Below are 121,147 nucleotides of genomic sequence, written 5' to 3'. Positions count from 1 at the left end.
TTTTTATATTAAAAATAGTATAATATAATTTAAAATTCAACTAATTAAATCTCCAATGCCCAAGAGCCCCAAGGCCCAAGGCCCAAGTCTTTGATTAATAATATTATTATTTTATTAGTGCCAAATTCAATGACAATCCTTTGGCAGAGCCCAATAGCCCACTCCACCAAGGTTAACCACACTTATTAATCCATCATAGTGCTTTGTTTATAAAGACCTTTATAGGGTTGTGGATTTTCGATGTGGGATGTTGAGAAAAGGCACCTCAAATCAAGATCCAACATAAAAATCTTGCTAGGATCATGGGCTGCCGCGTCAAAGAAGATGAGAAGTTACTGATTTATGAGTTCATGCCAAACAGAAGCTTGGACACTCATCTATTTGGTTAGTTTCACTGGACTTTATCTTTGTAATTTGCCTACTTTACTTAAAGCCACAATTCAATTCACTTGAACTAAATGTTCAGGGCACACGGAATCAAAATTATTTTCGATTGATACACAGAATCACTGAATTATTTTCAATACACAAACAGTCAAGCAAGACATCCTGCAGATTTAATGCTCAGAACTGTAAACTGAACTGTATAATACATGAGTACATTTCAGTTCTCTATAAAGTAGAAGAGACAATGTTGAACTAGACCTGAAATCAATTTTGAATCTGATTATACCCCTGTTTCACTATTGTTCATACAAATGTTTCAATATCTTCCATAGCAACGTTTTCATTGTACAATGCATGGGATATATGAATGAAACTATTGGTTGTATTTCGAATGTTTGCATTTACAAGATCCAGCGACGAGACCTGAGCTTGATTGGGGCAGACGCTTCAATATTATTCAGTGTGTTGCTAGAGGGCTTCTTTATCTCCACCATGATTCGTATTTGAAGGTCAACCCAAAAATTTGGATGAGAACATGAACCCAAAAATTTCATATTTTTTTATTGGCACTCATCGTTCAAGGGACACAGCATCTAACAAATACTCAGAAGGTTGTGGGAACACTGTAAGCATCATTCCTTTTCCTATTCTTGGAAGAGCATCACAACTCAGATTTCAATGTTCACCATATTGTCATTCATATCAGTGTATTAGTGAATTTATATGGAAGCAGAGATAACATGTAGGAAATCTAGCTGTACCATTCATTTTATTTAGAACCCTGCAATCTTAACTGAAACATTTGTTGCATGCCATTAAGATATAAATTTTGTGGCACTTTTCTGAAGACCAGCAACAAATAAAGAGGATACCATGATTCTAAACAAGTCATCTGTGGAGCGTGGAATGTTTCATTGGACAAATATATCAGGTTTCTTCTTGCAATGTTGCACTTGCACTGCACGACTATAAATAGCTTTTTAAAAACTTTTTTGTTCATCTTTTAGGTCTATTTTAGATGGCACTATGAACATTCATGTTCCCAAAAGTATCGTTCATTTGCTCTGCTTTTTATTAATTTTTCACTGGTGCTTCTTTAGCTCACCAAATGATGGGTTTTGCAGACAGAAACAGTTGACTTATCTGATCAAAATAGCAGGTCAGATGGTTCTCGGAAATATTTCATGGAAAGTAACATTGAGAGGCATCGTTCAATTGATTCAGATGGGCTTCCTTGTGTTGGTCAGGTTAGCATTCATGTTCTGGAATTTTATTTTCTGGTCTATATTATCTTGTTCCGTATTGTGTTGAACCCATATAGTTGGGATCACGGTAACTGGAAATGAAGGTCTGAGTAAATTCATAAAGAAATATATAAATGTGGGATGTGAGAGGCTGGTTACACGGCCATGTTTTTCTGATCGCCTTGCCTCTCACATCCTGCACTGCTGGCCCTATGTGTGCATGTACTGACTCTATTCTGTGCTAAATTTCAGACAATAAAACCAGATGAAGAATATTATAGCATCTATAATGAGGTAAATAATGAGCAACATGCCGTCAAATAGAAAGGTCCAGAGGATGTTATCGTTGACTATGTTGCTATAGATGGGAAGAAGCATCTTCAGAATCATCCGCAGAAGGTAAGTGGACAACCCAATTGCAATATTAAGCTACTTGATGTGTCATTGTCGAGTGTTTACATCTATTTTCAAGAATTCTTTATCCCATCATTTATATTTTACATAATAGCATATGTTTTTACTGTCTGGTTTTCCTTTGTTATGCCCTTTTTGTGTTGCAGGGTTTCATTTCCTATGTTAAATTCTTTTCTTTTGAGCACATACGCTTTTGACACCCTAGAAACCCTGTCATTAGTGATAAGTTTAGCAGCCGACATGGACAAAAAGGTGTTTGCTCCCAGTTGTGGCCTGATATTGATATTCCATTTTCTGAGGTTACGGGAATGTGTCCAGATCTTATCATCAATCCACATGCATTTCCTTTAAGGATGGCAATAGGAATGCTCTTGGAATCGATTGCTGCAAAGGTACTAGCACCTAAAGAATTTTCCTTTTATGATTTGTTAACAGTCTATTGACAAAAAGAAATGCATCGCTGGTGCTCCCCACGTAGACAAAGTACAGATGTTTATGTTCTGTAGTGGCCTGAACTGTTGTATTGCAGCAGTAATAAAGTGATGGAAGGCTTATTTGTGCAATGGTTGGGGAAAATGTGAGAGTTTATTAGGATTTGGAAATGTTCAAATAGGACTTTAGGCGAATAAATCTCGATTGCCATCGAGTTGCTGAAAAGGGAAATTCAGATAACAGGATTTTTGGGAAGTTTCTGGAAAATAAAAATTAACTCTTGGGTTATAGAGTTAAGTTTTAATTACTGGATGAGCATAAATACTAGGACATAAATTTGCATTTTGATAAAGTATTGCACAGCAGAGTCCATTGAACTTCTTGAAATAATAGTTTGTGCATCATATTTAACAATGAAAAGAAAACAATCAAAGATGCTTCCTTATTTTTTGTCGCAAGGAGGTAGCTTGCATGGAGAATATGTTGACCGTTTGCTAATTCAAAGAAGGCTAATGAAAACACTCAACCAAAATCCAAAACCCTTGTTGATGAACTTGGTGAAATGTTAAAGGGTTTAACTACTATGGTTTAGAGGTGTTGTACAGTGGGGTTTATGGAACCGAACTGACATGTGAGATCTTTATTGGTCCTGTTTATTATCAACGACTACAACATATTGTTTCAGACAAGTTTAAGATTTTCTCAGTATAATTTTGCATGTATATTTCTCCAATTTCGTTTATCGGTTTCCTTACATGCCACTCCAAATTGGCGTGCAGGTTCATTCCACTGGAATGGTAGATCAGATCACCAGCCAGCCCATCAATGGACGAAAGGGAGGTGGAGGTATATGTTTTGGTGAAATAGAACGAGACTCGTTGCTTGCGCATGGGGCAGCCTATCTATTGCATGATAGGCTTCATACATGTTCTGATTATCACATTGCTGCTGTATGTTCCACATGTGGAAGCATCCTAACACCCTCAGTCATCAAGCCAGAGAAACGGGTTGCACGTGCAGTTAAGGGACTGCCCCCTGTAAGAGCTCCCAAGGTCTTCTGTCATGCTTCTGATACGAATAAAGGGATGGAGACAGTTGCAATACCCTATGTCTTCAAATACTTAGCTGCTGAGTTAGCAGCTATGAGCATAAAAATGACCCTAAGGCTAAGTATTTGAAGCTTGATCCTGTTCCTAGAGGGAGGATCAGTGTAAAAATTATACACTGAGATGAATAGATCTTAAAGTTTTTTTTATTAGTTTTTTATTCTTTTCTTGGTTGGGTTTCATTTCATGCAGAATTATCCACCAAGCACACAAATAATTAGTGAATTTCTTCATCTTTCTATTAAAAAATTGGTATACTTCACAAAGAGCTTTGTCAAAGTATTCCCATAAAAGAGTAATGCAGCGTGAAATTGAATATGTAATGACATGAGCTGTGTATGCATAAGCTTCTAACCTAATTCATATCAGAAGACGACCCATGAAGTTATAATTTGGTGTGGATGGCTCTGAATCAGAACTTCTGATCAGGCATTATTACCATTATCAAGACTCATTCTTGAAGATGATTGATCAATATGTCTTCTTTTGGAGTTGTACATTGATTCATCTTCACTTGCACTTCTATTTGACATCCTTTCCATTTGCCGTCTTTTGGATCGACTTTTTACTTCCTCTTCCTTCTCATCAACAAATGAAATAAAGGTTTGAAGACGTGCAGATGTCGAGCCGCCGGCAGAAATCTCTTCCTCAGTGTAGTGCTTGCTGAACTGGCGCAGCATATTGATGAAATATATAATCAGAGCAAGAAAACAAGCTGAACCACAAAGAACAAAGAGGCCCCAGAAGCTTTTAAGTTGAAGCCTGTCAACTTGTAGCTTTGCGCCTTGTGAGGCACAACTACTGCTTATAAGCCATTTATCATGGATCCTTTGTAGATCCCCATTCTCTGACAGCTTCAAAATAGCAGTAGACATGTCCACTGATAAAGGTGAGTCCCTTGCAAAAGCCTGATTTGAAATGAACATGATAACTATGAGAATCCAGAACATAATATTTGGGCAACCAGTTCTGCTTATATAACACTTTAGCAATATTAAGGCTGTTTTATCAAAATGTCTTGAAGGGTCTGATTTGGTAATATAACATGTCAGGTTATCTGATCAAAGAGTATTACCATGGTCATAGATATAATAGATAAAAGAGAAACTTACAAATCCCCAACCGGTTTTGGTGAATTCTTGACCTACAATACTGAAATCACATCTGCTTGAGAGGAATAGCTCAATGTATGCACGCTCATCAATCACTGCAGCAACACCACCTCTTTGGGGACCGTCTTTCAAGGCTTTAGCATAATCGTCTGGCATGATAAGAGGAACGAGTCTGGACTCGTCAACGTTGAGTTCACCAGTTAGATAACCCCTGGCAAATGAACCTTGCTGGTAGCCAATGGGGTCATTGCTTGCAAGCAAAGTATCAAGGCCTTTGATGGAGGAAGAAAGCTGTTGTACTGTAAGGATTGAGGTCAAACTTGCAGTGTAGCTTGAATTGATTATAAGAACGACAAACAGCCATATAATTAGTACTAAGCGACCCAGAGTGCTGACTGTATTTTCTCCTGCATAAGATCCCAACAAAAACAAAAACAAAAACAAAAACAAAAAGAGTAAATAAGCATTACTGAAGCAGCTATAACCCATGGTTGCTGGAAAAGCTACTAAATTAGTGCGAATTTACTTACTATGGGCAAAGAACCAAGTTGAAAAGCTAAACCTGCAGAAGGAAAGCACAAATTTTAAGTGATTGTGGGATTTATACCAAGAAGATGCCAATCCTAGTATGGTGAACTCCACAAATAGACATTATGAGAAAGTAACACCAATTGACAGACACTATCTCAATGTCTTGAACACAGTAGAGAATTATAAAGCTTCCAACATAGAATGAGATAACATGAGATACTTCTTATTACTCACCACAGAATAGTGACAATTTGTTTTTTAGGAGGCCCCCGAAAATCATCGTTCAACCTATGCTCTAAAATCCAAACAACTGTTCCAACAATGAGAAAGAAGGCAGCCGTGACGCCCCACATCATTGGATTGAATGGCCTCAGAAAAGCCCAAGGATTAGAATTCAACGTTGTCCTAACAGGTGCAACAACTACTAGCCCAGATTCAATAAATGGCTGTGTAAAATCTGCCATCCTTGTTCGGTTGGTGGTGATTGCAATGTCACCTATTGCTCCATCAAATTCCTATAGGGAAGAAGCAAATGGAAAATCAGAAAAAATATTTACCTTCTTAAGTTTAAAGAAATGCTCTGTATATGATACTCACACCCGTTTGGATTTTGTGCACAAGTTCAGTGCTTGTTGGGTTCTTAACGCCATCACCAAAAGGAATCAACTTGTATGGAACAGCATAGGGCAACGTGTTCAATGCAGCAGTAAAAACATCAATGCAGTACCCAGTGAACATGTCATTGCCTTCTGCGTATGAAACAAATTCACGAAAACTAACACGTTTTGGGACTCCAATCTTCAAGTGCCTTCCATTGTTTGGAAATACCCAACCACGAGGCTTCTGTGTTGTTTGTCCAGGCCAAATTACGCCGTACAGGCTTTCATTTGAACTAGAACGGTTTGGTGGCTTTGTGTATTCTGGAGGCACAACTGATAAACCCGAATAATTGGACCAGTAACCAATCTTCCTAATCCCTGTGCCAATCACATTTATGATTTCAAATGCAGGATGAATGGGGTTCCTATCTGGAGTGAACTTAACAGGGCCAGTTATGCCAGTCATATTAACCTGTAAAATATTACGCAATAACAGATTCCCTCCATTAAAGATACTCATGGCATCAAGATTCAGATCCCCTCTGCGCAGCTGAGTCAACCTTGAATCATTTGAAAATGAAATGTTTCCTCCTTGATCAAAAAAGGCATTAATTGCATGAGCAAGCAACCACACAGTGTCGTAGGCATAAAGACCATAAGCATTCAACCCAAGTTTGCCTTTAGATGTCTGTCCACTAGTCAAGTTGCTCCACCTAGAAACAAATTTTCTTTTCAGTTCTGTCTCTGGTGTGTACATGCGCAATGTTAGAACTCCTTGCATATCATCCATCATACTTGATGGGAGAGGAGAGTTGGTATCTATTTGAGTAGTTAGCCAGTGAGTGGCTATCCAGACATAGCCAGTTCCCATCATGCCAAGATACTTGGCCACAGTAAACACCTGAGGACCCCAACCAGCATAAGCGTGAAGAACAATAATCCGAGACTCTGTCAAAGCCACTTTAACCAGTAAATCAGTGATGTTACTCTGGTTAGGATCAAGGACCAAAGGTGCTNTTGTATGAGATCTTACAACGTCTCTCAGCAAGCATATCCCCTAATGCAGCAATCCCATTTCTCCCATAGTCATCATCAACATAGAGTGCAATTACCTCTTTCCATCCGTAGTGGTCAATCATTGCGGCTACTGCAGCCATTTGATGCAGATCATTCTGGGTGGTTCTAACAAAGAATGGGAACTGAAGTGAAGACAGGGTGGGGTCCGTTACTGAAAATGATAATAGAGGAACTTGGAGCTCATTTGCAATATGAGATATTACATGAGCTGTGACAGCATTCTGAGGTCCAATTATGGCCACTGTGTCTTTCTCCATGAACCGTAAGGCTGCAGCAAGAACAGCTGGATCAGAATTCACAGTGTTCCTATATAATGCATTTAAGAGAGATCTTACGAACTGTGAACAAAGTCGCAAGACGTACCTTCAACGATGCCCAGAAATCCACTGTAATTTGAGTCTTGCATTTGAACTATCATCTTAGTTCCACCAAGAACAGCTGGATCAGAATTCACATCTTCAATGGCAGCTTCTATTGCCACTTTAGCAACTTTGCCAACTATGGAATTGAAAGAGAAAACAGCCCCAACATTTACAAATTCTGGTCTTGTAGAGACATTCGTGCTACCCCCATTTGAGGCAACCCCATTATAGAAAACCATCAACACCAAGAGCCAAACTATATTCATCGTAAACCCCCAATTTTCAACTTGCTTTGCAAAGGAAGCAAACCAGCCACCCAGAAAGCGGTAGAATCAACTGGACTTCAAACTCATACACTGGCATAGTTAAGAAACACCGAAAAATAAGCAAGCAACTAAGAATTTCATCCAGTAACATGAAGAGAACAACTAGGTGCTGAAAGAGTATGTACAGGTAAGCTCAACATCATAAACTCCACAAGAAGTAGATAAATAATTAGAAACTCCCACTAATAACTAGATCTAATCATGAAACATAAACAGACAAATGATAAGTTGCGCTCACAAACTAGAGTTTTCTGCTAAATTACCAACTAATCAGACCCATGAAGAGACAACAGACACAAAATGAAAGTAAAAAGCAGCTTGTGAGGAAAGATTTTTACTTTGAGGAAAAAGGAAGAGCGTTTAATACGGACACAATTGTGGGCTCACACCAATATGCATATTCTAGCAACACTTAACAGTGAAAGAGAATTCCACCAACTTCATCAAAAAAGAGAATTCGATCAAGGGGAAAAAAACAGTGAAAAAAGGAAAAGAAACCTTTAGAAGTTTGATTCCAGATGAAAAGACAACTACCAGTGCAGCCATTGCCTTAATCCAAAGAACTGAACCAGAAGTTAGACCCAGAAATTTCTACTCTCTTACTAGATTCAAACAGTAACACAGCATTTGTGACTTAAACCCAAAGAACCCTTTTGGGAAAAAACTCATTTCCCCCCCAAGGACAAGTATAATCAGGAAATTGGCCAACTGGGTTTTCTAGCAAAGAAGATGAAAGGAATTTAAAAAGCAAAAAGTTATAAACTTTAGAGCTTTATGCATCAAAAAGGTCAGGGTTATACGCTAAGCAGTATTGGTCAAGCATGTACACCTGAGAAAGTTTCTGAAATTGTTCATGTATAATGAGGATAATAGTATTATTGTCAATGCAGAAAATGTGGGTTGGAAATTAATACCAGGTAGAAAGAAAGAGACACTGTTGGTTGTGACGAGAGTGTGTTCCATGACATGGAGATGACGACCTCGGAATTTTCAGTGGCGAAATAGTTTTTGTGGCTGTCCTCTCTTTTTCACCGTTACAAGTGGAGAGGGGCAAAATTCTCATAAAAAAAGATTGTTGCAGGACTATTCTTTTCGTAGATATTTTGTACCATTAATTAACTGATAACAACGTGCACAAGTGCAAATGTGATATATAATTCGTTTTCTCGACTTTTTCTTGAGAGAATTTTGTTTTCTCTTAACTAAAAAAAGTGATTAATTATTTTATATTAATTACCATCAGCAAGATCCGATGCAACTTATTATCCATTTTTCTTTTCTAAATGAAACAAAATTTAAAATGAGATGACTTATCAGCAGTGGTGGATCCAGGATTATGTAGCCAAGGGGGCTTAGTGTAAAAGTTCTGAAATTTTTCTACAAAGAAAATGGTTTGAGAGGATGGGAAGAGGGGCTGTGGAATTGGGAATGAAAGGTTTGGAGAAAATGAATCTGCGCAGAGCTGCTGTGCGTGTGTGTGCTGTTATGTTTTTTTTTTTTTTTTAACCTGGCCCAAAACGACGTTGTTTTGAGGCCAGGTCAATTAAAAAAAAAATTTGACTGAGCCTTGACCAAACGACGTCGTTTGGCAAGGCAGGTTTAAAAAAAAAATTACGCGCAAGGCGCAGCGCAGCTGCGCAGGACATTTCGTTGGGGCATTTCGTCGAGCACATTGTGTGCATGCAAGGGGGCTTCCAAGGTGCTGTCCAAGGGGGCTTTCATGAACTCCCTTGCCAAATTTCTAGCCTTCCAAGGGGTCCCTCTTGTCCCAACGTGGATCCGCCTCTGCTTATCAGTAGGCTCTTAAATGACATTTAAAAAACTATTAACACGTTTAATGAATGTAATTCAATGACCAAAATTAAAAGTATGTAACATAAAATAGTTACCGAAGGATTCTTAACATATATGAATTATCATCTACTCAAAATTTTAAATCAAGTGGAAAATTGGTGTGACTAGACTAACTAGTCATACGAGGGAATGACTAGAAAAAATCAGTGGACCAGCCGACCTTCAATTTATCAGCAAAAGAACAGCACAATAAAACTAAGAATGGTGGACCCAATAAGCCAAAAATGCACATATGCCTTGTGAAGAATTTTCAGATTCGCTTATGGATGGACCGGGACCAGTGAGTGCACCACCAATAATGGTCCATGGCTCAGTTGGGTTTCAATCAATCATAATTCAGAATGGTGTTTGCTTGTTCAATTCATTGGCTTTACCTGGAATGGAAGCCACAGGTAGGGTAGCACGTGGTACCATAGGATCATGTGGTCCATATATTAAGCATTAAGAATTGGCTGTTTTCACAGCTATTTTATTGGGCTACAAGCCAGGCTCAAACCTTATTTTAGCCCATATTTAGAGTACGGGCCAAGCTGTTGGGCTTTTTTTGATAGGCTTCGACCCCAATTCACAGAGATCAATTGTCCTTAAGTTTTTTATTTTTATACAAATGATATTAGAGAATGAGGAATCGAATCTAAAGACCTATTATGCATGGATATAATCATTTGAGCTACAAATCACTCACTTATTTTTCACTTTTTTTTTCATTATCTCATAGTTTAGACGCTTTCATCCAAACCATTGATGCTACTATCTTCATGCACTATTTTACTTGAGGCCTTCTCAGTCCTCATTCTCTTGGGTCTGCTTTTCGCTTCTTGCTCCCTTTTATTTACAAACGAAACGAAAGATTGAAGCCGTCTAGATTGTGAGCTCTCACAGTCAGAATCAGGCCGCTTGTAGTATTTGTGCATCATGCGAATAACATGAAGAACAAGAGCAAGAAAGCAAGCTATGCCACTCAGCAGAAAAAGGCCCCAAAAGCTCTTTATCTGAAGGCGATCTACAGCTTGCTTTGCTCCTTCTGCACTGCAAGCACTTTTCATCAGCCACTTGTCATGAATCTTCTGAAGATCACCCTTCTCTGATAGTTTAAGTACTGCAGTTGACATGTCAATTGCTAGTGGAGAGTCCCTTGGAAAGGCCTAAAATGAAAAACCAACTATGATTATAAGCATACGATCGAGCACTAGACAGTTTATCATGTTATGTTGTCAAGGCTCATATCGACAGTATGACAACATAAGGTATCAAAGTTATATGCCGGAAAAAAAAAATGCAAAAACCAAATGTCATGAACTTTTGTACAATGAGATTGAAGGATATGATACTTACAAAACCCCATCCCATTTTGGTGAATTCTTGACCTACAATGCTATATCCGCATCGAGAAGAGAGGAAGAGTTCCATGTATGCACGCTCATCGATCACTGCAGCAACACCGCCTGCGCTGGGGCCATCTTGCAAGGCTTTCTCGTATTCTTCTGGTGAGTTGAGAGGTACAAGTCTGGACCTGTGTATGTTTAGCTCATCGGTCAAGTAGTTTTCGGCAAATGAACCCTTCAGGAAACCAATGGGATCACCGCCTGTTGCTAGACTTTCAATCCCTTTAACAGGTGAAGAAAGCTGCTCCACTGTGAGGATTGACGTCAGGCTTGCAATGTAGCTTGAGTTGAGTATTAGAACTACAAATAGCCATATGATTAGCACGAAGCGACCGAGTGTGCTGCCTGTTTTTTCTTCTGCATATGTTACCAATAAGGAATACGATCAAACAGTTATATAAAGTATCTTTTAACATAATATAAGCTTCTTGGTTCATTTCACTTACTCTGGGAAAAGAACAGAGTTGAAAAGCTAAACCTGCGAGAAGAAAGCAATAATTATATACCAATTCGAGAGTTTAGATCAAGAGATGATTAAAAACAAACCAAGAAAATCTTGTTGGAATGTATTGAAATTTTGCGTTTGAAGATGTGGATTGAAGCACTTACCAAATAATTGTGACAAATTGCTTTCTTGGAGGGCCCCGAAAATCCTCGTTTGTCCTACGCTCCAAAATCCAAACTACTGTTCCCACAACTAGGAAGAAAATGCCTGTGACACCCCACATCATTGGTGTGAAAGGTCTCAGAAAAGCCCAAGCACTAGAGTTCAACTTCCTTATTGGTGCAACCACAACTAAACCAGACTCAATATATGGCTGTGTGAAATCCACCATCTTTGTTCTGCCAGTGGTGATGGTAATATCTCCAACCACACTATCAAACTCCTGTATAAAGATGGTAATCCAAAGAATTAATAATTATAGTAATGTTAAGAAAAATCTAAATACTCTCTGTTTTGTAGTTTATACTTACACCAATTTGGATCATGTGCAGAAGTTCATGGTTTTCTGGGTTCTTTTTACCATCCCCAAAAGGGACAAATTTATATGGGACACCATATGGTAACTCATTCAATGCAGCTTGAAAGACCTCAATGCAATAGCCAGTGAATTCTGTGCCTTTTATGCCCACAAACTCACGATAGCTAACTCGATTTGGGACACCAATCCTGAGCTTTCTTCCGTTGTCAGGGAAAACCCACCCACGAGGCTTCTGAGTTGTCTGTCCAGGCCAGATGACGCTGTATAGTCGTTCAGTACCGGTGCTGGAGCCATTAGACTGCAGCTTCCTTTGAGGCTTTTCTGGTGGATCAAGTAAGAAACCAGAAGAGTTGGACCAATAACCAATTGTCCTAGTCCCTGTGCCAATCACATTGATGACTTCAAATGCAGGATTAATCAAGTTCCCATCTGGATTAAACTTAACTGGCCCAGTTAAACCAGTTGTGTTAACCTCTAAAATGCTTTGGAGTAGCTGGCTGCCACCATTGAACATGTTCAAAGCATCAAGATTCAACTTCCCTCCGCCTAACTCGTTTAAGTTCGAGTCATTTGAAAATGAAATATTTTCCCCACGAGCAAAAAATGAATCAAGGGCAACAGCAAGATGCCTTACAGAATCATAGGCATATAGACCATACGTATTTAGCCCAAAAGAAGAGCCATTCACTCTTCTTGAACTAGTTAAGTTGCTCCACCGCGATTTAAATTTCTTTTTGAGCTCCGATTCTGGTGTGTACATTTTTAATGTAAGAACCCCTTGAATGTCATCTGTTGATACAAAAGGCAGGGAAGGATCTGTATCTATTATTGTAGAGAACCAATCAGTAGCAATCCAGACATATCCACTAGCCATCATCATGAGGTTTCGTGCTTCAGTAAGCACTTGTAGACCCCAACTGGTATAAATGTGCAGGATCAGAATCCTGGACTCCATTGAAGAAACACTAATGAGTGCGTTGGTGATTTCATCTTTTGTTGCTTTGGGGTTCAGGGGCACTTTGTATGAAATTTTACACCGTTTTTCGGCTAGCTTGTCCCCTAAGGCAGCAATGGCATTTCTGCCAAAATCATCATTCACATATATTGCTATGACATCTCTCCACTCATAGTAGAAAACAAGGTCTGCTACTGCAGTCATCTGAAAGAGGTCACTTCTTGTTGTCCTAACCAAGAATGGGAACTGAGTTGGAGACAGAGTAGGGTCTGTTGCTGCAAATGATAATAGTGGGACTTTTAGTTCATCTGCAATATGTGAGATTACATGAGCAGTAGCTGAGAATTGGGGGCCAATTATGGCCACTGTGTCATTCTCCATGAACTGCAAAGCTGTCAAGCAACAAGAAATATCCATCATTCTTACTAAGACTTGTGTAAAGGAACTGATAAAACTTTTGAGTGAAAACATGGGAAATTTAATTAGTGTGTACCCTCAATGATGCCCAGAAAGTCACTAGATTTGGTATTCTGCATTTTAAGTGTCAGCTTTGTTCCATTGAGAATTTCTGGATCAGAATTGACATCTTCGACTGCAAGGGCTATTGCAACTTTTGCAATTTTGCCAATGACAGAATCGAAAGTGAAAATCGCGCCTATGTTGACAACTTCAGGTCTTGCAGTAGTAACATTAGCACCAAGTCCATTTGAAGAAGCACCATTATAGAAAACCATAAATAGCATAACCAACAAGGCTTTGTTCATGATGGTGGTCTGCACACTGCCCCAAATATCTAAAGGGAAACGAAAGTTGGTAATTAACAACAAAAATAAAAGAACATGCTCCAAAAACACATGCATGAAGTTGACCAAATATCCAACAAAGCAATATGAATAAGATGAATTTGAAGGACATAAAGAAAAAGGAACCAAGCTTACATTATTTGCTCTCAACTCAACACAAATATGTATGCAAAAGCAAGAACAAGCAAACGGATTATATAAGCACCGAAGCTACACTGGCAAATAAGAGCTACCCCCATCAGTCTGCCGCGTCTAGGTGTGAATTGGACCGCACGCTGTTTGGAAATTGCTCAGTGAAAGACAAAAGTTGTAACAAAAGGTCAGAAAACAAATAAACGACATCATTATGGGATCACAAATGTGGCTGATATTTGACTTTTTTATTTGCATTTTAATGGACTTTTTTTTTAACGTTTTTTAACCCTTCAAATGAAGTAATTGCGTTTTGAAATTTTTTCTTCAATGACGATGATTTTGGGTTATTTGAAAATTTATCCATAAAGACCTTGAAATTGACTAGCTCCTCCTAGTATCATCCTAAAATTCACATAAAATCAATGGGGGATCAAAATTATCAAGTTTTTGGAGAAGAATATGCCATTTTTGTCAACATATCGCGTAGTGGATTAAGGGTCGCTCTCCACTAGATGAGGAAGATTATGTGTGCTTGACTACGCAAGCAGCCCACCACAGGTCAACACAGTGATCCAACACCGTAAATCTAAATTATGCTAGTGCTTGTAGACCGTTTTCTCTATGTGCGTGTGTGTATATAATATATATATATATATATGTTGAACAACTATTAAAACACATGGTTGTGTAAAAGTAAAATCCATCATTTTTGTTCGGCTTGTGCTGATTCTTAATGTCACCGACCACAGCATTGAAGCCTTATTATATGGAAGATAAGTACGTAGCAAGTATTCTAATTTGATTTAATTCAATTATGCTCTAATTTGCAGTCATCAAAGATGTTCAAAGCATGCAGAGATGCATATAGAAGAGCTATTTGATATTATACACATACATGAGCTTGATACAAGTCCCATTCCTAATTAAATACACTGATTAAACACTTTGGTCCTCCAAACCACTGATGGAGCTATCTTCATGCAATAATTTATTTGATGATTTCTCTGTCCTCCTTCTCTTAGCTCGGCTTTTCACTTCTCGTTCCCTTTTGTTTACAAATGAGACAAAGGATTGAAGACGTCTAGACTGTGAGCTCTCACAGTCGGAATCTGAATACTTGTAGTATTGATGCACGATTCGAATAACACGAAGAATGAGAGCAAGAGAGCAAGCTATGCCGCTTAGCAGAAAGAGGCCCCAAAATCTTTTCAGTGGTAGGCGGTCTACTGCTTGCTTTGTTCCTGCTGCGCTGCAAGCACTTCTTTTCAGCCACATGTCATGAATCTTTTGGAGATCCCCCCTCTCTGATAGTTTCAATATCGCGGTTGACATTTCAGTTGCTAGTGGACAATCCTTTGGAAAGGCCTAATGAAAAACCAGCAACATGCTATTAATCACAGCAGAAAAAGGCCATGAAGGGCCTAATCAATCAGTTCAAAAATTAACAGTTTGGCAAATAGCATGTCAGATTGTGAATCTCTACAGTCGTCTAACATGTATTTTCGAGAATCAATTATACAAAAAGGCCATGAAAGAATATGATACTTACAAAACCCCACCCCATTTTGGTGAATTCTTTACCTACACATCGGTTGGAGAGGAAGAGCTCCATGCATCCACGCTCATCAATCACAGCTGCAACACCACCTGCATTGGGACCATCTTGCAAGGCTTTCTCAAATTCTTCTGGTGAGTTGAGGGGCACAAGTCTGGAACTGTGTATGTTTAGCTCATCGGTTAAGTACTTTTGAGCAAAGGAACCATTTGAGAAACCAATGGGATCATTGCTTGTTACTAGACTTTCAATCCCTTTAATAGGGGAAGAAAGCTGCTCCACTGTGAGGATTGATGTCAGGCTTGCAATGTAGCTTGAGTTGATTATTAGAACTACAAATAACCATATGATGAGCACAAAGCGACCAAGAGAGCTGCCAGTTTCTTCTCCTGTATATGTTACAAAAGACTAAGAACCAGTTATATTTGTAAGATTGGTGCATAACACAAGTTTCTCTATAGATGTATAAGTCAAGTAGTAAACTTACTCTGGGAAAAGAACAGAGTTGAAAAGCTAAACCTGCAAAGCCCCACAGAAAAAGGATATAATATATGACATACCGGTGGGGGAGTTCGTCCCAGTTAAAGAGATGAAGATAAACCACCCAAGGAAATACTTGTATCTAATTTGCTACATTTGCATTTTGATATATGGATTGAAACACTAACCATAGAATTGTGACACATTGTTTTCTTGGAGGGCCCAGGAAATCCTCGTTTGTTCTACGCTCCAAAATCCAAACAACTGCTCCCACAGCTAAGAAGAAAAGACCTGTGACAGTCCGCATAATTGTGGTAAAAGGTCTCAGAAAAGCCCAGGCACTAGAGTTCAATTTCCTTATTGGAGCAATTACAACAAGTCCAGACTCAATATATGGCTGTGTAAAATCCACCATCTTTGTTCTGCTAGTGGTAATGGTAATGTCTCCTACCACACCGTGAAGCTCCTGCATGAATATGGAAAACCAAAAAACTATATTAAGATGAGAAATATGCATACAATATATGTTAAGCAAGTCTAAATAATTTTATTTTGTAATTTATACTCACACCATTTTGCATACTGCGCAGAATTTCATTGGGGTATTGGTTTCTTTTCTCATCTCCAAAAGCGACAAACTCATGTGCCACTCCATATTGTAACTCGTTAAAGGCAGCTTGGAAGACCTCAATACAATAACCAGTGATATCAGTGCCTTTTACATTCAGAAACTCGCGGTAGCTAACTCGACATGGAACACCAATTCTGAGCTTTTTTCCATTGTCAGGGAAAACCCACCCACGAGGCTTCTGAGTTGTCTGTCCAGGCCAGATAACACTGTATAGTAGCTGAATACTGGTACTGGAACCATTAGACTGCAACTTATTTTTGGGCTTTTCTGGAGGGTCAACTGATAGGCCAGAAGAATTGGACCAATAACCAATAGTCCTAGTCCCTGTGCCAATCACATTGATGACTTCAAATGCAGGATTAACAAGTCCAGATCTGCGTTGAACTTAATTGGCCCAGTTACACCATTTGTATCAACCTTTACAATGCTTTGGAGCAACTGGCTGCCACCATTAAAAATTTTCAAAGCATCAAGATTCAACCTTCCTCCTTGTAAGTCGCTCAAGTTTGAGTCACTGGAGAATGAGACATTTCCCCCACGAGCGAAAAATGAATCAATGGCATTAGCAAGAAGCCATACAGAATCATAGGCATATAGACCATACGTATTTAGCCCGAAAGAAGAGCCATTAACTCTTCTCGCTCTTGTCAAATTGCTCCACCGCGATTTAAATTTTGTTTTGAGTTTTGATTCTGGTGTGTACATGCGCAATGTAAGAACCCCTTGAATGTCCTTTGTTGGTAGGGAAGGATCTGTGTCTAATATGGTAGGCAACCAATCAGTAGCAATCCATACATATCCACTCCCCATCATCATGAGGTTTTGTGCTTCACTAAACACTTGAAGACCCCAATTGGTATAAATTATGTACGATGAGAATCCTAGACTCCATCGAAGATGTGTGAATCAGTGCTTTGGTAATATCATCTTTTGTTGCTTTGGGGTTCGGAGGCACTTTGTATGAAACTTTGCATCGTTTCTCAGCTAGCTTATCCCCTAAAGCAGCAATGGCATTTCTCCCAAAATCATCATCTATGTAAATTGCTATGACCTTTCTCCACTCATAAAAAGCAACAAGGTTTGCTACTGCAGTCATCTGAAAAAGATCACTTCGTGCTGTCCGAACCAAGAAAGGAAACTGAACTGGAGACAGTGTGGGGTCTGTTGCTGCAAATGATAATAAAGGGACGTGTAGCTCATTTGCAATGTGTGAGACCGCACGAACAGTAGCTGAGAATTGGGGGCCAAGTATGGCTACCATGTCATTCTCCATGAACTGCAAAGCTGTGAAGGAACAACAAAAGTATCAACTTAGTTCTTAGATTCTAAGACTTATGTAAGGGAACTTCTAGGAGACATAGGAAAGTCAACAATTTTGAACCCTGCTCAACGATTCCCAGAAAGTCACTAGATTTGATGTTCTGAATCTTAAGTGTCAGTTTTGTTCCATTGAGGAGTTTTGGATCGGAATTAACATCTTCAACTGCAATGGATATTGCAAGTTTTGCAATTTCGGCAATGACAGAATCGAAAGGGAAAATAGCACCAATGTTCACAGTGTCAGGTCTTGCAGTGACATTAGTACCAAGTCCGCTAGAAGAAGATCCATTATAGAAAACCATCAACACCAAGAGCCAAACTATATTCATCGTAAACCCCCAATTTTCACCTTGCTTTGCAAAGGAAGCACACCGGCCACCCAGAAAGCGGTAGAATCAACTGGACTTCAAACTCATACACTGGCATAGTTAAGAAACACCAAAAAATAAGCAAGCAACTAAGACTTCCGTCCAGTAACACGAAGAGAACAACTAGGTACTGAAAGAGTATGTACACGTAAGCTCAACATCATAAACTCCACAAGAAATAGATAAATAATTAGAAATTCCCACTAATAACTAGATCTAATCATGAAACATAAACAGACAAATGATAAGTTGAGCCCATAACCTAGAGTTTTCTGCCAAATTACCAACTAATCAGACCCATAAAAGACAACAGACATAAAATGAAAGTAAAAATCAGCTAGTGAGGAAAGATTTTTACTTTGAGGAAAAAGGAAGAAAATTTAATACGGACACGATTCTGGGCTCACACCAATATGCATATTCTAGCAACATTTAACAGTAAAAGAGAATTAGAGCAAGGGAAAAAAAACAGTAAAAAAGGGACCTTTAGAAGTTTGATCCCAGATGAAAAGACAACTAACAATGCAGCCATTGCCTTAATCCAAAGAACTGAACCAGAACTAGACCCAGAAATTTCTACTTTCTCTTACTAGATTAAAACAGTAACACAGCATTTGTGACGAACCCAAAGAACCGTTTTGGGGAAAAAAACTCATTTCCCTAGGTGTCCCCGAAGGACAAGTATAATAAGGAAATTGGCCAACTGGATTTTCTAGTAAAGAAGAAAGGAATTTATAAAGCAAAATGTTATAAACTTCAGAGCTTTATGCATCAAAGAGGTAACGTTATACGCTAAGCGGTCAAGCATTTACACCCAAGACTATAATAAGTAGAAAGTCCTGAAATTGCTGGTGTATAATGAAGATAATAGTATTGTCATGCTGATAATGTGGGTTGAAAATTTATACTAGGTAGAAAGAAAGAGGCACTATTGGTTGTGATGAGAGCGTGTCCCATGACATGGAGATGACGACCTCTGAATTTTCAGTGGCAAAATGGTTTTGTCTTCACCGTTAAAGCTGAGAGGTGCAAAATTCTCATAAAAACACACACACAAAAACAACAAGAAGAAGTAAATAGGCTCCAAAAGACAGATACTGGCTCATACTTAAAAAAACATGGCTTGAAGTTGTCCAAATATCTCATTAACAAATATGAATAAGGTAAACTTGAAGAAGGACATAAGTAAAAATGAATGAAGCTTACATTATTTGCTGTCTTAAGCCAAATATATATAAGATCTCCAACAAGCAGGGCCAGTAACTGTAAGTATATTTATTTTACACTAGGAGGAGTTAGTGTGATGTCTCAATCTCAGTCCAGAAAGCTCTAACCTTTGAATGGTTGACAGCTATAACCTTTGTTTAGTAGTTTATTGTTAGTTAGTTGTAAGCCTGAGTTTTGACCAGATCAGATCAGAATCAGGGGTTACCTACTGATTTAGGAAATTTTCAAAATTTGAACTTTTTTTTTTTTTTATATGTTCATGATACAGAGTATGAACCTTAGGGTTTAAAGTGCAGAGAGAGAATTTCACTGTCTGTCGTTTTGAGAGGTGAAGGCCAGCAGTTGAGATGGAGCACAGCTGCACAGGGAAATGAAATGAGCAAAAAAGATTATCATTTCAAGTATTTTAACTCAAATCATTAACATAACGCCAGCCATTGTGCTGCAGAAAACAAATAAGAACATAACCCATTATAATTTAAGTATCAAACTATCCAGACAAACACATACATACATAGCTACATATATCATATATGCATAGACGTGTTCTTGATCTTGACTGAAGGACATAACAAGGTTTTTTACACAGGAAGGTTAAAGGTTGAATATTGGAATTTACTAGGGGCTTTTGGAAATTAATAATTAATTAAAATGCCTTTTTGGACCACCATTGCAAGTTGCAACAAAGAAAGCAAAACACTATCAGTCTTGCACAGAGAGAGTTTGATACAAGTTACTTCCTTTAACTTGTCATCAGTTCATAATTAAATAGACTGAATTAAGTTTCTTCAAGACATACTGATGTAAAAGAGAACTCTGTCATCTGATTAAACATTTTCATGCACTATTTTGTTTGAGGCTTTCTCAGTCCTCCTTCTCTTGGGTCGGCTTTTCACTTCTTGTTCCCTTTTATTTGCAAATGAAACAAATGATCGAAGACGTCTAGACTGTGGGCTCTCACAGCATGAATCTGAATACCTGTAGAATTGGTGCACAAGGCAAATAACATGAAGAAGGAGAGCAAGAAAGCAAGCTATGTCGCTGAGCACAAAGAGGCCCCAAAAGCTTTTCAGTGGCAGGCGGTCTACCGATTGCTTTGCTCCTTGTGCACTGCAAGCACTTTTCATCAGCCACTTGTCACGAATCTTTTGGAGATCCCCCTTCTCTGATAGTTTCAACACCGTCGTTTACATGTCAGTTGCTAGCGGCGAGTCCCTTGGAAAGGCCTAATGCATGAAAAAACCAACATTCATACACAACATGCAATCAAAAGAATGTCATTTTGTGTTTAGCAATGGCATTTTAAAAGGAGGATGATCACATGAAAGAATAAGATACTTACAAATCCCCACCCCATTTTCGTGAATTCTTGACCAACAATACTATATCCGCATCGGACAGAGAGGAAGAGCTCCATGTACGCACGCTCCTGAACCACTGCAGCAACACTGCCTGCGCGGGGCCCATCTTTTAAGGCCTCCTCAAATTCTTCTGGTGAGTTAAGGGGAACAAGTCTTGAACTGTGTATGTTTAGCTCGTCTGTCAAATACTTTTCGACAAAGGAACCTTTTGGGAAACCAATGGGATCATTGCCTGTTGCTAAACTTTCAATGCCTTTAATGGGGGAAGAAAGCTGCTCCACTGTGAGGATTGAGGTCAGGCTTGCAGTGTAGCTTGAGTTGATTATTAGAACTACAAATAGCCATATGATTAGCACAAACCGACCAAGCGTGCTGTCAGTTTTTTCTTCTGCATATGTTACCAATAAGGAGTAAGATCAAACAGTTATATAACATTTAACATAATATAAGCTTCTTGGTTCATTTCACTTACTCTGGGAAAAGAACAGAGTTGAAAAGCTAAACCTGTGAGAAGAAAGCAATAATTATATACTAATTAGAGAGTTTAGATCAAGAGATGATTAAAAACCAAGAAAATCTTTGTGGAATGTATTGAAATTTTGCATCTGAAGATGTGGATTGAAGCACTTACCAAATAATTGTGACAAATTGCTTCCTTGGAGGGCCCCGAAAATCCTCGTTTGTCCTACGCTCCAAAATCCAAACTACTGTTCCAACAACTAGGAAGAAAATGCCTGTGACACCCCACATCATTGGAGTGAAAGGTCTCAGAAAAGCCCAAGCACTAGAGTTCAACTTCCTTATTGGAGCAACCACAACTAAACCAGACTCAATATATGGCTGTGTAAAATCCACCATCTTTGTTCTGCTAGTGGTGATGGTAATATCCCCAACCACACCATCAAACTCCTGTATAAAGATGGAAATCCAAAGAATCAATAATTATAGTAATGTCAAGAAAAGTCTAAATAGTTTCTGTTTTGTAGTTTATTACTTACACCAATTCGGATCATGTGCAGAAGTTCATGGTTTTCTGAGTTCTTTTTACCATCCCCAAAAGGGACAAATTTAAATGGGACAGCATATGGTAACTCATTCAATGCAGCTAGAAAGACCACAATGCAATAGCCAGTGAATTCTGTGCCTTTTATGCCCACAAACTCACGATAGCTAACTCGATTTGGGACACCAATCCTGAGCTTTCTTCCGTTGTCAGGGAAAACCCACCCACGAGGCTTCTGAGTTGTCTGTCCAGGCCAGATGACGCTGTATAGTCGTTCAGTACCGGTGCTGGAGCCATTAGACTGCAGCTTCCTTTGAGGCTTTTCTGGTGGATCAAGTAAGAAACCAGAAGAGTTGGACCAATAACCAATTGTCCTAGTCCCTGTGCCAATCACATTGATGACTTCAAATGCAGGATTAATCAAGTTCCCATCTGGATTAAACTTAACTGGCCCAGTTAAACCAGTTGTGTTAACCTCTAAAATGCTTTGGAGTAGCTGGCTGCCACCATTGAACATGTTCAAAGCATCAAGATTCAACTTCCCTCCGCCTAACTCGTTTAAGTTCGAGTCATTTGAAAATGAAATATTTTCCCCACGAGCAAAAAATGAATCAAGGGCAACAGCAAGATGCCTTACAGAATCATAGGCATATAGACCATACGTATTTAGCCCAAAAGAAGAGCCATTCACTCTTCTTGAACTAGTTAAGTTGCTCCACCGCGATTTAAATTTCTTTTTGAGCTCCGATTCTGGTGTGTACATTTTTAATGTAAGAACCCCTTGAATGTCATCTGTTGATACAAAAGGCAGGGAAGGATCTGTATCTATTATGGTAGAGAACCAATCAGTAGCAATCCAGACATATCCACTAGCCATCATCATGAGGTTTCGTGCTTCAGTAAGCACTTGTAGACCCCAACTAGTATAAATGTGCAGGATCAGAATCCTGGACTCCATTGAAGAAACACTAATGAGTGCGTTGGTGATTTCATCTTTTGTTGCTTTGGGGTTCAGAGGCACTTTGTATGAAATTTTACACCGTTTTTCGGCTAGCTTGTCCCCTAAGGCAGCAATGGCATTTCTGCCAAAATCATCATTCACGTAGATTGCTATGACATCTCTCCACTCATAGTAGTCAACAAGGTCTGCTACTGCAGTCATCTGAAAGAGGTCACTTCTTGTTGTCCTAACCAAGAATGGGAACTGAGTTGGAGACAGAGTAGGGTCTGTTGCTGCAAATGATAATAGTGGGACTTTTAGTTCATCTGCAATATGTGAGATTACATGAGCAGTAGCTGAGAATTGGGGGCCAATTATGGCCACTGTGTCATTCTCCATGAACTGCAAAGCTGTCAAGCAACAAGAAATATCCATCATTCTTACTAAGACTTGTGTAAAGGAACTGATAAAACTTTTGAGTGAAAACATGGGAAATTTAATTAGTGTGTACCCTCGATGATGCCCAGAAAGTCACTAGATTTGGTATTCTGCATTTTAAGTGTCAGCTTTGTTCCATTGAGAATTTCTGGATCAGAATTGACATCTTCAACTGCAAGGGCTATTGCAAGTTTTGCAATTTTGCCAATGACAGAATCGAAAGTGAAAATCGCGCCTATGTTGACAACTTCAGGTCTTGCAGTAGTAGCAGTAGCACCAACACCAAGTCCATTTGAAGAAGCACCATTATAGAAAACCATAAATAGCATAAGCAACAAGGCTTTGTTCATGGTGGTCTGCACACTGCAAAAGGACCGAAATATCTAATGGGAAAGAGAAGTGGGTAATTAACAACAAAAATAAAGGAACATGCCCCAAAAACACATGCATGAAGATGACTAAATATCTAACAAAGCAATACGAAAAAGATGAATTTGAAGGACATAAAGAAAAATAATGAAGCTTACATTATTTGCTCTCAACTGAAGACAAATATGTATATGCAAAAGCAAGAACAAGCAAACGAGATTATATAAGCACCCAAGCTACACTGGCCAAGGCCAGGGTGCCACGTGTCAAATGAGTAAAGCCGAACGGCTACACTATTTTTCTTAAAAGTGGGAAAATGAGTATAGCCGCGCGGCTATACTATTTCTTAAAAATTCAAAAAACAATCTAGTGTAGCCGGGCGGCTATACTATGTACACAAACCATTCCAGCACTTATGCGACACGCGTCAAACCAGCCACGCGTCAAACCAGTAGCACAAGTTTTTTCTTTTTTTTAAAAAGTATAGCCAAACGGCTATACTATTTTTAAAAGCAATTAAGGTTATTTTCTTTTAGTATATATCATTTTTATTCAATAACATGTGAGAATTATGTGTTCAATGGTTAATATATGTATATATTTTTAATTAACGAAAAGGTTAGCTTTGGGCTTTGGGGCACTTGGGCTCTGTGATTTAAATTAAACCTGCTTAGTTAATTAATCTAATTTCATTATTCAATTTGTTGTTTAAAACGTAATTACTAATTAAAGTAATTTAAAAAGGCTAACATATTACTTAATTACATATATTAAATTAAGGAGGTAGGCCAAAAAACAAAAGTTAAATTTCGGACAATAAAACCAGATGAAGAATATTATAGGATCTATAATGAGGTAAATAATGAGCAACATGCCGTCAAATAAAAAGGTTCAGAGGATGTTATCGTTGACTATGTTGCTATAGATGCGAAGAAGCATCTTCAGAATCATCCGCAGAAGGTAAGCGGACAACCCAATTGCAATATTAGTGAATTTCTTCATCTTTCTATTAAAAAATTGGTATACTTCACAAAGAGCATTGTCTAAGTATTCCCATAAAAGAGTAATGCAGCGTGAAATTGAATATGTAATGACATGAGCTGTGTATGCATAAGCTTCTAACCTAATTCATATCAGAAGACGACCCATGAAGTTATAATTGGTGTGGATGGCTCTGAATCAGAACTTCTAATCAGGCATTATCACCATTATCAAGACTCATTCTTGAAGATGATTGATCAATATGTCTTCTTTTGGAGTTGTGCATTGATTCATCTTCACTTGCACTTCTATTTGACATCCTTTCCATTTGCCGTCTTTTGGATCGACTTTTTACTTCCTCTTCCTTCTTATCAACAAATGAAATAAAGGTTTGAAGACGTGCAGATGTCGAGCTGCCGGCAGAAATCACTTCCTCAGTGTAGTGCTTGCTGAACTGGCGCAGCATATTGATGAAATATATAATCAGAGCAAGAAAACAAGCTGAACCACAAAGAACAAAGAGGCCCCAGAAGCTTTTAAGTTGAAGCCTGTCAACTTGTAGCTTTGCGGCTTGTGAGGCACAACTACGGCTTATAAGCCATTTATCATGGATCCTTTGTAGATCCCCATTCTCTGACAGCTTCAAAATAGCAGTAGACATGTCCACTGATAAAGGTGAGTCCCTTGCAAAAGCCTGATTTGAAATGAACATGATAACTATGAGAATCCAGAACATAATATTTGGGCAACCAGTTCTGCTTATATCACATTTTAGCAATATTAAGGTTGTTTTATCAAAATGTCTTGAAGGGTCTCATTTGGTAATATAACATGTCAGGTTATCTGATAAAAGAGTATTACCATGGTCATAGATATAATAGATAAAAGAGAAACTTACAAATCCCCAACCAGTTTTGGTGAATTCTTGACCTACAATACTGAAATCACATCTGCTTGCGAGGAATAGCTCAATGTATGCACGCTCATCAATCACTGCAGCAACACCACCTCTTTGGGGACCGTCTTTCAAGGCTTTAGCATAATCGTCTGGCATGATAAGAGGAACGAGTCTGGACTCGTCAACATTGAGTTCACCAGTTAGATAACCCCTGGCAAATGAACCTTGCTGGTAGCCAATGGGGTCATTGCTTGCAAGCAAAGTATCAAGGCCTTTGATGGAGGAAGAAAGCTGTTGTACTGTAAGGATTGAGGTCAAACTTGCAGTGTAGCTTGAATTGATTATAAGAACGACAAACAGCCATATAATTAGTACTAAGCGACCCAGAGTGCTGACTGTATTTTCTCCTGCATAAGATCCCAACAAAAACAAAAACAAAAACAAAAACAAAAAGAGTAAATAAGCATTACTGAAGCAGCTATAACCCATGGTTGCTGGAAAAGCTACTAAATTAGTGCGAATTTACTTACTATGGGCAAAGAACCAAGTTGAAAAGCTAAACCTGCAGAAGGAAAGCACAAATTTTAAGTGATTGTGGGATTTATACCAAGAAGATGCCAATCCTAGTATGGTGAACTCCACAAATAGACATTATGAGAAAGTAACACCAATTGACAGACACTATCTCAATGTCTTGAACACAGTAGAGAATTATAAAGCTTCCAACATAGAATGAGATAACATGAGATACTTCTTATTACTCACCACAGAATAGTGACAATTTGTTTTTTAGGAGGCCCCCGAAAATCATCGTTCAACCTATGCTCTAAAATCCAAACAACTGTTCCAACAATGAGAAAGAAGGCAGCCGTGACGCCCCACATCATTGGATTGAATGGCCTCAGAAAAGCCCAAGGATTAGAATTCAACGTTGTCCTAACAGGTGCAACAACTACTAGCCCAGATTCAATAAATGGCTGTGTAAAATCTGCCATCCTTGTTAGGTTGGTGATGATTGCAATGTCACCTATTGCTCCATCAAATTCCTATAGGGAAGAAGCAAATGGAAAATCAGAAAAAATATCTACCTTCTTAAGTTTAAAGAAATGCTCTGTATATGATACTCACACCCGTTTGGATTTTGTGCACAAGTTCAGTGGTTGTTGGGTTCTTAACGCCATCACCAAAAGGAATCAACTTGTATGGAACAGCATAGGGCAACATGTTCAATGCAGCAGTAAAAACATCAATGCAGTACCCAGTGAACATGTCATTGCCTTCTGCGTATGAAACAAATTCACGAAAACTAACACGTTTTGGGACTCCAATCTTCAAGTGCCTTCCATTGTTTGGAAATACCCAACCACGAGGCTTCTGTGTTGTTTGTCCAGGCCAAATTACGCCGTACAGGCTTTCATTTGAACTAGAACGGTTTGGTGGCTTTGTGTATTCTGGAGGCACAACTGATAAACCCGAATAATTGGACCAGTAACCAATCTTCCTAATCCCTGTGCCAATCACATTTATGATTTCAAATGCAGGATGAATGAGGTTCCTATCTGGAGTGAACTTAACAGGGCCAGTTATGCCAGTCATATTAACCTGTAAAATGTTACGCAATAACAGATTCCCTCCATTAAAGATACTCATGGCATCAAGATTCAGATCCCCTCTGCGCAGCTGAGTCAACCTTGAATCATTTGAAAATGAAATGTTTCCTCCTTGATCAAAAAAGGCATTAATTGCATGAGCAAGCAACCACACAGTGTCGTAGGCATAAAGACCATAAGCATTCAACCCAAGTTTGCCTTTAGATGTCTGTCCACTAGTCAAGTTGCTCCACCTAGAAACAAATTTTCTTTTCAGTTCTGTCTCTGGTGTGTACATGCGCAATGTTAGAACTCCTTGCATATCATCCATCATACTTGATGGGAGAGGAGAGTTGGTATCTATTTGAGTAGTTAGCCAGTGAGTGGCTATCCAGACATAGCCAGTTCCCATCATGCCAAGATACTTGGCCACAGTAAACACCTGAGGACCCCAACCAGCATAAGCGTGAAGAACAATAATCCGAGACTCTGTCAAAGCCACTTTAACCAGTAAATCAGTGATGTTACTCTGGTTAGGATCAAGGACCAAAGGTGCTTTGTATGAGATCTTACAACGTCTCTCAGCAAGCATATCCCCTAATGCAGCAATCCCATTTCTCCCATAGTCATCATCAACATAGAGTGCAATTACCTCTTTCCATCCGTAGTGGTCAATCATTGCGGCTACTGCAGCCATTTGATGCAGATCATTCTGGGTGGTTCTAACAAAGAATGGGAACTGAAGTGAAGACAGGGTGGGGTCCGTTACTGAAAATGATAATAGAGGAACTTGGAGCTCATTTGCAATATGAGATATTACATGAGCTGTGACAGCATTCTGAGGTCCAATTATGGCCACTGTGTCTTTCTCCATGAACCGTAAGGCTGCAGCAAGAACAGCTGGATCAGAATTCACAGTGTTCCTATATAATGCATTTAAGAGAGATCTTACGAACTGTGAACAAAGTCGCAAGACGTACCTTCAACGATGCCCAGAAATCCACTGTAATTTGAGTCTTGCATTTGAACTATCATCTTAGTTCCACCAAGAACAGCTGGATCAGAATTCACATCTTCAATGGCAGCTTCTATTGCCACTTTAGCAACTTTGCCAACAATGGAATTGAAAGAGAAAACAGCCCCAACATTTACAAATTCTGGTCTTGTAGAGACATTCGTGCTACCCCCATTTGAGGCAACCCCATTATAGAAAACCATCAACACCAAGAGCCAAACTATATTCATCGTAAACCCCCAATTTTCAACTTGCTTTGCAAAGGAAGCAAACCAGCCACCCAGAAAGCGGTAGAATCAACTGGACTTCAAACTCATACACTGGCATAGTTAAGAAACACCGAAAAATAAGCAAGCAACTAAGAATTTCATCCAGTAACATGAAGAGAACAACTAGGTGCTGAAAGAGTATGTACAGGTAAGCTCAACATCATAAACTCCACAAGAAGTAGATAAATAATTAGAAACTCCCACTAATAACTAGATCTAATCATGAAACATAAACAGACAAATGATAAGTTGAGCTCACAAACTAGAGTTTTCTGCTAAATTACCAACTAATCAGACCCATGAAGAGACAACAGACACAAAATGAAAGTAAAAAGCAGCTTGTGAGGAAAGATTTTTATTTTGAGGAAAAAAGAAGAGCGTTTAATACGGACACAATTATGGGCTCACACCAGTACGCATATTCTAGCAACACTTAACAGTAAAAGAGAATTCCACCAACTTCATCAAAAAAGAGAATTCGACCAAGGGGAAAAAAACAGTGAAAAAAGGAAAAGAAACCTTTAGAAGTTTGATTCCAGATGAAAAGACAACTAACAGTGCAGCCATTGCCTTAATCCAAAGAACTGAACCAGAAGTTAGACCCAGAAATTTCTACTCTCTCTTACTAGATTAAAACAGTAACACAGCATTTGTGACTTAAACCCAAAGAACCCTTTTGGGAAAAAACTCATTCCCAAGGACAAGTATAATCAGGAAATTGGCCAACTGGGTTTTCTAGCAAAGAAGATGAAAGGAATTTAAGAAGCAAAAAGTTATAAACTTTAGAGCTTTATGCATCAAAAAGGTCAGGGTTATACGCTAAGCAGTATTGGTCAAGCATGTACACCTGAGAAAGTTTCTGAAATTGCTCATGTAAAATGAGGATAATAGTATTATTGTCAATGCAGAAAATGTGGGTTGGAAATTAATACCAGGTAGAAAGAAAGAGACACTGTTGGTTGTGATGAGAGTGTGTTCCATGACATGGAGATGACGACCTCGGAATTTTCAGTGGCAAAATAGTTTTTGTGGCTGTCCTCTCTTTTTCACCGTTACAAGTGGAGAGGGGCAAAATTCTCATAAAAAAAGATTGTTGCAGGAGTATTCTTTTCGTAGATATTTTGTACCATTAATTAACTGATAACAACATACACAAGTGCAAATGTGATATATAATTCGTTTTCTCGACTTTTTCTTGAGAGATTTTTGTTTTCTCTTAACTTAAAAAAGTGATTAATCATTTCATATTAATTACCATTATCAGCAAGATCTGATGTAACTTATTATCCATTTTTCTTTTCTAAATGAAACAAAATTTAAAATGAGATGACTTATCAGTAGGCTCTTAAATGACATTTAAGGAACTACTAACACGTTTAATGAATGTAACATAAAATATTTACTGAAGGATTCTTAACATATATGAATTATCATCTATTCAAAATTTTAAATCAAGTGGAAAATTGGTGTGACTAGACCAAATAGTCATACGAGGGAATGACTAGAAAAAATCAGTGGACCAACCGACCTTCAATTTATCAGCAAAAGAACAGCACAATAAAACCAAGAATGGTGGACCCAATAAGCCAAAAATGCACATATGCCTTGTGTAGAATTTTCAGACTCGCTTATGGATGCACCACCAACAATGCCTTGTGTTTGCTTGTTTAATTCATTGGCTTTACCATAGGATCATGTGGTCCATATATTAAGCATTATGAATTGGCTGTTTTCACAGAAGGATTTTGATCCATAAATCTAGTATCGAATATTCTTTTCTAAAACGTTCCCAACTTTATTGTTGACAAATTGAAAAGAAAGTAATCGAAATATAAAAAGTTAGGAAGAAAGTTGTGTATGAAAAGATGCAAGGAAAAAAAACAAAAAAGTCTAAAGTAAAATGTCTGGTCTAGTGTACAACTATTTTAGCCAGGCTCAAACCTTATTTTAGCCCATATTGAGAGTACGGGCCAAGCTGTTGGGCTTTTTTGGCAGGCTTCGACCCCAATTTACGGGGATCAACTCTTTTTAATTTTTTTATTTTTATACAAGTAATATTAGAGAATGAAAAATCGAATCTAAAGACCTATTATGCATGGATATAATCATTTGAGCTACAAATCACTCACTTATTTTTCACTTTTTTTCATTATCTCATAGTTTAGACGCTTTCATCCAAACCATTGATGGTACTATCTTCATGCACTATTTTACTTGAGGCCTTCTCAGTCCTCATTCTCTTGGGTCTGCTTTCCGCTTCTTGCTCCCTTTTATTTACAAACGAAACGAAAGATTGAAGCCGTCTAGATTGTGAGCTCTCACAGTCAGAATCAGGCCGCTTGTAGTATTTGTGCATCATGCGAATAACATGAAGAACAAGAGCAAGAAAGCAAGCTATGCCACTCAGCAGAAAAAGTCCCGAAAAGCTCTTTATCTGAAGGCGATCTACAGCTTGCTTTGCTCCTTCTGCACTGCAAGCACTTTTCATCAGCCACTTGTCATGAATCTTCTGAAGATCACCCTTCTCTGATAGTTTAAGTACTGCAGTTGACATGTCAATTGCTAGTGGAGAGTCCCCTGGAAAGGCCTAAAATGAAAAACCAACTATGATTATAAGCATACGATCGAGCACTAGACAGTTTATCATGTTATGTTGTCAAGGCTCATATCGACAGTATGACAACATAAGGTATCAAAGTTATATGCCGGAAAAAAAAAAATGCAAAAACCAAATGTCATGAACTTTTGTACAATGAGATTGAAGGATATGATACTTACAAAACCCCATCCCATTTTGGTGAATTCTTGACCTACAATGCTATATCCGCATCGAGAAGAGAGGAAGAGTTCCATGTATGCACGCTCATCGATCACTGCAGCAACACCGCCTGCGCTGGGGCCATCTTGCAAGGCTTTCTCATATTCTTCTGGTGAGTTGAGAGGGACAAGTCTGGACCTGTGTATGTTTAGCTCATCGATCAAGTAGTTTTCAGCAAATGAACCCTTCAGGAAACCAATGGGATCACCGCCTGTTGCTAGACTTTCAATCCCTTTAACAGGTGAAGAAAGCTGCTCCACTGTGAGGATTGACGTCAGGCTTGCAATGTAGCTTGAGTTGAGTATTAGAACTACAAATAGCCATATGATTAGCACGAAGCGACCGAGCGTGCTGCCCGTTTTTTCATATGTTACCAATACGGAATACGATCAAACAGTTATATAAAGTATCATTTAACATAATATAAGCATCTTGGTTCATTTCACTTACTCTGGGAAAAGAACAGAGTTGAAAAGCTAAACCTGCGAGAAGAAAGCAATAATTATATACCAATTAGAGAGTTTAGATCAAGTGATGATTAAAAACAAACTAAGAAAATCTTGGTTTTGGTTTTTCTGGAGCCATTAGACTGCAGCTTCCTTTGAGGTTTTTCTGGTGGATCAAGTGATAAGCCAGAAGAGTTGGACCAATAACCAATTGTCCTAGTCCCTGTGCCAATAACATTGATGACTTCAAATGCAGGATTAATCAAGTTCCCATCTGGATTAAACTTAATTGGCCCAATTAAACCAGTTGTGTTAACCTCTAGAATGCTTTGGAGCAGCTGGCTGCCACCATTGAACATTTTCAAAGCATCAAGATTCAACTTCCCTCCGCGTAACTCATTTAAGTTGGAGTCAGTTGAAAATGAAATATTTCCCCCACGAGCAAAAAATGAATCAAGGGCAACAGCAAGATGCCTTACGGAATCATAGGCATATAGACCATACGTATTTAGCCCGAAAGAAGAGCCATTCACTCTTCTTGCACTAGTTAAGTTGCTCCACCGCGATTTAAATTTCTTTTTGAGCTCCGATTCTGGTGTGTACATTTTTAATGTAAGAACCCCTTGAATGTCATCTGTTGATACAAAAGGCAGGGAAGGATCTGTATCTATTATGGTAGAGAACCAATCAGTAGCAATCCAGACATATCCACTAGCCATCATCATGAGGTTTCGTGCTTCAGTAAGCACTTGTAGACCCCAACTAGTATAAATGTGCAGGATCAGAATCCTGGACTCCATTGAAGAAACACTAATGAGTGCGTTGGTGATTTCATCTTTTGTTGCTTTGGGGTTCAGAGGCACTTTGTATGAAATTTTACACCGTTTTTCCGCTAGCGTGTCCCCTAAGGCAGCAATGGCATTTCTGCCAAAATCATCATTCACGTGGATTGCTATGACATCTCTCCACACATAGTAGTCAACAAGGTCTGCTACTGCAGTCATCTGAAAGAGGTCACTTCTTGTTGTCCTAACCAAGAATGGGAACTGAGTTGGAGACAGAGTAGGGTCTGTTGCTGCAAATGATAATAGTGGGACTTTTAGTTCATCTGCAATATGTGAGATAACATGAGCAGTAGCTGAGAATTGGGGGCCAATTATGGCCACTGTGTCATTCTCCATGAACTGCAAAGCTGTCAAGCAACAAGAAATATCCATCATTCTTACTAAGACTTGTGTAAAGGAACTGATAAAACTTTTGAGTGAAAACATGGGAAATTTAATTAGTGTGTACCCTCGATGATGCCCAGAAAGTCACTAGATTTGGTATTCTGCATTTTAAGTGTCAGCTTTGTTCCATTGAGAATTTCTGGATCAGAATTGACATCTTCAACTGCGAGGGCTATTGCAAGTTTTGCAATTTTGCCAATGACAGAATCGAAAGTGAAAATCGCGCCTATGTTGACAACTTCAGGTCTTGCAGTAGTAGCAGTAGCACCAACACCAAGTCCATTTGAAGAAGCACCATTATAGAAAACCATAAATAGCATAAGCAACAAGGCTTTGTTCATGGTGGTCTGCACACTGCAAAAGGACCGAAATATCTAATGGGAAAGAGAAGTGGGTAATTAACAACAAAAATAAAGGAACATGCCCCAAAAACACATGCATGAAGATGACTAAATATCTAACAAAGCAATACGAAAAAGATGAATTTGAAGGACATAAAGAAAAATAATGAAGCTTACATTATTTGCTCTCAACTGAAGACAAATATGTATATGCAAAAGCAAGAACAAGCAAACGAGATTATATAAGCACCCAAGCTACACTGGCAAGTAAGAGCTACCCATGAGTCTATTATTGTAGGGACTTCAAAAGGGTGAAGTGGAAGGAATTCATGATTTTGTGCAAGGAAATGCAAAGAAGTAAGAACCCCTTGAGCATCATTCATTGCCAATAGGAGGAGAAGAGGATAATCCTCCCCGTCATCCGCAAGTTTTGTGCCGCATGTGAAGGAAGTTGAGGTTCCATTGGGGTGGAACCTCAACTTCCTTCAACATGACTCTATAAAAAGCTACTTTTTAAAAGACAGGCACTATAAATGAGGCCACCTCAAAGTCGCTGAATCATTGTTGTCATCAAAAATAAAAGTTGCAATTCATTGCCATTGCCCAGACTCGAGTATTATATGAAGAGATATGAGGTTTGATATAGATTCAGATTATTTTTGGACCACCCTTTTATAAAGTGTGACCTTCAAAGCTAAATCACAGCAACATAATTAAAGAGGTTAACTATTTGCTGAGGGGGGATAACTATTTGAATTTAGAACTGATGAGAATATCCATAAAGTTTTGAACTTTATATCTAGTGCCTCATAAATTCATTGAATTTATTAAATGTTTGAACTTTGAATTGAATGGACTAATTTAGGTTGTTCCTCTAATACATTATGAGTTGGAAAGCTGTTAGCAACACTTTCTGCCATAACTTTTTTTTTTTGTCTAGCTATATGCTGTCTTTATGCAATTTTGAGCAAATTTTTTGAATTTTGGGCATCCTTATACAATTCGAGAAAGACTTTTATAGAACAAGAATAACACGATTTTGTTATTTCTGACTAATAATATTATAATACACGTGACAACACTTCCTTGTAATACGATATTATTGATTAAAAATAATAAAATATTATTATCCACATATGTCGTTTGATTGATTGCTTCATTGGCTTTTTAATTTCTTAAGCTATTTAGGTGTGACATCTTTCCAATATAAGAAAACCACAAACAGCCACATAGGAAAAGAGAAACCCATATTTTCATGTGACAATACAGGATGAAGTGTAAAGAATCCAATGGTAGCTTCAAAGAGATCCAAGATTAAAGAACTACCACAATAATACAATAATGCAATCACAAAAGGCATACACGTGTCAGTACCCCAACTCCCTTCCAAGGCGCTACAATGTCGACCGAAAAACCTGGAATTGCCAGTCAACCAAGCACACATTATAACCAAGTTCTCTTTCCTCTCCAACGGTTCCCCCTTCCCTACTACTATGCTATGGTCTTAGGCTCTCAAGATTATCTTTCCTCTGTTTTTTGTCTTATATCTTTTCGAATTATTTCATTTTGGCTTTTGAATTCTTGCATATTTGCTGAATTCTCGATCTGGGTTTTGTAAATTTTTATCTGTATGGCCTGTAAACACTCAAAATTCGGCATGAGAATGTGCTTGGTTCACCACACAACACAAGAAACAGAGGGCCATCGTCTTTCAAATTGTAAAGGAGCTTGCTTTTGCGATCTGTGATACGCACGTTATGCAAATTTTGCATCTTGGATCGACTGCTGGATAGTTTGGACAGCTGGGTTTGTGTGGTCTGGCTTTTGGAGGCATTTATTGTCTAAAAATGCGTTGTCTGTGAGCAATGGGCCTTGGTTGACAGTTGGTTTTGGCTTTTAGCTGAAGGTCATCTGAATTGGGTTGTTTTCTTAGCAGTTATGGTGGTTTAGCTAAAAGGGTTGAGAGATTAATGGGTTAGGAAGGAGAAAAATGGCTTCAGGAACTGCAGATATCTCGCCTCGCGTAACCAGATTGGATGTTGGGTGCTTAAACGATGGTGGTATGCCTATCATGGAGGATCAAAATGTTGATGCTTTGGGAAATTCGAACAACGTTCCTACTGGAAAGCCTCCAAGAAACCTCTCAGTTATGCGGAATTGCACAAGCTATGCATTGTTGACCGAATCAGTAAGTCTGAGTGAAGCCCTGTGCCGTCCTCTCTTTCTTTCCTAATCTTCTGTTTTTTATTAATTGGTTTTGCAAATTATTGTACGTTTCCAGTTAAGAAGATGCATTTGATGTATGTCGTGCTGACGGATATTTGTGTTTTCTTCATTGAGTTGAGGCCTTCTAAGTTCTATGTTGCATTGTGGAGGAATATGAATGATAACAGCTGAAATGAATCTGGGATTTCCTGCCTAATGTTGAGTGAATGAATGGCGTCCTAGAAACTATAAGGAAACCATTTTCAATATGTTCAAGTAGCCAGGGATTTCTGTTTGCAAACTGATCTGGTTTTTCCTTGCATGCTTCAAATGGAGACTGTAGAAATGCGTAGGTAGTTGATGCCATTTTGGATCGTTGATCCTTCTAGCTGCAAGTAGATCAAGTTCTCTCTCTCAAGTTGAACCCCTTGTGTCTTATATTATAAATTTAGCAAATGAATGCCATCAGTCATCACTACCTCTCTTTGATCTGCTCTTGTATGCGATGCATGTTTCCGTGTGCATACAGAGGTACTTTCCTAGGTCAACTATATAATGCTTAGTTGACACAAGCTGCTTTAATTAGCATATCAATGCTATGACTCCAAAATTTGGAGTTTTGTGGTTGAATTAGGCCTCTATTTTGAAGAAGTAGTGCATTAACTAATTATTCCTCGATGTTCCTTTTTCTTAGGAATCAGATATTGGAAGTATGGGCTTGAAGTCACCAGCAAGTGAGACGGCAGAGTTCGTGTCTGTATTCCGTTCAGGAAGCTGTTCTGAGAAAGGACCTAAACAATACATGGAGGATGAGTATATTTGTGTAGATGATCTTCATGAACATCTTGGTCAAATGGAAAACTTGCCTTCTCCTGGGGCATTTTATGGGGTGTGTAACTTGCTCTCGTTAATTTCTTTTTGCGTGGTGCTTTTTTGGAGTGACAACCATACTTCACTTCCACCATTGAATTTTCCATATCATATGACAAAGGCCATCTTATTCACTTCATTCCTGAGTTGGGCATTCTAATCTGTTAGAAGCTAGGTGACAAGAAGCATTTATATCCTTCTATCCTAGAGTGTTAATTGGACTCTTACTGAGATTTTGTTGACTTCCACAGGTCTTTGACGGACACAATGGTGTTGATGCAGCATCGTTTATTAAAAAAAACATCCTTAGATTCATTGTTGAAGACTCTCACTTCCCATCAGGCATTAGAAAGGCAGTTAGGAGCGCCTTTGTGAAGGCTGATCATGCATTTGCAGATGCTAGCTCTGTTGATAAGTCCTCTGGTACCACTGCTTTGACTGCCCTTATTTTAGGAAGGTGAGGAACTGATACATCCAGCTATATATGATTATCTGCATTCATGAGTAATTATCTTTTGTTGGCGCTGACTAATCATTGAAGTTGGTACAAAATAATTAAATTGTGTTTATCCTGTTTACTTTCCCGTGGACATTTGCTCAATACTGTACTTGCAGGACCATGCTAATTGCTAATGCTGGGGATTGTCGAGCTGTGTTGGGGAAGCGGGGAAGGGCAATTGAACTATCTAAAGATCACAAACCTAACTGCACCTCTGAAAGATTAAGAATTGAGAAGCTGGGCGGTGTCATCTATGATGGCTACCTCAATGGCCAACTATCAGTGGCACGTGCTCTTGGTGACTGGCATATCAAGGGCTCTAAAGGGTCAAACTGCCCCTTAAGCTCTGAGCCAGAATTGGAGGAAATTGTCCTAACGGAAGAAGATGAGTTCTTGATAATGGGCTGCGATGGCTTGTGGGATGTGATGAGCAGCCAGTGTGCAGTTACAATGGTAAGGAAGGAGCTCCTGCAGCATAACGATCCTGAGAGATGTTCAAAAGCGCTTGTCAAGGAGGCACTCCAACGGAACACATGCGATAACCTGACTGTTGTTGTGGTCTGTTTCTCCGAAGATCCACCTCCTAAAACCGAAATTCCTAAGTCCCAGAAGAGGAGAAGTATTTCAGCTGAAGGGTTGGACCTTCTCAAGGGTGTCTTAAGCAATATCTGAAAACACAACGGCTTGCATGCATAAATGTGCAGCTTACACCCCTAGTTGGGAACTTTTCTGGGTTGCTCCTGTGCCCTGCTGCGGATGTTGCTTCCTGATTTCTTTAACTATACGTCCTGTCCGATTTGAGATACTATTAACAATCTCAAATTTTGAAGCTTTGATTCGGAAATTTTTTGAATGTTAGAAATATATAAGTTGCTGCAAGGCTCTCTTGCACCAGTCAGCCTACTTCAACTTGGTTATAGGATTTAAATAGCAAACTATAAAACAAGTAGTCCTGTGTAGAACTTGAAGAAATGGATCCTGTATAAAGCCTTTTTTCTTTTTTTTCTTTTTTTTCTTTTTTTTCTTTTTTTTCTTTTTTTTTTCTTTTTCGTTTTCTTTTGGGTTCATTTGCCTTGAGTGGCTGGATATTGTAAATAAGTCATACAATTGATATATTGACATTCACTCTTTAAAGCATAATAGGCAAGACATTGGCTGCTACAACACAAGAAGTCCATTTTCCTTCCTACAAAGTATGTTGTATTGCAGTGGACCTGGGTAGTGCAATACGTTGCTATAACAAATAAGATCAAACACTTGACTATGGATCCGATGATCTTAAAATAGGCCTTGTAGTAGCATATCATACCCTTTTTGTTACACTAGAAATTTTATCTTCATTCTTAATGACTCCACTTGTTATATATAAGCGATATTAGAGACGAGAGAATTCAAATAGAGGACCTAATGTGCATGTGTAAGAGCATCCACAATGGACTCCCCAAACCACCTCCTTGGATAAAATTTAGAGAGGAAGTAAGAAAACCCACCTCCAACCATGCTCCCTATCCAACTCCTAAAATAGAGAGATCTCTAGGAACTCCTAAATCTGAGGAAAGAGAATAAACTCTTAGTGGCTCCCTATAATTTAATGCTACCTTATTTAATGAATATTTTAAAACCTTTAATCAATATTGTCTATTTTTATATTATTTTTTCATAGAGATGGACCATTTATGTTGAATTCAAATATAATTATAGCATTTATGACTCCCTAAACTAGAGAGAGTATGATTGAAGTTGAAATTTTATAGAGAGCTCCTAAAATAACTTTAGTGTGTTTTTAGCTAAATTTTAACTAAAAAATAGAGAGCATGATTGTAAATACTCTAATCAAACAAAATGTAGGCTACTGCATGTAGATAATAAAAATTGGCAAAAGCCCAATTCGAAGTTTAGCCCAAATGTGCGGGTTAAATTATCAAGAAACCAATTTACTAATTGACCCAAACACAATATTATCGCGTCGCTAAATACAACAATTGCATGCTCCGCATTTTATTCTTGTGATTCCATCACCACCCAACTACCATTCCAAAAACGCTATATAAATCAAAGCCTATATTTGTCATTTCGATTAATAATTCCGCACCCGCCACCCATAACGCATGTGCCAAAGCTTCCACGTGTTCTGCTATTTCCACTGCACAGCCACAAAGAAACACAAGGAAACATAGCGAAACGAATCCCAACCAATGGATCGACATCACACGGATAGCATGTGGCAAATCATTTTTCAAAATCCCACCTAAACTCGGACTTCAAATTTTCCGTGAAGCTAAATTTAATTTCCGCATTTTGCGCCACAAGCCCGTAACTTCTTATCTCTTCACTTCACACTTTGCCAAAATTTACGTACACGCACCCTCCAAAGCCAAAGGCATCATCATATATCTCAATACTCCATTCTCCTTCCTTTCTTTGTGCTTCGCCTTATGTAACATCCCGACCCAAAAATTTAGATATTCTTGAATTTAATTAAATTTGAATATGAATTTACAATTTTGCCCCCCGGGTAGGGGTAAAATGGTCACTTTTAATCTGAAAGGATTTTGGGGCAGTGAGTGGTATTTTTTACGTAGATCGTACTGAGATGAGTCCGTAGACATGCAATAGGCTTGAATCAGAGTTGTAACAAAGAAAATACAATCAAATTACACTCAGTGGCATAATCATAAATAAGTTGAAATTGGTTTTTATTTAAAAACAGAAACCCTCTCTCTCTCTCTCTCTCTCTCTCTCTCACAAGCAGAACCCCTATCTCCAGCCGGTGGCTTATCCAAGCCACCGTCGCCTCTACAAGTCGTCTCCAGCCACGGGGCCGAACCCAAATGAACCGGGCAGCCTCCCTCTTTCCATCCCGACCAACCTCAACCGCTGGAACCACCTGTGCTCGTCGGAAAGTACCAAAAATCGACCGGTTTTAATCCAAAATTCACGGAGCTCGTTCAGACGCCTCCGGCCACCATTTTCGTCTATCCATGTATGCTTTCGCAACCTCTCGAGACGTTCTAGCTGCTGGTTGTGTTGGATAGGAGAAATTTCTGCGTTGAGGGGGTTAAATAAGCGATTGAAATTTTGCCTATTTTCGGCCTCCGATTCCGGCCACTTCCGGTGACTTTTTGGGGTAGGTCCAAGAACAAAAGTTGCTACACTCTAGGTGCTGATCATGTAGGTATAAGTTTGTCCGACGATTTGGAGATTTTCATATCATGGGAATCGCTTTGGGCACCCACGCGCTGCCGGCGTGTGGGCCACTATTTGGCTGGTCTTAGGCTCCTAAAATACTCATCATGTCGTCCCGAGCACGACGGTATGCTCGGATATAAATTTAGATATTGTTTGATCGTCGATAGATTATCGCATATTAGGCGTTATCCGGGTTCGATATGTTCGAGCTATTGGATCGACTCCAATTTAATATATATTGATCTAGGTATTTCTAGAATTATGTAGGATTTCGCGGATCGTGAGTCGGAACCCTGGATGTTCCAATTCAATAACTTAACATTTGCGTTTTACGTTAACTGTCCGATCGTGTGATCATGAGCGATCCAACCGTCAATTTGGACCAGCTGAAACTCCAGAAGAAGTCTAGCCTAACAAAAGGTGAAAGAGATGATCTGGATTAACACTCTAATACTCTTCCTCCATAACCTGAAAAACATATAAGCCAACAATATTGCCAACAACAGATCAGCTATCCCAGTGAGTAATTGACCCGCTGTGGTAGTTCAATCCCAGAACCAGCTCCAAATTGTCCTCCTCTTGTCCCATTTCTCCCAACTTTCGGGTGTGGTTGGGCGTGCAAGTGGAACTGACAAATCTATTCGTAGCTCGAGTTGGGTCGTTACATACTTCAACATAAAATCAACCACCTCCTGATCTTCAGAGGATGAAGGCTCACCCAGATTGCCAGCTATACCAATCCTATTGGAGTGTATGAGCTCCTGAAGTAGTGTCTTGAATTCGACCCACTCCGAGCTACAAAAAGATCTATCGATTACACTTGCACGCCCAACCATACTCAGAAGTTGGGAGAAGTGGGGTAAGAGGAGGACACTCTGGAGCTGGTTCTAGGATCGAACTATCATAGCGGGTCAATTACTCACTGGGATAGCTGATCTGTTGTTGGCAGTATTGTTGGCTCAGATGTTCTCCGGGTTATGGAGGAAGAGTATTAGCGTGTTAATCCAGATCATTTCTTTCACCTTCTGTTAGGCCAGACTTCTTCTGGAGTTTCTGCCAATCTAAATTGACGAATTGCCATAAGAATGTGTCAATTTACATTACCTATGCGTAATATCAATTCGGGTAACATGTTATTGGCTTCACTACGTTTCAAATTGCACATTCAATTAACTGATTGTCGCATATAAATACACCACAACAATAAAATCTCATTTGACATCAAAATAATCATCTTTACCCAATGTAATCAAAATTGACATCTATATACGATTTCTCGAACTTACATCTATAAAAATACTAATATTATAAGAGCAACACGAAAATCACAATGAGTTGTAGTTTATACCACAATTAGGTAATACACATACATACGTATCTGGAGGTGATCACCTTGAACTCCTTCCACTAGTGTTAACAGAAATACCTGCAGCAAGATGAGATTAGGATAGAAAAATATATTTGGTTAATGAAAATGAAATTTTTATGATTTTATTCGCCATGAACCGATTCTTGAACAAGCTTTTCTAATCCACCATTCGCAACATGAAGAACTACAAAATAACACAGGCAGCGTGATTAGGGGGTGTGTTGCTTTGCAAGTTAGTTAGTTTGTTCATCACACATGCATGATAGTACTGAACTATGAAAAACTACTAAGGATTGTGCTTGCCATCAAATTCGTGCCGCATTAAATTACACATACAAAAAAATTTGACAAGCTCCCATCCAAATAAACCGACCTACCTCAAGGCATAAAGAAAAAAGATGTGAGGGTTACTAAAACCAAAGTCTATTTTGTCATAATTGGCTATGTCTATTTTGAATTTGTCATATGTTGTAGATTCTGTGTTCTCCTTCTTTTGAGAGCTATCAGTGTCGCCTTTACTCTTCCTCCATAACCCGAAGAACATCTGAGCCAAAAACAAATCATCTCTCCTAGTGAGTAATTGACCCGCTGTGGTAGTTCGATCTCAGAATCAGTTCCAGATTGTCCTCTTGCCCCACTTCTCCTAACTTTCGGGTGTGGTTGGGCATGCAAGTGGAATCGGCAGATATTTTCATAGCTTGGGTTGGGTCTTTATATACTTCAACATAAAACCAACCATCTCCAGATTTTCAAAGGATGAAGGTAACATGTGGGTTAAATTCAAGACAGTGCTTCAGGAGCTCATGCAGTCCAATAGGATTGGTATAGCTGGTAATCTGGGTGAGCCTTCATCCTCTGAAGATCCGGAGATGGTTGATTTTATGTTGAAGTATGTAACGACCCAACCCGAGCTACGAAAAGATCAGTTGGTTCCACTTGCACACCTAACCACACTAGAAAGTTGGGAGAAGTGAGGCAAGAGGGAAATCTGGAGCTGATTCTAGGATCAAACTACGACAGCGGGTCAATTACTCACTAGGATAGCTGATCTATTGTTGGGACATATGTTCTCCAGGTTATGGAGGAAGAGTATAGGCGACACCAACAGCTCTCAAAAGAAGAAGAACACATAATCTACAACATATGACAAATTCAAAATAGACAAAGCCAATTCTGACAAAATAGACTTCGATTTTGGTAACTCTCACGTCTTTTTCCTTTATGCCTTGGGGTAGGTCGGTTTATTTGGGTTGGAGCTTGTCAAATTTGTGTGTGTGTGTTTTAATGCGGCACGAATTTGATGGCAGGCACAATCCTTACTATTTTTTCGCAGTTGAGTACTATCATGCTTGTGTGATGAACAAACTAACTACCTTGCAAAGCAACACGCCCCCTAATCATGTTTGAGTTATTTTGTAGTTCATCATGTTGCGAAGGATGGATTAGAAAAGCTTGTTCAAGAATCGGTTCATGATGAATAAAATCACAAAAATTTCATTTTCATTAACCAAATATATTTTTCTATCCTAATCTCATCTTGTTGCAGGTGTTTCTGTTAACACTAGTGGCATGAGGTCAAGGTGATCACCTCCAGTACGTATGTGTATTACCTAACTGTGGTATAAACTATAACTCATTGTGATTTTCATGTTACTCTTATATTAGTATTTATATAGATGTAAGTTCGAGAAATCGCATATAGATGTCAATTTTGATTACATTGAGTAAAGATGATTATTTTGATGTCAAACAAGATTTTATTGTTGTGGTGTATTTATATGCAACAATAAATTAACTGAATGTGCAATTTGGAACGTAGTGAAGCAAATAACATATGTTACCCGCATAAGTAATGTAAATTGACACATTCTTGGCAATTGCCACACTCATATTTCAATTTGCACAACTATAATGTTCACACCTGATATGTGATGGGATGCCTAAAAAATGACACTTAACATGGAATTGCCCTTACATGAAGACAAATGCCCTTATTATAGTCTTCCCTTGCGATATGCAAGCCTTAGGTCAATATGTGTTGTATTGTTTATATGTCCCACCAAATACCCCGTATACTTATAGGAAAGCGGGAAAGCTTTGAACTTTGTTTGTTGAATTGAAGGATAAACATGTATGCTTTGGTCAGTTTGGGTGTCCAGTAAGCGAGTAATATGTAACGACCCAACCAAATCTACCGGTTTCACTTGCACATCCAATCACACTTGAAAATTGGGAGAAATGGTCCAATAAAATTGGACGTGCAAGTGGAACCAGTAGATCTGGTTGGGTCGTTACATATTTCAAAATAAAATTAACATCCAAATCTTCAAAGCAAGAAGGCTCACCCAGCTATGCCAATCCTATTGGATTCCATGAGTTCCTGAAGCAGTCTGTTGAATTGAACCCACATATTACTCTTCACCGAGGAAGAATGAGCCACAACAGCATTGAGTTCTTCCACTTTCTGTTAGGTCAAACAGCTTCTAGAGTTTCTGTTGGTCTTCGTGTTGCTTTTTTATTGCTTCAAAAACCTCTTTTGCGATTTGAATGCTTTCCGACATTATTCTAAATTTTGTGTTAAAAATGAAATTGGGAATGGGGTAGAGGTAGAAAAGAGGTGCGAATTCACAATCTTTTTCAAGAATCTAGGAAGCACTTTCTTTTAGCAGTCTGTCCATGAAATCTTCGATGTCCTTTTTACTTTAAATAGTAGTTATGTTTTAATTGTTATTTACTTAGGGAGTAATTAGTATTCAATAGTATTTTGTGAATTGTGTGTAATATTGAAAATATGTACGTACGTATATAATATAAGTATCAAACGTGAAAATGCTAGATTCTTTATATGAGAAATAACTCTAGAAAAGTAAAATCAAAAAAGAGGACAATAGAGACTTGGATAATGCTCTAAACTAGTCTTATTGATAAACAAAACTCTGGCCAAATAATTAAAAGATCACATCATCTATGGTATAGCCGGCTATACTATTTATAAATAAAATAAAACGACCCAGAAACGCACGGCTATACGCTTTTTTATATTTTTTAAAACTCCGTCTGTCGTCTAGTGCCCAGCGTTGTTGTGAAAGAAGTATAGCCGCGCGGCTATACTGTGTAAATAGAATATTTTATACGTATAGCCGTGCGGCTATACGTGCGGTCATACTATTTTTTAGGACCCTAGAAAAGCCTCTGGGCAATACTCTTTTTTAATATATTTTTTTAAATAAAAAAAAACCCAGAGTATAGCTGTGCAGTTTAGGAAAAAAAAAATGTCTCGCCTGTCGTTGCCAACGGAGTGTAGCCGTGCGGCTATACTCTGTAAATAGATTCTTTTTTAAGTATGCCACACGGCTATACCCATTTAACATCGTAATCTGAACTTCTCTTTTTAAATTACTTTAAATAGTAGGTATGTTCTAGTTATTATTTACTTAGTGAATAATTAGTATTCAAATATTTTAATATATTTTATTTTTATTCAATAATATGTGTGTATTTTATATATAATACGTGAATTTTGTCTAATATTGAAAATTTTGTAAAAAAACAAGTGTATTAAACATGAAAAATATGTACATACGTGTACAATAGGAGTATTATACATAAAAATGCTAAATTCTTTATATGAGTAATAACTCTAGAAAAGTAAAAACTCAAAAGGGGATAATAAAGACTCGGGTAATGGCCTCATAGTTAGGGATGGCAACGGGTCGGGTAGGGGCCAGGTATGATAATACCATCCCCATCCCCATTCTCCATCCCTGCTCCCATTCCCGAACCCATTCCCGTGTATTAGGTTTCAGGGAATTCCCGTCCCCGTCCCCATCGGGGGACTATCCCCCATACCCGCCCCGAATTCCCGATTTTTTTGCATAAAAAAATATTTATCATACATTTTAACATTAAGTTTCATATTAAATTATCATTCAACACATCCAAATTAACTATAAAGTTCAACTCAACTATTCAAAATCACATCAATATGAAATTCCATAGAAAATTAGGAAGAATTAGGAGAGGGAAGTTAACTTAGGGTTAAACATAAATATTATAAATATTTATTTATTTATTTAAATATAAAAATATATATTTCGGGTCGGGTTTGGGGATGGAGACGCCAATATCATCCCCTCCCCATACCCGTCGGGGCTTTTTCAAGTTCGGGGATTCTCGTACCCAATACCCATTTAGCCCCGAAATCTCCCCCCGTTAGGGTCGGGGACCCAACGGGGATCCACCCCTACGGGGATTTTTGTCATCCCTACTCATAGTAGTAGATAATGCTCTAAACTACTTTTATTGATAAACAAAAATCGGGGAAAAATAATTTTAATACGGCTATACTATTTATATATATAAAAATAAAAGGGGAATCCGCATAGCGCACAGCGTGTGTTTTTTGTGAAAAGAGTATAGCCGTGCAGCTATACGCTGTAAATAGATTTTGTTTTAAAAGCCGCTGCGCTATACCCATTTAATAGCATAATCTGAATTTCTATTTTTTTAATTACTTTAAATAGTAGTTATGTTTTAATTATTAATAGCCTATCCGCACATGCTTTCTACCCTATGAGAGGTTTTTTAAAACAAAATTTTTAATTTATTTTAGAATTAAAAAGATAATGGGTAAAAATAGGATCCATTATCTGATTTTTCTTTTAATTTTAATGTTTTTAATATAAAAATGTGTGAATTTACCATATTATCATCAATCTAATTAATAATTTCAATTGTCAACGTTTGCATTAACTAAGAGCATTTTCTGGTATTTTGAATGTTTCACCATTATCTATCTTTTGCTTTATAATTGTTATTTACTTAGTTTATAATTAGTATTTAAATATTTAAATATATTTTATTTTTATTCAATAATATGTGAGTATTTTGTGTGTAATATTGAAAATTTTCTATAAAAACAAGTGTATTAAACATGAAAATTATGTATGTACGTGTACAATACGAGTAGTAAATGTGAAAATGCTAAATTCTTTATAAGAATAATAACTCTGAAAAAAGTAAAAACTCATAAAGGGTCAATAGAGACTTGAGTAATGACTAATAATCATGAATAATGCTCTAAACTACTCTTATCGATAAACCAAAATCTGAGACCTAGGTATGGCAGTTGACCTTGGTGGTGCAATACATTGCTAGAACAAATAAGATCAAATACTAACTATGGATCAGATGATCTTAAAATAGGCCTTGTAGTAAAATTTCATACCCTTTTTGTTACAGTATAAATTTTATCTTGATTCTTAATGACTACACTTTTTATAGATAAAATGATACTAGAGGTGCAAGATTCGAACAAAGGACCTCAGAAGCAGAGATAATTGCTCTTCACAATTTGAACTGCAATCCCCTTGCATTTTTCTTAATCCTAGGTAAAATGTATTAAAGCATAGCCCCTAAACAAACATGACTTTACAAATTAGTTATTATTATTAGTCACTTTTATTTATTTGTTCAAATAAAAAATATAAAAGTAAGGATGATGACATGGGCCGGGCCTTGTAATTACTGGGCTTGTTATTGTATTGAACTCTCCGCCCGGCCCTTGTACTTGCTACCCACGCCACTCTCTCTCCCAAAAACTAAAAACCATTCATCAGAGTGAGAGCAGCGAAGCCATGTCAACCCTGAAGGAGATTCTTACCCGACGACCCGTGCTGACGACGATCCGGGTCACAGCCCCGGCGGGAGCGGCACCCCAACCGCTGAGCAAGGGTTTGGGTCAATACAGGATGAACATGATGGCCTTCTGCAAGGACTTCAACGCCCAGACCCAAAAGTTCAAACCCGGCATACCCATGGCGGTGACACTGACGGTCTTCAAGGACAACACCTACGAGTTCACGGTAAAGTCACCGTCTGTCAGCTGGTACCTGAAAAATGCCACCGATGTCGACTCCGGCAGCAGCCGACCCAAACACGTGGTCGCTTCTGAGCTGTCTGTGAGGCACTTGTATGAGATCGCCAAAGTGAAGCAATCTGACCCGTATTGCCAGTACATGCCCTTGGAGTCCATTTGTAAGTCCATTATTGGTACGGCTAATTCTATGGGGATTAAGATTGTTAAGGACTTGGATTGATTTGGGGGGAAAGGTCACATTTTGAAACCATCATCGTTGTTTTGAGAAGAAGATTGGATTTTTGTTTGGTTTGAGAGGTTTTGCTTGTGACTTGTTAGTTTTATAGTGATTTTGTCAGTGTTGTTCATGAGCTTAGTGTAATTGGGTAGCTTTCTTGTTTACGAATTTTGCAGTAGCTTTTCAATTTTAATGAGAAATTGAGGATGGCTTGCACTTCATCAAACTAGCCTTGTTCTGTTTATGAATTCTCTTATTATTTGGTATTTTCTTCCAAGACACAGCTGAAGTTGATTGCTTGAAAAGTTCCATATAAAATTTACCTTGCAAATGTAAATGCACTTGGATCCTATGCAGAATTGAGTTTTTTTCTCTCTGTTTCTTTATGTCATTCTGAATATAGTTGTGTCCTGATTGAATACGTTTATTAATTGACCAAGTTGGAAAAGTAGTTTCCCAGAATGAGCTCAGGTGTAGCTCTCTGACTGATACTTTGAGTTGGTGATGTGGGATTAGGCTCTTGAGCTCTTTACTCACATGGAAACAGATTTTATTACTAGTTGGAGGGTTTTACTGATGAGGAAAATTGATTAGATGAAGCATTTGAGCTTTTAATAAGAATAGGAACTTGGAGGGTTTTTACTTGTTGGGCTTTTCTGAGGGTGCCACTGAGGATAAGAGAAGGTTATAACCAGAGAGTTGGGGAAGGGGAATTCCAGGTCTCCTTGTCCATGATCGTTTCATCCGCGGATTAAATTTCGCCATGAACAAGAAGGGCATGTTCATGACGTCTTCGGGGTGATGAATGAGACGATTAGTCATGGTTACCTTTCTGTTGCATCAACATTTGATGTTCATGTTCAGATCATGGGTTTCTTGTGCAACCAAAAGTTGGTAGTGAATTGAACCACCATAGTTGAAAGAGGTTTATGGATCTCATCTGTCATCACCTCAATACCTAATACAGGCTGTTATAATTCTCCGCCGGATTCGCAGGAAGCTTCGGGCGCCATTTGTTTTTGCAAATGGTACAAAATGGAATATTTACTCATTATTTAGGAGGAAGTAGTTGCTTTTGCGTCTGTGTTAAGGAACAGAATGGTTAAGAGTCTTGTAGAACAAGAATATGCCCCTTGCAAATAACCCGTGTTCTGTGTACTGTTTAATACCTGAACTGGATTAGATTCTGGCCGCCAAGGGAGATGGCTCTTTGTTGACAATAATCCTTTGAAAAGTTGCAACCGTTTGCCTTGTGATGATGGCTCATCTCTCGTGTTGTTTTGGCTGTATTAGCAACAAGTTAGGTCCTTCCTTTCATTTGTTTTGGCTTCATCAGAAAATTAAAATGAATTATGTCAATTTATCAGAAAGGTCCTAGAAATAAAAATGAATACAATATTGAATATGTAGAATTCGTATGTTGTGGTGTGCCCTGTTGATTGTTATGTGCGGACCCGAGTGACCGACTTTGCCACCTCAAGAGAATTATGAGTATACCGACGACACCAGCAGTCAAACATTCAAAGACACCTGTAATATTATTTCAATTTAGATTGTACTTCCTCTCAAAATAATATTGATAACTACATCTCATGGTAACAGTTCAATTAAAAGGAGTCTTTATTAAAAATAATCAAAATTTACTCCAAACTTTTCTAAATGTTAGTTTTTATAAAAACTTTCAAAGAAGGGTTTGAATTTTGACACATACAATGAACTACTTCAAATCCGAGAATTAAGAGAAAAAACCATATCCATATGTTTGCTATATCCTCCAAAAGTATTTACAATTTCCTTGATGAAAGAAGAAAAATTGGATTTGGTGGAACTTGAATTTTGAGGAAACAATTTTTTTTAGGAGATATTTTAATGCTGGTCTTGGATAAATGCCTGTTCTCATTTGGCTTCTTGGACCCTTCCAAAATAACTTGCACAAATAGACTACCAGCCACCACCACCAGCCCCATCCCCAAACACATCTTTCCCAATTCCCATCATACCCCAAAAAATCTCTCGTTCAAAATCTCTCGATCAACTCAAAATCTCATCCATTCTCTCAATTCAATTCACTTCTTTAGGATCAAAAGCTCAAATCCCAGCAACCCAATTTCTCTTTCTTCACCACCCAAAGGCACAAAGCTACCATGGTGGTGTTTGACAAAGAAGCGAGCTCATCCTCACAAACGCTCCCGCCTTTTCCTAGAGAAGACACTCCACTTCTAGCCAGACCTCGCAAGCTCTCATCCCAAGGCAAGACCTTTGCCAACGTCTTCATAGCCATAGTGGGTTCAGGCGTGCTGGGTCTCCCGTACACTTTCAAGAAAACCGGATGGGTCTTCGGCTCACTCATGCTCTTCTCTGTAGCTTTCTTCACCTACTACTGTATGATGCTCCTAATTCACACTCGCCGGAAGCTCGATTCTGTCCATGGCCTCTCAAAGATCGCATCTTTTGGCGACCTGGGCTTCGCTGTGTGTGGCCCAATTGGACGACTCTCAGTTGACATCATGATCGTGCTTGCTCAGGCTGGTTTCTGTGTGAGCTATCTAATTTTTATATCAAACACTTTGGCTTTTGTTATCAACTACTCTGGACCAGATCGAATTCTGGGCCTTGCCCCAAAATCCTTGTACCTTTGGGCTTGTTTTCCATTTCAGCTGGGATTGAATTCGATTCCCACGCTGACCCATTTGGCCCCTTTGAGCATTTTCGCTGATGTTGTTGATCTTGGAGCTATGGGGGTTGTGATGGTGGAGGATGTTATGATTTTTCTGCAAAATAGGCCAGCTCTGCAGGCTTTTGGAGGCTTCTCTGTTTTCTTCTATGGTCTTGGTGTGGCCGTATATGCCTTTGAAGGAATTGGAATGATATTACCATTGGAATCAGAGGCTAAAGAAAAAGACAAGTTTGGTAAAGTCTTGGCCTTGTGTATGGCTTTCATTGCTTTGTTGTATGGATCATTTGGAGTTCTGGGTTACTTTGCTTTTGGTGAAGAGACCAAAGACATAATCACCACCAATTTTGGGCAAGGCTTGGTGAGCACTCTGGTGCAGATGGGTCTCTGCATTAACCTCTTTTTCACGTTACCATTGATGATGAACCCTGTTTTCGAAGTGGTGGAGAGAAGGTTCAATGATTCTAGGTACTGCCTGTGGCTGAGGTGGGTGATGGTGTTTGTGGTCAGCTTGGTAGCTCTTTTGGTGCCTAATTTTGCAGACTTTTTGTCTCTGGTTGGGAGCAGTGTGTGTGTTGCTCTGGGCTTTGTGTTGCCCGCTTTGTTTCATTTGATGGCGTTCAAGGAAGAACTGAGTTGGCATGGGATGCTTTTGGATGGGACTATTGTGGTTCTTGGTGTGGTTATTGGAGTCTCTGGAACTTGGTCTTCAATAGCAGCAATTCTTGCACCCACAGCCTGATTTTATTAGGCAGTTGATCAAGTAAATTTTGATTGCTCTCTCTCACTGTATTCTAGTGCTACGTTTGTTAATTATTTCACCAATTGTAAGGCCTAATGTGTAGCACTTTTGCAGTTGTTTTGGTGGGTTGAGTTCTGATTTTTCAGTCTTGCAACTTCGATGGTCAAGCTTTTCAACTTCAATTTGAAAATCAATCAAAATTGTGTTGGAGATTGGGTGATATCAAATAAGGGTCTAGAAAAATGTGGAACTTCCTCACTACCCTTGTCCATTTTCGTGTAGAAATTGAATAATTTGGAAGTACTGAACTTTTTGGCACCTAAGGGCTACAAGCTTACAACTTTATGAACATTTCAGGTCTCACTAAGGTTGTACGGACATCTGTGCCATGTTGGAATGAGAAAGATGTAATGTAACCCATGGCTTATGCATAAAATAAGTGATGCAAAAGCATGTGATTGTGCCTATTTTAATCTTCTTCAAGAATCGTTTATGTACCAATCGAACTTAATTCACAATTGCTTAAGTAACGGTTTGGATCTTATTATACGTTATTATTATTTTCAGTTGTTTTTTACTTTAGTGTAAATTATATTTGATATGATCATTATTGATAATATTATTGTCATGTGTATTATTTACATTATTTATTTTTCAACGAGCTGGTCACTACTTTACAACAATGAATTGGATTTCAGCAAAACCAAAACAAGCTCACTCCTTTAATGCCAATGTACACTTGGAACAAATAAAGACACAAAAAATAAGTTCCTATCTTGTGTAAAGCTCAGTGCATGAAAGTTTCTTTCCAATGCACAAGTATGTCGGTATAAGATTCTATAATGAGAGCCAATGAGACTCTATCTATAAAATGACTCTATGTCGATAATGACCTAATCCAAATGGGCCGTGACAAAACGACATTATATATTTTACACCTCTAATAACCCAGTAGAATTTATGTGCTTCTATTATTTCTTGTGTTAGGGTATGCCCAAGAACCTTACAAGGACTTGCTACGCCCAAGTTACTCATGTTATTTTTAAAATTTATGCAAAAGTCAGGAAGGGGGGAGAGAGAGAAAGAGGATGGGGTTTTCTCAGGCGCATACTGTCAATGTGAGAATACGTTCATGGTTTAGTTGAACAAAACCCAAGAATTAAAGAATGAAGGGCAGGTGGCTAACACCCATCAACCATCAACCATCAACCATCAACCTCTCCCAACTCCAAGAAATCGATCACTTCACAACTCCACCTAATGAGTACAACCCTTTAATCCCCAAAACCATGGCCACCTCATCTTCTAGTGATTTCCAAAAACAAAACCCAAAATCCCCATTTTGCAAGTTGTCACAAAATGAGAAAGAAAAGAAAAAAAAAAACAACCATTTTCCTTGGAAAGACCCACCACTTGCTGCACCGGGGAAAAAGGCCAGCAACAGCAAGCAACTAGGAAAAGCAAAAGAGAAAAAAGTGGAGAGACGAGAGACGAGAGACATGAGAAGAGGCTTTGTGGTGAAGGACACACAAACTCCCGATTTAATCTGAGACCGAGAGAAAGAGAGAGAGAAAGAGAGAGTGAGTCTCCTTTCTCATTGCAATAGAGTCATCAATTTCAAATCAAATCCAATCCATTTATCAATCCAATCTGCATAAAACAGGAAACTTCCCCCTTCCCCCCTCTCACACGCACAATAACATCGACATCCATCCATCCATCCATTTTTAGCCTTTTACCCAACAATTGTTTCTTTTTCTAAATCAAACTTCAAATCATCATTCATCAACAAAAACAGAGAAAAAGGAAGGACCTTTTTCATTGGTGAGATTCATATTCAACAAACCCAATCCAATAGATCAGAGAATCAAAACCCAGTTGGATCAACGAAATGTCGTGTTCATCTTCATCAGGGTCAGAGGATGACGATGAGGGCATCGACTCCTACAGGAAAGGAGGCTACCATGCTGTCAGGGTCGGCGATCAGTTCGCCGGCGGCCGCTACGTCGCTCAGAGGAAGCTAGGTTGGGGTCAGTTCTCCACCGTCTGGCTCGCATACGACACCACTACCTCTGTAAGCCGCGCCCTTTTTAAATTTTCTTTGTGTCATTTTTGTTTATCTGTTTTTACCTACTTATTGGTATGAAATATTTACTGGGTTTTATTTAAATCTATCGATTTATTGGTTTTAATTCATGATTGCCCTTTTTTTAATTGAGTTTAGCATTTTGTGTGTGTGTGGATTCTGATACTTTTATGAACAAGATCTTCTTTTTTTATTTGAATTAGCTTGTATTCATGCATTTTTAATTGATGTATTATGTACGTTTCAAGCTTTTTGGCTCTTCTGTGTTTGATTGTTTTCATGTGATGTTGGATCGCCTTTGGCTAAGACATAATCTGAAGAAGTGATTTTTTATCAACAAGACATTTGTGAATTGTGATATTTCTTTTGTTTTTGATGCTATACTTGGATTTTTGGCTCTTTCTTTTCTTCGTGCATCCATGAAGTAAATTGCTTGTTTAAGAGTAATATGTTTGCTTCAGTAACCTGACTTTTGCATCATCTTATTTCCCTTTTATACTTCTTAGACGTACGTGGCTCTTAAGATTCAGAAAAGCGCAGCACAGTTTGCTCAAGCTGCTCTTCATGAGATTGAAGTTCTTTCTAATATTGCGGATGGTGACCCCACAAACTCCAAGTGTGTTGTGCGACTGATAGACCATTTTAAGCACGCAGGCCCAAATGGGCAGCATCAATGTATGGTCCTTGAGTTTCTTGGTGATAGCTTACTTCGGCTGATCAAGTATAACCGTTACAAAGGCCTTAAATTGAATCAAGTTAGGGAGATCTGCAGATGCATATTGATAGGTCTGGATTATTTGCATAGAGAACTTGGTATCATTCACACCGACCTAAAACCTGAAAACATTCTTCTATTTACCACCATTGATCCTGCCAAAGATCCAGTCAGGTCTAGCCTCACCCCAATTCTTGAAAGGCCTGAAGGGAACCTGAATGGTGGAGCCACCATGAATCTTATTGAGAAAAAGTTGAAAAGGAGGGCAAGGCGGGCAGTTGCTAAGATTTCCATGAGAAGAGAATCTATGGGAGGTGTTGAAGCTCCGAAGTCTGAAAGAAACATGGATGGGATTGATGTAAGGTGCAAGGTTGTTGATTTCGGAAATGCCTGTTGGGCTAACAAGCAACTAACAGAAGAGATTCAAACAAGGCAGTATAGGGCTCCTGAAGTTGTTCTGCGATCTGGTTATTCCTACTCAGTTGATATGTGGTCATTTGCTTGCACCGCCTTCGAGCTTGCAACTGGTGACATGTTGTTTGCTCCAAAGATGGGACAAGGCTTTAGTGAGGATGAGGTAAAAATGAGTTTCACCTTTACACTATTTTGATTAAATTTCTTTACAATGGGACTAATGATATTATAGCATGCCCACTTTATTTATAGAAAATAAAGTTATATATAATCTGTTTTTTTTCAAGTTGGACAATGGGAACCCGGAACCCCAACGTTTCTCCTTTTGATACAATATTTAGGCTGGACTTTCTCTTCTCTATGAACAATTTGACATTTTAAATAAGGTTTCTGTAATCAAACGTAATTCTTCATGTTAATCAATATTAAATCTCAGTTTCTCAATTTTATGTGATTTGGCCATGTTATGTGGAAAATTTTCTATCCCGCACAGCCTTCTTTTTACTGCTTTGCAATTGAAATATCCATTGGATTGATTTCAGGATCACCTTGCGTTGATGATGGAACTCCTTGGAAAGATGCCTCGAAAGGTGAGATATTAATCCTTCATTGCCCTCGGATAGTTCTCCTATAACTTTGTCTGATTCATTTCTCTCTTATGCTTGGGTTTTCAGGTAGCAATTGCAGGAGCTCGTTCCAAGGATTTCTTCGACAGACACGGGGATCTAAAAAGAATTCGAAGGCTGAAATTTTGGCCACTTGATAAAATACTGATTGATAGATACAAATTTTCTGAGACTGATGCTCGGGAATTTGCAGAATTCCTTTGTCCCATTTTTGATTTTTCACCAGAGAAGCGGCCTACTGCTCAGCAGTGCCTGCAACACCCGTGGCTCAATCGCAGTACTTCGAGCCAGTCTGAGATGAAAAATAAATCTAAAATGGAGAAGGTGAATGTCGGGATGAGCAACCTTCAGATTAAGGTTGGCAAGTGAAGAAAGGAATGAAGGATGATGCTGTCACCTACCACACTATGTTAACGCTTCCAAACACTCCTCCACACCACATTGTGACAATTGATTGTGAATTAATTTTGTTTGTTACTCATCTAATAAGATTCTTATTATTTTTTTATTAACTATAACTATAAGAGATGTAAATTAGTAATGATTTTTGTGAGAAAAATTACAGTCAGAATTCAGATAGAGGAATTCCACTGTCAAAATGGATATGCCCTGGTGGCTTGTAAACTAGCTAAAGCCAGAACAACAATACACATCTATGTTTCCCACATTTTTATACTCATGATGATTGGTGACTTTCTTCTTGAGTGAGTTATTGTTTCTTAAATTCTTTCTTTCTTTCTTTGTTTTCCACATTTTTATCTGATGGGTTAGTTTCTTGCCTTTTGTTTTGCTCTCTAATCCAAGACGCTCCATCTTCAGTATGAATTCCTACTTAATGAAAATGGAAGCACAATCCAAAGAAAATGGAATTGTGATTTATAAATAAACTCGTCAATCTAACGGCTATAATTGCACTCGTAGACAAATTTGTACCCTAAAAAATCCACCATAGCTGTTCTTTTTTATGTTACTGACATTTTCATATCTCTGACAGACCGACATAACATTCCACCTGTCTGGGCTGCAGCCTGCATGACTGAAGTGAAGGAACAGTCCTGCATAACTGAAGTGGTCCCAATATTAATACAATAAATCAATTGAGAAATAAAATTATTATTCACGTGTATGATTTTTCAGTTTGTAAAAATTTAATCTGATGCTGAGAACACTGGGAAAATTCCCAATGGATCTACTTTGTATTAATGCCTTTAGTTAATTTCCATATGAAAGTTATGTTCTAAATGCTCAACTCAACCAACTGTGACGTGATAACCCAAAGTGTGGTCACCGCCCAACAATAAGTGGCCCACTTGGAGAAAAGTTTCATACTTTCTTCTTTTGGATGTGATTCTGAGGTTTGTGAGAAAAGATTGAGACTTGGGAGTAGAGAGAGAGAGAGAGAGACTTTGGATTTGGAGGGCGTTGATGGGTTGGTAGAAAATTATTTTAGACGTTTTAGAAGTATTTTAGTTTTCTCTTCAAGGTTAGTTTTGGTAGGTTGAGTTGACTTCAGCAGTAGATTTAACAACAATAAAAAAGATAAAAGAAAAAAAACTCAAATTTATATGTGAAAGACGTTGAAAAGAGTAACAAGTTATGACAAAGACCAGTATTTTACTATTTACTTTTCACCCACGGTCGGCTAATGTGGGTTCCAAACTTCCAATAGTATTTGGCCCTGAAAGCTTAAAAATTCCTTAAAGTGTCAGCAGAAGCAGAGTTTTTGACAGTTTTATATAATATACTGCTGGCACCCTGGCAGCATCTCCAAGATCGGATCTTCAAAACCTAAGTACCAAACATCAAGGGTTCTACTGTTTCTCATCCATTTATTGTCACACAAGGTTTCACAAACTCATCACATTTGTTGCCTCAAAATGAATTCATCGAGCACACCACACAGGCTTGGTTCATTTAATAGAGAAATATTTATGGACTTCATCCCAGAAAAAGTTCTGACCATCTGTCCGAGGTGCAAAGAAGAACGAACGGATCTTGTAGGGTTGTTGAGAAATTCTTCGATCGCTTCCAGAAGCAGAGCTCTGAATTTATTTAAAGTGCTAACAAGGGAAACCATAAACTCATACCAGAAGAATTTCAAAGCAAAAGGAAATCGGAAAAGGAAAAAAGAATGAATGAATTTCCAAAAGAATATGATTACCAAAGACATTGACAATGTTTGTACATCTATCATCAGCACACCAGCAGGAATTATTGTGCAAGATATCAACAAAACACTAATCAAACTAATGGAAACCCCTGTTGTTTCTCAACTTCAAGCTTTGCTGTCAAAAGAGCAACAGGCAATTTGGACTGTAAAGCACGGACGCAAGCAGCAATTTAACATCTAAATTTACATGTAGTCAGTTCCAAGTTCATTACAAAACCAAAAGGAGCAAAAAGATAAATCAAAATAAGGGCCGTTTCTATAAGAAGCGAAGAACATCGTGAATCCTACCTCAGCTATCCCATTCTATCTTATAGCCACCTGTCACAAAATATCAATTCAGCAATATTATGACTGCATGACTTTATTTTGTTTCACACACGCAGGCGCCTTGAAATCCTGGTATTTCCACACTGGTGTGGCCTCAATTGGCAGCATACTATCAGCAGAAGACTCCACAGGAAACAAAGGCTTCTTTCCTGCAGTAGGATTGCCCCTGTTTATGACAGTCAATGGAGAGCCTCTTGCATCCATTTCTTCTTTGGGATTTGCTTGATCCCTGAATGTGCAAATGCTTAAAGGCAACTTTTTTAGCTTCACTCTTCCCCTCTTTTTACCACTAGTACACACATCATCCCAACTTTTTTCCTTCATCTGACTTGATTCTGCTTCTGCATTATCCATCTCCAATCGACCAGTTTTATCATGTCTATAAGCTTTTTCTTCGGCTTTGTTTTTGTACAACTCTAGAATGGTGCCTTCAACATTGACCTTACCTGCTACTGCATGTCCATTGCAAGCAGGTTCAGGGTTTTGTTCCAACTCAATACCCCCATTGGAAACCCTAACTTTCTCAGAACTGTGCACAATTTTAGGCTTCTTGTGTTTATGACCTTTCGAGTCAGTACTTGATGAATTCTTTGAGATTCTCGGGGAGCTATTTATAGCTCTATGCAACTTTCGGGCCAACTCTTCATCTTTCTTGCAATTCTCAGTTGGTTGGTATTTTTTGTACAAAAGCTGAACTGGAACATGCTTCTTGAGCTTGTTCTTTTTCAGGTATTTTTCCTTACAGCCTACATCTTCAGAAAAAGAGGCAACCAATTCTAAAGCACTCTTGGCTGCAGCCACTGCCTTTGCAGCTATGCCAGCTTTCTCTTCAGCCGCAGCTCTTGCATCCTCTGCAGCCTTAGCTGCAGCAGCAGCAGCTGAATTTGAGATCTCTACCAGCTCCTCAGGTGAAAGGTTAGGGTTATGAGAACTCAATATATTGTTAAGACGTGTGTTAAATTCACTTGAAGAAGGCGATGAAGAGGAAGATGCAGATGCCGAAGCTGATGCTGAAGCTGAAGAAGCAACTAGAGACAGCCATGAAGATCCATCACCATCCGGACTCTGTTTCTTTAATCCAGCAAGCAGACGCTTTCGTGGAGGCAATAAGACATCGGCATCCAAATGATTGACATCACATATGTTAGCCTCCATTGGTCTGCTTCCAATATACCCTTTTACACTGAAATGACAATTACTCTCCACACCGAGAGAATGACCACTCCATCTGCAAAACAATAAGAATTAACATTAAGCATCAGTTTTGGATGAAAAGGCAAGAACTTCATATGCATGAATACAGATGATTAGGTAAACCCATAATTTTGTGGCATATAAAATCCAAAATCCAAAATCAATTCAACCATTCTTAATATTGAATCACCATACACAGAACCCAGATGGAAAGACGAGAACTTCACATCCAGGTTTGGATGCCTTCAATTTCTAATAAAACCTTAAGAAAAACAACAAGCTTAACTAAATTCCAGGTAATTACATAGCTAAATTGAGTTTCTTTTCTTCTTCCTCAATCATCCAAGTAACTTAAAAAAACGAACGAACAGCAGAAAACCGCAAATCATCTTCCCTTATCCAACCGTCAAACTCTTACCAGGAAGCAAACAAAGCTTCATCAACAACATCCAATAATTCAACAACAACAAAAACAACACAGCTGAATTACAAGCATCACAAGCACAACAGAATTCAAAGACCAATCTGAATTCATCAAACAAGATCGGACGCAGACAATCAAACGAATGAGAATTAAAACCAATCCATAATGCTACAAGCTCAATTCACCAGAATTCAACAAATCAATGCAAGTTTCAGCGTCATTACCGATAATTCTGCAAAATTCAATACAACGATCAAAACAGAGATGAAGGGTAAGCAAAAAAATACCTGATCTTATTGCTAAATTTGTCTCCTTTGAGACAAGGAGAGAGATAAACGGCACAGCTGTAATTAGGGTTTTCAGAGAGAGAGAGAGAGAGAGAGAGAGAAAGATAGAGAGGAGAGGAAGAAAAATCAGGGTGGTGAAAGAAAAATGGAAGATGTTGTTTGTGCCCTTTATATATTATTTTGAGTTAAAGACAGAATTTCGATTGGTTCTGGTTCTGGTTCTGGTTCTAGAACCCCAAGACCCAAATCCCACAAAAAACCCACCATTTTTCTTTTTTACCCATTCACTCACTCACCTCATCTTTCTCATCAAACTACGTTTTTGCCACCATGGCATCATCATTCATGTTCATGCACGCATTCATGCTATTGCGATTCAATCCGTTCAATTTTTATTTATTTATTTATCCCTATCTTTAAACATTAACTAATTTATGAATGTCATGTTATTTTTTAAATTAATTATTTTTTTCCTTAAGAAATGTGAATTGATTAAGATTAACCAAATGGGGGTTGCTTGCTTATTGGGCAATTAGGGTTGGACTTGGTTGGACATTTAATGGATAAGTGAGGGTCTTTTTTTTTTAAAAAAAAAAAATACCTTTTTTTATTGAGAAGGGCAATAACATACTAAACTCACACACATTACACAGATACTATGACTCGAACCCATAACCTTTCTTGAGGGAACAATTGCTCCAAACCAATTAATGGATTAGTGAGGATTAATTGATGTAAGGCATATAAATTTTTAAATTAATTATGGCCCACTATTGATTTCATGTTGATATTTTCTCCATGCATATCACATTTGTGTGCATAACCCTTCCCTAAGAGGAGGAGAGGCTCTATGATTGTTTTTTGTGTGTATGTAAATGTTGAATTTAGTTTGAATTGAATCATTTCAATTAAAGTATTGTCCAAATTATGAGCATTGGACACTAACTCACTCACACTTGAGCATGTTATGTTAAGTAAATTACTCATCACTCACCTCCTTTTTAACTTTCCAACATGTCATCTATTACAATTATATAAATTTGTGTCCAAATGTTAGGACTGTTTTTTCAGATAAAAAATTTACAAAGAAAATCTGCGACGGATCTTACCATTGAAATTTTTTTATATGTCTTATAGTATTATAATTGGTTGTTTAATAAAATTCTGATTTAAGATGCACTTTTTTCATATTAAATTTTTTTTTAAAAAAACTACCATGTCAATATTAAGTTTGTTTTGGACAACCCCCAATGGTGAAAATGTGTTTGAGCTTTGATCTTCATGACCAAGATGAGATAAGTAAATTATTTTCCTCTTGGTTAGAATCGTAATTACCCAAGAGGACGTCTGGACATGCCTCCTATACGTCATTAATAAGTAAAGTAAAATGGATAACGACTACTGAAATCAAATTACCCGCCGGGAACTTTGACATGTGGCTCCGCAGCCAATTAGAATTCAGAGACAAAGCCGTCAAAAGATAAAAGCGGATATACATCGTCCCAAGTACGACGTGTTAGGGTTTCAAGGATCGGGCCACTGACGTCTCAGCTGTGAGTCACCGAATCCAGAGGCCTGTGACTTTATCAAAGCCCACTCAATCTCACGCCTCTCGACACTCGCGCAAGCGGCAGTTAAAATACCACTTCAGTTGAAACTCGAGTCTGAAGCCGACCCGCCTTTTTTCCTTCTCTTTGAAAACCGGCGAAGTCGGAGCTCCGAATTGTTGTCTGATTCGTCGGAACGTCGTCGTCTTGGCAAAGCCCTAAACCCCTAACCGGAAAACCCTAATTAAATTGGTTCCCTCAGGTAAGCGATAAGAGCATTTCAATTCGATGTTACATTTACTTTAGCTTTTCGAATAGCACAACACGAACATTTTCATTTTCTTTGTTTCGTTTACGAGAAAGTGGATGCAAATAGAAGAAGGTAAAAAATTTCGTTTGCTCTGTGAGTTATATGGTTAGAAATGATCGGCATTGCAGGAAATGATGAGGGGCGTGAAGCCCTTGCCTGAGGCAGCTCGTAGTTGGATGCGCTCCGGAGTTATCCTGTATGACTTGACGAGCGTTGTGGAGGAGTTGGTCTTCAATAGTTTGGATGCTGGCGCAACAAAGGTAATTACTTTTTGCCATTTAATTTCGTTTGGGCATTAAGCAAGACTGTCATATTTAACATTGCATTATTGTATTGGTGGTGTAGATATGTGTGGAAATCGCAATAACTAGTGATGAGAGTAACATTGTTTAATCACTTTTTTTGTGGTTTCAGGTATCGGTTTTCGTAGGCGTTGGGACATGCTATGTGAAAGTAGTGGATGATGGTTAGCACTAATATCCTTCATTTGGTTATAACTCTGAGGAATATTTAGGTTTCATGCCTTATTTATGTTCCTTTAATGTTACTTGTAGGATTTGGGATTACGCGTGATGGATTGGTGTTGGTCGGAGAAAGATATGGTAAAGTTCTCATTTTCCCTTATAATGTTTTGTAGTCAATGATTTTAGACTACATTTGAAATTAAAATGCTAGTTTTGAACATAGATGCTTGACTTATATTGGTGTATATTTGTGAATTTGGTATCTGTTCATGGATGAATTGTTCTTTATTTATTGTAAGCAGCGACATCAAAGTTTGATCATTCTCCTGGGACGGATTCTGCAAGTGGGAGCTTTGGTTTTCGAGGAGAAGCATTGGCTTCCATTTCTGACGTGTCATTGTTAGAAATCTTAACAAAAGCTTCTGGGAGGCCAAATGGGTATCGCAAAGTCATGAAGGTTTGGGTTCATTGCTCCTTTGAATTTGTTGTTCATAACAGAATTGCTTTAAGGCTTTATGCAAGTTTGGCTCTGGTTGACTTTTCCTCTATTTTTCTTAGGGATGCAAATGTTTGTATCTTGGAATAGATGATGATAGGAAGGATGTGGGCACTACAGGTAGGGACCTATTACGATTCTTATTGTCTCTATCGAAGCTTGTCATGTTGTCTCATATTGCATCTTTGTTTATGGAAATGGATGTCAAGGAAGGTTACCCACCAGAAAATTACCTTTGATGGGTCATTTCCATTACATTGCCCCAAATAGATGCTTATTGGAATTTCCCCTGAATAAATTCCATTTATAGCTTTTGATTAATCACTTGGTTCGTCTTGCAGTTGTTGTTCGTGATTTGTTTTACAATCAACCAGTTAGGAGGAAGTACATGCAATCCAGGTACCATTCTGGATCATTTTGTTTTTATGGGATTGTCCTCAGCAGCCTCAAACAAGATGGTGCAATGCATTAAACTGAGTTGATCTGCTTTGTGATTTGTGTTACAAACTGGAAGCCCCAAGAAGGTATTGCATGCTGTCATCAAATGTGTGCATCGGATTGCCCTTGTGCACTCAAAGGTTTCTTTCAAACTCATCGACATTGAAAGGTGTCTTCTAAACACATTTTTAATTGAAGAATGTATAGTTGTTCTTTATTTCTTTATAGGTTTAATTACATATTTCACTATATTTGTAGTGAGGATGAGCTTCTTCGTACAATTTCTTCTCCCTCTCCCGTGGCACTATTGAAAAGGACTGTTGGGATTGAGGTCTCCCCTGCTCTTCATGAATTGAACATAAGTGATGGTGAAATAGAGCTTTCTGGATACATATCTAGTCCTTGCAATAGTCTCGCCTTTAAGGTAGAAGGATTTATGTACACAATGTAGCTGATTTCTTTTTTTTCTTTCTATTATTAGGATCTTTGTTTCTTATTTTTGAAACATTTATTTTGCAGGCCTTCCAATATGTCTGTATCCATGTCTGTATGTTGGAGTTATTTGTCGAGTTATAGAAGGAGGATTTACATTTTATTCTTTTGTGCTTGACCTTGACGCTGACAGATATTAACTCGAGGTTCATTTGCAAAGGGCCAATTCATAAATTGCTTAATCAATTGGCCAGTAATTCTGAATGCTGGGATCCGGGGAAGGACGTTGATGTGTCCCAAAACAGGAAACGAAGTAGGCCTCAGTCACTCCCAGCTTATTTTTTGAATTTAAGCTGTCCCCGATCATTCTATGATTTAACCTTTGAGCCATCAAAAACATATGTTGAATTCAAGGTAAACTTTCTTATTTGACTGTAGATTGCGATCTACTTATCATATATGATATGCAACTCTAACGTCATGTTAAACATCGACTTACTGTAATAATATTTACCTTTGTGTTTACAATTACTAAACACTTATTCTCTCTCTCTCTCTCTCTCTCTCTCACTTTGGCCAGGATTGGGTTCCTGTACTCACCTTTATTGATAAGGCCATCCAGAACTTCTGGAAGGAAAAGATAACTGATGGTATACCTTTTCCCCTGGCTTGCTTCTGAGAGCTTCATTTACTTTTTTTTTCTCTGGTGTGAAGACATATTAATGAATCACTAGTTTGGTACATTGATTTGTAGAAGCGTATTAACCTCTGGGATATTTGTAGGAGAATCTGGTTGTCATGGAGCTGATATGGTTGGAGAAGATCAAATGTGGAAGAAAGGTGACAACATTGTATCTTGAGATGAAATTAAGAAACAAATTTTATAAACATTTACATTTGACACTGAACTGAAATCAATCTGATTCTTGACCCAAAAAAAATTCAATCTACCTATCAGTTTCTGCGATTTCATTTTAGTGCTATTGAGTGAAATGAAGTTGGTTCGGTTCTGTTTCCTGAGCTCATATCCTTTTTCTTTGGTTGCTAGATTTACTTGATGGAGATTTGTCAGAACTCTCTAAATTTGGTAAAAAGAGGAGCAGGTTACAAAATTTTCAGGCTTCTCCTGACCTTATGGAGATGTTAATTAAAGAGGACAACCATACATCTCAGAAGAGACATGTCAGAACGTCATATGGATACTTGCATGAAAATACCGAGGACTTTGACGACTTCCAGAAGCAACATATTGAGATTGAATCTGGTCATCATACCGACTATTCTTTTCAATCACGGGATGATCATCTAGCCAAGGTCATGCTCACAGCAACTCCGAAGAAGGAAAAGCATCCTTCAATGCCTGATATCAATTTTTTCCCTGAGGAAGATTATATCATGGAGTATAGGTCCGCAGCTGCAGAAGGATCCAGTAATGTGGATGACAATATCTTTAGCTCATCATGGCAAGATGAGCCCTTTAAAGTGGATCCCAGTGTTGGCAATGGTTCAACAGGTAGTGGAGTATCTTGTGGCCTTAATGAATTTGGAACCGATGTAGAGTTCACCCAGGATTTAGTACAGCCGTTCCTCAGGAGTTGCTCCTCAAAAGGAAGGTTTCCATCTGAGAGGGATTTGTGTACTGATGGTGGGTTAAAATTTCATTATGATGGCTTTAGAAACAAGAGAAGGCGCGGTGGCTTTTACAACAGTGTAGAAAGTCCAGAAATTTATGGCAGCAAGAGTTGTGATTTCGTTTCAAGGACCTTGTGGCCAGAGGAGGAATCAAGTGTTCAGCCGTTTCCCAGTGTTATAACAAAATTTGACCTGTATACAGAGTTTGATTCTCCGTCAAGAGATTTTATAAAGTCAATTCCACGCTATGGGGAGCATTTTGGTGGAGAAAATTCATTCATGAATGCAGAGAACATTGTTTCCTGCCATAAGACTTTAATTAATGATTTGTGCTCAGTGACCTCCAATTCCTTATCCCAAAGCACTTATTTGGATTTTGAACCTTTCTCTAATATAAATGCAGTTGAAGGGCATTATAGATCTGTTAAAAGGGATACTAATAAATATTTTGTGGACGGTGAAGAAAAGGACTGCACATTTAGTTATGATATAATATCAAAGAGCTCCAGTCGAGAACACTGCAATACACATACGGACCGTGAACTAGAGTTTAATGATTATGCTGGTTCGAGAAAATTCTTTCAACCACACAATTTAGATGGTGAGTTTTCTCCTGAATGCCCAGATATATTAGCTGATGAGACAGATTGGTCACGTCAGTATTCGCACTGCAACGATAACATGGGTTTTGACATGTATAAAAGACAAAAAGATCAGTTTGAAGATCAAGATTGTTTAAAGAATCATGTTTCAATAGGAAGATCAAAAAGAAGCCATTCGGCACCACCATTTAACAGATGCAAGAGGAGGTACTTTACTTTAAGTCACCCTTTGACAACAACAGCAGGAAAACTTGATGCACAAAACTTCCATAATGCGGCTACTTATCCAGGTACTATTATGTGATTTTCCATTTGAGACTTGGAAATTGATGCAGATTCATGACTAGCTAAAACATCTTTTGTGCAGAAGCTAGCAAGATGAAGGATGTCCATCAACCTCCTGATGGTTGCCATCTAAATTTGAAGCTGAGTGCTGTCGAGGATATATCGGCAGATGACAGGTACTTGAACTCTAATTATTTTCTTGTTACACCATAAGTTGCAGACTTTATCCTCTCAGTCACCAAAATTTACTTTTGGAGCAGATATCAAGAATCTCAAGATTTTAAGGCTGGTGTAAACAAACACGAAGTTGAAATGTTTGAACAGTCTAAATGTTCAGGGATTCAAGCCACTGCTCCAATTAAAGGTATCTCATTCTTTTATTATTTGAAAAGTGTAATCAATACTTGAATTAGCTTTTGCTTATTATAAAAGGTTGGTTCTCATCGTTCCTTGCCATGTTTCAGAATTTATCTCCACGGATCAAGATTCCCTCAATTGTGGAACCAAATGGCGGAATTGCTGTCCCCAGATCATGGTGAGTGATTAAATATGTGTAATACATATGTGGATGGTTGAAGCTCAAGATGAGTTCATTGCTATACTCGTTTGCCACAAAAGTTTACATCCATTTGATTAACTTATTACCTGTGAATGTTTTTTTTTATAATGCAGAATGCAAGTAAAATGCAAGGTCTTCATGATCAAAATAGCATACTTGATATATCATCTGGGTTCTTGCATCTCGCTGCTGACTCATTAGTCCCTGAATCCATCACCAAGAACTGCCTCAGTGATTGCAGAGTTCTTCAGCAGGTGGATAAGAAATATATTGCAGTTATGGCTGGCAGAACATTTGCTATTATTGACCAGGTCCGTTTATTGTATATTTTTTCAGGACATTTGTTTTAAGTTTTGGCTTGGGATTTCTGCTTTTCTATAACTCCACAATATGTTTCTTGGTACATGAGGGGCACCTGCAGTTCACTTATAGATTACAACAAAAGTTTGCATGCATCCAAACGTGTTCTTGCACTTACCCAAAAGTGGCCTTCAGAGAGGAGGAAAGAAACTAAGGATTATCTATGAAAATCTTGCTCACTCGAAAACTTTATCAGAATAAGATATAATTGTACATCTTCAAAGTAGATGCATACATGTAAATGTACAGCACTTGCAGCTGTTCTTACAACATAAATTTGAAAAACACTTGTGTTCATATAAACACACGCGCATACATTTACACTAAATCTCACATGCACATGAGTTCAGCTGGTGTTCTGACTTTGACAGCAATTCTTTTCTACAGCATGCTGCAGATGAAAGGATTCGGTTGGAGGAGCTGCGTCAGAAGGTATTAATATATTTCCTGTTTAAATGTTGGAAATGATTTCTATCATGGCTTATGTGACCAGTTGAATACCTAGGTGTTATCTGGAGAAGCAAAGACGATTACTTTTCTGGATGTTGAGCAAGAGTTGGTATGTAGCGTATCTGATGCTAAATTAAGTTTTTATGGTTGGATTCCTTCACTCTTTGATTTTTATATTTATAATTCAGGTGCTGCCAGAGATTGGTTATCAGTTACTTCATAACTATGCTAAACCAGTGGAAGAGTGGGGTTGGCTCTGCAACATACAAGCTGAAGGTTCAGGGTCCTTCAAGAGGTATTTTACGTGACTTGCCCAACATATTTCTCATTGATTATTAATTTATTTGATTTATAAAAGAATATGATACTGGTGTCAGTGTTCAGCATTATGAACATAGCAAATAATTTTGATGCAGGACAGCACAGGCTGGGTGTTTGGGCATAGTTATGGTGAGCTTAGGATGATAGAAATTTTAGAGAACAAAGAAGGTTTAGGGTTGACATTGTAGAGAAGACAGAGAGATGGGAAAGAAATTAGACACAAAAGACAGAAGGCAGAAGAGATAACAAGGCACAAAACCTTAAGCAATTACTCAAATTTTCATTCAATTCAAAACTGATTTGGTTTACAGCAGATAGCCTTATTTATAGGCTTCAAATGGAACGCTTCATAACTTGTAGAAATAGCAAAAGACTCTTAAGAACCCTAGAAGACTCGTTAATAATTGGAAGACTCCTAGAAACATCTGTTATTTTCTGAGAGAAACAGTATTGTTCTTTTAGCCTGATTTTCTTGGGATTTAACTGTTTCGCAGGAATTTGAATCTCCTGCACAGGCAGCCAACAGCCATCACGCTAATTGCGGTGAAGCACCATCACTTCTCATTTTCAATCCTTCCATTCACCCTCTTCTATGAGCTCAAAACATTTTGAATCAAGATCTTTTACCTTTCTCTGTCATTTGTTTAATTCGAAGTAATGAATTGAAACCCATTGCAAATTCAGCCACTTTTTAAATCACGTTATTGATACGAATTTTTCCTATAAATGGCATGCAGGTACCCTGCATCTTAGGTGTCAATTTATCTGACTCAGATCTTATGGAGTTTCTTCAGCAGGTAACGTAAAGCATGCCTCTATTTCTAGGATGTCTTTCCCCTCTTTTTGTGTTGATGTCTTTTATCATCCCCAACTTTAGTTAACACCAATGTTTGACACATCTTACTGTTCAATCTTCAGCTTGCTGATACAGATGGATCATCAACAATGCCACCATCTGTTCTTCGAATCCTTAATTCTAAAGCATGCAGAGGTAAATGCTGAACCTCCACACTCTCACTAGAGGCAAGCAAGTCTTGTTTAAACAAGGCACCATTAAGGCCTTTCCCTTGGGTGTAAATGTTTGTATCGTAGAGAAAGTCAACTTTGAGTTGGTGTTAATATGATTGACAAAACAACCTTAAACTATTTTGCCTCATTTACGCAGTTTCTGCCTGATATAAAATTGCCAGACAACTTTTGCTTGCATATGAATTTATTACTTACATTTAGATGATTTCTTTTATTCAATAATATTCCGTACTTTTTTTGTTAGGTGCAATTATGTTTGGGGATTCCTTGCTACATTCAGAGTGTTCCCTCATCGTTGAAGAACTAAAGCAGACTTCTCTATGTTTCCAAGTAAGTGATCATTAGAGGCTAAGAAGGCATCGCATAGATGTGAATGTGGATTGTTGGTGTGTGGGAGGGGTATGATGGCTCATCGAATAATTATGAAACATTTGTTTTGCAGTGTGCTCATGGTCGACCAACTGCTGCCCCGCTTGTCAACTTGGAGGCGTTGCATAAGCACATAGCTAAAATGGCATCATTGAGTGATGGTGAAGATCAGTTGTGGCATGGGTTACGTCGACATGAACTTAGTCTCGAACGTGCTGAAAAACGTTTAAGCTTGAGTAAAAGCTAAGCTTTACATTCATTCTCATTCTTTGTACGTAGTGTATAACATTCTTCATACTGATCAAATAAATATGCCATCCCAAACCCAACCCCACCCCCCCTTTAAGAACGAGCATTTTCATTTGAAGAATGATGAATTGTGTCAGTTCTTGACTTTATCCATCCTACAAACGTACCAAGATAAAATAATACTGACACGATCCTTAGATTTATTTCTGGCCTTTATTATCAAAAATCCATTTTTATTTAACTTTCCTTTAAGCAATGTCTGGGTACTATAGTGATGGTATAACAGATGGTCATGGCAGGGTTTTGCAGCAAAACCCAATCATGATAGTTGTTGGGTGCGCGGGTTTTTATTTATTTATTTTATTGTTATTTTTTTAATCTTTGGTGTCAAGACAGGAATTTGGTAAACCATGGTTTTCAATCATTTGTCTCGTAGAAATTTAAATGTTCTCTACCAATTGTGAAATTAAGGGTGAAGACGACGCATAACATAATGTTATTATCTCATGTTCAGAAAATAAACAATCAGGCATTTGCGATTTTACCAATGACAGCTGAAACAGGTGCAAATGTTAAAAAGGGGTCCTTGCTAATCAATATGGATTAACTTTAGCTTCTCTTTTCATTGTAGGGTTGAGATTTTCCATTTCAAGTTATGTCAAGCTACCATTGGAACTACCTAATATCCTAAATTATTGAGGAAATAAGACTCATGATCAACCCAATTATAGTTTTTTATTTTTTTATTTTAAGAGAGCCCAATTCTAGTATCTAAAACAACTGTATCATGCATTATTGCAGTACCACCCGTCTCCAATTATAACAAGAGCGAAGGGAAGAAAGAGAGGATGAGAGGGGTGGAAAGAGCTATCAGTACACAAATGAGATTAACTCGACCACTAATTTGATTGCTATGTCAAAATGTTACCTTTCCAAATCAACGTTAAAGACAAACAAAGATGAGAACAAAATTTGAATTTACATTGATTTTGGCTACAATTAAATGAGCAAATTGTACAGTGTGATTTGTGTAACTGATCAAAATAGGAATCGCGTTTAATCTTGTACAAATCAAAACTTTCTACTTTCATCCTCCTCCTCCTCGCCCCTTTTGCAATAGAAGCCGTATCAATTGGAATACTAAACAACTATGCGATCTTGAAGAGGAGGCATTAGCTCTGCAAATTATTCTATGTTGCTTGAGCAGCAAATGGAGCTTCTAAATCATAATTAACATTTCCATCAACCATCTTCCATGGATGTGTTCGAGCTTCCTTTAATACCAGTGGCAGCACACAAGGCCTTCCAGATGGGGACCAACATTTTCATAGGGGGGCGTAATTCCTAGAAAGTGAATTCAACTTTCAAAAGCCAAGTAATAAATGCAAGAACAAGAGAAAAGGAAAATTTCTTTAAATCAATCACACCTTTCCATATACCACCTTTATAGCTTATTAAAGAAGTTACGTTAGAACATATGATCAGCACTTTCATCACATTTATCATTTATGCCTCCTAACAGCTTTCCAATAAGATATCTTCTCCAAGTCTTAAGTTAATAAAATGAATTATGTACCTTGAAAACCAACACCAATTCTGCTTCCCCGTGTACAATGAAAGACAGGCTCCAGTAACAAGTAACTGGAGTCACACATTCTAGTAGCACAGGTTTCAAAATCTTGTCCATAGGAACGAACCGACGAATAATCTTTCCACTGCATGGATAAAAAAGGAGGAAAAAGAGACTATTAGGAAACATGTGACTATACAGATCTCTAAAGTAAACACTCAAGTACAAATAATTTATACATGTAGTCCCACAAAATTGAAAATTCACACACATAATGTAAACAACAAAGAAAATATCCATAAAACAAAAATAGAAGCTACCTCACATAGTGAGTTTCTAGTTGAACTCCAAAGGCTGGCATAACCACAACGGACTCTGTCAGTAAGACATTAAACGGGTTAAAAAGATGACAAGAATAGTTCTTAAAAAGAAATAATAGTACAGGAAGTGCTCTATAGCAAACCTTCTTCTAATTGGAGAAAGAAAAAAAGAAAAAAAACACAGACACACACACACACACACAAAAGAAGTACCATCAGAGGACCAAAAGCCCCATCACTCGGATCCTCACCTTTCTCAACACTCTTCCGAAGCAACTTTACAAGGAATGCATCTAACAAGAGACTCCATAAAACAATGATCACTGATTTCTCCTGTTATTTGTAAGATCATCATGTCAAGTTTCTTATTATAGAAATCGGAATTTCAGACACCCAATACATTTTAATAAAACAGACATATAAAGTCAATCATAAAGTTTCTTTCAAGAACATGTATTCAATAAACCAATCCGAAATTGTACAATGGAAAATGGTAACTAAAAGTCTCTACCAATCTAATCTCAAGTTCCTAAGCTCCTAAATTAAGCTTGGGATGTTCTAATGAATGGGTAGGCATATACTCAGTAGGACCTCAAGAATAAAGATATAAACAGAAGAACATATAAAAAGCCTTATACTAGATATATGAAATTAAGAGGACATAAGGCATACCTTAACCAAGAAAAGGTAGAAGGCGGTAGCTAGAATAATGAGAGCGAAGAAGTATACAAAGAAACCCTTTGCACCACTCTTTCTAACAATGATGTGGTGCACGTCAACTGCTTCACGAGGCCACTTACAATCATGTAAATATTTATATCTTGAATTAGTTGATGAACCCACCATTCCCCCAAACTTAAAGTTTCATATAATTGTGCCCTTATACTTTCCTCTGCATATTCACAAAAGTACCAATTAGTAACATTGCAACCAAAAATATAAGGAAGAAAATCTTAATCAAGATAAATGTGTCATCCAGTGAAGCTTAATTTTAACATGAAAGGTTTTTTTTACGTTACACTGTAAAGCTCCCACCATTTTTCTTTTTGGGACAATCTGTAAAGCTCCCAATTGACTCAGCCAGTCCGAAATTTTTATAAAAAAAAAAAATGAAGCTACCAAGAACATTGAATTGCAGCATTGCCACTGAGCCCCAAATTACAATGCTTTAGCTATATTTCCACAATTGAGCAATCGTACAAGCATTTCCAGCATATGAATTGTTGACTTTTAGCCGCACTTTATATGAAACAATTGATAAAGGAAAATATAAAAAAAATACCCAATCTTCATTATCGGCAAAAAGATATGTACTTGTGAACAGACACGAAGACAGAAGATCAGTAGATCAGTAGAAGGCTCTGTGTTGTTTCCATGGATTTGGCACTGCATTGACATTGGTCATTACAATGCCAAATCCAGATTCCATGTCTATTTGCAAATTTATTTCAAAATGGCCCAAATCAACTTACCCAGACGTACTCCACTTTGAACCTCAATGGCGATCCGAAACCTGGCCCTGAAGCCTCTCAAATCCTATGCCTCCTTCTCTCTTCTGCAAACCCTAATTGTTAAATCATGGAAGACGATGACTGTGATACGCAGGTCTTAGTGTACGATGAGAAGAGAGAGAGTCTGCTGAAAGCCCTAATTCGAAACTTGTTGGAGCTGGAGCACTCTACCTTCGTACTTTACCACCATTTTCAGCTGCTCACTAACTAACTTGTGTGTTGCATTCTTATGCAAAACAATTTGCAACCATGTAATACAAATTAAATTAAATTAAATTATAAGTTATAACTACGTATTTGTAGCAATCTAATACATGTGAGATGATATGCTCAACTATGTGAATAATGAATATTAATTGTAATTAATTAAAAAAAACTATGTTCATTAGTAAATTTCATTCTCAACTAATAGCTATTAAAATGAGTCGTATATCAACATACATATTTAATAAGGTTGATATATTCAATAGACCAATGTGCGTCACCCGTAAATGTATCAATTATTGCGTGTAGATTACTACTGATTATAACATGTTGTTATTTACAATGGTTGTACATTAAAAAAATAAACAAGCGATAATTTAAATTATTAATTTATTTTACGAGAAGAGAAACTCAAACTTAGGTGTAAGGATGCGAATTTACTGTCCTAGCCAACTTACATATGTATTAAGCCCCTATCATTTTTTCAATATTCAATAAAATCTTCCCTCTACCATCACACAAATTAGAGAAAATGGGCATCACATGGATTAGAGAAAGGGGCAGCTGAAAAAAAGGCAACTCAAAATCAAAGTCACAGATAAGAGAAGGAATTGGTAGGGGTGGGCACGGTTCGGTTTGGACCGGTTTTTGCCTCAAATTAGAATCGATCCGATACTATTCATGCGGTTTGGTTCGGTTCGGTTTTAATTAAAAAAATTCAAAAAAAATCGGTTTTGAACCGGATTATAAAAATTATTTTTTTAAATTATTTTGTAATACAATTCTCAACTGAAATATTATTTTTTTACTTGAAAATTAACAAATTATTCAATTTCATATAATTAATAAATATTAAAGTGAGAAAAGAGAGATATTTTGACATTGAACTTGGATAAATATTAGGTTTTTTTAGTGAAATTAAAAATATAGCATTAAATATAAATATATATTGAAATTATATATTTTTTTAGTTTCACCGGTTCGGTTCGGCCCGGTTCTGAAGACATGGAACCGGATCCGAATCCGGTCCAAACCGGTCCGGTTCGGTTTTTGACCGGTTTTTGACTTTTTGGTCAACTCTGTTTTTTTCCGGTTTGGTTCGGTGTAGTTCGGCTCGGATTTCCGGTTTGCCGGTTTGAGTGCCCACCCCTAGGAATTGGTACATTTTGTCCCCAACAATTGATACCAGTCTTTTTTTTTCTTCTTTTTTTTTGGGTGATAAAAAAAAAAGTTTAGAGGAAGATTAGTTACTTTCACCACCAACACCAAGACAAATCCACAATTTCGAGCCAGGACTTACCTACGGTACCTAACTGTCATTTGCCATTGATGTGGATTTATGTAAGAAATTACAGATCGAGCACTAATGAGAACTACTGACAATGGAACCCGACTAGTAGGACTACACACAATACATGACCTTACCAATTGAACCAACTCTCATTGGCAATTGATACCAGTCTTTAACAATTGATTAAGAATGTTACAAATTACAATAGCAACCAGGGGTCTAGTGGCAATTAAACATTTTTACATTCCAGACCCCAACTGATCAATCAAAATAACGCTGGTGACCTTTTCATAATTGCACCTACGCCCCTCATGCCAGAGAATGCAATGATTGCACTCAACCTTCATTTTCAAATGGCAAAGACCTACTTTTTCTTTCTTTTTTTGGTGAAAACATACTTTTTCTTTCTTTAAAGACCAAACTTTATGTCATCTTTTCCATGATCCATTCCTTGAAAGGGCAAAATATTTAAACAGAATTAAAACACCTAAAATCTTTCCTTGGAAACAAAGATATATAATCAAAGTAGAAATTAAGTAGATCAAAGGGTTCTCAGCATTAAACATCTGATGTTCATTCTATTAACAATAACAAGAGGCAATGCAAAGATTGATCAGTCAAGACTCAAAACACAAAATCCCAACAGCAACTTTTCATATGTCATGCTAGACTAGTATATCACTATTATATCTATCTAACTCTCAACTTAAACTCAGCTGGAACCATAAACTCTGCTGCTAAGGTTAGGCTTCGTATGTTGCCATATTCAAACAGGACCAAACTCGATCTTGGAAATTGACGGATGAACGTCACCCCGTCATGCCGTAGTCTTCTGCCTGCTGAAAAAGATTGTAGTTGCCTGCTTCGATCTTTCCAGTCATGAGGTCATTTCCTACAAACATAAATACCGTTTCTGTTAAGAGTTTCACAAATTTCTAAAGTTCAATGCATATATATTTTGGATGTATTTAGATGAGAGAGCTAGGGGGAGGGAGCGCACTGACTTAACATCTTTACCTAAATCAATTGACAGAATGAATTTCTATCATCTTTGTTCATCCAAAGAAAAAAAAATCACCGAAAACATTGCTGGCTTATTTTCTTAACTTAAACTTTTGGGGTTCAGCTGAGAATGATTAAAGCTCTAATCAAATTGATTTAAATTTCAGTTGTTGATATATCAGATAGTAAGCGGAGAGTCAGAAAGAAAACTTAATATAACAACTTACTTGAGTTTGATAGCACTTCATCATAGAATGACATTTCGCTTAAATGTCTGGAAGTCCTTAAACCGCTGTTTGATGGGAACATTTTATCTGTCTTCGTGGTCTGTGGATCCAAGAAATGCAGGTCAGAACTTATCTCAGGACTCTGGAAACACAAATCTTCAGTCCTTTGAGCTGAGTTCTGCTGGGACTGAAACAGTTCCTCTGGTCTTGTTTTCTTGTCCTTTGGTGAGTCCACTTCTGTCTCTACTTCTGATTCAGCATGGTTACATGCTGCATTTTGTTGCTTCCTTTTTGATCGAGCACGCCGGTTCTGGAACCAATTGTAAACATTCGTTTCAGAAATTTGCCCGTGCTGGCTCAGTTCAGAGGTTATCTCTTTGATCTTTTGCTTGCTTGGGGTTCCATTCCCTTGTTCAAATAAGCGCTCCAGAATTTGTAGCTGCACAGGTGTTGGAGTCCACCTCTGTCTGGCAGTAATTTTGTGTCCCGCAGATGTCATCAGCGGGTCGCAGTACAGATTTCCCATCCGGACACCTGATAGAGCAAGTGCACAAGTTTTGTTCAAATCAAATATGGTGTCATTTCAGATACTATAAGCTGATAAATTCTCTCCCTTATGGAAAGATTATCAAAGCTTTCAAAGTACGACACGATAAACAGAACAAAATTACGGGTAGTATCCTAATAACTTCAACAGAACTAGTTGAATTTTAAGATCAGTTTAGTTTCAGTTTCAGTTTCAGTTTCAGAAAGAGAATGAAATGAAAATGTGGCATGTGATTGTTGCAGAAAGAATGATCACATAGAGTCACACGCTCTACAAATCCTATCACACAGGCACTCCTCACCCATGTATACTCAGTAAAAGGTATTGAGTATGTTCTTCTGTGCAAGGAAAAGCAAGCAAAACAAATTGGCTGAAGAAATGACTGACTGATCTGAAATCTACACAACAAATTTCAGAATGTGTACGATCCAAATAAAGTTTAGAGGAAAGAGTTCAAGCCCGTGTGCAAAATAGAATGGAGAAACCAGATGATACTCTCAAATCAAATAACATTGTTGCTTTTAGAGTAAGGTTGAAATTCAACCAACCCAAAAAAATTGAAATTCAAAATAGAAAATTATCAGCTTTTCCCTGTGATTTATGCCGCCAAATTTGGAGAAAGAAGTTCTCTTAACAAACACCAAACAAACTAGAGATCAATGGTAAGAAAGATCAACCAAAATGAGGCCCCCCCAAAAAAATGATAAATGAGAGACTAACCAGGCCGGGAAACAAACAAGCATCGATAATCATGCAGAAGAAAGCCAGAAATGATACTAGAAAGAAGAAAAAAAACAATAGCCTCCAACTCCAAGGACAAATTGACAGGCATGATCTGAATTCCAAACTAAAAAAGGCCAAAGGGAAAAAGAAAGTTCCTTCATTTGGATAACGACAAACGAATCAGAGAAAAACCCATCACAGAACAAAAACAAAGACTACAATAAAAAATTGAAAAAACTAGAAGAGAAACAGAACAGTGAGAACAGTGAGAACAGAGAGACCTGCAAGATCTTGCTGGGCTGTAAGGTTCTTGTGCATCTCAACAAGCTGCTCACAAATGGAGGCATAAACAGCAATTTGCTTGCGAAGAGTCTCCAATTGCTCATCAGTCATCACCTTCACATACAACACTCCTCCATTCCCATTCCCATTCCCATTCGCCTGCCCATCCATTTCATGCTCTTTCTGTTGCAGCTTCTCCCACTCCATCATCCTCAAAATACCCACAAACACACAACTCTCTCTCTCTCTGTCTCTCTTTCTCTCACTCACTCTGCGTGTTCAAACTGAGACAGTGCTTGTTCTTAGCAAAGAAGAAGAACAAAGATAACGAGAAAGTAAAGAATGAGACAAAAAGAGGCAGAAAAAATATAAAGACAAGGGCCGGAGAGTGTAGAAAAAGAAAGAATTAGTGGGTGGGTGCAGTGTTCCCATGTGTGTGCTTTACCATTCATATGCTGTTCCTTCTTCTTCCTTTTTTTCTTTAAAAAATAAGTTTTTTTAAAAAACAGTTTTCTCGGATCCTAAGAAATCTGTGATTGATAATAAATATGATTTACCTACCCATTTTACATATGATTTTCTTTTGTAATAATCAATCATCATATCCTTATTTTGGAAGAAAGTACAAATAAAGAAACTCAAGGAAAAAAATTTGCGTAATTATCGAGTTACCACAACTCATCACACATTGAGTAAACTGCAACCCATCATTACAGTGATTTTGTGTCTTGTCTCTCACTCCCTATTAGGATCAGTAACTAGTTTATTTCTTAACGCGTAAAATAAAAGAGATAAACACATAAAATACATCCCGAAACATATTTAACCGTTAATATGTTATTTATAACCAGATACATAAAAATCATACGTGCACATGAGCAACTAACAGTAAGATTATGTAAAAACATTAGCAAATATATTGAAACATTTATCTAAGAATTTAAAGTAGCATGATGATGGGAGGGAGGTAGTAGGCCCAGTAAATAGGAAGAGAGAGAGTGAGGTGCCTAATTAGTGCACTGTGCGCCACATAAAGAGAGATGGATAGATAGATTCTTCAATCTTGGTCTTGGTTTTGGAGCACCGTGCTCTGCTGCGCAGCTGCCTGCTGCTACAGTACTTGTACTGCCACTTCTATCTGACATTATGTGATTGTTCTGTCAGAGCTTGTTCTTCTGTCACTTTGTCTGACAAGCTTCATTTTACTGTACAAGAACTAGAGAACCCATCACACGAAAAGTGAGCAAGTACTTTCTTGGACTGGATTTTCTCTTCTATTTTTTTCATGACTTCTAGGGTTAGCTGAGTTTTAGGTTAGGTCCAAGACCAATAGCTTCCACAAATCATTCGTGTCTAATTTAAGGATTCTACATGCTTCAATGCTTTGGACAATTTGGATTGAAATTACTAATGGGTTAAACCTGAAATGTACTATTATGAGATATTTCACCTTACGAGTAACAGTGACATATAGCACACACTACATGGATAATTTGTAAAATGTGGCCGAACTGCTCAATACTAGTATTTTTGCTAAGGTTATTGATGGTTAATGTGATCTTACTTACACATGAGCACTTCAATAAGAACCCAGATGCAAGTTTGGTACAAGAGTTTGGCTTCTACCTGTCAACATATATAAAAAGGTTTTTCTTCTTTCTTGAAAAAAAAAAAAACAAAGGTTTTTCTTCACATGCATGTGATCCACAAATTCATGTGTGTCATGACATGATGTGCATTTAAATATAGAGAAAAATGTAAATGAAGTGTATTTGGAACAGAATCCGTGCTTTGATGCTGCCTTAAAAAATTAATTAATTAAATTGTGACTAATGCATTCAATTGGTCTTTGGCCTAATCATGCCCATTGTTTTATTTATCCAGGAAAAAAAAATTTGACTAGGATTTGAGTTTAGTATAAGCAAATGACATTGTTTGTGACAACTTAGCCTCATTAGAATTGAGGAGACAATGCATGTGCACCGTCACCACTGGGTCAAAAATGGAGGGCGACCCGACCCACAACAGAAAACTACGTAAATTTGATCCTGCTGCTGAGGCTTAGAAACCATTCACTTACCATGTGATTCTTCCACAGTTGGTCTTAGTTGAGGGGTTGGTTGGCTATGGATAATCATTTTTTGTCCCTTAATTGGATTTGGCATTTAAGCCCAAGAAGAGGGTGTGTTTGGTTTGGTGTGGTGCTTGTTGCCTGTATCTATCTTCAAGATCCCAATTTGAACAAGCAAGTGTTTTGGGCACAAGGAAGGGGAGGAATTGGTGCAATTTTCTTTGCTGAATTCAAAACACACTCATTTTTCAACCATGGGCTGCTAAGGGTCAAGTTAAAAGTGAAGGATTCTAACAAGAGTGGGACCAATCTTAGCTGCTAGTTGAAAATTCATAATGATCATCCACCACTAATTATTTTTTTTGGGACAGTTTTAATATTCTAAATTACCATAATGTATCGGAAAAGAATTCAATGCAAAGATGTAGGTACATTGCCTTGACTAACTGATATATTTGTTTAGGTTTTTATTGGCTCAGCCTTTTGGTCAGATAAAAAGCTGGAATCCAAGTTCTCATGGGCCTGTACTTACTTGGGTTCTAAGTTATAACTGGGACATAACAATTGGGTGCACCTAACAATGCCTCAAAGCCCTATTACTATTAGTCCAATTCAGAATGAACACAGATAACCAAACAATAATATGCAGGAACTAGATCCCATGCTTCTTGTTAATATTATAAAACACTATTGTTAGATAACACAAAAACAAACAAGTTGCTCCAACAAATTGGATATGAAGATTTTCTCTGAAAGAAAAAGAGAGAACTAAAATACATGTATCCAATGTACACACTACATATATGTATAACTCCAACCACTCAACCTATTTCCTATCTCACAAACAAACACAAAGAAGAAGATATATACAAGCATATGCAATCTCCCATGAACACTCAAACTATTACTAAACAAACATGGCAGTCCATGTAATCATGTATTTACTTGCTTCCGTATATATGAGACTGACTCTACTAAAAAAAGCTTCAAACTTGCACTCCATCATAACTGCATATCATCCAAAATTTCCTGAACAAGATCTTCCGTGATCAGGCTTTCCATCTCTCCTCCCAGAGCATTAATGTCATCGTCAATCAGTCCCGACCAAGGACTCGATCCAAGATCCCGGGAGACCATGTCGTCAACTGAGTAATAGGGTCCATCAGTTGGAGGGTGTAGGCGCTCATGGATAATTTGCCACACACAATTTAACAACTTCTTACCACGTAAAGGTGGCAGCACAGATGAACCTATAATTTTTCTCCTAAACTTAGACATGCTTCTAGGTGGTCCAAGAACAGTTGAAAGAGCTTCGTTCAACAAATCACGTAACACCTTGTGGTCTACCTTTTCATTGTGATCGTTTGCTGAGCTATCATCTTTCTTGGCCAATTTTTTGTGAGATTCTTCCACTTCTTCGAACACTGAGTTGCTGATGGGCTTTGAAAATGTGTCCCATCTCGCTAATGATTTCTCAAATGACCCATCATACAAACCACAAGCAACAAGCAAATCTCGTATGTAAGCCTCTGCTGGGTCCTCTAACCCAACCATTTCAGTCTCGACCACTTTCTGTTCATCTTTTATGTCCTCAGGCTCATCAGACTCAAGTTGATTCAGTTGCCTTCGCAGCTCTGTAAAATCAGCATCAGACAATTAGATGATTATGTCACTTGTCAGTTTACACTTCTGTCTAATTTCATAGTAGTCATTCATGCCTCATAAACACAGAAACATATACAATCACAAAAGGTAAATTTGGGAGTAATGTCCAGTAAACAATGCACCACATTCATACTTATCACCCATTTGTCACTTCAGAACAGAATGCGTAGAAAGAAACATCCGTACCATTCAGATTATCGCTGATGTCTCTGAAAGCCCGAGGAACAATATTATCCTCTCTTGGAGTTGCAGGAGTTGATATTGGACTAAGATAATCAGTTGGCCTCCAAAAATCTTCCCTAGCACTGCTGCAAACAGATGCAGGACTAGGAGGGACCTCAGTGAAATTCTCCTAAGACCATGTGCGAAAATATATTTAGATCAAAGAACTACAAGAGATAGAAAGCAATTGAATCCATTGATTCATTGATGAATTAGTAATATGCATAGATAAGATAAAGTATCCTCTTACATGTCTCTCTCCGGAGTTCATAATCACTGTTGGCCCACTCATGATATCCTTCATAGGATAATGGTTACGATGTGATTCCGCAATTGATTGAATTTTTTTGCCAAACAGCCTCCCCCTAAGAGTAAAACTGTACCTGAAATTGGAAACTTTTTCTTTAAAATTAAACCTTTCTTTCTTCTGATGTTTCATCTCCATGGACATGTGGTCAATGCCTTCATGCTTCCTCTGGATGTGAGCACCAGTTAAAACATGACGGTCCTCCAGAAGAAGTTTCCCAAAAGATGTTCCGGGTACTGGGGCTGATAAAGACCTAATGAGGTTTCTAGGGGACAACTCTCTATCAAGCACCTCATTATCATGTGGTCCATGTCTGAATGATCTTGTTTTTTCATGTTCATCTTTCACTATTCCCCTTTCCCAGCAACTCATGTCTTTTTGAGCTTCCAGAGTATCTCCCACTTGTTTTAGTCTGGCCCTATCATTGTCATATGCAGATAAACTAGAGCTTCCAGAAACTAATACAGGAACACCAAGATCTGTTTCTCTTTTTGAAGCACTTCTTAGTCTCTCTAAGAAGATCCTTCTAGTATCTCTATGTATGAATTCTGGGGAACCTGGTCCATTGAACTGAATTTCGCTTCTGTATGATTTTGTTGATTCTGACCTGAGCAAATTCATTCCAAGGTCCCTAGTTACACTTTCTCTAACCTGGTTTGCTATGTGTCGAGCAATTTTCTTAGGAGCTGATGGCTGTTCACTATATGGAGTCTCAACTCCACTTCCTTGGACAACAGAACCCCTTTTATGCATTTTCCCTTGCAGTTCACATTTTAGCCGTTCCTTCACCTCCTCAAGAAAATTTTCTATGCCACCCCTCTGCTCTAAAGTGTTTGAAGAACCTATCCAAGTCTCTTCCTGGTTACAAAGTCTATCAGGACCAGGTTTTAAGATAACTATCCTTGTAGGAGCAGAAGATGCGTCCAATCTCTTTTTAGAAGTCATGGAAGATTGCTCAAAGTCTAAGCTCATGGTTCTTCTGCTTCTTGAAGAAAAAGGTCCCTCATGCTCAGCTGGGAATAATTCTGTCTTATCTCCATGACATTGCAAAACACGTCCTTCATGTGAGATTGTTTTTAGTGCATAATCCTTAGGTTCTACAGTTTTCTCAATTGCTGTACGCCCTGAAAGTGCCACCTTTTCCTTGTTGAGGTCCTCTCGACCAAGCAAACGTCCTGGGGTTCTGTCAACTTCGACAATCCTTGAACATTCCCTAAACCTGGCAGCTTGCCATGCTTCAAATTCTTTCTTGAACTTTTTTAGTTCCTCCTCTTGAGGATGTTCTTTACGCCTTGGATTTTCAATTTTCTGGTCATCACCCCACCTAGTAGCATCTCTATCGTTATTATGATAATAAGAATCAAGATCGATCTGCCTGGAGGACTTTAAGTTAGAAGGGTCATGGGCAGCTGAGCTCCTTCCATTCGTTTCCTTCTTTGAAGATTTCATTCTCCTATTTTCACTCTTTTCCTCAATAGGCTGAACTGCAGATTTTGTATCCAATGGAAACATATCCATCCCCATGAGTCGGGCCACAATGTTTGGTGCATTTTGTCTGGTACTTGAATGTTTTGATATTTCCTCATTGATCAATTTCTTCATTGAACTTTCAAGAGGATAATTCTTTTTGGACCAATTTTCTTCAATCTGATACAATACAAGTATTGAAAATTCATCACAAAAATACAATTAAATGTGATTGGAGAGAGAGAGAGCACTACACAAATTTTTTTATAAAGGATATTCTGATCACTCATTGAACTAAGTAGCTGGATTTGGAAATTTACTCAAAAAGTCTGACATGATGCAATTTGGTAGAAGAAACACAGTATGAAAGAAGAAAATATTTCTAAAGAAAGATCACTGATGCATACAAGAAATCAGATTTTGTTATACAACCAGAAAATGCATGATTACAACAAGAGTTTAGTCCCACCTAATTAGAAGCAGATCCTTCCTGTAACGACCAAATTTTTTTACTAAATCAAGTAGCAAATGAGTTTTACAAATTTGCGAAAAGATGCATAGAGAAAACCCAAAATAGTCCTACTGTGAAGCTCAGAAAAATTCATACCCAAGACTCACAATGTATCATGTATCACAAGAATCATATTACAAACAACCGGAAACACCACATTCTCATGACTCTGAAAGCGCAGCATCCACAGAATCAAACCACCTAAGCCACAGGACATGCAACAAGAAGGCATGTGATGAAAAATTACCGGTAAATCTCCCACATCACAATAGCTCTGAGGTTCTACTTGCAGCTCCAGGCTATTTCGTGGAGCTTCCAGGCCTGCAATGTGTTCAAACAGCCTACTGTATCAGCTGAGTAAGTAAATAGACAGAAACAGTTCAACTATTCAAGTTATTATCATGATTCTTTTGTCTCAATGATTGTCTGAGAGAGAACCATTTGTGTCATTCACAAGTGGGACCTTCCTTCCCATACACACTTTAGACTTTTTCTTGTTGCATAGAGAGAACAGTAAAACTCACCGCCATCATGCTTCTTATGAGTAAAAAGTTTTCTGGCCATGCTGCCTTGATTGAAATCAAAAAGGTGCAATAAGCCTCCTCCCATGCAGCCACAAGATCTACCAGAAGAATATCATTCCCTTTGCAGTGCTCTGTGTCTTACCCCATTCGTACCGGAATTAAATGCCTTTTATCCATCAAAAGAATAAGCTGGCACTTTAAGCAGTCTGTTTATAACCTGAAAAACCAAGATAAGCCCAGATTTCACTTGATGAGTAACCTCCCCTAATGGGTTTTTCTTTTACAGCACAAAAAGCAGACTTTACAGCGAAGCGAAATGAAGGGCCAGCCCAGCACACAAAGTTATTGTAATAAGAGAGCAATAATTAAAAATGGCTTCAATTCATCAATTGCATTTCATGCAAACAAAAAGTTAAAAACCCAGAAATTAAAATAAGAACAGAGAAATATCAATTCTAATTCCAAACAAAGTTAATCAGAAAAAAAAAAAAAAATTATGCATATTTTGTGAAACACATGAAGAACATAAACAGAATTCATCTATCAATTCAAAACCATTAGACACAAGAAACCCAGTAACTGTTTAGCTCTGAAAAATGCAGGGAGCTAAAGAAACAAACTTCCTGAATCTATATGATTTCTGTTGAGTGTGTGAAGGAACCCAGATAATTCAAAGCTCTATCTCACCGTTTTCTGCACTTGTTTCTCGGCAGCAACCAAACATGCCAGTGGGCTTCTGAAGTTGAGAGAGACCAACAGAAATGTCAGTTTCAAAAAAAACAATGATGATTTATGAGGGAATTTGAATTATATGGAAATGAGTGTGGGAAACTAAGGATGGAGAAAAAGTCTTTTTCCTGTAACACAAAAGTGTGAGAGAGATATCAATGAGAAAATAAACGGAAATTCAAAGCTACGAGGAGTTTTGAGTACGGTTGGATCTTTTTAATATAATAATGATAAAAATATCTTCAATAATTATAATAATGCGGAACAGAGAAAGCTACTGCTTTTGTCATTGGCTGGAATGGAATAAAACGACCAGAAAGCGAAGCTTCCATTTGCTACACAATGTTAATTTTCTTTTTAAGTAACTTTTAAAGTTTCCGACATAGGTGAATTGGTATGAATTCGATTGAAATTTACACCTGTGCTAAAAAGTAATATGAATTTGTATTTCCCAATTTAACCGAGCCTAACAGCGTAGCCATGTGATTAAAGATGACTTTATTCATGTCAGATGCAACTAACGATTTATTATCTAACGGTTTCTTATCCTCAATTACCACATGTACAATGTTAACTAATATTCATTTTGCATGACATATGACAATGCCATTCAATCTAATAATCTCGTTATACTAATTGTATGTACTTAGAGAATTAGTCAAGTTTAGAAATTTCAGTATCCCGAAATCGTAGGAAGAAGAATAAAGAAGAAGATAATTAGCTTACCCAATTAAACCTTAACCATGTGCATGTATCCACTTTGGTATTGTCTAATCCATAGCTTGACTTTACAAACATGCTCGGTCCACAAATTGAATGTGGCAATTATTAAGTGGTACCACCTGAACTTATCAATATTTACCAAAATCTCTTATAATAAAAATTTATACAAAATAAATAGAAAATACAATTTCTGTCATTTTACGTGACAGTCATTTTCCAACTTCTTTGTAATTTAGTACCTTGTCTTTGTTTGGAATTTATCGTTACCATTCATTCTTCTGCATCAAATTAAGCCCAAATCAAAAATAAATTATAGAAATTATAAAAATAAAATAAAATAAAATAGCAATTTGATGTGATCGGATGTAGGCTTGCAGCACGTAACCAACAGCTCACAGACAGTTGCTTTTGATGCGCACGACACGTCCATTTGGCGCCACAATGAACGGGTTTTCGTGTCGTCAATTTGATCGCATGAGGAATGTGTTTCCACATTTTTATATGTGTTTCCTTCTATTGCGCGCACGGTGCGCATTGCACGCGCTGTGCCGACGTGGCGCTTCCCAAGCGTTACGCGCCAATGTGCGCCTCTGAGTTCGCGCCTGTAGATTCACGGAACAGAGAGAGGTATTGTTGTTGGATTTTTCCGCGTGGTGCTGGCGTTTGGCAACTAGCGTGGGCTAGTCCCGGTCGACCGCGAATCGATGATAGCTCTAGCGCTACCATATGAAGGCACCAAATATTGATCCAAGTCAATTTCAGTGTCAATGTATTTCACTAAGCACTTTGAATTTGCTTGATACAACGAAGAGTTTGTGCTAATGAGAGTTGTTTTGCAAGTGCAAGGGGTCGTCAATCTCGTTAATTTATTGTGAGATACACTTACATCAACAGTTGACAATCACTCACGAGCGCGTAAACGACTATCCATAACATTAACATTAACATCAAATCAAATAAGTTAATTTGATTTCATTTTTGGTAATCAATCTTATAGTAGTGTCTCTTCAAGTATTGAAATGTCATGTACTCTAAAAGCACTTGAAACACATTCTTAAATTCCATAGTAACTTTATAAAAACTCTCTTCGGTAAATATCAAAGTATAAAATAAAAAATAAAAAAATTCAATTATGCCTTTCTTGTACCAAACCATTTTAACAATTGATTACAAAATTAAAAGTCGTTTCATAACCATTTCATTCTTAGTTTCCGCATTTACGTACCCACATTTTGTATCGTACTTTCAATTTCTTTCTTCATACACTAACTTATATGATATGTCCTATACTCTCAGAGGACAGTTTGTTGTATACGTATGTATGTGGAGCGATGACACTTTCAATTCAACATATGCAAGGGTTTGGACTGGTCCTTTCTTTCCCTCTCGATCCACATGACCCAAATTATTGTATACAAAGAGATAACATATTCTTTATCAACCATAAAAAGGCAAAAGGTAAGAAAGCTATTAAAAAAAGGTCTATCTGTTGCAATTAACTTACAACTCACCACCATGAGATGATGGGTTTAGCCGCTTAGGTAGGGTCTTTGGGGCTCCAAAGCCACCCTTTCCTTTTCATGCAATGATGTGGAGAGCGCTTGTTCATGTGCTTCAAAAGCTAAGCCAACCACATGATCATTCATGAGATGAGTGAGAGACCAAAATAATAAGATGAATATGTATATATTATGCTTTCAGCACCCAAGAGAGAGATCCATACAAATAACAAATGGGGGACCAAAGGTTTTCAGCAACTTTTCAACACAAGCCTGGCTTTTTGAGATTTCGACACCTAGTTTGGTACTAAAGTTGCACCTTCATTATTTGGGGCCGCTCTCTTATAGAGAAACTCTCATGCAATTGAGATAACGCTTTTTGCTATTTAGGTCAATAATGCAACGACTTGCATAATAACTTTTTCACGTGTCATTGTATTGTTGTTTGAGATAGTAAAACAGTATTATCCCCATTACAAGTAGGTTTTTTTGCTATCTTAGGTCTCAGACTCTCAGCTGCTGAGCGAGAGCTTTGTCATAAGCCACTTGTTGTTAGGGGGGCGGTGGAGGATAATAGGGCTTGGATCTTGGTGTGATGTTGTGATGGTAATTGGGCTTCTGGTTTAGCCCATGTCATGCTTGGGTTAACCTTGGTTCAAAATATCATGCCTATATGGACTAAGTTGGTAACCGGTTTCGGGCCCGTGGGCTGAATGATGATTAGCTTATGATGAACTGATGTCACTCATAAAACGTTGTGATTTTTGGAGAGTTGTTCTTGACAACTCTCTCTCTTAAAACGCAAAATTTTGCTCTTATAGAAAACAATTTGTATACCTTTTTTTATAGTCATTATAGATTCATCCACATTCATTACCTCATTAGAATGTAACACTTGACATTTCATCGTTTTCGTATATGGTAATCACAATTTAATCATTATTAGGTAATTTTTATTAACCAGATAACTTTGAGTACATGAGTAACTGCGCTTAACCACTTGAGCTACAAATCTATTACATCGTAATACAAATTTTAACTACTAATTAAAACCCATAAACATTAAATTGAGTAGACATTGTTCTTTCTAAGACAAAACTCGATATTAATCTTCACTCGCCTCACTTTAAACTTATTTATGTACTTGGAATACCATTAACGATTAGACAATGTAACTCAAATTAGTAGAGTATTGGATGATGCTGTATGGTAAATTTTAAATAAATAAAAAACAAAAAAAAGGAAATGGATAATATTGCCATTTTAGAAAAAGAATTGTGTATCTTTGTAAATTTGGAAATTCAAAATTAGGTCTCCAAAACTTCTTTGCATGGATTCTCGTGCATTGAAGATTAGTCGGAGCTCAATTTTCCGTTTCTCAAATCAGCCAAAGATGCTTTGAAACTTGAATATCAAATTTGAACATTTGAAAATTTCAAACATGGATTCTTGTACACTATCCAACAGTTGAAGGTCATTTTCCCTACTTTCCATATTAATTAAAGTTCATTTTTTCCGGTTAGTTGCAGAGGTTCAACTTTACCGTAATCATTAAACTTTTACGGTGATTATATTAAAATTCAATCCATCGTATCTATAACCTTGAAAATAATTTTTTTATTTATTTAAAAATAGTAGAAAGGGCGAGAATCAACTGTAACAAATCAAAGAATTTTCGTTTTAACTTTTTACAAAACAAAATTATATTATTGAAATCATGTAAAACTTAGGACAATGTGGTGAGAGAATGAAGCTCCTCAATTTGAATGAAAAATAAGTGAAAATGAAGGGCTTTTCCCTCCTTGCAGTTCAGAAAGGCGCGACACTTGGGGCCAAAAGTTCCACCTTCCCGCCTATACGTGTTCATCGCTACTCGGTTCAAATTCTCACAATAAATACCACCAAATAGAGACAGACGGAGAGCGTCAGCCCTCTCATTACACCCCACATTGCGCATTCTAGGGTTTCACTGGCGATTAGGGGAGAAATGGGTTCCGCGGCGGCAGCAGAAGCGGCAGAAGCAGCAGCGCTCTTAGAGGCCAAAGGTGCCAATGGGACTAAACCACCATCTTCGTCATCTTCAGGTACTTCAATTCCCTCGAATGGTTTCTTTTGGTTGACTTGGTCTTTTATGTCTTGACTGCCCCTTTGCTTTAGTGTGAATTTATATGTTTAGAGTTTATAATTATAGGTTGTTTTAGATTTAAACTGCCCTTGGATTGTATTGTGAATTTGTGATTATGGGTTCTTAGGCTTTGACTTCCATTTTACTGTATTATGAATTTGGGATTATGGATTTATGCTTATAGTTTTTCAAGTTTTGACTGTCATTTTATTGTATTATGAAATTATGAATATGGAATATATTTATGGGTTTTAAAGTTTTGATTGTCATTTCATTCAATCATGAATTTGTAATTAGGATGAGTTTCAACTTTTATTACATCAAGATTCATTATTATGGTCTCAGCCAAAGACAGAGAAATGAATTTGTTTTCTTTATCAGGACCCTTAAAAAGCCTTGATTAACTACTTGATTTCTCATGATTTTTTTTTTGCATAATAACTCCTCTTCCCCCGTTGTTTTGTACAAAAATATGATATGCATGCACAGGCCTTTCTTGGCCTGGGTCTTGGCTTTATTTTTCAGTTAGCTTTACCTTGTCAATCTTTTGCCTAATTTCCCTGATTCTTTTGTAATAGGAATGACGAAGAAGAAGAAGGGTAAACAAGAATCCCAAAAGGCAGCACCTAAAGCTAAGAAGCGAAATTTGCCTCAGAGCAGTGAAGAAGAGCCTTCCCGATCTCGGAAAATGCCGAAGCGGGCTGCTGCTTGCAAAGACTTTAAGGATAGGTCTGTTCATATTTCTGAGAAGTCTAGCCTTATTGAAAGCAAGGAGGACCAGATAGTGGAGGAAGAAATTCTTGCCGTACGCCTGACTTGTGGCCCGGACCAAGATGCTGTGCGCCCAAACAGAAGACTGACTGATTTTGTTTTGCATGATGCAACTGGTTCCGCACAACCCCTTGAGATGTTGGAGGTTTCTGACATGTTTATATCTGGTGCTATATTGCCTCTCAACGAAAGTTCTGACAAGGACAAGGAAAGAGGTGTTAGATGTGAAGGTTTCGGGCGGATAGAATCTTGGGACATCTCTGGTTATGAAGACGGCTCCCCCGTAATATGGCTTTCAACTGAAGTTGCTGATTATGATTGCCGTAAACCGGCCAGTAGCTACAAGAAATACTTTGATCAATTCTTTGAGAAAGCGCGTGCTTGCATAGAGGTTTACAAGAAGCTGTCTAAATCCAACTCCGACCCCACTCTTGATGAATTGCTTGCTGGTATTGCACGATCAATGAGCGGAAGCAAATTCTTTTCTGGGAGTGCATCTGTCAAAGACTTTGTTCTATCTCAAGGCGAGTTTATTTATGCTCAACTAATAGGTCTGGAGGAAACATCAAAGAAGAACGATCGGCCATTTGCAGAGTTACCTGTCCTTGCTGCCCTCAGAGATGAGAGTATAAAGCGTGGAAATTTTGTGCAATCAAAACCGGGAATTTCAAGTGGTACTTTAAAGATTGGTGGAGAGAACGGAGTGGATTCAGCTGGTTCATCCGTAGTTGAAGCTGAGGAAAATGAGGATGCAAAGTTGGCAAAACTCTTGCAAGAGGAAGAATACTGGAAGTCAATGAAACAAAGAAAGCGCCAGGGTCCTGCCTCTGTGTCAAGCAAATACTACATCAAAATTAATGAAGATGAAATTGCCAATGATTATCCTCTACCTGCTTATTACAAGAATTCCATTGAAGAAACTGATGAGTTCATAGTTTTTGACAATGAGTTTGATATCTGTAATGCTGATGACCTTCCTCGAAGCATGCTTCATAATTGGTGTCTATACAACTCAGACTCAAGATTGATTTCGCTCGAGCTTCTTCCAATGAAACCCTGCGCAGACATTGATGTTACCATTTTTGGGTCAGGGGTTATGAGTGAAGATGATGGAAGTGGCTTTTGTCTTGATTCTGATGGTACTTCAAGTGGTCCAGGAGCCCAGGATGCTGATGGAATGCCAACTTACTTGAGTGCGATAAAGGAATGGATGATTGAATTGGGAGCATCAATGGTTTCAATATCAATCCGAACAGATATGGCCTGGTACAGACTTGGCAAGCCATCTAAGCAGTATGCTCTGTGGTATGAACCAATTCTGAGAACAGCAAAGATTGGGAGAAGTATAATCACTATGCTGAAAGATCAAAGTCGAGTAGCACGGCTTTCTTTCGCAGATGTCATTAAGAGACTGTCAGGGTTCCAAAAGGACCATTGTGCTTACATTTCTTCTGATCCAGCATTTGTTGAGAGGTATGTCGTTGTCCATGGACAGATAATACTGCAACTGTTTTCAGAATTTCCAGATGCGCAGATTAAAAAATGTCCATTTGTGATTGGTCTTACAAAGAAAATGGAGGAGAGGCACCATACTAAATGGTTAGTAAAGAAGAAGAAGCTTTTGGAAAAGAGTGAATCAAATTTGAACCCAAGGGCATCAATGGCACCTGTGGTTTCCAAGAGGAAGACAATGCAGGCTACAACAACAAGGCTGATCAACAGAATCTGGGGGGAGTACTATTCAAACTACTCTCCAGAAGATTCAAAGGAGGGAGATATTGGCGAAAAGAAAGAGGAGGAGGAAGTTGAAGAAGAGGATGTAGAAGAGGATGATGTAGAAGAGAATCCAACTGTAATGGAGCAAGCCCAGAAGCCTTCTTCAATTTCAAGACAAACCAAATCATGCCTCAACAACAGGGAGATTTTGTGGGAAGGGGAGCCAGTGGGCCAAACATGTTCTGGTGAAGCTCTTTATAAGCGCGCCATTCTTTGGGGAGAAGAAATTTCTGTTGGCGGTGCTGTTTTGGTGGAACTTGATGAATCCAATGAACTTCCTGCCATTTATTTTGTGGAGTATATGTATGAAACATTGAATGGAAGCAAAATGTTTCATGGAAGAGTGATGGAGCGAGGATCCCATACTGTTCTTGGCAACACTGCCAATGAGAGGGAGGTATTTTTGACAAATGAGTGCACAAATTTGGCATTAAAGGAAGTTAAACAGGCAGCTGTTGTGGACATTAAACTAATGCCGTGGGGGCATCAGTATAGGAAGGATAATGCTGATGCTAACAGAACTGATAGAGCAAGGGCAGAAGAGAGGAAGAGGAAGGGTTTGCCGACTGAATATTACTGTAAAAGCTTGTATTGCCCAGAGAGAGGTGCTTTCCTTAGTCTTTCACGTGATACTATGGGTCTGGGTTCTGGTGCCTGCCACTCTTGCAAAATGAATGAAGCCGAGGAGGCCAAGGAAGTATTTAAAGTAAATTCATCAAAAACTGGTTTTGTATACAGGGGAGTTGAGTACTCAGTTCATGATTATGTCTATGTAAGTCCCCATTATTTTGGTGTGGAAAGGATGGAAACTGAAATTTTCAAGGCTGGAAGGAATTTGGGGCTGAAAGCTTATGTCGTGTGCCAAGTGCTGGAGATAGTTGTTATGAAGGAATCTAAACGACCTGAAATAGAATCTACCCAGGTTAAAGTAAGAAGATTTTTCAGACCAGAGGACATATCTGTTGAGAAGGCATACAGTTCGGATATTAGAGAGGTCTACTACAGTGAAGAAACACACATCCTGCCTGTTGATAATATAGAAAGGAAATGTGAAGTCAGAAAAAAGAGTGATCTTCCAGCATGTAATGCTCCTGTCATTTTCCAGCATATTTTCTTCTGTGAACATCTATATGATCCTTCTAAAGGGTCTATTAAGCAGTTGCCAGCTCACATCAAACTGAGGTACTCAACAGGAGGTGGTGATGCTGATTCTAGAAAGAGAAAGGGCAAGTGCAAAGAAGGAGAAAATGTTTCAGAAGTTGAGAACCAGAGAGCTGATTCTGAGCAGAAACGCCTAGCCACATTGGATATATTTGCTGGTTGCGGTGGCTTGTCTGATGGGTTGCGTCAGTCTGGTGCTTCAATAACCAAGTGGGCAATTGAGTATGAAGAGCCTGCTGGGGATGCTTTCAAACTCAACCATCCTGAGTCATTGGTTTTTATCAATAACTGCAATGTGATCTTAAGGGCCGTAATGGAAAAATGTGGGGACACAGATGATTGTATTGCAACTTCTGAAGCTGCTGAATTGGCTGCATCACTTGATGAGAAGGTTAAAAATGATTTGCCGTTGCCGGGGCAGGTAGATTTCATCAATGGAGGACCTCCATGCCAGGGTTTCTCTGGAATGAATAGGTTCAACCAAAGCACTTGGAGTAAAGTTCAGTGTGAAATGATTTTAGCATTCTTATCCTTTGCCGACTACTTCCGGCCAAAGTATTTCCTCCTGGAGAATGTGAGGAATTTTGTGTCTTTCAATAAAGGACAGACATTCCGTCTGACTCTGGCTTCACTTCTTGAGATGGGTTATCAGGTGAGGTTTGGTATTCTGGAAGCTGGAGCTTATGGAGTTTCCCAGTCACGAAAGCGAGCATTTATATGGGCAGCTGCCCCAGGAGAGATTCTCCCTGAATGGCCAGAGCCAATGCATGTCTTTGGCGTACCAGAGTTGAAGATCACATTATCAGGCAATTCACAATATGCTGCTGTTCGTAGTACTGCAAGTGGAGCCCCTTTCCGTTCAATAACTGTAAGAGATACAATCGGTGATCTCCCGGCCGTAGGGAATGGAGCATCCAAGGTGAACTTAGAGTATGAAAGCGATCCCATCTCATGGTTCCAGAAGAAAATCCGAGGGGAGATGGCTGTTTTGACTGATCACATTTCGAAAGAAATGAATGAGCTGAATCTGATTCGATGCCAGAGAATTCCAAAGCGGCCAGGTGCTGATTGGCAATGCCTTCCAGATGAAAAGGTGAAGCTCTCTACTGGACAGATAGTTGACTTGATACCATGGTGCCTGCCCAACACAGCCAAGCGCCACAATCAGTGGAAGGGCCTGTTTGGAAGGTTGGATTGGGAAGGCAACTTCCCAACTTCCATTACAGATCCTCAACCAATGGGGAAGGTGGGAATGTGCTTTCACCCTGACCAGGACAGGATTCTAACTGTTCGGGAATGCGCCCGATCTCAAGGTTTTGCGGATAGCTACCAGTTTTCGGGCACAATTCTTCACAAGCATAGGCAGATTGGAAATGCTGTTCCTCCTACTTTGGCCTATGCATTGGGGACTAAACTCAAGGAAGCAATTGACAGCAAGAGGTTGTCTTCACAAGAGTAAGAGTGGTGGTTGTTGTTTGTTTCTATGTAATACTGATAGTTCCATTTGGTTGCCTTCTAAGGCAAAAACACAGCTCAGTTTGTTGTCTTTGATTTTCTTCTTGTATTGTGTTTGTAAACTTGTCTTGATTGAAGAACTTCAATTCAATACACAAAAGCATTTTTCTTCAGGAGACAAGTGTCACAAAAGTTTGGTACATATATATATTTGAAATTATTTTATTTTATTTAGTAAGCTTCTTTTGATTTGGCCACGTAGCTCTATAACATCGATTGGCAGGACCAGGTATGTGGGTCCCAGTTTGACATCATATCCTGCCACATGTCCACGTGTGCTCACTGATTAAGCTCTGTCCCAGGAGGAAGGTCAATTCTGTCATTTTGAGAAACAATCTGTAGTTTTGGCCTTTGCCATTGCAAAGAGAGTGGGTGAGTGAGTAAGTGAAAGCGAAGTCAAGGGTCAAGGACGTCAAACATATTTTCCTTCTTAATGGTTCGGGTCACCTAATCAGCCTCCACGTGTCACCGTCCTTTGATCCGAACCAACATTTTATTTTGTCCTTGAGAAACCGCTAATCTTGTCCCACTCCTCTTCCAACATAAAAATTGAAAAACTGCGATCAACGGCTCATTTCAAAGTTTTCACTTCACTTTCTTCTCCTCCTCTCTTCTTCTCTCTCTGGTCTCTGTCGTCGGTTATTTCAAAGCAGAGAACTTTGGCTTTCTCAGGTCGTCTTTGTCTCCATCTCAGGAGTTGGGTTTTTTTTTTGGTGGTCTCTCAGATTCTGAAAACCGCAGAGCATAGACCAGATCTTCTTCTTCATCACCATCATCAATGTTTGTCAGAAAGCTTGTGGAGAAGGCTTCCAAAAAGGCAAGTGATGTTCCTTTTCTCTTAACCTTCAATGAATTTTCAACCCAGCAATCAATCTCTCTGTTTCTTTAAGAACATGGTTCAATATCAATTCAATGAGATCAGTCCATGCTTTTGAATTCGATCCACTGTTCTTCTCCTCCTCTTCCCTCCTCTTGTTCTTCTTGTTCTTGTGAAAAAAAAACAGAGAAGGGTACTCAAAAGCTAGAATTAATAACGAATTAAATCTGTCATTAAGATAATAATTGTCGGGGGATCTGCAAATAAAGTTACTTGCTATCATTTATGCCGTATCCTTTAGCCGTTTGATGCACGTTGCCTCCAAATTTTTAATCATTTTAGTACTAAAGATATGTATATTATTATGTATGTCAGGTTAATAATTATGAACAAATAAATAACTGCCATATACATATTTTGTTGATTATTTTGATGACAACAGTAATAAAGATGGGATGAAAAATAAATAAAATATTATTGGTTGCGTTACAAACATGAAATTAGGGGATTGGGTTCTTGTTTGCATTTGCTTGATATAGACAATGCTTAATCACATCAGGAATGTGACATGATGGTATAGGTGTCGGTTTGGTAGTTGAGAATGTTACTAAATTTTAAGTTGTATTTGTTTAATATAGTGATGCGTTACTTCATTCATTTAATACGAGAAAAACTTTCATATCTTGGTGTCATTGGTGTTATTGAATTACTCTTTTTATTTCGAGAGAGGCAAGAAGAGAGGGACAATGCCAATAGGGTATGAGCCCAGTGAAAAATGACATTGATTTGTAGATCATAGGTATTAGGTTCGAGTCGTATAATACTTTGGTAATATGTGTATGTGAGAAACTTCATTCTCTTATAGTTTAAACTGTCGTTTGTATTTTTTTTTTAAAAAAAAAGAAGAAGCAAGGGACACTGAAATATAGCAATATTTTTCTTTAATATGAGTCAATATTAAGAAAGAAACGCGTTTAATGGATGGATGGGGCCTTGAGGTGGGCGGTTGGATAAGAAAAAAGCCAATGTTTTCATAAAAGAATTTGTAAGAAAATTTTGTTTAGTGTTATAGCTTTGAACTCTAGTATCGTCTCTTGGGTCTTGTCTTGTCTCATCCAATTTGGTATTAATTTATCTAATTGGGTTTACTTTTGACTCATTCTCCATCTTGCAAGGGGATGTGACCTCACAAAGCTTAGCTTTAAATTGGTTTTAACTAAATGTATGTCTCAAGTTTTATTAGACCTCCTTTTAAACTTTATTAAAGGGATTAACACCCCCACCTCCATATAAATAGCTGCCACGTATTACCATCGAAGAAAGAAAACCCTTCTTAATCTTAAAAGAACCGTTAACATATTATCCATATAGTAATAGTTCTGAAAAAGCATATGTTAGGTGCTTTTCTAGAAAACATTTTTATAACGAGTTTTTAATTCGATGCCGAACATGCCCTAAATTTGTGTTCTAATGTATGTGGTGCATGCCATTGAAAATGTGAAAGATCGCTGACGCACTCCCATCTTCCATGAATGAATACTATTAACAACCAAAAGCATCAATCTTATTGTATAATTTGGATCTTATATTGGATCCATTTTCCAGAAAACGATTGAAGGAAATATAATGGATTTATAGTCAACTCATGGCAAACAAAAGAAAAGTTAATATTTGTAAAGACAATAAAGAGAGAAAGCTATCCATGTGATGGGCGGTGGATCAAATGTTTGTTTATCTACAATCAGATTTTGTGGGCCCATTTTAAAATCTCAAAATAACACGTGTCATGTGATGGGCTCGTACGTGTCATGTGATAGGCTCCCTTACAAGCCCACGAGCAAGCAGGTCAATTACCCTTGGTCAAAGAGTCAATGGCCTAAATCTTGGTCAAACTCACTTTATTAATGCAGTTGTAAACTATTTTTTATTTTAAATAATTATTATTATTGGGTTTTAATTTTTAAAGGCAATTTAGAATTTACATAAATTTTTTCAATTTAATTTGTAGCCTGGTGGAAATTCTGATGGTCTCAAAGGCAGTGATATAGACCCCCGTCTATTATTTCATTATGGGATCCCATCGGGGTGTAACATGTTGGCTTATGATCCTGTTCAAAAAATACTTGCAGTTTCGTCCAAGTGAGTTCTCATAATTTATTTCTTGCACCAAAATAGCCTCATTGGTTTTCATGTTATGTCCAATTTTTAGTGTTCATTTGTATCTTTGTCGCTCTCAGGGATGGCAGAATTAAATTATTTGGCAAAGATAACACTCAAGTTCTGCTTGAGTCTGTCAATGCAGTACCAAGCAAGTTTTTACAGGTTCTGTATAAAATATCATGTATACTTTCTTCAGTTTCCAGCTGTTTTTTTTTGTGTGTGGTAATTTGCATGTAATATTATTTGGTGATATTTGTGTTCAGTTTGTGGAGAACCAAGGCATACTTGTAAATGTGAATTCCAAGAACCATATTGAGGTAAGTTTGATCCACTATGCTTATAATCTCTGAGATTTTCCCAATGTTTGATGAGTGCATGGATTAGTTTTTAACAAAAGGAATGATGTTGTCCTTAGATTTGGGATATAGAAAAGAACCTGTTGGCTGATGTGCATGCTTTTGAAGAAGATATTACTTCTTTCACTGTCATGCAACATAGTCTCTACATGTAAGTTTGTTTCAGCTTCCAATGTTGGGGATTAAGTAGATGAATCGAAATGTGGTTCGTTCGTTTCAAGTAAGTTTATGTATTGGACGAATGTATGATGGCAGGTATGTTGGAGATTCTGCTGGTAATGTTAGAGTTTTGAAGCTTGAGCAAGAACATATAGTACAAATGAAGTACACTATACCTTATTCAGCTTCCCATGGTTAGATGCATTCCTCTTCACCTTTTATACTCAGAGGATAGATTATGCCCCCACCATTTCCTTTGAAATGTTGGGGGTTTATAAGCATTTTCTTTACTTTCCAACTTGATTTTATCATCTGATCAGGGAATCCAACTGAAGAAACTGTTGATACTTCTGTGTTACATGTACTACCTCAACCAGCAGCTGAAAGTAAGAGGTAGTCTCACCAAAATTTACTGCCTCTCTCTGTCTCTCTGCCTTCCTCAATGCAACCTCTCAGATTTACCAATTCTTAAGTCATATGTTTCAATGCAGAGTTCTTATAATTTTTAGAGATGGTATCATATCCTTATGGGATATTCGAGAAAGCAAAACCGTATTCACAGCAGGTGGAAATGCATTGCAATCACTTCATCATGAAGGGAAAAAAGTGACTTCTGCATGCTGGGCATGCCCCTTTGGGAGTAAAGTTGCTGTTGGGTACAGCAATGGAGATATTTTCATCTGGAGTGTTTCAACAAGAACTGAATTACCATCAGAGCCTAGTACGCAAAGTACTCCGATCTTTAAACTGAATGTTGGTTATAAGTTGGACAAAATTCCTATAGCATCATTGAGATGGGTTTATGCAGATGGGAAGGCAAGTAGACTATATGTTATGGGGGGGTCTGACACCATCTCTTCAACCTTGTTGCAGGTACATATCATTATTAACATGTGCTATTGAAGCATTTCTCATTTTGTTTTATGGTTGTTAATCACAATCCCAACCGAGTGCAAGTGAGAAAATTTGGTTTTGATGAGGCAGGTAATCTTGTTGAATGAACATACAGAAGGTCGCACTATTAAATTAGGGCTTCAGTTGCCCGAGCCTTGTATCGACATGGAGATCGTTTCAAGCTTAAGTGAGCAAAGCAAACATAAACAAGATTGCTTTCTTTTGCTTGGTAATTCAGGAAATCTTTATGCCTATGATGATTGTTCGATCGAAAAGTATCTTCTACAAAGCCAATCGAAGTCTTCACCATCATTGCCAAAGGAGGTCATGGTGAAGATACCGTTTGTTGATTCAAACATTACAGTGGCAAAATTTATCACAGATAATACCCAAATGTTAAGTTCTGCAGATGAGGTAATGTGACCGTTGAATATTTCATACCAAAACTACATCTTTTCATTTAAGATTTTAGTATTAGTTTCTAACAGTTTGTGATGTGGTATTCTTGATTATGTAGGACTGCCTTCTCCTGGCGAAAAGCATTCCATCTCTCTTTTCTTTTGAGACAAAACCAAAAGATGGAACTCAGTTAAATGCAGCCCGCTTCACTGGATTTTTGAAAGTAAAAAATCTGTACATAACTGGACACAATGATGGAGCCCTGAACTTTTGGGATTTGTCATGTCCACTTTTAGTACCAATACTATCATTAAAGCAACAGGTAAACATTTCATTTGATATCACTAAAGCATTTTGAGCTTATTTTGCAGATTAGTGGAGAATATTAGATAATTCTTTACTATTGTGCTTATTTATTCTCCTCCACACACCCCCAAACAAAATGCAGAGTGAGGATGATCTTTCTTTAAGTGGTATACCAGTCACAGCCTTGTTTTTCAATGCGAACTCTCGGCTTCTTGTTTCTGGAGATCAGAGTGGAATGGTAAGTACCATGCTGAACGGATTGGGTCAATTATGCTCAATTTAATTGCTTTCAGGAAAATATGTGGTGTATTTAATGTATATGTGATTTACAGGTTCGAATCTTTAGATTGAAACCTGAACCATATGCCCATGTGAGCAGTTTCTTGTCTCTTCAAGGTATGATTTAGCACATGATTCAACTATCAGACCATTGCCGTATAACTAGCAATATGCTTCACGTTTTTACCACAATGAAGTACATTACGAAGGGCCTTATGAGTTTCACATACTTATGGCAGGAAGTACGAAAAAAGGAAATGATCACATCATTCAAAGTGTTAAACTCTTGAAGGTTAATGGTTCTGTACTTTCTGTGAACATAAACCACAGTACAGGACATCTTGCTGTTGGGTCTAGTCAAGGATATGTAAGCTTACTTACTATCTAATAACTACTTTTTGATCTTCGCTCTTTGCCTTTAACCATTCTCGATTTCTTGTCCTCTTTCCATTCTATTCTTACACTTGAGCTTGTTTTCCTCACAGGTTTCAGTTCTTGATATAGAAGGGCCAACTGTATTATACCAAAAACATATTGCAAGTGAAATCTCCACCGGCATCATCTCTCTGCATTTCCAAACCTGCAGTTTTCATGGTTTTGACAAGAATGTCTTAGCAGTTGCAACAGAGGATTCATCTGTTTTGGCTCTTGATAGTGATAATGGAAACACATTGAGTACTAGTTTGGTTCATCCCAAAAAACCCACTCGAGCACTTTTCATGCAGATCTTGGGTAAGTTCTGGTCTCTTCAGGTTCCCACATTTTTTTTTTTGGTTGAAATGTTCCCATATACTGCTCTATTTTAAGGATCAAATTATGTGATTTGTGTGTTTATTTTCTTTAAAAATGTTACACAGATGGGCAGGATGTTAAAAGATTAAACTTATTAAATGGTCTTGACTTGAGCAAAGGGAGCCCTGTTGAGGACGGCGTGCCAAAGCAGTCTTTACTCCTTCTATGTTCTGAAAAAGCTGCATACGTATATTCTTTCACTCATGTCATGCAGGTAAAGTGTTTCATCTTGTGTACAAACTATGAATTCAAAATTTTTTTTATCTGATTCTATAGTTTTGTTGTTCTTTCTTTTATGTCAGGGAGTTAAGAAGGTAATCTACAAAAAGAAATTCCAAGCATCTTGTTGCTGGGCTTCGACATTCTACACCTCCTCTGATGTTGGCCTTATACTCCTTTTCACAAGTGGAAAAGTTGAGATAAGGTAGTGACTTCTCATAGTCTATTTTCCAATAATCTTGTAGCTCCAAATTTCATCATTTGGGGTAACAGGAAAAAATAGGCATGCATTGAATGTGATCTCAAACCAGAATTTTGAGATGTTCTAGTTGTTCATGTGTGTTATTCAAATTTCTGAGTGTTAAGTGATATTATGTAATGCTAGGTCCTTGCCGGAGTTATCCTTAATAAAGGAGACGTCAATAAGGGGCTTCACATACTCCACTCCAAAACCAAATTCATTTTCTGACAGTTCGATATGCTCTTCGTGTGAAGGAGAACTTGTTATGGTAAGTGTAAATCAAGCTTTTCATATCAGTCGCATAAGGTACGATCTTGAGAAAATCCTCATCATTTGCTCTACTTCATCCTTTCACAGGTGAACGGTGATCAGGAAATATTTTTCTTCTCTCTTTCACTCCACAATAAAAGCTTCAGGTATACATATCCTTGAAAGTTTCTTTGTACATTTGTTTCTTCATAATTTCTATTATAATGGAAATTCTTCTAGGTCATAATTTCTTGTGTTTTTCTTTCGCCATACAAGGCTTTTAGACTCTTTCAACTTGACTTACCAGAAAGATTTGATAATTCCACAAGAAGATCTCATTCCTGGACGGACCATACAAAAGGAAAAGAAAAAGGTAGATGGGGAAATGATACATTACGAACTCTGTTTACAACCTATTTCTTGTGGAATGAAAGGTTTCAAAAATGTTATTTTCTTGCCAGGGTATATTCAGCTCTGTCATTAAAGATATTGTGGGAAGCAAAGCGAAGAATGTCCCTGAGATTGAAACTGAAGATACTAAAGAAAGTTTCGAAGAACTTTCGACGATCTTTTCAACTGCTAACTTTACAGTTGATGCTGAAAACACAGATGAGCAGGCCAGGGATGAAGATGAGCTAGACCTAGGTATGCATATAAATTTACTGATATCGTATAAAATCCTAAGTGATCATTCAACATTTCGAGAAAGTTATTTATATATCATTTCAATCTGCATGGAGTTTTGAGATGAGCTATGAATTTTTTTGCTTAAAGATGACATTGACATTGACATGGACATGGACATTCCTGGAGAAAAACCAAAAGAGCAGAATGTGTTGACAGCTCTTAACAAGGAAAAATTGGCAAGCAAATTTATGGCCTTTAAAGGTCAGTACAACACTTACATAGCATGAATTTATCAATCAGGTCTGCCTGGGCAGTGTCTTACCTGATAAAACTTTCCAATCTACAGGTAAAGTTCTGAAACAAATGAAGTCCAAGACTGAGAAAAACTCCACCAAAGAAGAGCAACAGGATGAGAAGGTTGGTCAAGTTGACCAAATTAAGAGGAGATATGGGTTCTCGTCAAGTGTAAGCACACATCCTTCTTTTAACTTTCAGAAGATGCACAACTTATTTACTTAGATATTAAACCTTTTTAAAATGCTGTCAACAACATCATTTCATGTGCCTCTGGCTGCAGGAAGCAAATATTGCTAAAATGGCAGAAAGCAAGCTGCAGGAGAACATGAAAAAGTTGCAGGTATACCTTTTTAGCATCCCAGATAAATAAGTTGTAGGAATTTAGCAGTGATGAAATGGACCCTTTTATTCATAGATTATTTTTTTCAAGTGCCAGAATGAAATTGCTTTATGTTAAATTAATCAAACCATATTTTTGTTGAAATGAGCAGGGAATCAACCTGAGGACTACAGAGATGCAAGACACAGCTATATCATTCTCATCCTTGGCAAATGAAGTGCTGCGAACTGAACAGGATAGGCGAGGCTCATGACCCCATTGAGCTTATTGTCTTCAGCAATCAAATTAAAATTATGTCTTCGTATTAATTTTATTTGTTTTTGGCTTTAACATCCATCTTGTTTGTTTTTGACACACAGTTTTCTTTTCTTTTTTTGCATATATTGAATGTATAAAAAGAACAAACTTTTGCATATATAATCAGGAAAGCAAAGTTACATGATTGGAATTGTTTGTCCCATCCTTTGTCTCTTGAGTATTAACCTAACATCTCTCTCTCTCTCTCTCTCTCTCTCTCTCTCTCTCTCTCGGTTAGAAGCAAACTAAAATAAGATAATGCTAAAATTGAGAAAGAAGAAATACACTATTTAGTTTTTATATTTTGTTAAAGCCTATTGAGTACATCAAAGCTCCTTCAAGTCCTAACTTTTGAGTATGGAGCTGCTGATAAAATATTGTTCACAACAAGGACCACATTGATTGTCCAACATCTATTGTTTACTCAATAAGTCTACCAGTTGGAGGTATATCTCTTCTTTGACAGCATCCCGGTTACTCGGGCTCAGTGTGAAAATCGTTGCACCTGGATGATTCTTTAACCGTGCAACTGCAGAAGATCAGATACCCTAGTCATATACAGATTCAGCTCAAAAAGCAGGATGGCAGAATGCTAACACCAACTCCACATTTATTCAGTCACAACTCCAACTCCATAGAACAAGGAAAAATAACAAAAACACACCAACCAAAAAACTCTACCCAAAATTTACTTTAAGAAACATTTGAATTATGATTAGAAATCTGTGAATAAAGAAATCAAACTTAGAGAAAATGTGTGACAGCTGACAAAGCAAGTAATCAAAACATCATACTGAGAAAGAATGAGGAAAATGTACCCCCTGGAATATCACGTCCAAATTTGGGAATTGGGACTGAGGCCAAAAGTGGGATATTGGATTCCAGAACCTTCAAAACAGCAGGGAAGAAAGATGAACTGTACAACTCCATCTTCCCAACTTCATCAATGATGAAGAGATCGGTATCTTCTTTCACCTGATAAGAAATCGGGAAAAGGATGCAAATGACTCAAATCCCGTAGTCTAACCCTGAAAGAATATAACAAAATCCCCAACCAGAAAGGCCAAAACTGAGATTAAATTGTGGAGAGGGGTGGTATGAGTTGAACAGTAAGCAGTGGAAAAACCACCTCACCTGTAGTTCAGGCAGTGCCAGTGACTCAAATGAAGCAACATTCACTTTGTACTTCCCCACATTGGGCCACCTGAAAGACTCTGGGCTGACATTAAAGAAAAAACACATACTTTAGGCTTTACTTGATAATATAGCTGGTGGAATAGGATGCAAGTGAAATGAATGATTAATCTGACATAGCATTCTCAACAATGGATTATGGAGTTTGAGAAACTGCCTAAGCAATGCAACAAAGAACAGAAGAGTCATTGAGATTAGATGAAAAGAGGAAAAGGAGGCAACAAGACCTGGAAATGGTGGAGGCCAGAGGAGCTGTGCGGCCATCTAGTGTGACCACTTGGAACCCAACTCTCTCACTTCCTTGTCTAACTTCACCTACAAAATTTACAAGAACAAATTCGAAAACAATTACATCAATCTATTATATAAGAAAACAGAACCCAACCAAATAAATTTTATTTGAAAACTTACTTGTGTAGAAACCCTGAATTTTTAAGTTGGGATTTGAGGCTTTTAGGGTCTCAAACACTCTCATAATTAGAGTGCTTTTTCCCACACCCTGTGCATCAACATGAAGAAGAAAGCAAATTGACGGAAAACATTGAGCAAAAAGCAATACGAATTCTGAAATGAAGAATAGCTGGAAATTAATATTGAAAGTGTAGAGAGATAGAAACGAAACCTACAGGAGGTCCCGTCACCAGCAAGCATTTTCCGGGAACTGCCATCTCTCTCTCTCTCTCTCTCTCTCTCTCTCGTTTTTAGCCAACACGACAAACTGTAAACGACACGCCTAGTCGAAAATATACAGAGCTAAGCTAATTCATTATGAGAACGACAGGTCGTAATGAAAGATAGACTACGCGGTTGATTTCTTCACTGCTTGAGCTCTTGGGCTTGGTAAGTAAGTAGGAGACTTGGAAAGTCATTTGGTTGCCCATTATTATAATTGTTAATTATAAATAATTAAGTTGCTTTGCACTAAGGAAAAAGAAAACATAACATTATAACACTGGAAAAAAATCCGGATTAAAACATTCAATTTTTAAATGCTTTGATTTGATATAAAGGTCGCAAGATCTGTTAATTATTTCAGGATAAAGAATTAAATTCTTCAGTATTTCAAAAGCATCTTGATCCTTGAAGCCTTAATTATTATTATATTTTCATGTCGGGTACAGATGGAATCGTGATTTTTACCCTCTTTTTTTATGATTTAAGTAAAAGTCAAAACGCAATGAAGCCATTTGCTGTATTACAACCCATGTCTTCTTCTATTTAGCTAAACAAAAGCTTCATGTTTTTACTTTCACTGTATCCAGCATGTACCAACTCGGAAACTACATTATATTTTGCGCACCATTTTGAAATTGGACGAAATCACAAAACATCACGGACAGATCCTCAATATATGTCAACATTTACGGCTCAAATGCGAGTAGGAAAGCTATATATTCAGCCAAAAAGATAGAAACCCTCGACGAAATCTACAGCAAAGTCTCTCCTAGAAATCGCAAGCTACATAACATCTGAAATGCACCACAAATTGCAGATTCAACTCCCCCACATTGTAGCAGTTTATATCCAAATAATGTTAAAAGTTTACATGCAACTCCCCCAATTGCAGTAAAAATACCAAAATACCGAAGACACAGAACAACCCCCTTAAAGCATGAAGCGTTGACAATCCTGGTAAATGCTAAAACTAGCGACACACAATCTATCAACCAATTGTTCCAACATGCACAAGGCAAGTCAAACACTAGCCCCATTGTAAAGTCCAACCTTTTTTATGATCACATCACATAAAAACAAGATGCAACAATGAGTCATGGGTAAGAGAAGACCAATCAATATTTGATCCAACCAAGGGAACCATTCAAATGCAGAAAGCAAACTCAATGAAAGACACCATATGATAAAAAGCAAACTGAAAATAATTGAACATAAGAAGGATCATTAAGTACAGAACGATATGGGAATCAGTCAGGTAGAAGAATCCCTGAAACTTAATCCCTTTTAGGGTCTTTTTGTTTTTCCTAATCTAAATCCTAAAACAAGGTAGAGAGCTATTTATCCATGAGAGACAAAGAGCAGCGAAAATCAGAAATGTAGGTCAATCAACATCTTCTAAGCAATCCTACACAATATTGCTTCTTCTCCTCCACACTTCCTGTTACCCCTTCAATCTACTCATCATCATCTTCCTCCTATAACACAACACATTCATATAATTAACTCACATAATTACAATTAAGAAACAAAGAATACTTAATTAACTTAATTAGCTGAGTCACAACTGACCTCTCCGCTCTCGTCCTCGTCTTCATCATCATCATTCACTTCAGACTTGGACTTGTCAGACTCTTCCTCATCAGCTCCATTTGGGCCCTCAGCCTATTTCACCCAAATTAAGCCACAATTATTCTCACAAAATCCTCATCATAATTGAACTATAAAATAGAAACCACAATGACTGTAAAACAAGCACTCACTAATCTCTTGTTGTAGGCCTGAATGTTCTTGTTGTATTCAACCTTCCTCTTCTCTGCCTTGGCTACATAGGGAGCCTTTTCCTGTAAAATTAATTTGTACACAAACGAAAACGATCAATAAACTTCAACAGAATAAACAAAAGACTACGCAATTAACAAATCAGTGACCATAAACTTGTAACCAAACACTCACAGCTTCTGACAACGACTTCCATTTATCACCTCCAGCTTTTCCAACCTGTTTGATTTCAATACAAAATCAAAATTAATTCATGTAAAATTATATTCTTATCAATTTATGACAAAATCATGGTGAAGCGAAAAGTATACGAGTAGATCTGAGAAATTGAGATGAACTTACAGCGGCAACCGATTTGTTGTTTGGATGCTCTTTCTTGTACTTCTCTCTGAAGTCCTCCCTATATATAACACAAATAAAAGTGAAGAAAAAAAATCAGGAAATTAAGATTAAGAACAAGTAAAACAAAGAAAAAGTCAGATCTCAAACTTAAGCCAAGAGAGAGAAAAAGAGTTGACCGTACATGAAAACAAAGAAAGCACTAGCAGGCCTCTTAGGCTTGTTTGGATCCTTTCCAGCTTTCTTCGCTGGCTTCTTGCTTGCTCCAGCACTCTTACTCTTCAACCTGAAAATTTCAATCACAAGCAAAATTTCAAAATCCATAAGCACAACAGAAATCAAAGTGGCCAAACAGTAGCAGATCTCCGATCTAACCAATACAATCGCAGCGTATATACAACGAGATAAGCAGAAACTCACTTCGTATCGGTTCGTTTGGGAGCAGCTGCTCTGGCTTTACCCATGGCGAACGAACCTGCAGAGAAAAAGCCGAAACTCGGTGAGAATCGTTCCGGAACGATGAAAAACGAAGCGACTCGGACCGAGTCAGTGCCGCAAGGGGACCGAGTTTACCTTTGGTGGAAGGCTAGGGTTTTCGAAGATAAGACGAAGACGCAGAGAGAAAGAGAGAATGCGCTTTGTTTGGTGCGGTGCGTGTGTGAAATTTGCGAGAGGAGTGAGAGGGATAAGAAGAGGGGCCTCGTGCAGCCTAAAAAAAAATAAGAAGGGGCAAAATTGAATTTCGACTAACGAAAAAAAATTGAAGTTTGGGTTTAGGCGGGATTTCAAAAATGTTTTGCCGCGTCAGCTATCCGTGCGCCCTCTCTCCATTTGCTGTTGGCCTTTCGCTTTGTGTTTCCTTGTGTGTTTCTTCGCAAGCTTGGAGGACACGTGGACGTTCGGGCGCATGTGGCAGCGGTGGCACGTGCGGGGTTATTTGTGAAATGACGAATTTGGGGTTTGATATTTTGGCCCTTGAGGACTTATGGTCTGGTGGTTGAGACTGATCGAATCGCTAGAATAAAACGTGTTGTACGCAACAGCTGTATTAGTGCGGGATATTATTGTGTTGGGGGCAAATAGGTAAAACTCTTGGCCTGATATTTCAACTCCTTAGATATTTCTGATTGGATTTGACCAAAAAGAAAAGTTGAGATATTTCAAAATGGGCTGTTGAGAAATGGACCCTCGTCAAATAAGGGCCACGCCCAATCGCAGGGAGCTGTGGACTTGGGCTTTGAATCCGATCGAGTTGCAGAGAAGCAACTGAAGTAAAACCCAGAGCAAGAGATAATGAAATTCTGAAATGGCTTTAGATTGAAATGCAAAAAGAGATTACTACACAGCGGCTACTAAATCCCGTGGATGGTTTAGAAGCCGTTGGTAGTACAGACCAATCAAAGTAGCTGGTAAATATCACGGAAAGAGACATGGTAGAGGGAGTACAAACCCTATAGCATCACTCAAACTCTATCTATCAAATTCTCCACAATTATTTCTAGTACCATTTTATTTTATTTTTGGAGAGATTTATAGTACCACTTTAAAGCAAATTCTCTGGTAAATTCCTGTATCTCTAAATTTGATGCCTTAATTGAGTTCATTATCTATATGTGGATCGACAAAAGATAAACGTCTATGTCAATCGACAGAAGATAAACATCTATTTCGATCGACAAAGGAGAAACAAAACTTGTGACCCCTTTCAATGTGAAACAAACAAACACATAACATAATTCACCAGCGAACGCAGGGTCACCAATGTCTCCCAACTCGTAGCAGCTTCCTCATCCCCTACTACCACAACTGGGATAAAATACAGACGTAGTGAGGGAAGAAACTAGAAGAACGATTGTGCCAAACATTGTTTTTACTATTGCATCATCCCCTTATTCTCACCTCTCTACTCTCATGTAACTTATTAAAAGAGGAGTTCAACGGGACAATACAACAGAGCTAGGGAAGTATTTCTCATCAAAATGAGAATCATTTGTAATGTTGCAGAGTTGACAATCAAGCTGTGCAAAATACTGACAGGATGTTCAACAGAGAAACCACAAATGAATCCTACTGGTTCCAGCTTGAAAAAGTCAAAAGAGACCATTAGATTCAAGTCAAGCCATCATCATCACCATCGCATAAAACAAGATAGAGCAATGAAGAGAATGATACAAAATCCAAAGCTCAAAAGCAGACAAAATTCCCACTCCCAAGTCATTGGGAGGCAATATATGTTTGTCAACTCTATCAACCACAACGAATACTAGACAAACATGGGGCTCAGCCACCACCAAACAAAAATATGGAAAAAGCAATTTATAGAAGGAGCATTATAACGCAAAATAGAAAGCATTTGGACATAAAAAGGATCATTAATTAAGTACAGATGATATGGGAAATCAGGTTTACAAGACCCCCTGAAACTTAATCCCTTGGTTTTTTGCCTTTCTCTTTTTCCTTCCCTATCCTAAAAATGTAGCTATTTTATCATGAGACACAGCTAAAGTTCAGAAAATGCAGGTCATTCAATATCTTCTAAGCAATCCTACACCAATTGCTTCTCCTTCCAGCGTTCCTTCTCTACTCGTCATCATCTTCATCCTAAGATAAAACCCAAATAGAAAATTAATCCCACCAATCAAAATAATAATCAAATATCAAAATGAACAGAGAAAGCTTGATTATCAGAATAATGAGAGGGAGGGCAAACCTCTGCACTCTCATCATCTTCTTCTTCTTCGTTATTCACCTCAGACTTGGACTTATCAGATTCTTCCTCCTCTGCTCCATTGCCTCCCTCAGCCTATTTCAAATGAAGCACCAATTCTCAACAAATTGCTCAAATTATAAAAACTCAATTGCCAGAAATTGAAGAGAAGAGCACTCACAATACTCTTGTTGTAGGCCTGCATGGTCTTGTTATATTCAGTCTTCCTCTTCTCTGCCTTGGCTACATAGGGAGCTTTCTCCTGAATAATTTTTTAAATTAAGGAGCCAATCAAAAACAGTCGCAGAATATTCAAATAATTAACAAAACAATCAGGAAAAACAAAATGATTGGCCAAAACACTCACAGCATCTGACAATGATTTCCATTTGTCACCACCAGCCTTACCGACCTGTTCCAATAAAGTGACAAAAAAATGGATATAAATAAAAATTACATTGTCAATTCAATAGAAAATTCGGTCTGGATGAAATCAAACCCGTAGATCTAAAAGAATGAAATTCACTTACAGCAGCGACAGATTTGTTGTTAGGATGTTCCTTCTTGTACTTCTCCCTGAAATCCTCCCTATAGATAATTCAAAACAAGACGACAATTCAGAGAAATAAAATCACAAAAATGGAAAATAAACGAGACGACCGATCTAAAAACGACGATTAGAGAGAAAAGCGTTGACCGTACATGAAAACGAAGAAGGCGCTCGCAGGTCTCTTTGGCTTGTTTGGATCCTTTCCAGCCTTCTTCGATGTCCTCTTACTCGCTCCAGCACTTTTGGTCTTTAACCTAGCAAATTCAACAAACAACAAAATTGAGCACATAAGCGCAAAAATAAGAGCGAAATTGACGTGCGAAATTGAGATCTCTGATCGAATCGCTGAAATCGCAGAATATTCATTCACAAGAAAACGAAAATCGAAACTCACTTGGTCTCGGTTCTTTTAGGAGCAGCAGCTCTGGATTTCCCCATTTTCAGGCGAACCTGCAGAGAAAACAGCAGAAAACGATGAGAATCGTTCGAGAACGGCGAGGGCCGAGGTGACTCGGTCCGAGTCGGTGCGGAAAGCGTACGAGTTTACCTTCGGGCAGGGGGGCTAGGGCTTGAGAAGAAGATAAGGCGAAGACGCAGAGAGAAAGCGAGGAGAATAGAGTATTAAGATATATGATGCCTTTGGCTTTGGGGGGCTTTGCTTTGTTTGGTGCGGTGCGTGTGTAAATTTTGGCACAGGTGTGTGTGAAGAGATAATAAGGGGTAGGGGCTAGTGGCGGAAAAATAAAAATAAAAAGGCGGAAATTAAATTTCGTTTCACGGAAAAATTGAAGTCTGGGTTTAGGCGGGATTTTGAAAAATGATTTGCCACCTCAGCGATCCTTGTGCTGTCGATTCATTGGTTGGGATTCGTTTTGCTGTGTTTCTTTGTGTTTCTTTGTGGTAATAGGGAGACACATGGACGCTTTGGCTCATGCGTTACGGGTGGCGAGCGCTAGAAGTGACAAATATAGGCTTTGATTTATAATCATATGGCGTTTTTGGAATGGTATGGCGTTTTTGGAATGGTAGTTGATGGAATCGCATGCAACAGCATTGTGTGAGGGGCAAATCAGTAAATTGGCTTCTGGATTATTACTTGTCCGGCACATTTGGGCTTAATTTCAAATTGGGCGTGTTGATTGGACCCATTCCGTTGGGCCTGGGTCAAGAAAGAAATCCAGATGAATGATGCATCTTTTGGGGTGGGTTGTGTGTGCCCAACAGTGTGTCTTGTGCTTGACATGTTGCCTCTTGCTGCAAGAGACTCCACAACCCAAGCCTAAATTCACATATGCTGACTCAAACAAGTTGGAACAAAAGTTGATAGCGTAATGGTACAGGGCAAATGTCGGCCGAGAACAATGGTATTGTGAACATTGAGAAGTTTAATTGGGCACAGTGGTATGGTATGAGCTACTATAATATTTCATCTCTTACTCTAGAATTTCACGGTTGTTAGGTGTTTATGTTAAAAGTAATTAGTAACGTATTGGACAAATTACTTGTACGAGATTCAACATAGATTTCCATGTAGTGATTTATTTATAGGAAATCCGGTGTAACTCCAAAATCGAAAACAAAAGTTGGATGCAATATGTATTTGTTGTTGTTTATACAAATCCTTTCACTTTTGTACTACGTATGATTACATTCTTTTTTTTTAAATTTATTTATATTTACATATTATTTTTTTCATTTTTAAATTACGTTGTTATTCCCATCATGCCTCTAAAAATTAAATAAGGTTAGAAATTTATTTTTGTCATAATAATTAGCTATTATATTTTTGAAATTTATATATATAAAGCAAAAGACAAAGAATTGTGAAACATTCGAAATACAAGAAAATACCTTTGGTTAATTCAAACATTAATAATTGAAATTATTAATTAAATGAGGATAATATGGTAAATTCATATTTTTTTATATTTAAAAAAATTAAAATTAAAAACAAAATCAGATAATATGTCCTACTTTTATGGAACATAACTACTTATATTTTCTTAATTCTAAAAATTTTATTAAAAAAAAGAAAAAAAAGAAGAAAACCAATTGGCACATGCGTGAGCATATACCAAGGGGCTAGTAATTAAATAAGGTAACAAATCACGTCTCCTATAATTTTTGAAATAGCTATTATATTTCAGTCATGCTCCTATATGAACGTTGGCTTTCTTTCTATTGTGGCTTTGTATTATTGCACTATGACAACCTGTACACAAGGTATATAAATATTCTTTTACTCTTTGCCACAGCTTTTGTTATTCACTGATTTTGTTTGTTTGTTTTCTTCTTTGAAAATACAATTCCTCACAAATATACTCTCATTTTTTTACGTTTGATTTTGTTTAGCTCACTTTTTTTCTTCATATTTTTGTTGCGGTAAAGCTAACTCCCACCTAATATCTTTAATTAAGATGCAATTAACCATTAACGCATGTGGGTTTTGTGTCTCCCCTCCCCTCCCCCCCCCCCCCCCCCCCAACCCTTCTTTCTCTCAATTCCTCGGTTTCTTGATAGTTAATTATCTTCTAGTTTTTCCTATTTTTCCCATGTTTTTGCTGTGATTTTTTACGATTATTGGTTGTATCAGTCAAATCCACACATTTTATTTAAAATCTACATTTTTATCAAGTATAGTAGAGTATACTACTTATGTGTTAGGTACATTATGTTATATTTACCTAGTATTTAGGTACATTATCTTATATTTACCTAGTATTTAGGTACATTATGTAATATTTATCTAATAATTAGGTATATTATATCATATTTACCTAGTAGTCAGGTAATATTTGTTGAGAAGATATCATCAATAATTCTTCTATTTTAATTGTTTTATATGAACTTCTTTTATGTCATGGCGGCAATAGAAGGATTCTAAATTTAAAATATGAAATCTATTTAGAAGGAAAGAATCGATACACTGTTCTTTCCTTATTTACCTCAAAGGGTAAAATTGGCACATGAAAAAAATTAATAAAAGTCAATGGACCCAAATCTACAGCAAAAAAGGTGTGGACTAAACCCAATGACAGCTAGGAATTTTGAACTTAGATCAAAGAACCCTATTTGTTTAATAAGCTTAATTAAACTTAATCTTCTAGTGTTTTTAAAATTTCAATGTTGTCATCATTCAATCCAAAAGAATTAGTTATTTTAGTTGATAAATTGGTCACAAGCAAAAGATAAACTTAAGTAACTAATAAACCAATTATAATGCACAAATTCATACGAGAATACACATCAACACACAAACTTACAACCACCTTTAAACTATTGTAACTATAGACTACAAACTTGCACACAAAAGGAAATACACAAGTTGCTCTCCCACCTTGTCGTCACCAAGTAGGAAACAAAAAGCAGGAACTCCAAATCTGCAAAATGGAGACACGCAAAGCAAACAAAAGCAGCCACACAAATCCAGGAAAAACTACAGAGCAATACAAGCCAAGCCATCCAAAAGCTAATAAAAACCCAAGGGAGGGGAGAGGCATGGACCAAGGTTGGAAGGGAAGGGAGGCCACCGACTAGTCTCAATCAATGTGACGTCTACTTTTTAAACATAATCACAAACAAGTGGGTAAGTTTATATAGGAATATGGAATTGTTCTCCCTCTGAACAACAAGAAATTGAACATAACTTAACAAAAAGAAGGCATAGCCGACGACAATTAAACCCGATCTGGCAAGTTGTGGAGAATCACCTAAGACTGCATATGTGCCTGAAGTGAATGCAATCATCATTGCAACTACAGACGCTGTAGTAGTGGTATATATAATAGGACGCCAAAACCTTTTGGATCCCTCTTTTCCCTCATGGAGTGTCAATATCAAAAGGTGCATAAGGACAGAAAAAGTGGACAAATACAAGGCTAGCGTATTGAAAATTTATGGAGTGTCAATACAAGCCGAGAACAATCATCATGAGCAGATGAGATGTGTGCATCTTGCTTGGTTGGATCTCCGAAGGACCGGCCAAAATTTATTGATCGAAATGAATTAAAAATGGTAAGCAAGCGATATGGCCCTTTATAATTTGTAGTTGACTAAAAGGGAAAGCATTTGATATTCCGCATACCAACCACACCGAACCGATTATTCCATTTGATTTTATTAAGTCAATAATTCTTTGAGTTCACAATTTTTTCGACCCAGTCCAAACTGAAAAATATGATTAAAAGAGTGAGTTATAATGCTAAGCAAGCTTGCATTTCTCAACTTGTAGTTGACTATAACGCTGAGTCGTCCCATTTGCCAATCCAAAATTGATTTGCAAGAGGTTCTGTTTTCTGCTTACTACAACGCATCTTTGTTAGCCTATGAGTTAGGATATATATACATAAATCAGATCAAGCAAGCATATTATCATTGAAAAATTAGTGTACACCATTTTTATTTAGAAAATGTAGATTAAATACTAATATGGACACTTCGTTTCGTTTAACAAAACAGTAGTGGAAACCGCTAATATATAATATCATGAGCAACTTACTCTTAAATATATTCAATTCCATCTCCTTGAACCATTAACAAAAAAAAAATACTTAGTTTCAACAATTATAAGCATGCCGCTTCTGTTCATCTAGTTATGAGTGGTTTTCTTTTGATTGAATTATAAATGCAATACTAGAATTTTATTTTATTTTATTTTATTTTTAAAGATGTGTGCTGAAAAGGAATAACAAAGTCGTTTAAGAAACATAATATATATATATATATATAATTAGTTTACATCATTGTCTTCGTCACCTTTCTTTTCCTGGAATGAAAAGGTAATAAAAGGAATTCCCCAAGCTATGAAGACTAACTTGGTTATTTTTCCAAAATAAAAAATTTGCACGAGCATTAAAAAATTTAGGCTTTCATTCTATGGCGTTTCTGGAATGGTAGTAGTTTACGGACATTATTGTTTTAGGGGTAAATTAGTAAATTTATATCGTGGATACTAAGTTCTAACCTCAGATTTGGACCATGCTCAAGCAAATATCTGCCGCTAAATTGCCCGTTTGGACTTGGGTGAGAACAACAAAACCTTAAATGTACTTCTTATTAACTCTACAACTATCACCAGAGGAAGAACATCCAAGACAATGCTGAGAAACTACAATGGCCTCACTTGAACTGACCATATATAGCATAATGAATAGTTTCATATCAGGATAGAGTTCAAACAACGACGGCAATCATGTGCTTGGAATCAACCAAAAAAATTAAGCAGAGGTATGAGGTATGAGGTATGAGGTAGGGGGGCAGAAGAAAGAAAATTTCATTTTCCATTTAGAAAGAAAATATTTTGTGCTTCAAATGACAAACAATTGAACAGATGAACAATTCATTCAGCTCGCAAATGCAGAGACGATATTTTATGTTATTTTACTAATTCCTAAACAGCTAGTAAAAGAAAGTAGATTTCCATTTAGTGATTTAGAACACTAATTTTAAATTTCAGTGTTTTCATAAATTCAATCCAAAAGAATTAGCTATTTTAGTTGATAAATTGGTCACAAGCAATTGAAATAAAATGATAAACTTAAGTAAGTAACAAACCAATTCTAATGCATGAACTCATGCGATAATATTCAGCTTATACAGTACACATCAAGGCACAAACTTACAACCACCTTTAAACTCTCGTAACTATAGACTACAAATTTACACCCAACTCAAAAAGAGTTGATACACACAAAAGGAAATACATAAGTTGCTCTCACACCTTGTCGTCACCAAGTAGAAAACAAAAGGCAGGAACTCCAAATCTGCAAAATGAAGACACGCAAAGCAAACAAAAGCAGCCACACAAATCCAGGAAAAACTACCAAGCAATACAAGCCATCCAAAAGCTAATAAAAGCCCAAGGGAGAGGGAGAGGCATGGACGAAGGTTGGAAGGGAAGGGAGGCCACTGACTAGTCCCAATATCTTAAACGAGCGGGTAAGTTTATGTATATATTTATATATATTTTCCCAGAAAGCGGGTAAGTTTATATAGATATATGGAATAGTTCTCCCTCTCAACTTCAAAAATTAGAACATAAAGAAAGAAAACTAATACATAGGCAACGATAACTAAACCCGAGTGAGCAAGTGCTGGAGAATCACCTAAGACTGCATATGTGCATGAAATGAATGCACCCATCATTGCAAGTACAGAGGTTATAGTGGTATATATAGTAGAACGCCAAAATACTTTGTACCTCTCTTTTCCCTCTGGGAGTATCAATAAGACAAGGTGCACAAGGACGGAATAAGTGGACAAACACAAGGCTAGCATATTGACTAGATAAAAAATTTGGAAAGCTGCATTTTTTGATAGAACTGCATAACCCGGAGTTGTTACTTTAATCGGTGCCGGGGCCGGGACCATAACATTTTGCTTTGATACTTTACTCATGGCATTTCCCCCTGATGCATCACTTTGGTAATAACCACCAGGCATGGTGACACCTGCTGTGAATGTAACAGTTGCTACGAGTGTAGCCACTATCAGATGGGATTCTCTTATATTTTTATCCAATTCAGTGTCTTCACCACATTTGTTTTCCTTTAATTTATGGCCATCATGATCATTTTCGCTTAGAATTCGATGGCCTGATACTGCACCATTCCTTTTCAAAGCATGCTCGATAAATATCTGCAACACAGACCAAAGAGATAGTGGTGCAATTTTTCAGTTGTGTCTCTGACACAAATCATAACCTAACTAATAACTGCGGGCGAGAGATTATTAATTTAACCTAACCATAACTAGTACTTTAATAAAAAAGTCTACGCGATGATACTTAATTGAAAAGCAATACTCAAAGCCTTGAAGACTAAATTGGATAAATTACTGCTCATCGTTCCGACATGTACTGATACACAAGCAAGTTTAATGAAATATCATACCTTAAATTTAAAATTAATATTAGTTTTAATGACGTCGAGAGCGTTCATGTTTTCTTTATTGAATGCCATCTTATCAACCCTAGCATCACCAATGAAAGGAATCCGGGTGTGGAGAGGAGCATTAAGTAGATGGAGGGGTGTGTTGCCGTCAACATCCTTGGCATTTAAGAGGACGTTGCTAAGCCATGTATCCATCATAACAATATCTATAATTCGAGATTGACTCTTCTCCAAGGCATAATGAAGAGCATTTCGACGTCTTTGGTCGACCACTTCGCAACAATCAGGACAACAAGAAATAAGTTGTTTCATTACATTAGCATGGCCTTTGGCGGCTGCAATGTGAAGAGCGGTCTTCTTATCAGCTTCGTCACCCATGTAGGCACTGTGTTTATCAGCTTCTAGTAGTTGTGTAACAATTGAAGCACTACCATAGAATGCAGCGTAGTGAAGTGGGGTCCACCCTTTCTTGTCTGCCACTATCGCCAAAGCTTTTTCCTTATTTAGTATTTCTGTGGTCATTTCTAAAATATACAAAAATAATAATTAACTGGTGCAAAACTAAAAACTGTATATAATCTTTTTTATATATCCATGCTTTGCTTGGAAAGTGAACAGAACAGGAGAAATAATTAATTATGTAAGAATATTATATATACCTACCTTCATCACCGTAAATTACTGCAGCATGCAAAGCGGTTCTTCCATTGGGGCCTTGGTAAGTTGGATGCTTGCAAGTGCCAAGTATTTCGGAGAACAAAGCTTTGTATTTCCTCTCGGCAGCCAAATAAAGTGGAGTCTCCCCAGCAACATTTGGAGGGTAGGAAAAGTCGGGGTATTCTCTGATCAATATCTCCACCACACCAAGGTGCTTAAACCGCACTGCCTCGTGCAAGGCTGTGTCCTTCTCCTTACTAGGTGTCCTTATAAAAATTTTCCAGCAGGCTGCTTCTTCTTCTGATGACGATGAGAAGGCGAAGGCGGCAGCCCCATGCTCGAGGTCTTCACAACGACGAGCTTTTGCAGTTTGGATGAGAAGTTCAACTATTTCAGCAAGCCCATGTTTGGCCGCCATGTGCAAGGCAGTCTCACCGCTCTCGTTCTGCTGCCATAGCAGTGTCGGACAGATCTGAAGGATATCCTCCACAAAGCTGGTTGGCTTGATCGGCGCTTCTTCTTTAGGTTTGACGAGCTTTGGGGTGCTTGCATTAGCTATATAAACATGGAGGACTGTGTTACGGGTTGGAGTCAATATTTGGTTAAGATGCTGTGGATCGTGTCCCCTGAGGACATCAATTTTGCCTTCTTTTGCAGCGTTAAAAACATCTAGATCCATGCCCATTAAAATTGGGACGTCTGTTGCAGCAGCTTCATCAGTTTTGATGTTTATTGCAGCAGCTTCCTGGTCAACGACTTCGACCGATGCTGACGGAGTCTGATCAGTCCAAGTGGTGCGATCCATGTGGTTCTTTTTGGTTGTGCGTAAGATAAAGTACTGATCAGCTTCCACTTTTTGAGTGGATGTTGGGAAAAGTTAATGACGAGGTCAGATGAATGAATGAATGGATGAAAATTGGTTTTACTAGTTGAGATTGAATTTGAGAGAGTGAAGAAGAGTGACCAAGGAGAGGGAAAACGGGTAAACTTATATAGATGGAAAGAAAAGAGAGAACAGGAAGAAGGAAGAAGAGTAGCGGAGAGAGAGAATATTAAAATAAAGAAAAAGATCAGAATGTGTTTTCCAAGCATGTCTTAGTACGTACGTAGAGCCTAGAGGTTAGAAAAAAGCTGAGAGCTTCGTCATCACTGACAAGAACAATCAACAAACAAACAAACTTCCTTCCTTTTTTTTTTTTTTTTTTTCCCTTTTTTAATTACATTCTGTTTCGCAGGCTGAAGCGACACAACACTCTTAGGACAACAGAGAAGAGGAAGATGAAAAGTGGCGGTGAGAGAAAGAATAAAGAAAAAGAAAAGGAGAAATTCATGTCTTAATTAGTAAGTAAAGGTTAGAAAAAGAGTGAAGGGAGCCAAAGCTGAGAGCTAATATTGTTCGTTATTCGTGACAAGAAGAACAATCAACAAACTAACTTCCTTTTCTTTTTTCATTTTTTCATTTTTTAATTTCATTATGTTTTGCAGGCTGGAGTGACACAACGCTGGTAGGAAAAGAGAGAGGAGGAAGAAGAAGAGCGGCGGAGAGAGAATAAAAAAAGAAAAAGAAAAAGAGAAAGCCATGCGTCTTAATGAGTACGTAGAGGTTAGAAAAAAAGTGAAGGGAGCCTGCGCTTAGGGCTAAAGCTGAGGGCTAACCCAATCCAATATCAATTGGATCAGATTAGATTAGGTTTAAACATCGATCTAATATGATTGGATCGGATTGAAAAAATCACAATCCAATTTGTATTGTATCGGATGGACTAAATTATATTGGTTTCGAACCGACGTACACCCAAATGGACTAAATTGTGTTAGGATATTCCCTTAAATTGAAAGTTTCATTTCTTAAGTACCCTATTGAAATCTTTATTAGGTCTTTATTTGTATTGGAGTATGAATTCAAATGATTGAATATTTATGTGACTATTTTAATTGAGCCATGAAGCTTTTATGAATGATATTATCGTTTTTTTTTTTTTAAGGACTTTTTCTATTGAAAGGGGCGATAACATATTAAACTTACACATACAATATGGATGCTAAGACTCGAACCCAAGACCTTGCCTGAGGAAATAAATACTCCAAACCACTACACTAGTGGGTCATTTGGTCAATGATACTATTTGTTTGGCAACAAAAGAAAAACACAAATATCATATGTTAAATATCAGATTTGGACCAAATTTCAAGTTGGGTTTGTTGAATTGGACCCTTGTGCAAACAAATATCAGCCCAATTTACCAAAAAGTCCCCATTTGTACTTGGGTCTAGTCGAGCAACTGATCCCGATGACATCATTAAATATTAAGAGTCATTATATAGTGAGGTTCTATTTAAGATCTTTAGATTAGGTCATATCTTATAATCGTTGAAGTAGATTAACTAATTTGATTAAACGGCTAATTAATATGATTCAATGATTAAGAAATATAGCCTCATATAAGATAAGCACCTCACTATAGAATTCTTGAAAATATTAAATAGGGTTATACGTATCAATAGTCCCTCAACTATACCCGTAGTTATATTTAGGTCACTGAACTCAATTATTAGTTGCAGACGTAACTCAATTAGGTGTTGTGTTGCACCATTAGTCATTCCGTCAAATTCTGTTAAATTTTATGTCAAAAATGAGGATAAATTCAGAAATTCATCCACAACCCTCCCCTTCCTCCATAACCCTCCATTGCCGAAACCCACCCCTTGCCAACACCAAAAAATTCAATTAAAAAGATGTTGCACATCAACAAGAATATTTTCAAATATTCATAATAAATACCTTCAGACCAGCAAATAGATTTAAGATGTCGCATTTTACTTTCAGACCAACCCTTCTCCTAAATCACATCGATCTTCCATAATTTTCGAACCCAATTCAAATACACCAATTTAAAACCCGACCCTCTTGCAAGAGCCACTGAATCTAACTCATGGGTGCTAAAATTTGTAGACTTTTGAAACAAAAATGAAAAAGGGTAAGTGCTCAAGAACGGAAGTTTGAACCATAGGTTTGGCACAAGAGGAATCTTTCTTAGACTCGGTTCGTCGTCAGTTTGCAAACCATTGAGAGGTTGAGAGGGAAGAGGGGTTGGTGGGTTAGGGTTTTGAAGTTTTGTGTAGAAGATCTATGGGAATTTTTATTATTTGATATTCAATTTGAATTTCTGAATTTACAAATTTACAAATTTTGAAGTTGTGGAGGATAGGGAGGGTTGTGGATGAATTTCCGAATTTACCCTCACTTTTGACATAACATTTAACAGAACTTGACGGAAGGACTACTGTGTAACAAAACACATATTTGAGTGACCTCTGTAACTAATAATTGAGTTCAGTGACCCAAATATAACTACGGATATAGTTGAGTGACCATTCCTGCAAATAACCTTATTAAATATGAGTAACCATATTACTTTTGAATATGCGATAAGTTTTGAGAAGAGACGTGAGACTATACCTTAAGTTGAAGGCTTTGTTCATCACGAATGAATATTGAAATAATTTGAATTCATGGCTTCTATGAATTTATAACCACATAAACAATAAAAAATAATCCAATAATTGAAAAACCAGGAACAAAATGTATTAAGGTCGCAGTTCATCTATTCTCATTCTTATATTTTCTATCCCAAAATTGCCAAATCCATTATTATAGAAATAAATAATATGGCCTCGCGACCATAAATATGTTGTAATAATATCTGTTCTAGGAATTGTTGAAGCCTTTGATAGGAAGGGAAAACTTCAGAAAGTGCAGTATGAGTTAAGATAAAGAAGAAACTACAACCAAGCACAGAAGCCACTACTAAGGCAAGTATTGGAGAATGACCTAATACTGCATATGTCCCTGTAATGAATGCAACCACCATTCCAACTAAAGCTGACATGGTGATATACAACACCACGTCAAACGCTGTGGAAATTCCTTTTCATATCGCTTTGTGTGCATCGATACGTAAAGGTGCATTAAGACAGAGAAACTGGACATACACAAGTCTAGTGTATCGGATATAACAAAGGCATTGAAAGCCGCATTTCTTGATAAAACTGCAAAACCCTTCTCACTTTGGTAACCACCAGGAATGGTGAAACCTGCTGCGAATGTTACAGTAGCTATGAGGGCAGCCACTACCAGATGGGCTTCCCTTACATCCTTCGTTTCATCAGTGTCTTCACCACCTTTGTTTTCCTTCCATTTTCGGTTGGCCACCATAACTTTCGCTTAGAATCCGATGGCCTGCTAAGATTTCAACGCTTGTTGGAGATATATCTGAGACACAGACCATCAATGTATCTTGGAAAAATAAATAGTAGAATAAAGAGTATAATGGCCGGTGCAAGTTTTCAGTTGAACAAATTGTCACCTAACTAATTGAGGGATATCAATTTATCTTTTATTGTAAATAAAATATCATACTCATTTCTTATATCATACTTTTTGAGTGGATGTTGGGACAGTTAAGGGCTTCTTAGATCTAGGTCCAAAATGATTAGCTGTTATTGGGTTTAGTCCACGTGTTTTTCATTTTAGATATAAGTCATTTGCCATTTATTACTTTTTGTGTTGTGTCGATTTCACCCTTTGAGGTAAATAAGGAAAGCACATTTAAAATCTAAATTTAATGAATTATTTGTAATTGAATTTCTTTATTTAAATTTTGAATTCTGTCCATGATAATATTTACTTAATATATGGATAATATACAATTTAATTAATGCAAAGTAAAGACCCATATATTATACCAATCGATCAGACAAGCACTCAC

The 121,147-nt window shown here is 37.7% G+C and overlaps 20 protein-coding genes and 2 pseudogenes across 33 annotated transcripts; 8 read left to right on the top strand and 14 right to left on the bottom strand.

Annotated features, from left to right (window-relative positions):
* The first annotated feature begins 236 nt into the window (after positions 1-236).
* Positions 237-3,751, top strand: LOC117634097 (DNA-directed RNA polymerase I subunit 2-like). 4 transcript variants are annotated; one of them, XM_034368016.1, is made up of 7 exons: positions 237-384; positions 796-896; positions 1,241-1,318; positions 1,512-1,634; positions 1,884-2,030; positions 2,266-2,437; positions 3,257-3,751. In XM_034368016.1, exons 5-7 carry the CDS (start codon positions 1,996-1,998, stop codon positions 3,653-3,655), a joined length of 606 nt encoding a protein of 201 aa, XP_034223907.1. In that variant the 5' UTR covers positions 237-384; positions 796-896; positions 1,241-1,318; positions 1,512-1,634; positions 1,884-1,995; the 3' UTR covers positions 3,656-3,751. The 4 variants fall into 4 exon arrangements, 3 of the variants coding, with proteins under 3 accessions (XP_034223907.1, XP_034223908.1, XP_034223909.1); XM_034368017.1 differs by lacking the exons at positions 237-384; positions 796-896 and having other exon boundaries at positions 972-1,318; XM_034368018.1 differs by lacking the exons at positions 237-384; positions 796-896; positions 1,241-1,318 and adding an exon at positions 1,420-1,435.
* Positions 3,752-3,800: 49 nt separating this feature from the next.
* Positions 3,801-8,628, bottom strand: LOC117634096 (annotated as a pseudogene). The gene is made up of 7 exons (XR_004586731.1): positions 8,505-8,628; positions 7,266-7,620; positions 5,824-7,170; positions 5,461-5,741; positions 5,226-5,257; positions 4,696-5,102; positions 3,801-4,491 (listed from the first exon to the last, which is right to left on the bottom strand). The product of XR_004586731.1 is annotated as a glutamate receptor 3.6-like (transcript).
* A 1,305-nt stretch (positions 8,629-9,933) lies between these two features.
* Positions 9,934-13,715, bottom strand: LOC117634490 (glutamate receptor 3.6-like). Its single transcript, XM_034368624.1, has 7 exons — positions 13,706-13,715; positions 13,261-13,547; positions 11,805-13,159; positions 11,439-11,716; positions 11,276-11,307; positions 10,780-11,186; positions 9,934-10,589 (listed from the first exon to the last, which is right to left on the bottom strand). The coding sequence occupies exons 2-7, from the start codon at positions 13,529-13,531 to the stop codon at positions 10,164-10,166; spliced, it is 2,769 nt and encodes a 922-aa protein (XP_034224515.1). The 5' UTR covers positions 13,532-13,547; positions 13,706-13,715; the 3' UTR covers positions 9,934-10,163.
* Positions 13,716-14,487: 772 nt separating this feature from the next.
* Positions 14,488-18,103, bottom strand: LOC117635973 (annotated as a pseudogene).
* A 2,968-nt stretch (positions 18,104-21,071) lies between these two features.
* LOC117635974 (glutamate receptor 3.6-like) lies at positions 21,072-23,607 on the bottom strand. The gene is made up of 5 exons (XM_034370381.1): positions 23,556-23,607; positions 23,102-23,391; positions 21,646-23,000; positions 21,279-21,556; positions 21,072-21,151 (listed from the first exon to the last, which is right to left on the bottom strand). The coding sequence occupies exons 2-5, from the start codon at positions 23,376-23,378 to the stop codon at positions 21,112-21,114; spliced, it is 1,950 nt and encodes a 649-aa protein (XP_034226272.1). The 5' UTR covers positions 23,379-23,391; positions 23,556-23,607; the 3' UTR covers positions 21,072-21,111.
* A 775-nt stretch (positions 23,608-24,382) lies between these two features.
* Positions 24,383-29,190, bottom strand: LOC117635971 (glutamate receptor 3.6-like). Of its 5 annotated transcripts, none has more exons than XM_034370378.1 (7): positions 29,082-29,190; positions 27,846-28,200; positions 26,405-27,750; positions 26,042-26,322; positions 25,807-25,838; positions 25,277-25,683; positions 24,383-25,072 (listed from the first exon to the last, which is right to left on the bottom strand). In XM_034370378.1, the coding sequence occupies exons 2-7, from the start codon at positions 28,108-28,110 to the stop codon at positions 24,590-24,592; spliced, it is 2,814 nt and encodes a 937-aa protein (XP_034226269.1). In that variant the 5' UTR covers positions 28,111-28,200; positions 29,082-29,190; the 3' UTR covers positions 24,383-24,589. The 5 variants fall into 5 exon arrangements, with proteins under 5 accessions (XP_034226269.1, XP_034226267.1, XP_034226270.1 ...); XM_034370376.1 differs by lacking the exon at positions 29,082-29,190 and adding an exon at positions 28,669-29,036; XM_034370379.1 differs by lacking the exon at positions 29,082-29,190 and adding an exon at positions 28,997-29,028.
* A 1,024-nt stretch (positions 29,191-30,214) lies between these two features.
* On the bottom strand, positions 30,215-33,195 carry LOC117635482 (glutamate receptor 3.6-like). Its single transcript, XM_034369794.1, has 6 exons — positions 33,161-33,195; positions 32,707-32,996; positions 31,540-32,605; positions 31,418-31,449; positions 30,928-31,334; positions 30,215-30,736 (listed from the first exon to the last, which is right to left on the bottom strand). The coding sequence occupies exons 2-6, from the start codon at positions 32,981-32,983 to the stop codon at positions 30,311-30,313; spliced, it is 2,208 nt and encodes a 735-aa protein (XP_034225685.1). The 5' UTR covers positions 32,984-32,996; positions 33,161-33,195; the 3' UTR covers positions 30,215-30,310.
* A 1,215-nt stretch (positions 33,196-34,410) lies between these two features.
* LOC117636030 (probable protein phosphatase 2C 47) lies at positions 34,411-37,708 on the top strand. Its single transcript, XM_034370456.1, has 4 exons — positions 34,411-35,171; positions 35,883-36,077; positions 36,310-36,515; positions 36,674-37,708. Exons 1-4 carry the CDS (start codon positions 34,974-34,976, stop codon positions 37,227-37,229), a joined length of 1,155 nt encoding a protein of 384 aa, XP_034226347.1. The 5' UTR covers positions 34,411-34,973; the 3' UTR covers positions 37,230-37,708.
* An 8,994-nt stretch (positions 37,709-46,702) lies between these two features.
* On the top strand, positions 46,703-47,454 carry LOC117635042 (54S ribosomal protein L19, mitochondrial). Its single transcript, XM_034369370.1, has one exon. The coding sequence runs from the start codon at positions 46,752-46,754 to the stop codon at positions 47,211-47,213; it is 462 nt and encodes a 153-aa protein (XP_034225261.1). The 5' UTR covers positions 46,703-46,751; the 3' UTR covers positions 47,214-47,454.
* Positions 47,455-49,120: 1,666 nt separating this feature from the next.
* LOC117635863 (amino acid transporter AVT3B-like) lies at positions 49,121-51,173 on the top strand. Its single transcript, XM_034370241.1, has 2 exons — positions 49,121-50,647; positions 50,741-51,173. Exon 1 carries the CDS (start codon positions 49,355-49,357, stop codon positions 50,624-50,626), a length of 1,272 nt encoding a protein of 423 aa, XP_034226132.1. The 5' UTR covers positions 49,121-49,354; the 3' UTR covers positions 50,627-50,647; positions 50,741-51,173.
* Positions 51,174-51,949: 776 nt separating this feature from the next.
* Positions 51,950-55,168, top strand: LOC117634902 (SRSF protein kinase 1). The gene is made up of 4 exons (XM_034369181.1): positions 51,950-52,700; positions 53,219-54,004; positions 54,384-54,431; positions 54,516-55,168. The coding sequence occupies exons 1-4, from the start codon at positions 52,518-52,520 to the stop codon at positions 54,834-54,836; spliced, it is 1,338 nt and encodes a 445-aa protein (XP_034225072.1). The 5' UTR covers positions 51,950-52,517; the 3' UTR covers positions 54,837-55,168.
* Positions 55,169-56,596: 1,428 nt separating this feature from the next.
* On the bottom strand, positions 56,597-59,178 carry LOC117635922. Its single transcript, XM_034370313.1, has 2 exons — positions 58,870-59,178; positions 56,597-58,192 (listed from the first exon to the last, which is right to left on the bottom strand). Exon 2 carries the CDS (start codon positions 58,117-58,119, stop codon positions 56,983-56,985), a length of 1,137 nt encoding a protein of 378 aa, XP_034226204.1. The 5' UTR covers positions 58,120-58,192; positions 58,870-59,178; the 3' UTR covers positions 56,597-56,982.
* A 1,163-nt stretch (positions 59,179-60,341) lies between these two features.
* On the top strand, positions 60,342-68,526 carry LOC117634823 (DNA mismatch repair protein MLH3). Of its 2 annotated transcripts, XM_034369068.1 has the most exons (26): positions 60,346-60,678; positions 60,855-60,986; positions 61,141-61,192; positions 61,281-61,328; positions 61,493-61,647; positions 61,749-61,806; positions 62,028-62,085; positions 62,201-62,293; positions 62,383-62,548; positions 62,644-62,659; positions 62,750-62,970; positions 63,137-63,206; positions 63,340-63,396; positions 63,605-65,080; positions 65,158-65,251; positions 65,336-65,439; positions 65,540-65,610; positions 65,748-65,945; positions 66,382-66,426; positions 66,500-66,553; positions 66,633-66,739; positions 67,260-67,308; positions 67,503-67,562; positions 67,684-67,756; positions 68,039-68,124; positions 68,237-68,526. In XM_034369068.1, the coding sequence occupies exons 2-26, from the start codon at positions 60,858-60,860 to the stop codon at positions 68,408-68,410; spliced, it is 3,714 nt and encodes a 1,237-aa protein (XP_034224959.1). In that variant the 5' UTR covers positions 60,346-60,678; positions 60,855-60,857; the 3' UTR covers positions 68,411-68,526. The 2 variants fall into 2 exon arrangements, with proteins under 2 accessions (XP_034224961.1, XP_034224959.1); XM_034369070.1 differs by lacking the exons at positions 67,684-67,756; positions 68,039-68,124; positions 68,237-68,526 and having other exon boundaries at positions 60,342-60,678; positions 66,643-66,739.
* Positions 68,527-69,294: 768 nt separating this feature from the next.
* LOC117634667 lies at positions 69,295-72,033 on the bottom strand. The gene is made up of 6 exons (XM_034368850.1): positions 71,775-72,033; positions 70,975-71,194; positions 70,554-70,635; positions 70,303-70,357; positions 69,989-70,127; positions 69,295-69,756 (listed from the first exon to the last, which is right to left on the bottom strand). Exons 2-6 carry the CDS (start codon positions 71,146-71,148, stop codon positions 69,655-69,657), a joined length of 552 nt encoding a protein of 183 aa, XP_034224741.1. The 5' UTR covers positions 71,149-71,194; positions 71,775-72,033; the 3' UTR covers positions 69,295-69,654.
* Positions 72,034-73,857: 1,824 nt separating this feature from the next.
* On the bottom strand, positions 73,858-76,426 carry LOC117633539 (WUSCHEL-related homeobox 13). The gene is made up of 3 exons (XM_034367178.1): positions 76,089-76,426; positions 74,538-75,071; positions 73,858-74,200 (listed from the first exon to the last, which is right to left on the bottom strand). The coding sequence occupies exons 1-3, from the start codon at positions 76,297-76,299 to the stop codon at positions 74,118-74,120; spliced, it is 828 nt and encodes a 275-aa protein (XP_034223069.1). The 5' UTR covers positions 76,300-76,426; the 3' UTR covers positions 73,858-74,117.
* Positions 76,427-78,813: 2,387 nt separating this feature from the next.
* LOC117635179 lies at positions 78,814-83,802 on the bottom strand. The gene is made up of 6 exons (XM_034369530.1): positions 83,544-83,802; positions 82,857-83,073; positions 82,580-82,653; positions 80,298-82,001; positions 80,012-80,177; positions 78,814-79,794 (listed from the first exon to the last, which is right to left on the bottom strand). Exons 2-6 carry the CDS (start codon positions 82,939-82,941, stop codon positions 79,163-79,165), a joined length of 2,661 nt encoding a protein of 886 aa, XP_034225421.1. The 5' UTR covers positions 82,942-83,073; positions 83,544-83,802; the 3' UTR covers positions 78,814-79,162.
* Positions 83,803-87,604: 3,802 nt separating this feature from the next.
* On the top strand, positions 87,605-93,268 carry LOC117635663 (DNA (cytosine-5)-methyltransferase 1-like). The gene is made up of 2 exons (XM_034370001.1): positions 87,605-87,891; positions 88,511-93,268. Exons 1-2 carry the CDS (start codon positions 87,795-87,797, stop codon positions 93,097-93,099), a joined length of 4,686 nt encoding a protein of 1,561 aa, XP_034225892.1. The 5' UTR covers positions 87,605-87,794; the 3' UTR covers positions 93,100-93,268.
* A 432-nt stretch (positions 93,269-93,700) lies between these two features.
* LOC117633893 (syntaxin-binding protein 5-like) lies at positions 93,701-101,750 on the top strand. Of its 3 annotated transcripts, none has more exons than XM_034367729.1 (24): positions 93,702-93,972; positions 95,981-96,111; positions 96,210-96,294; positions 96,396-96,449; positions 96,548-96,639; positions 96,744-96,841; positions 96,968-97,040; positions 97,139-97,520; positions 97,632-97,955; positions 98,059-98,262; positions 98,389-98,484; positions 98,579-98,642; positions 98,765-98,892; positions 99,011-99,257; positions 99,383-99,531; positions 99,620-99,741; positions 99,922-100,045; positions 100,135-100,193; positions 100,303-100,399; positions 100,488-100,671; positions 100,801-100,914; positions 101,000-101,118; positions 101,231-101,290; positions 101,442-101,750. In XM_034367729.1, exons 1-24 carry the CDS (start codon positions 93,934-93,936, stop codon positions 101,541-101,543), a joined length of 3,147 nt encoding a protein of 1,048 aa, XP_034223620.1. In that variant the 5' UTR covers positions 93,702-93,933; the 3' UTR covers positions 101,544-101,750. The 3 variants fall into 3 exon arrangements, with proteins under 3 accessions (XP_034223622.1, XP_034223620.1, XP_034223621.1); XM_034367730.1 differs by having other exon boundaries at positions 96,548-96,641; positions 96,767-96,841; XM_034367731.1 differs by lacking the exons at positions 100,801-100,914; positions 101,000-101,118; positions 101,231-101,290; positions 101,442-101,750 and having other exon boundaries at positions 93,701-93,972; positions 100,303-100,400; positions 100,515-100,656.
* Positions 101,685-103,538, bottom strand: LOC117633894 (cancer-related nucleoside-triphosphatase homolog). Of its 2 annotated transcripts, none has more exons than XM_034367732.1 (6): positions 103,408-103,538; positions 103,193-103,280; positions 103,009-103,096; positions 102,722-102,806; positions 102,406-102,562; positions 101,685-102,116 (listed from the first exon to the last, which is right to left on the bottom strand). In XM_034367732.1, the coding sequence occupies exons 1-6, from the start codon at positions 103,447-103,449 to the stop codon at positions 102,001-102,003; spliced, it is 576 nt and encodes a 191-aa protein (XP_034223623.1). In that variant the 5' UTR covers positions 103,450-103,538; the 3' UTR covers positions 101,685-102,000. The 2 variants fall into 2 exon arrangements, with proteins under 2 accessions (XP_034223623.1, XP_034223624.1); XM_034367733.1 differs by having other exon boundaries at positions 103,404-103,498.
* Positions 103,539-104,619: 1,081 nt separating this feature from the next.
* Positions 104,620-106,435, bottom strand: LOC117634742 (high mobility group B protein 2-like). Its single transcript, XM_034368950.1, has 8 exons — positions 106,148-106,435; positions 105,995-106,049; positions 105,759-105,860; positions 105,578-105,635; positions 105,410-105,454; positions 105,217-105,297; positions 105,026-105,118; positions 104,620-104,931 (listed from the first exon to the last, which is right to left on the bottom strand). Exons 2-8 carry the CDS (start codon positions 106,036-106,038, stop codon positions 104,911-104,913), a joined length of 444 nt encoding a protein of 147 aa, XP_034224841.1. The 5' UTR covers positions 106,039-106,049; positions 106,148-106,435; the 3' UTR covers positions 104,620-104,910.
* A 1,442-nt stretch (positions 106,436-107,877) lies between these two features.
* On the bottom strand, positions 107,878-109,524 carry LOC117636062 (HMG1/2-like protein). 2 transcript variants are annotated; one of them, XM_034370500.1, is made up of 8 exons: positions 109,379-109,524; positions 109,226-109,281; positions 108,984-109,085; positions 108,812-108,869; positions 108,649-108,693; positions 108,463-108,543; positions 108,324-108,377; positions 107,878-108,175 (listed from the first exon to the last, which is right to left on the bottom strand). In XM_034370500.1, exons 2-8 carry the CDS (start codon positions 109,267-109,269, stop codon positions 108,155-108,157), a joined length of 405 nt encoding a protein of 134 aa, XP_034226391.1. In that variant the 5' UTR covers positions 109,270-109,281; positions 109,379-109,524; the 3' UTR covers positions 107,878-108,154. The 2 variants fall into 2 exon arrangements, with proteins under 2 accessions (XP_034226391.1, XP_034226390.1); XM_034370499.1 differs by having other exon boundaries at positions 108,285-108,377; positions 109,379-109,521.
* Positions 109,525-114,544: 5,020 nt separating this feature from the next.
* LOC117635481 (receptor-interacting serine/threonine-protein kinase 4-like) lies at positions 114,545-117,073 on the bottom strand. Its single transcript, XM_034369793.1, has 4 exons — positions 116,385-117,073; positions 115,722-116,245; positions 115,031-115,467; positions 114,545-114,593 (listed from the first exon to the last, which is right to left on the bottom strand). The coding sequence occupies exons 1-4, from the start codon at positions 117,061-117,063 to the stop codon at positions 114,545-114,547; spliced, it is 1,689 nt and encodes a 562-aa protein (XP_034225684.1). The 5' UTR covers positions 117,064-117,073.
* Between the last annotated feature and the right edge of the window lie 4,074 nt (positions 117,074-121,147).

Source organism: Prunus dulcis, chromosome 7 (genome assembly GCF_902201215.1).
Source record: "Prunus dulcis chromosome 7, ALMONDv2, whole genome shotgun sequence".
NCBI classification, from domain to species: domain Eukaryota; kingdom Viridiplantae; phylum Streptophyta; class Magnoliopsida; order Rosales; family Rosaceae; genus Prunus; species Prunus dulcis.
This window is presented reverse-complemented; position numbering and strand designations above follow the sequence as displayed.

What these genes read in the sequence shown, in the direction of transcription:
- LOC117634902 (XM_034369181.1), top strand. Translation starts at nt 52,518, where the DNA reads ATGTCGTGTTCATCTTCATCAGGGTCAGAGGATGACGATGAGGGCATC. An exon ending in CATACGACACCACTACCTCT is followed by an intron (nt 52,701 to 53,218) that starts GTAAGCCGCGCC and finishes TATACTTCTTAG; the next exon opens with ACGTACGTGGCTCTTAAGAT. An exon ending in AAGGCTTTAGTGAGGATGAG is followed by an intron (nt 54,005 to 54,383) that starts GTAAAAATGAGT and finishes GATTGATTTCAG; the next exon opens with GATCACCTTGCGTTGATGAT.
- LOC117635482 (XM_034369794.1), bottom strand. Translation starts at nt 32,983, where the DNA reads ATGAACAAAGCCTTGTTGCTTATGCTATTTATGGTTTTCTATAATGGT. An exon ending in CAGTCTAATGGCTCCAGAAA is followed by an intron (nt 31,450 to 31,539) that starts AACCAAAACCAA and finishes TTCTTCTCGCAG; the next exon opens with GTTTAGCTTTTCAACTCTGT. An exon ending in CCAAAATGGGATGGGGTTTT is followed by an intron (nt 30,737 to 30,927) that starts GTAAGTATCATA and finishes TTTTCATTTTAG; the next exon opens with GCCTTTCCAGGGGACTCTCC.
- LOC117634667 (XM_034368850.1), bottom strand. Translation starts at nt 71,148, where the DNA reads ATGGTGGGTTCATCAACTAATTCAAGATATAAATATTTACATGATTGT. An exon ending in TCTACCTTTTCTTGGTTAAG is followed by an intron (nt 70,636 to 70,974) that starts GTATGCCTTATG and finishes TACAAATAACAG; the next exon opens with GAGAAATCAGTGATCATTGT. An exon ending in AATTGGTGTTGGTTTTCAAG is followed by an intron (nt 69,757 to 69,988) that starts GTACATAATTCA and finishes TTCACTTTCTAG; the next exon opens with GAATTACGCCCCCCTATGAA.
- LOC117635974 (XM_034370381.1), bottom strand. Translation starts at nt 23,378, where the DNA reads ATGAACAAAGCCTTGTTGCTTATGCTATTTATGGTTTTCTATAATGGT. An exon ending in TGCACATGATCCGAATTGGT is followed by an intron (nt 21,557 to 21,645) that starts GTAAGTAATAAA and finishes ATCTTTATACAG; the next exon opens with GAGTTTGATGGTGTGGTTGG. An exon ending in CAATTTGTCACAATTATTTG is followed by an intron (nt 21,152 to 21,278) that starts GTAAGTGCTTCA and finishes TTCTTCTCACAG; the next exon opens with GTTTAGCTTTTCAACTCTGT.
- LOC117635863 (XM_034370241.1), top strand. Translation starts at nt 49,355, where the DNA reads ATGGTGGTGTTTGACAAAGAAGCGAGCTCATCCTCACAAACGCTCCCG.
- LOC117634097 (XM_034368016.1), top strand. Translation starts at nt 1,996, where the DNA reads ATGGGAAGAAGCATCTTCAGAATCATCCGCAGAAG. An exon ending in TTCAGAATCATCCGCAGAAG is followed by an intron (nt 2,031 to 2,265) that starts GTAAGTGGACAA and finishes CCCTGTCATTAG; the next exon opens with TGATAAGTTTAGCAGCCGAC. An exon ending in TGGAATCGATTGCTGCAAAG is followed by an intron (nt 2,438 to 3,256) that starts GTACTAGCACCT and finishes ATTGGCGTGCAG; the next exon opens with GTTCATTCCACTGGAATGGT.
- LOC117634742 (XM_034368950.1), bottom strand. Translation starts at nt 106,038, where the DNA reads ATGGGTAAAGCCAGAGCAGCTGCTCCCAAACGAACCGATACGAA. An exon ending in AGTGCTTTCTTTGTTTTCAT is followed by an intron (nt 105,636 to 105,758) that starts GTACGGTCAACT and finishes TGTTATATATAG; the next exon opens with GGAGGACTTCAGAGAGAAGT. An exon ending in ACGAGGACGAGAGCGGAGAG is followed by an intron (nt 104,932 to 105,025) that starts GTCAGTTGTGAC and finishes GTTGTGTTATAG; the next exon opens with GAGGAAGATGATGATGAGTA.
- LOC117633894 (XM_034367732.1), bottom strand. Translation starts at nt 103,449, where the DNA reads ATGGCAGTTCCCGGAAAATGCTTGCTGGTGACGGGACCTCCT. An exon ending in AATTCAGGGTTTCTACACAA is followed by an intron (nt 103,097 to 103,192) that starts GTAAGTTTTCAA and finishes TAAATTTTGTAG; the next exon opens with GTGAAGTTAGACAAGGAAGT. An exon ending in TGGCACTGCCTGAACTACAG is followed by an intron (nt 102,563 to 102,721) that starts GTGAGGTGGTTT and finishes ATTTCTTATCAG; the next exon opens with GTGAAAGAAGATACCGATCT.
- LOC117635971 (XM_034370378.1), bottom strand. Translation starts at nt 28,110, where the DNA reads ATGAATATAGTTTGGCTCTTGGTGTTGATGGTTTTCTATAATGGGGTT. An exon ending in ATTTCTGGGCATCGTTGAAG is followed by an intron (nt 27,751 to 27,845) that starts GTACGTCTTGCG and finishes TTCTTGCTGCAG; the next exon opens with CCTTACGGTTCATGGAGAAA. An exon ending in CAAATTGTCACTATTCTGTG is followed by an intron (nt 25,839 to 26,041) that starts GTGAGTAATAAG and finishes TTCCTTCTGCAG; the next exon opens with GTTTAGCTTTTCAACTTGGT.
- LOC117635042 (XM_034369370.1), top strand. Translation starts at nt 46,752, where the DNA reads ATGTCAACCCTGAAGGAGATTCTTACCCGACGACCCGTGCTGACGACG.
- LOC117636030 (XM_034370456.1), top strand. Translation starts at nt 34,974, where the DNA reads ATGGCTTCAGGAACTGCAGATATCTCGCCTCGCGTAACCAGATTGGAT. An exon ending in CTCCTGGGGCATTTTATGGG is followed by an intron (nt 36,078 to 36,309) that starts GTGTGTAACTTG and finishes TGACTTCCACAG; the next exon opens with GTCTTTGACGGACACAATGG. An exon ending in ACTGCCCTTATTTTAGGAAG is followed by an intron (nt 36,516 to 36,673) that starts GTGAGGAACTGA and finishes CTGTACTTGCAG; the next exon opens with GACCATGCTAATTGCTAATG.
- LOC117635922 (XM_034370313.1), bottom strand. Translation starts at nt 58,119, where the DNA reads ATGGAGGCTAACATATGTGATGTCAATCATTTGGATGCCGATGTCTTA.
- LOC117635663 (XM_034370001.1), top strand. Translation starts at nt 87,795, where the DNA reads ATGGGTTCCGCGGCGGCAGCAGAAGCGGCAGAAGCAGCAGCGCTCTTA. An exon ending in ACCATCTTCGTCATCTTCAG is followed by an intron (nt 87,892 to 88,510) that starts GTACTTCAATTC and finishes CTTTTGTAATAG; the next exon opens with GAATGACGAAGAAGAAGAAG.
- LOC117636062 (XM_034370499.1), bottom strand. Translation starts at nt 109,269, where the DNA reads ATGGGGAAATCCAGAGCTGCTGCTCCTAAAAGAACCGAGACCAA. An exon ending in AGCGCCTTCTTCGTTTTCAT is followed by an intron (nt 108,870 to 108,983) that starts GTACGGTCAACG and finishes AATTATCTATAG; the next exon opens with GGAGGATTTCAGGGAGAAGT. An exon ending in ACAACAAATCTGTCGCTGCT is followed by an intron (nt 108,694 to 108,811) that starts GTAAGTGAATTT and finishes TTATTGGAACAG; the next exon opens with GTCGGTAAGGCTGGTGGTGA.
- LOC117634490 (XM_034368624.1), bottom strand. Translation starts at nt 13,531, where the DNA reads ATGAACAAAGCCTTGTTGGTTATGCTATTTATGGTTTTCTATAATGGT. An exon ending in CAATTTGTCACAATTATTTG is followed by an intron (nt 11,308 to 11,438) that starts GTAAGTGCTTCA and finishes TTCTTCTCGCAG; the next exon opens with GTTTAGCTTTTCAACTCTGT. An exon ending in AACTCTGTTCTTTTCCCAGA is followed by an intron (nt 11,187 to 11,275) that starts GTAAGTGAAATG and finishes TAACATATGCAG; the next exon opens with AAGAAAAAACAGGCAGCACA.
- LOC117635481 (XM_034369793.1), bottom strand. Translation starts at nt 117,063, where the DNA reads ATGGGCATGGATCTAGATGTTTTTAACGCTGCAAAAGAAGGCAAAATT. An exon ending in AGTAATTTACGGTGATGAAG is followed by an intron (nt 116,246 to 116,384) that starts GTAGGTATATAT and finishes TGTATATTTTAG; the next exon opens with AAATGACCACAGAAATACTA. An exon ending in ATATTAATTTTAAATTTAAG is followed by an intron (nt 115,468 to 115,721) that starts GTATGATATTTC and finishes TCTGTGTTGCAG; the next exon opens with ATATTTATCGAGCATGCTTT.
- LOC117633539 (XM_034367178.1), bottom strand. Translation starts at nt 76,299, where the DNA reads ATGATGGAGTGGGAGAAGCTGCAACAGAAAGAGCATGAAATGGATGGG. An exon ending in AGCCCAGCAAGATCTTGCAG is followed by an intron (nt 75,072 to 76,088) that starts GTCTCTCTGTTC and finishes TTGCTCTATCAG; the next exon opens with GTGTCCGGATGGGAAATCTG. An exon ending in TGAAGTGCTATCAAACTCAA is followed by an intron (nt 74,201 to 74,537) that starts GTAAGTTGTTAT and finishes TTATGTTTGTAG; the next exon opens with GAAATGACCTCATGACTGGA.
- LOC117633893 (XM_034367729.1), top strand. Translation starts at nt 93,934, where the DNA reads ATGTTTGTCAGAAAGCTTGTGGAGAAGGCTTCCAAAAAG. An exon ending in ATACTTGCAGTTTCGTCCAA is followed by an intron (nt 96,112 to 96,209) that starts GTGAGTTCTCAT and finishes TGTCGCTCTCAG; the next exon opens with GGATGGCAGAATTAAATTAT. An exon ending in TTGGGTCTAGTCAAGGATAT is followed by an intron (nt 98,893 to 99,010) that starts GTAAGCTTACTT and finishes TTTTCCTCACAG; the next exon opens with GTTTCAGTTCTTGATATAGA.
- LOC117635179 (XM_034369530.1), bottom strand. Translation starts at nt 82,941, where the DNA reads ATGGGAGGAGGCTTATTGCACCTTTTTGATTTCAATCAAGGCAGCATG. An exon ending in TCATAAGAAGCATGATGGCG is followed by an intron (nt 82,654 to 82,856) that starts GTGAGTTTTACT and finishes AACACATTGCAG; the next exon opens with GCCTGGAAGCTCCACGAAAT. An exon ending in TGAACTCCGGAGAGAGACAT is followed by an intron (nt 80,178 to 80,297) that starts GTAAGAGGATAC and finishes ACATGGTCTTAG; the next exon opens with GAGAATTTCACTGAGGTCCC.
- LOC117634823 (XM_034369068.1), top strand. Translation starts at nt 60,858, where the DNA reads ATGATGAGGGGCGTGAAGCCCTTGCCTGAGGCAGCTCGTAGTTGGATG. An exon ending in TGGAGGAGCTGCGTCAGAAG is followed by an intron (nt 66,427 to 66,499) that starts GTATTAATATAT and finishes TTGAATACCTAG; the next exon opens with GTGTTATCTGGAGAAGCAAA. An exon ending in TTATGGAGTTTCTTCAGCAG is followed by an intron (nt 67,563 to 67,683) that starts GTAACGTAAAGC and finishes TTCAATCTTCAG; the next exon opens with CTTGCTGATACAGATGGATC.